The 139301-nt window shown below is 35.3% G+C and overlaps 6 protein-coding genes, 2 long non-coding RNA genes and 4 other non-coding genes across 22 annotated transcripts; 7 read left to right on the top strand and 5 right to left on the bottom strand.

Annotated features, from left to right (window-relative positions):
* The first annotated feature begins 24032 nt into the window (after positions 1–24032).
* LOC119078170 lies at positions 24033–24506 on the top strand. The gene is made up of 2 exons (XR_005087945.1): positions 24033–24138; positions 24214–24506. It is a non-coding gene; the product is annotated as an uncharacterized LOC119078170 (long non-coding RNA).
* Positions 24507–28757: 4251 nt separating this feature from the next.
* On the bottom strand, positions 28758–30109 carry LOC119078168 (probable Ufm1-specific protease 1). Its single transcript, XM_037185644.1, has 4 exons — positions 29876–30109; positions 29564–29734; positions 29222–29428; positions 28758–28911 (listed from the first exon to the last, which is right to left on the bottom strand). Exons 1-4 carry the CDS (start codon positions 30029–30031, stop codon positions 28780–28782), a joined length of 666 nt encoding a protein of 221 aa, XP_037041539.1. The 5' UTR covers positions 30032–30109; the 3' UTR covers positions 28758–28779.
* Positions 30110–30856: 747 nt separating this feature from the next.
* Positions 30857–52950, top strand: LOC119078171. The gene is made up of 4 exons (XR_005087946.1): positions 30857–30867; positions 34843–34849; positions 51166–51169; positions 52839–52950. It is a non-coding gene; the product is annotated as an uncharacterized LOC119078171 (long non-coding RNA).
* On the top strand, positions 32189–33716 carry LOC119078167 (seminal metalloprotease 1-like). The gene is made up of 5 exons (XM_037185642.1): positions 32189–32369; positions 32431–32723; positions 32784–32971; positions 33032–33185; positions 33573–33716. Exons 1-5 carry the CDS (start codon positions 32267–32269, stop codon positions 33654–33656), a joined length of 822 nt encoding a protein of 273 aa, XP_037041537.1. The 5' UTR covers positions 32189–32266; the 3' UTR covers positions 33657–33716.
* LOC119078166 (protein CBFA2T2) lies at positions 35126–79033 on the bottom strand. Of its 2 annotated transcripts, XM_037185640.1 has the most exons (12): positions 78794–79033; positions 61959–62037; positions 43744–43884; positions 43497–43681; positions 43286–43432; positions 38602–38762; positions 38368–38545; positions 37914–38301; positions 37773–37843; positions 36931–37021; positions 35919–35935; positions 35126–35853 (listed from the first exon to the last, which is right to left on the bottom strand). In XM_037185640.1, exons 1-12 carry the CDS (start codon positions 78794–78796, stop codon positions 35707–35709), a joined length of 1608 nt encoding a protein of 535 aa, XP_037041535.1. In that variant the 5' UTR covers positions 78797–79033; the 3' UTR covers positions 35126–35706. The 2 variants fall into 2 exon arrangements, with proteins under 2 accessions (XP_037041535.1, XP_037041536.1); XM_037185641.1 differs by lacking the exons at positions 61959–62037; positions 78794–79033 and adding an exon at positions 44013–44059 and having other exon boundaries at positions 35132–35853.
* Positions 46700–48258, top strand: LOC119078169 (acyl-lipid (8-3)-desaturase-like). Its single transcript, XM_037185645.1, has 4 exons — positions 46700–46959; positions 47029–47348; positions 47413–47585; positions 47648–48258. The coding sequence occupies exons 2-4, from the start codon at positions 47174–47176 to the stop codon at positions 47936–47938; spliced, it is 639 nt and encodes a 212-aa protein (XP_037041540.1). The 5' UTR covers positions 46700–46959; positions 47029–47173; the 3' UTR covers positions 47939–48258.
* A 4922-nt stretch (positions 79034–83955) lies between the features above and the next one.
* On the bottom strand, positions 83956–88078 carry LOC119078130 (loricrin-like). 7 transcript variants are annotated; one of them, XM_037185602.1, is made up of 7 exons: positions 87985–88078; positions 87053–87251; positions 86228–86347; positions 85238–85333; positions 85110–85169; positions 84366–84680; positions 83956–84284 (listed from the first exon to the last, which is right to left on the bottom strand). In XM_037185602.1, exons 1-7 carry the CDS (start codon positions 87988–87990, stop codon positions 84073–84075), a joined length of 1008 nt encoding a protein of 335 aa, XP_037041497.1. In that variant the 5' UTR covers positions 87991–88078; the 3' UTR covers positions 83956–84072. The 7 variants fall into 7 exon arrangements, with proteins under 7 accessions (XP_037041497.1, XP_037041495.1, XP_037041491.1 ...); XM_037185600.1 differs by having other exon boundaries at positions 83956–84220; positions 84263–84680; positions 87985–88076; XM_037185596.1 differs by having other exon boundaries at positions 83956–84680; positions 87985–88076.
* A 6754-nt stretch (positions 88079–94832) lies between these two features.
* On the bottom strand, positions 94833–104285 carry LOC119078129 (C2 domain-containing protein 5). Of its 4 annotated transcripts, none has more exons than XM_037185591.1 (15): positions 103801–104285; positions 103573–103732; positions 103185–103486; positions 102942–103126; positions 100294–100484; positions 98690–98704; positions 98044–98187; positions 97623–97791; positions 97202–97567; positions 96908–97142; positions 96639–96842; positions 96025–96426; positions 95674–95958; positions 95345–95617; positions 94833–95076 (listed from the first exon to the last, which is right to left on the bottom strand). In XM_037185591.1, the coding sequence occupies exons 1-15, from the start codon at positions 103975–103977 to the stop codon at positions 95014–95016; spliced, it is 3171 nt and encodes a 1056-aa protein (XP_037041486.1). In that variant the 5' UTR covers positions 103978–104285; the 3' UTR covers positions 94833–95013. The 4 variants fall into 4 exon arrangements, with proteins under 4 accessions (XP_037041486.1, XP_037041489.1, XP_037041490.1 ...); XM_037185594.1 differs by having other exon boundaries at positions 95692–95958; XM_037185595.1 differs by having other exon boundaries at positions 100351–100484; positions 103801–104269.
* A 334-nt stretch (positions 104286–104619) lies between these two features.
* On the top strand, positions 104620–104692 carry Trnaf-gaa. Its single transcript has one exon. It is a non-coding gene; the product is annotated as a tRNA-Phe (tRNA).
* Positions 104693–105077: 385 nt separating this feature from the next.
* Trnaf-gaa lies at positions 105078–105150 on the top strand. Its single transcript has one exon. It is a non-coding gene; the product is annotated as a tRNA-Phe (tRNA).
* An 81-nt stretch (positions 105151–105231) lies between these two features.
* Positions 105232–105304, top strand: Trnaf-gaa. Its single transcript has one exon. It is a non-coding gene; the product is annotated as a tRNA-Phe (tRNA).
* An 847-nt stretch (positions 105305–106151) lies between these two features.
* Positions 106152–106224, bottom strand: Trnaf-gaa. Its single transcript has one exon. It is a non-coding gene; the product is annotated as a tRNA-Phe (tRNA).
* Positions 106225–139301: the final 33077 nt, after the last annotated feature.

The raw sequence follows: 139301 nt of genomic DNA, 5'->3' as shown, positions 1-139301 counted from the left end.
GAATCGCTAAGACTGTGACTTGCTTTCTAACATTAAGGTAACATTATTACTCGAGTTTGATTGTTGAAAATATAATTTCCGAGACATAGATTATGGTAATATATATATACGTTTAATACGGCATGGAACTCGTTTTAAAGAATGTTTGTAGCCTTGTATGATGCATTGTATTTCAATAAAAACAATTTTTATTATCATGGAAGAAAATAAACTGAGAATTCATATAAAAGCAGCAAAGAAATAAACAAGGAAGATGAAGAAGCTTTGCTTTCGGAATTCTTTTTTGACAATTGCTCAACAACAATGTGTAGGTGTTGGTATGGTTTCACTGTGCGTGTTTTCCTATTGCTTTGTGCTTTTGAAGAGGTTTTTAAACAGCGACTGTAAGATTTTTGCCTGGAATACTGTTCAGGTGCCATGTGATCATCCATAAATGACGTCAGTGTTGCAAGCAGATTTAACTCATTAAAAACTTCCATTCGCTCTACTTTGGGCGTCACGGACATTTGCCCATTTGGCCCAAATGGAAAAGGCGGCACTGGCTGGCTGTACTGAAAAAAGTTGACGTCATTTATGGATGATCCCTAATTAAGGGAAATAATTTCAAGAATTTAATTAAAACTTGTTTTGAAATCGTTGAATATTCAGTCGAAATTTTGTTGTTATTCGTGAAATTTCCTTGAATAATATCACTATTCAGTTCTAGTGAAATTTAAGTTTTCATTTAAGGATTAATTTGCGAAAAATTCGAACAATTGGAAGACAAGCCATCATCGTCGAATTTTAAAAGCAAGGCGTTTCAGTTACAAAACAAATTTTGTATTGAAATAATTTCGGTTTAATGCTGGACCTGATCAAAAATTGGTCTACGCTGGGCGGGTAGTCGAAATCGTTTTTGATTGATATCTCTCAAAATCTGAAATTACCTGAAAGTATAGTCGTTGGTAGGCATTTTAGAGACACATGTTAGACTTTTAAAAATTTCAAAAATCTTCGTGTGAGCGGTCCTCATTCATTCTACAAAAACAGCTCGAAGTGTTTACAAAAAATCACATCACACTTGAACAATATTGATGTCGTTGGACCTCTACCATTCGTGGCACCATACACGGTATGTCCACTCCTCCAGGAAACCACAATTTTGGTTGAAGTATATTTCTACAAATATTCTCCAGAATTCCAATTTTCATCGCTTCTATTATATTTTCTCTGACGTATGAGGCAATATGAAGTCAGGGCCGGACTTGCTGTCAAAAGACTCTTCCGAAAATTTTGTTTAGGCCCTATAAAATTTGAAAAAAAAAGTCAACAATTCTGTTACACACTCTCTATCACACTCTCCGTTTCTTTACTTTACACCCATATGCTGAACGGTTTCCCGAAGCTCCACATCCACAGCTAGTTCATACGATCCATTCTAAGGAGTACTTTTTATATTGCATTTTTCTTTTAAATAAATTCACTGGAACCAGAGAAATGATAACAGATGGAATTGCTTTCACCGGTTCTCTGTCTCAAACTGGGGATTCCTGAGAAATTTCCTCAAGCCAAGGTTGTTGAGGTGTTTTTTTTTTTTAAATCCGGAGTACGAACCATTTCAAGTCGGAGTGTCCGAAACGAAATATTTCTTTCCAGGGTCCTATCCTCCTGACCTTCATGCGCCACAGAAGCCTACTCGAATCTTGGGCCGCTATTTTTTCACATTACTTTTTGTTTCGTTTTTTTAATTCGTAAAACCAAACCATTCAGAAATTACACGAACATTTGTTTAAATGACATTCGGTTTTATTCCGATTTTTTTCCCTAATTTTTCTTCGAATTGAAACGCATATTTTCCATACATTAAAGCTGCTGTTCTGCCTGAAGTCATTCTACTTGGATTACCACAGAGCCTCGCAAACAAACGAAATTGTTGGATTTTATAATTGAAATGAAAATAAATTGAGAAAATATTGGAAGGAATTGCTTTGATTAAAAAGCGGCAGTGCGTTCCGCCTCATTAATTTCATCTGGCGAAGGAAAATTCAAATGAAAACTTTTAATCCGGAATTGATGAAAAATATTTTATTCTTTTCCATTGAAAAGTATATTTCATAGTGCTAGTTGTATGAGAATGGACTATACGTATTTATCGGATTGTATGATAGGTGTATACAGTAGTAAGGTAAGTGAGGTAGTAGCTGACCGGCTAAGCAATTTTTCAACTTTGGTCATCAGTATCTCAGGATGATTTCGATGAAGCTAAGTTTTTCCTTCGTCAGAATCTAATTTGATCTGTTCCCATTCCGTAGAATATCAGTAACATTGACAATTAATTAATTTTTATTGTAAAAAACTGATTTTACTGAAGCACTGTTTTTGATGCAGTAGCTGACCACTAAAAAACGGATGTTTTTATACCTGACCAGTGTTGTTGCAGTAGTTGACCGCTACAAAATTAAGACATTTTTCACATTTTTCGCAATAATTTCGCATTATTCGACACATTTTCACTCTTAATTAACCAATTTCAATGATAAAAACTCACAAAAACACAAAATATCAACGAATTTTAATCACATCATTTTGTACACAACAATGCACATGGAAGGTGAATTTGTCACATGAAGAAAAATGTACGGAATTTGGTGCGGTCAACTACACAAACATGTCATATTTTTGATGCAATGTTTTGACCACCATGTAATTAATCAAATATTAACTTTTAGACGCTATTTTTGTTAATCATATTAATTGTCGAACTATTTACTACCTAAAAACACCAAAACTTTGTCCATTAATAATTCTTTTGTCAATAAAAACCTTAAATTAGACCACACCGATCTTACGATTTTCTTAAGAAATGTGCAACTTTGTACTGAGATGGTGCACTGGTTTCATTTTATGGTTTTATCAAATAAGTAAACATAATAATCGCATTATTTTCATGAAAAAATTAATCTTTAGGCTCTAAAGATTAATTATAACGTTAATTTGCGTATTTTCATTTGTAATTATTTTCCAAAACTGATAAATAATGTAGCTGGTCAGGTACACCTGCACGGTCAGCTATACCCTCGCTTACCTTACGTATACCGTATAATGGATGGATATATCCTTTGTTCATTCCGCTTTCCTTAACGTTATTTTCGATTATAATTTTTGGATCAAAGTTTTAAATGACTTGGTTGTACATAACGGAAAATAAATCACTAAATGTCGTAGTTTGAAAGGGCGTTTTTAGGGATTTTTGTAAATAAAGACGAATAGTTGTTTGTTCTTCAAGAAGGCAAAATTTGAACAATAGATAAGTTTGACAACTCTTGTGGAAACCACCACGAATAATTCTCAGATATTATTTTCTCCAAAGGGAGATAATGACTATTCAAGCCTGTTTTAGGAATTGAATTCCATAAAATTCTTGAAAATTCTTTTTACGAATTATGGGCATTTGAATAATGAAATTCCGACAATTCTTGGAAATCCTCAATATTCCTTAAGACCATTCATAAAATAGGCTATGCCTCGGACTATGCAATTATGCCATCTTTAATCCAACGTCATTTTGTTAAGGTTTTTGAGTGGAAAAGCAAATTGGATTTTTTACATTGCATCCGTGAAAAATTTATTTGTTCCAAGAGAACGTTAGACAACTTAAAAAAATTACCTCAGGAATCTGTCTTGTCCCACCGTTCGACTATTCGCCCATTATTCGCTTGCATTTTTCCCACCATTTGCTAGTGTAGTTTTTCCCTCGTCTGGAACAGTAATTACAGCCCTGATGATAAGAGTTTTTAAAAAGGACATAATGGAACGATAGCAAACGTTTTTCCAAACCCTTATCTCCAAGAAAAATCCATTGAGTTAAAAATCAATCATTTTCTGTTGACATTGGCTTTGTTGCAGCGACATCTTTCAGTGAAATAGTGAATTGTACTCTATGTCGGTAGAGTAGAGATAGAATAGAGGAAAGAGAATTGATGCCGTAATCCCTCTACTGGAAAATGATTTATTACTTCATTGACAGTCTACGAGAAATATTTTTTCACATTTTTTTCTTGTGAAAGGGACTTGCGTCACAGCCACTATTCTAACTTGTGCCCATGACTGGTTGCACTTCTTATTCAGGCAATAAATCGATTATCTTTCAATTTCTTTTATAACGCCCAGTGTCAAGACTCATCTTTTTTAATACGCATATCGCGTGCATTTTACATTTTCATCACGTCTGCTACAATTTACCATTAGCAATACTCAACGTTGATTATATTCCAACAATTAAAAGCTATATTAAGCGTCAAAATGACCGCCTGCCAATTGGGTAATCGGTCGAAACTCTGGTTTACCTCCGAATTCTAGTACACATGCATTGCAACAATGATGAATTTACGATTTACGGAAAACAATGGAAATCATGAATTCTTTAAAAATGTTACTGGGATTACCTTTTATCAAGAATGATACAGCGAAAAATAAAACCGAAAAAAAATCCATTTTCATTTAAACCACAAACTGTGTACATCGACAATAAGCCACACCAATAAAACCGAATTTATTTCGACAATAATTCGTTAATAATGGGTAAAACAACAAGATATATTCTATAAACGTTTATCTTGAATTGGTATACAGCACAATTTCATAATAAATTTTCCATTTGAGAATTCTAATTACACAATGAATACCTGATCACAATTGCTTTCGAAAACAATTCTGCAAAATCCAATTAAAACTATTTTCGAGGTGATAATCCCATAAATCTTTCTTGCATGGATATTACAGTTCGGAAAACGAAATTTGGAAATTCTCAAGAGTATTAATAATTTCCAAATATTGCGGGTAACGGAATGATGAATATTGTACTGTTCGGTAATAAGAGGGCTTTTAACTTCTTCCTGTCGTGGTGACTACGGACGGATTGTCAGGTGGAACATTCAGATGATTGGAATGTTACGGAACGTCATGCACAAACATTTCGAAATGTTTTTGTGTTACTTTACAACCATTCCGATCTACCAGGCCGCACCTTTTGGACGGGTCAGGTCCCTTGACTGACTAACTGATTTTCTCAAATAGATATTTTTGTGATTGTAACAAAAATATTTTAAAATGGTCTGGCTCAAAGCAGCTCCCTGTCTTGCTTTGTCATAAATTGTTCATTAATTTTATTTTATTCAAAATAAATTTTCAGAAAAGACAAAGGGACTCATCATTCCTACATTTTCAACGAAAAGATTCTTCAGTCTGCTAAGCGACGATGGAAAGATTTCTTGCTTACCTCTTGAATAAATGATGACCTCCTGAAAAAGGTATGCAACTCTTGTGAATTTCTGCCCTCGCTTCGCTCAGGCCGAAAAGTTCACTCTTTGTAACTTTTTTTTATCATAGAAATCCAAGAAATCACACAAAAAAGTCTTATCGGAATAAAGCCTGAACTTCAGTATTTTCCATTACGGGACCTAAAGGAATCCATGAATAAAAAAGTTTTTAGAAATCCGTTGAAAATTACTCAAGTATAGTCGTATAAAGAGACTAAACAGATGTTTCGTTAAACCCTCACGATTTTGATTCCCAGTCGAATAATTTTTTTCTTGGAAATCCGTTGAGGATTATTCAAGTTGTCGAGCTGTCAAGCGACGAGACGAAAACTTTCCAAGATCACCTGTCAGTTACAGAGCTTATTATTGTTATTTTTTTGAGGATTTTAAGAATTTGTTCGGAACTTTCTGAACTTTTTCGGAGTTTTTCGGACTTTTTCAGAATTTTTGGAACTTTTAGAATTTTCAAAATTTCCGGAATTCCGGAATTAAAATTCCCAATAACACGCCCTGGTCCGTTTTGGCCCATTTTCGAACTTAAACTCAGGAATTCAATTCCCTTTCGATTAAAAAAAAGTGTTTGGAAATCCGTTGAAAATTACAAGGGCAGATTCTGCCAATAACGGTCTGTTGAGTTACAATTTTTAAGACTCAAAACTCTAGTTTCAAGAAAAAAAACGTAGTTTCAGGCGTTAGACTGATCCTTCCTCTATTGCCTCAAAGTGTTAAAAATTTGATCTGAGGTAACTGGTCATACAAAACTATTGCAATTGGCGGTGGTGGGAGGTATGCATTTTCAAAACCATATTCTACGGCGATCTCCGCTATCAAAATCTTTTCTCCGCCAATAACGGATTTGTTCCACAGTTTTTCACGCTCTCCAGCAAGTTTTATTCGCTCAACATAGAAACTCAGGCGTCCGCTGATAGACGATTTTACAGATTTTGAAAATTTACCATCAGCGAACCGCCGAGTTATGTGGGAGGACATCCAAAACTTTCGGGGATGGAAAGAGCCGGAAAAACTGTGGAAAAAATCCGTTTTTGGTGGAGAAAAATTTTTGATAGCGGAGACAGGCCGAGGCTCTAAAGTACCAATTCAAAAAAATATAATGTTTTCAAGGAATGAACAAAGTGTCACAAACATTTTCATGTTTCATGTTTTCGGTCATGAATTGTGACAAACATTTTAGTGTTTCATCCGTAAGAGTCTTACGGTAAGACCCATGATTTTCAGTCCAAGGAACAATTGTAAAGTTCTATCAGCAAATCACTTTAATATATACGGTAGAATGTCCGTATCTCCGTGTCGGATATTATTACAAACGCTTGTCAGGTAACGTAATGTATTTAATAATGGGTGTTACCCATATTTTCTTCAAAATATTTATGTTTGATTGATGGCGAGGTAAGACATGAGAAATGTTGGTCTATATTTTGATGTTGCCAAATAAATGTCTTAGACATTCGAAAGTTTCTTCTTCTTTTTTTATCACTCTCAAGACGTACAACACGAAAAAACCAACAAAAAAAGTTTTCTTTTTCCCTCTCCAATTTGTTTACTTTGAATAAGTAAAACAATAAATTGTCAACGGAAAATTGCTGAAAGCTAACTCAAAGCAGCCGAGAACAATTTCCAGTCTTAATAAACGATTTCTGGAAATTGCTGTTAGATGAAGTGAACTTTCCCATCGAAAATACCAACCGTCATTCTTTGCCTTTATGAAACATTACACAGGCGGTGCACATCCACAGCATTGGTGGTAATTCGATTTATATATAGTTTGGAAATAGTTTCGTATTTAGTGGAAAGATATACTGGAATTTGTTCTGCAGGGCAGTTGTTTAAGTTGAAACATAATTGACAAGTTAACAGCAACCGCATATTTTCGATGCTTGAAACTAAAGTTTGCAAAACAATATCTAGCAGTAACCTTTGAAGCAGCATTAATTCGCGATATATGTAACGTAATTGTCGTGAGCAGAAAGTTTGTATAAACACTGAATCAAACGCTGATTTAAGCCATTAGAAAACTTTAAGTGAAGTAGCTTAACAATTGGTTGAATTTTGATTGACTTATAATCTTGAAGAAGCTCTAATTGATGCTACTTTCTCAAAATTTCTCAATTATTTCTCAATTATTTCTCAACGAATTTCTCAAAAATTTCTCAAATTTCTCAAAATTCTCAAATTTCTCAAAAATATAAAAAATTTCTCAAAAATTTCTCAAAGATTTCTCAAAGAATTTCTCAAGAATTTCTCAAATTTCTCAAAATTTCTCAAAGAATTTCTCAAAAATAGTCCCTGTATCAAGCTCATTGTAACATTCTGCGTTTGCAGTCTTTCGCTCGATTTGGCTTTTGAATTTCGTATACTTGTCAGTGAAGTAGTATCCATCAGTTCATCAAGGTACATACGAGAGAAAAAAAGGTGAGAAACGTAAACGGCAATTTTGTCTTCTTGGTTTAACGTTGAAGGAAACCAGAAAATATATCCCGCGTGAGGATCCTCATTAGCAATTCGCATTTGGTATTGGTCCATTAGCACGTCACTTAGAAAAGAGAGAAGGAATGAGGAGAAATTTAAATGCAAATTTGGTTTCTCAGTCTCGATAATCCTCGATAATTTGTGTAAACTTAATAAATATTATGCACCTGTGTCCAAATGTTTATATTGACGATTGCGGATCATAATCCAACTAGTCGAAATAAACAATAAGAGTGGACTCCGGCTCGAGCTGGAAACCTCTCATTCGCTAAAAAAAGCATTTTACCATGCGTTAGGAAAATAACTATTACTTTACTAGTTAGGGAAAGAGGTTTTTGCCTCACTAGGGAAAAGTCTTTCCCAAGCTCTTAAAGTAGAACGCCGTACTACACACGTAACAGTACATTACTTACCAATGGAACGAATGCTGGAAATGTGACTTCTTGTGTGAAATTTACCGATCGAGGCGTAGCCAAGCATTCGTTCCATTGACAAGTAAGGCATTTTACTCAAAAACTTGAAGTAAAGTATCGCCACCGTTAAGTGAAGTTAATTTTACCTAACGTTTTTGAGTAATAGTATTTTACATGACAAGGTATAAAAAGATCAACAGTAGAGTTTGCGTGTGAATTTTGTTGATCCGAGGCGTAGCCGAGGTCAATAAACACACTAAAACGAGACTTTTCATCTTTTTATCCCGAGTTATGTAATGGATTTTACATAATGAGAGCGTCGAAATGCTTGAAACATGAAAAGTACGGTTTTCGACGCATGTAGCATGTAAAACATAATTTGATACCTCGTATCACTATGAGTAAAAGTACCTCAGGCTGAAGCCCTCTGATACGAAATATCACATTCCTTCACAGGTGTTGGAATATAGCATTTCGTCTTAGATCGTCTTTCGACTCGAAGTGGACATTTTGTCACTCCAGACCAAAACACCGTATCGAGTGTCTTTACTTTTACAGAGCTTTTGCACAGTTTTAATCAAGAGTTTTAAAGTTCTTTTCAGTTCCACTTTTCCAGTAATATTCAAAATAAGCACAAAGATTTTGAACGCTCTCCGAAGCACACAAACAATACGATACGGTGGTTTGGTTTAACACGGTAGCATTCACGGTAGAGCTGAGCAAATATTTAAATTAAATTGTGATTTTCTATACCGAAACAGACATTGTTTAAACACACAAAACGTTTCATTCGATTGCCTATGATTGCTCTATTAAATTGTTGACACTGTTACTCGATTGCTGTCTATTTAAATGTAATTTCCATTTTCGCAGCAAAGACATACTCAATACCATTGAGCCATAAAAGTATTTTTATGACAAAATCGATTTCATTCAAACTGGAATGATTTGATCTGAATGGTGTATGGATGGATGGGTTTTTTTTTTTTCGGCCGAACCGAAATGGAATAAACCAATCTACGCCATTATATGCTCACAATTCAGCGCATGCATTTATTTATTTATTCGAATTCTTTTTTTTTTCGGGTGAATCCATCGCATCCACTACCATGCGAAATAATTTATGAGATAAAATCCCCTCCGAAATAATCAGATAAATAAAACCAAAGTCCGACCACAAAATTTATTGACACTGTGTTACGTGCCCGAGGTATTAAATTAAATGCTGAAAGATGGATAGATTGAATATATAAACGATACACCTTCCTTATAAGAATAATCTGAATCGTATTAAAGCGATCGGAAAATATATAATAAATTTATTGGGATTAGCTCGTTGAATGACCCAAATTACTGTCTCCGTAATACTCAATAATACTTCGCATTATAACATTTTTTTTATGGTTTCGCCGGCTAAAAGATTTGCTTCGTAATATAATAAATTCTTGTACCAACATTGGTCTCTCTATTTTTGGATGTAATACGATGTGAACATTAGAGGCTTAGATTGAATGAGTATACGAACACTATATCACATCTAAAACAGCGAAACATTTATCCGGTCAGTTTAAGATACATGTTGAGGCGAACATACAATTTTCTCTATTCATTTTTAGAGTTGTGAAATTTCATAAAGGACTTTCGCTCATTTCGAAAACAACTTCCGCACAAAATGTAACTCATACTGTGAAAAAAGGCAGCTTTCATATCGAGCTTTCCCTTTGTGTTTTCAATGCCTGTATGCAGCGAACATTGAACATACTTTTATACCAATTTCGAAATGTGTTATATTCTAAACATGACTGTGTAACATGAAACGAAATCCCACCCATTTCTCAAATTAACATACACACGTTGTAGATTCGGTCATAAAACATTTTCACGAAAACATAATTTGTTCTAATATGACAAAAGACTGTACGGCACAAAGACTTTAATTCTGACAAATTAGCCAACATACATATACTGTAAAAGAGAGACATTATCAACATTGCCACATCTCTCGCGCTGGTGTATCTTAATATTTAAAAGACTTAAATAATGAATAAGGTACAGGCTTATGGGGGTATTTCAACCGAATAGGTAAGCTCTATTCCCTAATGTGTAGTTCAAGGAAGTTTATTAATACTTTGTGTGTGCGTTTTTTTTGTGTGTTTATTCTTAAAACTTTAAATTGAAACAAGTGGTTCTTGGCTTTGTGGTGATGTATTGCATTATATACAGACATGACATCAATTTCGTGTATTAAATTAATGAAGATTTAACATTTTCATGTCGAACACTGGTCGCACGATATCAAAGATAAGATGAGTTGCATTCGGTTAGAAAGGTTTACTATTTAATTTTATCCCGTTGGGATCAACTGTTTGCATATTACGTGCGAGTACATTACTTTACACTCGCCAAACCATGAAAACACTGAATATCACGCGTCAAAAGTTATCGGAAACCACACTTTTTTAGTTCTCTCTCAGCAGACCTTGCAAACAGGTCTAGGGATCCAGGCGATGTTTTACTTAATGGTGGAGTTTGTTTATGTTATTCGTCAACGAGAGAAATTTGATACGAAGGCGGAGCTTACTCTCCGTATCAACGAGTAGCGTAATGCACATCGAACGATCAACTCGTTCGGCTTTATATAGCGTATTTTCGGTTTCGTTTTTATTCTCATATTTCTTCAATGAATGCAGAGCCTAATATTTGGGAATTAATTCTCTAAATTCCCTAAATTCCCAAAATTCCCAAAAATTCTCAAAAATTCCCAAAAATTCCCAAAAATTCCCTAAATTCCCCAAAATTTCCTAAAATTCCCAAAAATTCCCAAAAAACACAACAAATATTTCAGAACATATTGAATATAATATATTCAGTAAATTGAGCTTAAGCGGCATATCGCCAAAACTGGAGGTGATGGTGATAGGGGAACAAGTGGTCTCCGATTTTAAGGAGTGATAGATTCGTCTTCAATTTTAGAGAATCGTATCTTTCATTTTTTTCGAAAATTTTTTTAAATTTTCGGTTAAAGTGTTCAAAGGTGAAAGCATGTCTGAGGGTACCGAAAACCTTTTTGCGGCTATAACTCAGAAATAATTATTTTAAGAGCAATCTACACTCCTTCTATGAAAAACATTTTCGATGATAACTTCTTATTAGAATATTTTAAAAAAAAAGTGGTTTCATCGTTTGCCACAACATACCAGAATAAACCGCGAGCCTTTTTTTAATAAAAGTTTAGTTTTGTAATAAAAACTTTTTATATTTTTTTATAGAATTTAATTAAAAAATCACTGCCATGATGAACTCACGTACGGAAACTCTAAAGAATCGAAATGTGATATTAGGTATTTGTCAGCTGATAGGAATATTTTGTTTGTTCCTGATCTTTTACGAGCATTTAATTAAAAAAATGCAAAGAAAAGAAATTTTTTGAGAATTTTAGGGAATTTTTGGGAATTAATTCCCAAAATTCCCAAAAAGTCCCTAAATTCCCAAAAATTCCCTAAATTCCCAAAAATTCTCAAAAACGATTCCCAAATATTAGGCTCTGAATGAATGTATTCAAGTTCAACCTTGAACGGTGTGCATTATTGGTTTTGTTGTTTGTGTATTTCATGGTGTGACGAGTGCAAAATTGTGTGCATCACAGGATTGAAACCACTCAATCACAGTATGTGTGAATACTTATACCACGAGAATAATTTTTGCATACGTATGTACTTACATACTTATGCAAAAATTATTCTCTCGGTGTATACGGATTCACCTGCATACTGTAATTTCGGGGTTTCAATCCATGTGATGCAAATAACTATTATTTTGATGAGTAGGGACGTTACGGCCACGATGTGTTTGATGCAGGGACGCCGACTTGTGTTTGGGAGTAGTGGTGCTCATACAACAAGCGAATCTGGGAGTAGTGGTGCTCTTTCAAGTAAAACTGGAAAGATGTAGTGGTGCTCATCATTCGAGTAGTGGTGCCCGAGCCTCGCTTGTCCTTAGAGGTTGGCGCCCCTGGTTTGATGACACATCTTCAGCCTAATAAAGTACTCGATGTCATAAAAAAATATTTGGCAATAGACCGTGTTAAGTATAAATAACTTATTTTTAATTGATGTAAATTATTATTCTGTAGAACAAAAGTGTAAACAGAACATCTGAAAAATGTCTGCTTGATTTTATATCTCACTTTAAAAGCAGTAATTTGAATGAGACTAAAATGATATCCCGATGAATGTAAGTGAGATGGCATCGAAATGGCAAGAATATTTTTCAATAATTTCTATACAAAAAATTAATAATTTTTTCAATGGTTTTAATGGTAAATCTTCTTTGTATTGAAATACGAAACTTTTTTCTCAAAATCGTACACGGTCTATTCCAGGTCATAATCATCACCTTCCCATGCATCCATTCAATGTCGTTTTGACGGCATTTATTAGAAATAACGCACGCTACAGAACCTATTACTTTCAACGAAGACTTATGCTTAGTTTCCTATTACCAAAAAAGTAATCCGTGTGAGAGACAAAATTGAATTTGTTAAATTTTTCCTTTGTTTATTTGACAGTTTGCTCTCTCACTGAGTACTTTTTGTTGAGTGGACTGGACATTTTACAAATAAAAATCTTGCATTGACCAGGAGAGGGATTACGGCGTCAGTTCTCTATTCTCTATTCAATCAAAACTCTACTGATAGAGAACGATTCACTCTTTCACTGAAAGATGTCGCTGCGACAAAACCATTGTCAACAGAAAAATAACTAATTTTTTACTCAACGAATTTCAGTCAAATAAAATGCCATCGTATAGCACATGATCCTAGGACTCTGGAACAGCAATCAGTTTTTCAATCGGCTCTATATCGGCTTAGCGATTAAAGTTTAAAAAAAGAATATGATGCAGTGACAGAAAACTTTTTTTTTTGATACCAACATTGAAAAATGATACTTTCGCCCCGCATATGAGGGGCGAAAGTAAAAAAATGCATCCCACGGGGAGAAAGTACTTAACGAAGAGCGAACGCAACTGAACGAACAGCGAAAGTGACTGACGTCACAGAAAATGAGAGAAATGAGTCGAGTTGTCAACAAAATCCGCTCATATTATGCAGAATACTTTGATCAAAATTGTAAAACACTGTGCGCCAGTGTTCTTATTGAAATTAGCATACAAAGTTGATACTTTTTGTTACTGAATGATTTGTTAGTTATATCTTAATTTTTGTGTGTGTTATTGTTGTGATGGCTAAATTATTAAATTTTTCATATACCAGGGGGCTGCCGCCCCCTGGACCCCCGCATTTTCTGGCTTAATGCCTTTTTATTTCAACATTTTGTTGCGATGTTTGCGATACGTATCAATTTTCAATGTTGGTATCAAAAAAAATAGTATGAACGACTCGGGGCAAAAGTGAAAAAATTCAACCTGTGCGATTAGAGCCCTTGCCTTCGGCGCGGGCTCCAACTCTCGCACACGGTTGAATTTTTTTACTTTCGCCCCTTGTCATTCAATGTACTATTTCAAATCCTTATCGCCAAGTCGATATAGGGTCGATTGAAAAACTGATTACTGTTCCGGAGTCCTGAGATTATGTTTGGCATTTTATTTGACTGAAATCCGTTGAGTAAAAAATTAGTTATTTTTCTGTTGACAATGGTTTTATGCAGCGACATCTTTCAATGAAAGATTGAAAAAGTGAATCGTTCTCTATCAGTCGAGTTTTGATTGAATAGAAAAATGCGAACTGACGCTGTAATCCCTCTCCAGAATTCGAACCTCCGACAACAAAACGTTTTTGAACACAAAGCAGCGACTATAGCCTGAAAGAACTGGTTAAGACACTTCTGAGTTGATCACGAAGGCGTGGACACTCAAAATTTTGACAAATAGATCCTAAATATATGAGGAACTTTTATGCGAAAAAATTACAGTCACGGAATAAGGAAGGGACTAATCGATTTTTTTTCGTGATTTTTGGTCAAAAATCAGAAGAAATACGAAAAATAAGAAACTCGTACTTCGGGCATTTCCAAAATATTGCCAAATTGAAAAGATTTTACAAAAAGAAAATATGTGAAAAAAGTATTTCCCACTCGAAAATCGTCGTTAAAGCCGTTAATCGTAACATGAGTATTGTTTTTGAAACGTCAAATCACCAGCACAAAAATTTAGTGTCGGTTGTGAAAAATGAAATAATTTCTGTAATTTCGATGTGATTTAATATAGATTTTGTGCGTAAATGTGTTTCTTGTGTGGTTTTAACAGTTCACTTAGCGATTGACTTAAAATATTCGTCAAAATCACCAAAATGTTGAAAAATTTATTTTAACCAATCATGTAAACAAACAACAATATAGATTAAGATTGGCTCACCTAGTATGTGTATATTACGTTGATGGAAGCACGGGGTTTCAGTGGGTTTCGAACATTTAGTTTTTCTTGTTGCAGATATTGCAGTGTCAAATTCTGTCCAAGATGTAACATATTTGCAAGGTATTGGCCTTTTTCACAAAGTATAATCAGCGTAACCTTCGTAAAAACAACCTTTGATTTTGATGCAAAACGCTTACTAATACAAATGCATGAAACGAATACGTAAACGGTCGTGGTAAAAGGTATAATAAATTTATACTGATTGGTGAAAGTGTCTAGGGTAATCATCATCATCGTTGACGTAACCCACGAAACTTGCACACCAATGTTTTTTAATGCTCAATTATAAAGCAATTATACTTTGTAAATTGATTAACGGAATTCGATGTGAGGAGGATGATATTAAAAAATTTCAGACAATTTTGCTTGATTATCATATGATTGCGCATGCTCAATTATAATTCAATCAGTGGTCGAAACTTTGTTATGTTGAAATGAACTGTGTCAACAAAAGTTATCGTCCACAGATCGCTTTCGAGTTTAGGAGGATCTCACAGTATGAAGGGGCCTGGGCTATTTGTGCTGTTATTTATGTCGCTCAGATACACTACTGCTAAAAATGCAGCTCCACTCATAGTACGATTGATAGTTTCTCAACTCAATTTAATTAAAATGCTTTCTTATTATAGCACATCATGTCGATACGTCTTGAGAGATGTACGAGTTACTGCAATCCAAAGTATTGTAAAATTGTGACAGTATGCCGACCACTAAATCGTACATCGAAATCTGTCTCTATGGACATTTACTTCCATCCCCATGTCAAATTGGAAGCTCCCGTTTATGTAAGTTTTTGATCCGCATAAATGTTGTGTATTTGAAGGTGACATTATCCAGGTCAAAATAACTGCGCTAAAGAAATTCACAACGATCTACCGTCCACACATGGTAAATATTAAGACAGAACTCTGTAAGGAACTCTCATTCAGAACACATCCCTTATTGTTCGGACTAACGAAAGATCAATCCATCCCGGCAAATTTATTGGATCCATGTCCAATTACCGTATGTATACGCGATATCTAAGCATCTTTTAGATGCTGTTAAAGCTGATCTGATTGCATTTAGGGACACCGGCACACTAAACCAAGAATAACGAATCTGTACGACCTTGTATCGCCACTCTTTCCACTTGCTCCAGCTGGAGATTGGAGGATGGACATAACTCTTTCTGTGGAAAGGAATGGTTCAGAAACGGTGGTTGTGTCGTGGAATGACTATTATGAAATTAAACCATTAACAGCTGAACAGTTCTAATAACACGTAATATTCGGGGTCTTTGTGTTATAAATAAAATATTTCTTTCTCTGAATTGACTTGACTTGAGTCACCAAAACGTGCTCTTGTGAGCGCTCCCATGAGAACATTGAACGTGAGGGCGTTAGTCTACTTGACAGTTATGTGTGTTCTGAATGATATCTGGTTTACTGATTTGAATACTTTCTGTGATAACTAACTCAACCACCGTCGCTCTATCTATGTGGTCGGACAAGTTACTCGCTTAAAAATCGCATTTTCCTTCACCGAAAATCTCAAGAAAAAGTGGGCTTTGCATTTCACAAATAAAGAGAGCACTGCGATTCGTTACTTGCGATCAACGAGGAAACGTCCCGAAATTCTAATTAGTTATATCAATTTTTCCTGGGCTTTCTGGCCTACCAAAAGCTCAAAAGGATAGAGTTCCTTTGAGACTGATACGATCAATTCAAAAGAGAGAGCATGAATATGATATAAAGACGAAGTTTGTATACGAGGCAAGGGCCCTCTCAATAGAACAAACTGATAAATTAAAATGAAAAATCATATATTTGAATGTGTGTGTGTCAGCTACGTGTACAGACAGAACACGGGACTCTTAATGTCAAAATTAAAGGGACTCATAATGTCAAAAGCAAAGCAAAGTTGACGTTTTCGTGTTAGTGGTGTGTGTGATATAATTTTTCAATGAATTTCGGTCATAATTTCTCTAGGTAGTCTACCTCTATGATACGAGGCGACAAAGCATTGACAAGACACTGTTTTGAAAATGTAATTCATGAACCGGATTTTTGCGAGAAAGAACTAAAATTTTTAGATCGGGAAACGGATTGGTACAAATGGAAGACTTTAGAAGCATGTAACATTTGGCTATATGGTTAATCGGCACAGACCTACAAATCGTATAACAAATTCCATGCGACGCGACCTATTTCAATGTGATGAAAGCAACTACATACGAGATAAAAATAAAGTTTTCAGCCGTGACCATCTGACATGAGTGTCATGTCATGACGTAGTTTGTTTCGTTGACGACCGTATCTGTGATAACAACGCACTGTCAAGCACAGTGCGTTGGTGATAACCAATTTGTTACACTGTATTTGCTTATGCTTACATTCTTACGATGTTATTTATGTTTATAGCTGAAGATGGATGACAAAACAACATCCGAAATATACTGAAAAGAACAAGAAATTTAGCTTCTTTTATTCATGATCAATACTGATCCTAGCCGAACCAATCTCACAATCAATTCGAGTATTGTAAGTATTAAAGTTTTATCGCACTAGTACATTGCAACACAAATCGTATGCTGGTATATTATCGCACACGATGTCTTGCCAACCTCGGCTTCGCCTTGGATTGGCATCTGACATCTAGTGCGCAAAAGTGAAGTTTGGAAAAATAAAGATTCCAGTACTGTACTTGTTGCTAACTTGTGCCTAAACTGGAATTTTGCTCATACGATGTGTTGTCAACCTCGGTTTCGCCTCGGGTTGACAATATTCACATCTATTGCGCAAAATTTGCATTTAGGCACATGTCAGCAAAATAGCTATTTGTTTGAAAACTGTACAAGTTCAGAAGCCATATACTCAGGCTTTAGATTTGTGTAATTGAAATGTGATGTGTTTTGTACGTAAAATGCGTGTTTAAACACTCAATATATAAAACTATTTGTAGCATCACACTTTACAGTTCTTCTAGCATAAAATACTATTTCCTACTCGCTTTACCTGTTCGCACTATAGCTAACATAACCTTAATAATTCCAAAGCTGTATACTTTGAGGGCGTGACCTTCCCAAAGTATACAGCCTTGAATAATTCATCATTTCATGTATGTCCATGGCGCTCTTCCCTTGTCGTGTTACATCCTTTCGATCTTGCGACTCTTATTTCATCCATTATCATTTATACGCTATAAATCGTGCCATTTAATCTTGATGGGTTCCGATTCTGATCTGATTGATGATTGACTTTAAAAAATGCATCCTGCGCCATTTTGGCCTACGAACTTCACAGGTCCATTAAACTGAATCAAACTGTCGACATTGAGGGTAAGGCTCGGAACGGGTCGGGTTCGGTCAGACCGGAACCCGAACTTGATTTAACCCGAACCTGAAAAATTATTTTTTTAGTGTAATAAACGCTCAAAATTTCGGGCTACCCGAACCCGACCTGATTAAATTTAAAATTTCGGGTTCAGTTCAGGTTCGGGTCGAACTCGAAATTGAAAATTCAGGTTCAGGTAAAATTCGGGTTGAACAATTTCGTGTTCAGGTCAGGTTCGGGTTAAACCCGAAATCGAAAATTCATGTTCGAGTCAAGTTCGGGTTGAACCCGAAATAATTTTTCAGGTTCGGGTCATGAATCCGCAGGTCAACCTGAACTAAAACAGGTCAACCCGAACCCGTTCCGAGCCTCAATTTGAGGGAGTTGTCAAAGTAAGTAAGTCTGAGGTCTGAGTACACCAACGCCATTCTGAGACCACCGTTGCTGTTCGAGGTCGAAAATACTTGTTTGTCTGCACATTTGGGAAGATCGATGGATCTGTTTGCGATTGTTTCATTCTGACTTTTCTATTAGACTAATGTATAGTGTCATTTTAGTTGGGGTATTTTTACGCATTCCAAACGTCCTGATGTAAATGGACAGTTTGAAACTGCACAGGATTGCGGTTCTCACAATAAATTTAAGAAAGGAGTATTTATTCTTTAATAAACGGTGAAAGAAGGTTAAACGTATAAAAAAACCAGGCACTTTCGAACCTTGACAACACCTTTCTGCACAAAAATGCGAAACATTTTTATAAAATTCGATTTTGATGCCACAACAAATGGTGTTACATTGTCAACGCAAATTTTTTTTATTTACTTTGGCAATTACGTATGTGTATATGAACGCACTGATCATGTCATCAATCATAAATTTTATTTACTTTTCCTTTTAGTAGCTATGGAGCAAGTGTTTCCACTTTGAAATGGCACACCATATACGACCAAAAGAATTTCATTTAAGATGCAAGTCACAGCCAAATAAAAATCATTTCACACAAAATAAATAAATAGACACGTTTGCGTTCGAAACGATTTATAGAAATGAGCCTGTGAGCTTTCATCATGTTTATACACAAAGTGTATGTATCCGAATCGAAAATGTCTTGGGATATTTCTGATACAAATTCATAGGTCTTTTACAAAGGAGATAAAAGTGGTATAATGTATATGGCATACATATGATTACGATACCTGACACGTTTATTCAGCCAAAATCATGGGCGCGCGTCAGCATAGCGACCGTGACGCAAGTCCAACTACAAGAAAAAAATTTTGTTGTAGACTGCGAAAAAATCAAATTTTGAAGTTCGCCAATTCTACATTACGTAGCATTAAAAAAACTCTGTGCGTCCGTACGAGTTCAACGAGCTATCGCACATTAAATACGGTGGCGATAAGGCCGGACTACAGATTTGTAAATCTGTCCGAACGCCATAAATCTTTCAAGAAGCTCGATTTCCATACAAAACATTTTTATGTACAGCATTGCGATCAAAGTAGTGCGTAAACGGATTTTTATATATTTATTTGCGCACTAGTGCATAAATTGACATTTCTAAAAATGAGGATCTTACTGCTGTACATAATAGCTATTTTGCTAGCGGGAAATTATATTCGAGTGATTTTTTCCCGGTCTACAAATAAATTCCTCTTCTTCTTAGTGGTACATTACTTTCGATTACTTACAAGTGGGGCTATAACACCCCACTTATCAAATACAAAACTTGGAACCTCGTAAGTACGATGCTTTACGTGAATGTAAATGAAAATGAAACATGCCGTAACACGTAAAAATATTTAAAATCACTTAACCATTATAAAGTCGAAATTGGTACCACTTTACCGAAAATATTGGTAATCTGAGTTGTTTTAACGTTCACGTTTTTTTCGAGTTAATCACGAAGGCGGTGTGATCAAAATTTTCCTGTAGCGCCAACTATGTTTGGAAAATTTTATATGACGATTTCAACTTACAAACTTACAACTTACCAAAAAATATTTTTTTTCAAGTTGACTTTTCAAACAATATACATGTCTGAATTGTCAAGATTTGTGTTTCACCCGCCTTCGTCTTAACCTGTTCTTTCAGAACCTTGCCTCAACTAACAATATTTTATAAAGAGCAGCGGAGTCCTCATTTATAAACGTCAATTTATGCACTTTTGCGTAAATATAAGATATGAAAATCCATTTACCCACTACTTTGATCGCAATGCAGCTGTACATAAAATCTTGTTGCTAACACGTTAATAAAAAAAACTATTTTTCGCAATTCCGGTCCATAATCATCACCTTTCCATGCATCCATTTAATGTCGCTTTGAAGGTATTTTTTTCACTGTATTCCCGGACACAGTGTAATATGAACTTTTTTTTCGCACGATAAAGAACCTATTACCTTCAACGAAGGCTAAATTTTTATAAATGAAAATCTTGCATTGACCAGAAATCGAACCCCCGACACCAAAATGTTTTTGAACGCAAAGCAGCGACTATAGCCATTCGGCTATATAGTCACAAAATTGTACCGAACGTATTGTTGAAGCGTATTATATACTAAGCATTGACTACTCGATTTCATTCAACGCGTCTCTTTACATCACATTGCAATGTGTATTATAATGCAGCCTTCTTGATCGTTCAAATGAATTTCTGTATACACATGAATTTGGGAACAAAATGTAGGACATGTTTTGCATTGGAAAGGTGATTATGGCCCGAAATTGCGAAAAACGTATCTACCACGGTAGGTATACCGGTATTTTTTCGCACACGACGTCTTGGTAGATAAATAACTATTTTTGTGATGTGATGACAAAGAATCCTAAACCAGTTTTGAAATGAAGTTGATAATTAGAGACCGGTCTGGAAAGTCAGCTAAAAGACGACATGCAAATTCCAAAATTAATTGGCCGAGTGCGACTGTTAGTTAGTTTAGTTTCTGGATTATTGATTGACTGCTACCGAGAACGATGACAAAGTAAATTCGATGATCTCTTCTTGACGCAGTCTTTATATATTATAAAATTTATGTTAAAACAAACGAAAATGAAGTAAGGGATTTGATTTTGGTGTGTTGAAAATCAAGTAACAGATTTCATAACACCAAACTAGAAATAATAGAGAACGTTAGCTAAACGGCCGCTAACGCTAATTTCCAACGCTAAATCCCCCGCTAACGCTAAAATCAACGGTAATGCCCTGTCAATAAATGGCGCCATTGTGAATGCATACACATGGACGACGAAATTTTCGATTTATTTTCATTTATTATTTTAAAAGGTCATCCGGATCAATATTTTATTACTGCAATCCGTAGATCTAATTTGCAGTAAGGTAGCGACACTGTGCTGGAAAAAATCTATTCACTTTACAATGAGCTGTTCGACGACAAACATCCTCCACTACACAACAAACACGTGGTTAACCTGCAATTGAAACACCTGAAAATAATTTTGTGATTATTACTCCCACAATGTGATCGGATTAACATTTTATCGAACAGCACATTGTAAAGTGAATAGATTTTTTCCAGCACAGTGTCGCTACCTTACTGCAAATTAGATCTACGGATTGCAGTAATAAAATATTGATCCGGATGACCTTTTAAAATAATAAATGAAAATAAATCGAAAATTGCGTCGTCCATGTGTATGCATTCACAATGGTGCCAGTTATTGACAGGGCATTACCGTTGATTTTAGCGTTAGCGGGGGATTTAGCGTTGGAAATTAGCGTTAGCGGCCGTTTAGCTAACGTTCTCTAATATGCTCCACTGTAAAATACCATAATTTTTACAGGTAAAAAGAAATTTCTTACAAGTATTCGGTCCAACAACAACAGCAATCACGTCGAAGATAATCACGTCGTGTCCAGGGCAAGGTTCGCCTGAATTGTATAAACTTTTTTTAAGACTATAAATGTTGCGATTTTTGTAACTATCGTCTTGTGGAACAGTACCAATATGAAGATAATGTTTATAGCTATCGAACTGAAACGTGATTTTGGTGAACCGGATATTGTGGCAGTGGTGAAAGTCCAACGGTTGAGGTGGGCGGGGCATCTAGCACGCATGGATATGAACAGAGCTCCCTCGATGTTATTCCGAAACGATCCAGAAGGGCGACGAGGAAAAGGTCGTCCAAAGATGAGATGGATAGATGGCGTCGAATTAGATCTACGGACGCTGGGAATAAGAAGTTGGCGAAGTGTAGCAGGGGACAGGGTTCGCTGGAACCGGATTCTCGATCAGGCCAAGGCCCACAAGTGGCTGTAGCGCCGGAGAAGTAAGTAAGAAGTAAGTTTATAGCTATAGTGACCTAGAAAACGGACATTACTCCAACATTATGTTGAAATGAATTCTGATTCGCGAACATTTAATTTGTTTGCATTATTATCACCAAAACAGAAATAGATCTCAGTGAAGGATTTCAATTTACTTTTCATTTCAGCTGCGGAAGGGATTCTTTTGAAAAACGACCTGCCGAAATCGGACGCATATTCCAGTGGACATTTTTATAGGTATATAGATAGGTCCTGAGTGAGAACCAAAAACTATATTTTTTTCAATTCGTCGATACTTATGTACCTAATGAGAGGTGATGGAAAACCGAAGTCATGCACTTTTCTTATGGAATTTTCTCCGGCTACACGAAACGTACGAGGTCGTGTGAGGTGTCATTTGAAAGGTAATCAGTGTATCTAAAGCAATTACCTTTCTAATGACACTTCGAATGACCCTGTACGCTTTAAACAGCCTCCATACACTTCAGCCACACTATCAGTTTAGTACGTTTCGTGTAGCCGGAGAAATTTCTGTGCATGTTTTCGGTTTTCGATCACCTCTTGCTAGCCACACAAGCATCGACGAATGAAAAAAAAAAGATTCTAGCGACCAATACCTATCTAGTCTAGGCACATATAAAAAACTCCACTGGAAAATACGTCCGATTTCGGCAGGTTGTTTTTCAAAAGAATCCTTCTGGGAGATTTAACATATCAACAATTTGCACAAAATTTAGCATCCGATAGCTTTTTGGGGTTTTGATGAAAGTAGAATTTGTGCAAACAACAATTTTAAAAACTGCTATCTATTAGACATAAAATGTTGTTGTTTATATTGACCTTCAGATAATAAAAAAAAAAGTCTAACTGAGATGATGCACGCACAGGGTAACAAAGATTTGTGCATCGGTTTGCCACTTATATTATTATTATTATTATTATTATTATACTATGAAATAGTTATTTGTTCACTAAGGGGGAAAAGTTGGAAACTTCATTTCGATAGGAGTGTAGTTGCCAGAGAGTAGCGCGGCTCACAAATCACCCGATAAAATGGAATTTTCAACTTTCCAGGGCAATATTTTCCGAAAAATCTATAGTTTGATTTTTACCGACTGCAGGCAACTAATTTCCGATTTTTGTACTGTTCCTGTATTTATGACAGGTTTATTTGTTAATTATGCAACTCTTACCAGACTGAAATCTGTTGTTGACAGCAATGCCAAATATAAGAGATGTGATACAGCACTACTTCTAGCATAAGCACTGCTTCTATATTCACGCTACAGCATTGCTGTGGAATGTGGATCCAGTTATAATAGCCAAATCTGATAGATCCACAATGTTTCATCGTACATTTTTTACTACTGTTAGAGGCAGGGCGCAGGGAAATTTCAGTATGAATTTGCTTCAGCTGCTTTTCAGCTGATCCACACTGCCTGTTTCACTGCCTCCGACTGTAAAAAAAATCATCAGTTTTGGCACATGTGAGGTTTGTCAAACGACTCGAAGCAGAATAATCATCCAAACCTCAAGAGAGATTATTTTGAAAACCGCCACGACCCCATCTAGCGCAGCAAAAATACAAAATTTATAATTCTGACTTTTGAAGGTCTAAGATATTCTGTGAAAATCGGTCCGACGTCAAGATCCCTTTCGAAAGAATCCCTCCAAGCAATTGAGAAATATATTTTAAAAGCTGGTTTATTTACAATAACAAATTGAATGGAAACGGCCACCCTACTCACCATTCTTGTTTTCGCAACTCTTCACAAGTAAAGAATAACATTGCTAAAAATAATACTGATAAGTAGTCGTCTATATAAAGCGTTTAGACTGCGGTCAATTCAATCATTTGTTTTTTAACTGTCTTAAAGTATAAGAGAAGTGTCCTCTGTAAGCAAAAGGTTAAATAATTTCTATTAAATCAGACAAATTTTGAAAGGCAAAGTTTATAGTCTTTTTTTACAATTTTGATTTAGATGGCCGCAATAAAAATCGTTTTACTGTTCACTGTTGTCATTTTCCTCCTGTATGATGGTGTACAGTGCTTTAATGGTGACGAGCTAGTGGACAATTTATCTCCAGCACGAATAAGAGTACGGCGTTATTCAGATTGGTCAGGTTGCATGGCTATTTGTACACCAGGTTGTGCAATACCAAATTGCGATCAATGGTGTACCCGCATCTGCTGTAAAGAATATACTTCGCCTCAATGTTGAGTTTATGTATGACGCTTATGCGGTTAAAATAAAATAAATTCACAGTCATCTAACCTGATTCGTTAATAGTAAATTACATTGGATGCTGCGGATGTAGTTCATTACATGAGGGATGAATTTTGTGATACGAGCCGAACTTACAAGTGTGGTTTTAAGCAACAAGCTTTGGAAATGGGTATTTTGACAAATGTAGAGTCAAAATAACCGTTTCCAAAGTGAGTTGCTTAAAACTACACTTGCAAGTTGGCGAGTTCACAAAATTGATTCCGAGTGTGATGAACTACCTCCGCAGCATCCAATGTATGCTGTTTTATTGCCTATCCACCCGGAGTATCATGGCCATACGTTAGAGAAGGACCGTGACGCAGGTCCACACGACTTTTTTGACTTTTCCCCCTCCGTTCCTAATACCACTAAAGTATTTTTTTTCGTAATTTCGTAATTTTCGTAACGTTACAATCAATCAAAATTACGCTACAAATGGCAGGTGATTTATATTTTTGGTGGAACTTTCGATCCTTGCTTATGTTTTACTCTATACGAGAATTCGCCTTTCAAAACGTTGAGCAACACCCTTTGATATCAACACTTTTGTAAGTAAAGGACTTGCATCACCTTTTCTCTTCTAACAGGCTTTCGTCGGATATATACTTGATAGATTTACTAAATTAAGCACGTGTGTGCTCCCATCTCTGATATATACCTTTAATATAGGTCCTATATATATCTACTGTATGATGACACAAGCTTTATTTTGACATTATTTTATTGAATGCATGGTTTTTGATTCGATTTTGATTGATGTATAAATTAAATTTTTTGTTCTCTTATTTTCCTGATGGGATTTGCAAATGGATCTATACCGAGCAAAATCGTATTATATTCGCATGTAACCAAAAATAACCGAAAATGATTAAAACTTTCATAATGTAAAATGAAATTTATTCGAAGAAATTGATGGGAATCCAAATTTGGGCTTAGCACTTCTCTACATCATGACAAATTGTAAGACCGACTTATGAGTTCCAAACAACGATTTTATTTCGATTACGAACATTATTATGAGCAAAACATTATTGTAGACCATAACAAAAAAGTTTTTAGTTTTTTTTATAAAGTTGGTTTTGTGTTCATAACATGTACAACCCGATGGAGAAGGGTCATTTGCCAAATGAAGAAGGACATTTTGTTTACATCTTTGCTAAATATCCCGATTGTTTTATATGTAAATTTTCGCAATTTCGACTAAATAAAAAGATGGCGCGCTGGTTACACATGTTGACCAAGGTTTCTGATTTTGCTTATTTTTCTTATTTTTTCACGATACTTTACTGAATTAAACATTAATTATTCAAAAATACTTCAAATAACGAATCGCAATCGAAATAAAATATAAAAATGTTTTGTTTGGAACTTAAATTAAGATATTTTCAGAACTTTTTTATTGGATCCATAAATGACATTTACCCAAATGGATTACTGTGGATTTACATAGCAACGTAAAAGTGACAGATGCAATGTTCTTTGAATACTGCAACCCGAAATTTCATTCATAAAATTAAAATTATGAATGAAATTTCGAGTTGCCGTATGAGAAAATTTTTGCATCTGTCACTTTTACGTTGCTATGTAAATCCACAGTTAGTCGGGCATCACACCGAGTTTTAACCCTTCAGGTGACATATGACAGCCGACTAGAAAAAGCACTTAGCTCTGCCTCCGTTCAGTTTCTATTTGTTCTACAAGATGACGTGTTTTCTAGTGCGCTGTCACCTCTAACTGGATTACTGAAACTTACTATAACGAACAGGTGCGCCTGCCGCCACGGGCACTGTGGAAAATAAATACATTTTTGTTCTTGTCATTTTAGGAGCCAGATTTCAGTCTTCCTTTTGGGTGCCATTTTGGGCGCCGGTCTTCTTTCCTATTATCCTTATGGTGATCTTCGACTAAATAGGAAATGATACTTACGCTATTACGACACATTTCGTATTTACTTTTGCTCAGCGATCGAACAAATTTTAGGACCTGTCTATTTCTATTTATTCTAACATGGTGATCAGCGCTCGTAGCTAATACAGGGATCGCAAATAGTGTGCTTGCCTCATCTAGTGGTTGATACGAAATCTATTACTTTATCACATACGCGCGGTGTTCGGATGTCAAAATTACTTAACTAGAAGTTTAATTCAAAAATTACACTTCAGGTCTATGTTGTTACGTCTCGTTTTCGCTTATGTGATAAAATAGAGTACACACTTGTCACTATCAGTCTCGGCAAGCCTCGACTTCTTCGTGACAAGTGTGTAATAGTATGTTGTGTTACAAGTATTGTAATGTTGATTTTTTCAGCACTAGACCCAAGTTTTCCTTCCGAGCGGAGCGAGAATTGAAATAGACAAGAGCACAAAAAATCATAATTTTCATTGTAAACAATCACTTTTCAAATTTGATCGATCACATTGCTTTGCATTTTCTCAAACGAATGCTGTAACAACTCATTCAAATTCCATTTCAACACTGCTTTGAGTGTTGTAATATCACATTAAACGGGTGCGGAAATAAATCACTTTACAACACTAAAATGAGTGCTGAAAAGAGTCGTATTTCAATTCTCGGTGGCACAAATAATATTGTGCCACCGAGTGTCGAAATACGACATTTTGCAGCACTCGTTTGAGTGTTGAAAAGTGACTTATTTCCGCACCCGTTTGAGTGCTGAAAAATAATTTTATTTCCACACCCGTTTGAGTGCTGAAAAGAAAAAATGCGCAATGACGGTGGCTATGCCGAATGTCCGTTTATTTACTCAGACGCATTCGAAATTTATTTTTGGCTTTGGTCGGACAAGAAAATGCATTCTTCTCGCAAACAATTTGAGTCAACAATTAAAAAATAGATTTGTGTACAGCAGACCGAATGTCAGCACGATTCATTGGTCCGCCCATCAATTGTCCACCAGATTTCAAAGCAGTAGCCACATCAATTGTGCAAATTATGCAAATCAAATTCAAAATACGCGAGCAACTTTTTTTCTTCGATTTGTTTCACAAGTTTAACTTCACACCACTGGTATTAATTTACCGAGTGCCCGCTCAGCAGCTTCTTCTAAATCTGAATCTTTATTGGAACTATCCCAAAACACGTTTAATCGCAAAGAATGTTCAAGACGAATGACGTTTATTACAATCGTCACTGTCAATAATTCGTTTGCAATGCAACGTCGATTGATCAAATTAAGTTGCAAATTTTTCATGAGTGTTTTTAATGGAACTTTATATTTTGTTAATAGAAATTTTGGTGTTTTGTCTATTTCGACACTCGGTTGGCACAAAGCATGATGTGTTACACGTATTGTAATGAGATTTTTTCAACACACGACCCAAATTTCCTTACTCGCTCCGCTCGTAAGGAAAACTTGGGTCTAGTGCTGAAAAAATCAACATTACAATACTTGTAACACAACATACTATTATTACGCTGTAAATGTGCGACTATATACTAAGCCATTCAATCTTGAACCAATTCACGCCGTAAGTGCGCCTAAAATTTGAATTTTAAGTGAACGATTCGATGAAAAAGTGAACCAAAAAATACATTTCCACGCTTCCCTGTATGAAAATGACGCTACGTTAAAAAGACCTCCGCACTTTCCATTTTGAATTTCGACCGCACTTACGGCGTGAATTGGACCGATAACGGTAAATTTACAACGATTAACGGTATTATCGGCAAATCTAATTGATTTCAACGATGTGGATTGCAAAATCAACGAGTGAGCAGAAAAATTTAATGTTTTCTCATCTTGATGTTCGATAATTCATTCGATCGATAAAATATCGATTATTTCCTTAGAATCATGTTGGAAAACATGTTTCTATTGGAAAACATGTTTCTATTGGAAAACATGTTTCACATGGAAAGCACGTTTCGTATGGAAAACACGTTTCGTATGAAAAACATATTTTGAGTGGAAAGTATGTTTCGCATGGAAAACATGTTTCGTATATAAAGCATGTTTCGTATGGAAATCATATTTCGTATGGAAAACATGTTTCCTTTGAATTCCGATGATTAAACAACTCGTGGTGGTCAAAAGTTTTGTAGGGCATTTGTTTCATAACACAGATTTAGGCATTGAAACAGAAAGTTTTTGAATTTTGGAATTCACCTCTTCGTAGATTTTTCTATGCAACTGTCTCGGTTCAGCAACTCATTTTGGGCGTGTAACTCCGATGCAACTCTTTTGAGTGGTTCACCCCTCGGGTGCGTTGGCGTTAGAAAATAATTGCCAAAAACGTAACAAAAAAGGAAAACAAATTTATTTTACGATGCGGTCAATTGAGGCAAACATAGGTTGTAAAAGGAGCTATCACAGAATTCAGACGTGTGACGCCATTTAATAAATCCTTGTGAAATTAGCGCTTGACTGGAAGCCTTCCCAACGAAGTGAGGATCCTAAAAGCGAGTAAAATTCAGTTATTATGCGACGATATAATTGGGAAAACACATTCAAGAAGTTCCTTTCAGCCTAATTGACGAGTGATAACACAAGCCTCAAGGTGTCGAAATTTGTAGTCTCTTGAGAAAAATCTCTTAATTTTCCCATCGTGACGTTACTCAACATTCAACCCATTCAATTGTGAACCATAAGAATCTTCATTTCGAAATCTTGAAACTAAAATCTTCTCTCATCAACCTGTCCTTTCTAACAGAGCCCCTCATCAGCAGAAACTTCCTAAATGGACACATCTAGATAGCTACTTACAACGACCAACAAATACGCTTCATTATCAGCGATATGGATGCCAGCTATTCCTTTGGATGAAGCGTCAATGTCACCACCCATCATCACCAGACCTCCGAATTGCTCGAAATACAAACGTAAAACGCTGATGTAACGTTTCATTTCCCCTTTGGGAATGTGTAGAATCTTACAGGAGACATCGAATAACGTGTCGATTATGTAGAAAACCTGGGAATGAAAGGAACGGTAAGTGTTTCACAGCTTATGATGAAACTGATGTCAATGAATCAGTGAGACATCACTAGCATATTAAATCAATCTGTATGCGACCACCCACCATTCAATCTGTACACACAAATTTACCTCCAATGCTCCAATCCATTCCCTGGAGCCGAAAAATGCTTGCGGCTTATCGCCAATGTCTACCAAAATCTTTTGAATCTCCAGTAATGTCGGTACAACTTCCGATCGATTCTGCTGTGCAATGATCCACGAACACAGCGATTGACACGTACGATAACCGCAGCCCCATCCCTATATATTTTGTATATTAGCGAAATGTTACTGATTTAACACTCAAAACCAATAAATGTCTAAAGGAAAAAGAACGTTGATGTAGCCTCATTGAATTGCAGTGGTTATTGGGATAAAAATATATCTCTTGAATGATCTTACCGCATCATTAACACCATCGCAGGCATAGTGAAAATAGGAGTAGTCGCCACGAGTTAAATAGGATTTTCCTTCCGGACATGGTTGCTCCACAAATCGACCAACATTCGTTAACAAATTGTATTCATACTTAGAGTCATTATTCAAGTCGGAACTCATAATTTTGAGGAGTCACCTAAAAAATGTCTTGTAAACAGCACACGGAACTGTTGACATGCATGATGGTTACATTTTGACATTGCCAAGTAAAGCGCTGGTTATAGCGTATACCACCTTAACACACTGTTAAAAGAGTGTAGAGTGGTGAGTTCGATAAATGTTTCATTGTCCGATTCAAAAATTTAGCGCGGTTGAACTAAATAGCCTCAATACAGACAACACACACTCTACGGATAATAGCGGCAGAGTCGAAATTTTGCTTGATTTTTGCAAGTGGTTCCAGGTGGTTCCGGGTGGTACCTGTGGTCCAATCGAAAAGTGATGTATGGAAGGTGCCCCTTATTTTTGATAATGTACAAGTCGTCCATAGATCATTTTGTCCAAAAACTTCAAATTTAGCCGATATAATTTTGGGTCATTTTGACTCTGCCGCTATTATCCGTAGAGTGTGTGTTGTTCGTATTGAGGCTATTTACACCTAACATAGTAGTAGAATATTGACCTTGAATAGCATGACCATGAAACCAGATCCTATTTCAGCAAAAATATTGTCTTGCATTTTCTCGTTTTTTCCTCAGCTTGCCTGAAGTTTCTTCAAAACTCGATAAATTGCAAGAAAATATTTTTTATCGAAAAGAGGGACTGCTTGAAACAGTGTAAAAAGAGTGATTTCATGTTACGCTGTTACACTGTCGTAATTGATTATTCTATTTCACATATGCAATATTTTACTACTATGCTGGGTGCTTTGCATTGGGCTACAGTTGAGTTGATAAGGGATTTGTCCTATGGAAACGTTTACCGAGCGGGTTGGGCAAATCGAGTGATTGGAGATTGTTGGCGGCATTGAAAAAAATAGGTTCTAGAAGAAGAGACAAAATTTTCGGCCGCTCTCGGCTCCGCCTCGCCTCTTCAAAGTTCAAGTGCAGAGGTGTTTTTGTCTAGTGATTTCTCCGGCTGTGTGACACGTAGGATACCTTGTGATAGCTGAAATGAAAGGTGAAAGTCCAAAGTTTCTTTTGGCTTGAAAAATGTTCCGCGATTTTCAGATTTTCCTAGAGATTTTTCAGTTTTTTTCGAAAGTTGACTCTCATTTTTAAGTTTAAAGTTAAATATTTTTTCAACTGAAATTTTTGGAGTAAAACTTTGTTCGGCAATAATGTTCTACGTTTCATTTTGCACAATTTAAAAAAAAATCTGATTTTCTAACTTTTTTGGCTGCGAATCTACATGCAAATTTCCACCCATTTTCACAGATTATTTTTCATATACAGATACATGCTTTTTGTGTTATTTACGGAGTTCTGTGCGTCAGTGAGATACGTGTGATAGCTCAAATTAATGGTATTGATCAAAAGTATCGTTAAGCATGCCAGGGATTTTCCAGTTTTCCTATTTTCATACGAATTTTCCGAGTTTTTCCTAAAATATACTACAAACTTGAATATTTTGCTTGAAAATCAAATATTTTCAACCGAATTTTTCTGATTCTTTTCATTTAGAAGGTGAATTAAGATCAATTACCACAGGTGGTCATGCCGGACAAAATTTCCAACAAAATGGCTGACAGACGCCATATTGGATCTTACTAAAAACAAAATATTTTACAAAAAATATTTAGTTTTGGGACGAAAATGCAGTACAACATTTAGTTTTTTCGCAAATTTTCGCGACACTTTCAACATTTATTCTGACATAGGTCTCATCTGTAAAACATTGTAATGACGAGAAAACCAATACAGGTTTCTTATTGCTTATGTTCAAAGGATGTGAAATACCACAAAAATGGTCTGAAAATGGTTTGTTCTAATCATTTCGATACTTTCGCATTTTAAATCGTACCAGTCAACACATGAGATGCCAACACATGAGAATCTAAGATAAGGAATCAAGCAGTGTTTTCTTAAATAAAAGTTTCCGTTAGGCTTGTTTGGTCAAGTGGGCCCTTTGCCTTCGCAATCACATAGCGCGGTGGCATTAAATTACCAATTAAAAATTTAATTAAATTTATCAAGCCATTTGAACAGAAGACATTCATATCTTATCTTAAGGTGAGACTCCTATTTTTACAATATGATTGGGAAAACAGCGCAATCACATTCTTATTATCAATCAAAATTTGCAGATACTGTACCTTATCAGAATGTGTATGGCGGATCCAGCTACTGGTATTTTTTTTTAAACTGAATAGTAAACGGTTAGCACATCTGAATCCAGTTCGTTAGTTCCGCGAGTATGTACAGCATGAAGCTTCTATTTCTGTCCGTGTGTCTATTGCAACTGGTTTTCGCAATACCAGTTCGTAAAGATGGTCCAGTTCCAAATACTCCAGAAAATAGTAAAGAAAAAACCGAAAATCGGTTAAATTTCAGTGTAATCACAGCTCTCTGTCGTTATAGTTGCAATAATTGCATCTGGAAATTATCCACAAAATATCGAGGAACTTAGTGGACAATTCCAAGGTGATATGGTGCTGACAATCGAACAGGAACGCATGTTAAATGGTCTGGATCGCACTGGTTTGATTGACACCAATTACAGATGGCCGAACAATACCATTCCCTACGAATTGAGCGATATATTCAGCCAGGAGCAGAAGGACTACATTGAACTTGGTCTGAGAGAGTTGGAGCGCGTCAGCTGCATATTTTTCGTTCGCAGAACTACCGAAGAGAATTTCGTCTCCGTTGAAGTAATTGATGAGCATAGTATCTGGGTTGCACTGTTCTTTACGCTGAAAACCATTTTATAGGGAAATGGATCTGGCTGTTCGTCGAATGTTGGTTTTCTGAATCGAGGTCAACAAAGAGTTCATCTTCAGCTATATCCACCGGGACAAGGTTGTTTCAGAATTGGAACGATTATACACGAATTCTTGCACACATTAGGATTCTATCACATGCAGTCTGCAACTGAACGTGATGAGTTTGTTACGATTATGTAAGATGTTTGTGGTTGGATGGACTATGTCGAATTCGGTTCATGCAAACTATTTTCTAGGTGGGAACATATTCAATCAGGCACGGAAGGTAACTTCAATACTTACCCAGCTGATCGGATAAGCAATTTTGGTGTTGAATATGATGTTACCAGTGTAATGCATTATTCAGCTTGGGGATTCAGTAAAAATGGATTCGCTACCATTGTTCCTCATGTAAGTGTAAAAAACGGGTATACATACCTTGCAAACTGGTACGTTGCGCAGCGCATACCTAACTTGATAAGAATTCTATGGATAATGGTCTGATCGTATTGTATTGGCTGTAAAATGACTTTAAAAAAACCTTCCCAGCTGCCTCCCATAAAACATCTCAAGAGTGACAAATTCTTGTCTGAAAAATCTAGTTTGTTCAGGTGACAGGTTGGGTTTCTTTGATATCTTTCGAGTTAGATTGGGCTTCTAAGTTAATGTTGGACCGGATTTTGAATACATCGATTGCGTTTTCAAAGAACGTCGGCCCATTTAACACTAGCATAGTTACTTCTGACTTGAACAATCGAAGTTCTAAGCGAATTTTTGTGTTTTTCTTTTTCTTTTCAGGACATCACTTTGATCAATGTAATGGGACAGAGAACTGGCATGAGCGATAGAGACATTAGCAGATTGAATTCGATGTATTGTTAATACAAGCTATTCTAGTGGCTCAATCCTATTGTTTTGAATAGAATACATCAATTTCGTCAAAACTTTTACTGTTTCTTTATTGCGTTCAGTCTGGTCTCCTAGTAAGCCTTAAATTCTAGCATTACGTTTACGAAACAAAACATTTCTGGCATGATATGAGCCGCTGTATCACAGTCACAGTATAATTTGCTGGCTACCACTCAGGCTACTCTGAATGTGGAAGGTCTTGGCTTTACAGTCATAGCGTACGATGTCGCTGTATTGACCAGATGTGTGAAGTTATAGACAATTGTAGAAGCCATACATGTCATCCCTACTTGCAAATTGTTTATATTGTCCATCGGGTTTCGCAAGACAAGACCTGTCTAAGCTAGATAAGAAATGTGTCCCATCAATTTGTGCGGTACAAAACGACGCCATATTTAACAAAAATAAATTCTCTCGGTGCCAGCTGGATCATATCTTAAGTAGGCATATATTAATCTATTAATAAAATAAAAATCGCGGGGAACTTTTTTTGTTGAAATCAGTAATGAAAAATGTGCGAGGCGAGAATCCATTTTCATCATTTTTCCTATTGCTAAGTTATATTCCGATAGCCCTGATGCTAGCATAGGCTCTGCATTTCTTTCGTTACGACAGGAGTCATACGTTCTGGGTGTCAGTTAAAGCACATGCAAACATAAATCAAAATTTGAAGATTTTTTGACGTCCGACATACGCTTAGATTAATTATACCTAGAGAGGAAATGTGTACGACGAAATGTGGTCCCAGCATTATTTTGTATAAGATACACATTTCGTATAATTTTACACCAATACATGTATGCGTTGACGCTTTTGATAGTTTTTAATTAAGAGGGCAAACACCTACCAATAACCATTTCGTATTTAATGTTGGGACCATACATTTTACGTAATTTTGTTCGAAATTTCCTCTCTTAGGACGTACGAGTGTCATAAGCTTACTCAAAAGCTTGAGGCAACGTTTCGCCACTGTGAGGTAAGATTCAAGTTACTTCAATTCTTATTTGAGTGACAACGAGGACCCTCTTTTCGGTAGAAAGGTTATTGACGTCGCCCACGGCAGCGTAAAGTTTACGCAGGCGCAGTCGATTTTAGTAGCGATCCAAATTCATAAGAAGACCTTTGATTTTGTTGTGAAACATTTAATTCACGCCGTAAGAGAAAGAGTGATGGACCCATTGCAAATTTGTAGCCTCCATTTAGGCGTAGAAATATTCGTTTTTTGATGCGTCAAAATTGACATTAGAACAAAAGAATTCTGTCCATTGTACGATTGCCTACACATCGCTCTTTAAATGGCCAGTTACATACAAAAACGAAATGCGTTAACGATTGTAATGGGATTTAGACCCCATCTTTGAATGTATTTGCCTCCGCTGCTCTGTTACCCTCGCCGCTTTGATTTTATAATATTCGAATTCAAATTGAACGTCTCGTTTCAATTTTCTTTAAATTTTATTTCTGAATTAAAATTGCATTTAAATAGCTTAGCCTTAATTAAAAATTGTAATTGTTTTAAGCTAAATTAACGAGAAGGAAACAAAAAAAAACAAACAAACAATTAAGGTACACAAATAAATACGTTTCGAATGTCTTATACCTATCCACTGTACGCTAATTTATATTGCACTGAAAAAGGTTGAACTATAACTCCTTTGGATTGGAAACGAACCGTAATTTCCATATGGGATACAATTCTATACGACACGAAAAAGGGGCGTACATTAACTAACTTCTAGTTTGGCTTTGACTGTAAAATTCAATTTTGCAAAAGAAAGAAACCGACAAAAAATTGGAAATTTAATCCAACGTGTAACAAATTGCTAAAAACTCATGAGCGATGCATAAAAATTGTGCCAAACACTACCACTGAGAAAAAAATGACCGAGTCTTGCAGCTAATTTTCTTCTTCTTTTTTGTTATTTTTAAATCTGAAATTGTTTACTCTCTTTTACACAATGATTGGTTTCTTTTGCATTGACTAGCACAAATATTTTTTCTTTGATTTTAAGTCTTTCGTTTGTCATTTTAGACCGACCGATGATATGCCACCATTTGTAATATTGACATTCTGTTGGTTCGGCGATGTTCGGGCAGGTGGAACGGCACCACGGAAATGTGGTGGCACCTTGGCGGTGCTTGTGGTTTCGATGCGATTGTTGCTGCAAATCTAAAAATTGAAATTATTTATTAGTAAAATATCTGTGTTCATAACTGATGTTTTGTTGAGTTTACCTGATGGTGCTGTTCCCCTAGAAAGGTTTGGAAAAAAAGTCAGAATTAGTAAAAAAAAAACGTTTTTCTAAAAGTTTAAGGTATGTAGGTGAAACGAAGACGAATCACACTTTTAGTCCTTATTTAACTACTGAACCAGTATTGACTTAAATCATTAAAATAAAAAGTTTCGTATTGTGTTTTGAAATAATCATCCTCTTCTACAAACATTTTGTAGATTTAGCATAATTCTCCTCTACAAACACTTTGTACAGAGAAGCATCACTCTCTTCTACAAAAACTTTGTACAGTGAAGCATCACTCTCTTCTACAAAAACTTTGTACGGTGAAGCATCACTCTTTTCTACAAACACTTTGTACGGGGAAGCATCACTCTCTTCTACAAACACTTTGTACAGTGAAGCATCACTCTCTTCTACAAACACTTTGTAAAAGGAAGCATCACTCTCTTCTACAAACACTTTGTACGGGGAAGCATCACTGTCTTCTACAAACACTTTGTACAGGGAAGCATCACTCTCTTCTACAAACACTTTGTACAGGGAAGCATCACTCTCTTCTACAAACACTTTGTTTAGTGAAGCATCACTCTCTTCTACAAACACTTTGTACGGTGAAGCATCACTCTCTTCTACAAACACTTTGTACGGTGAAGCATGACTTTCTTCTACAAACACTTTTTACAGTGAAGCATCACTCTCTTCTACAAACACTTTGTACAGTGAAGCATCACTATCTTCTACAAACACTTTGTAAAAGGAAGCATCACTCTATTCTACAAATAGTTGGTAAAACTCTCAAAACCCGATGTGGAAGGAAGCATAACTCTATTCCACAAGTGATGTGTAAAAGGATGTTGAGGATGATATTTCCTTTTACAAAATGTTAAAACATAATACGAAACATTAACGGTTACATTTTCATGTTTTAAGTCAATTCTGGCTTTCACATAGTAAAAAAAATGGGAATAGTCAAATAAAGTCGAAAATTTAATATCATTTTTGATAATTACAATCTTTGTGCTGGCAAAATGCTCCACAATATCTAGCCAAATTGCATCCCGAACATGTCTCATTCGCCTTCCGTCCGCAATTCCAGCAAACCTAGGACGAAATTGGAACAATTAACCGGATATTTACTCGCAGCATCCCACACAGACGTTATTGCTGGTAAAATAAATTGCGTAATTGTTTGATCATAGTATTTTGGTCAGTATGGTTGAAGCGCAATTGACGTTACAAGCTTCCCATTCGTCAAAATAAAAACGTTCAAACAAGGGCGTAATATACTGCTGCCCAACTAGAAACGGTGTGATTGAATGAACTTCTGATATCATTAGGGAACGTCAGTATTTCTGAACAGAGTTTACCGGACTCCTCAGTTCATCACTCCAACCTGCCGTTTCCGTTTCTGTTCAGAAAATCTAACGTTCGCTATTAATCAGCTCGGAACACATTTTTTTGTTTTGAAGCATTTGGTGCACCTGGACCTAGAACACTCGGTGAGTGGTGGAAAACTGATCGGAAAGAGTTGGAATTCCGATAGTAGGTTTACAAAATTGGTGTAAGGGTAGCTGCAACTCGTACTATTGAATCAGTTTTTTTGTCATGTCCCTGCATCAGTATGACTTATTACAATATTTCTCGCCCAAGGAAAATTATAATATTTAAACATCTAGTCAACGAGTTTAACCAGCTTCCCTTGTTCCCATAGGACCAATTGTTTGCATTTCTATATTATTGTAATTTCAACCAAAAACCGAAAATCAGTTCTTCACCACTAGGTTCGTAGACCGAGTGCTGTGTGTTCCGGTGATTCGTAGACATACAAGACTATGAGTAGAAAATCACTTACATTCGTTGATCCAGGAATCGGTATCACCGCTGTCTGGTTGTCATTATCGTCCGAATTATTTTTACTTAATTCTGCAAAAGAACGAATAAAATTAGCAACAACACCTCCTACCGAAAAACATTTTATTTTCTCTCATTTTACCGGAAAACATTTTTATTCGTTCCTGTGCAATCATTTCAACCGCTCGACTTTCAGCTGTCGAAACCGCCCGTTGTATCTCAATAACTGCCTGTCGTTTTACTTGATTTACAGCCTCTTCGGCATTGCGCCGAAACTCGGTAACCTTTTCTTCGGTTTGTCGTTTCATTTCGGCGAAGCTGGATTCGGCATATGATTGATGGGGCGTTTCGACAACTCTCTGCTGTAATATCGTTATTGCACGTTTTGTTTTGTCGACCATTGCCGATATACAATTGAGCATCGTGTGAATGTTTTTCCATTCATCTTCGCCGCCACCACTCGACCGATTGTTTCGCTGCGAATCCGAACCGATTGAACCACGAATTTCACGATCGTCACGCTGCGAACCCTGAATTCGAAGATTAATTCGTCTTTAAAAGTACGGAAAAAAGGATCGACCGAAAATTCCACTCACTTTTTCTAAAATTGATGTGAACGGCTCAATATGTGCTCCACCGGAATGATAATCGAATAACGGCGGTTGTGAAGTAAATAGTTGAGCATTCGAATTTACTATCAAATGTGGTCGTTTGGCGGGCAGTAAATAATCATTCCATGCTTCAGTTGTTGGTACACTTTGATTTTCATACAAACTGTAAAATTGAAGGACTTATGACTCAATATGCGTATGGGGCCTAAATATAATCACCTGTCCGATGTCCTTCGCTTCAATATAACACCATTTCCATTTACTGTTGTGCCCCCGTTACTGCTACTCACCTCAATCGGTAAAAATATGTCAGAGTGTTCCGTTGCATGAGTGTTTTCGAATACACTGTTCTCATTTGTTCGAACATATTGTAGGGTTGACTGCAAAATGAACAAGGATATTGTTGGACGTTAATTGAGAATTGTTGGAGGAGCAGGAGGAGGAGATACTCCAATTTGTTGTAATTATTCTGTAGTTTCACATGTATGGGGAATGAGGTGGAATAACGTCGTATTCTTCATTAAATCGAGCGACTGAGAACTCCACTCGCTGTGCGTGCAACGACATACGTTAAAAATGTAAACATCCCGGAGAAGTTACTTCAGGAATCTTTCTTAAGAGTGGGCGTACTAATACATCAATTCTAATTATTTACATAAAAAACGAAATGTTTACCTTTCCTCCTTCCCGAAAATGATTTACGAAAGTGATTTTCAACTTTTGTGTGTTGCTTTTTTAATGCTTTTCAACATTTTATTATATGCGAAAATGTGTTTCCCACTTAAAGGACGAAGTTGTTTCATATAAGAATTTCGAAATTTATATATAGACGACTTTCCAAATCCTAAACGATTATGTTTAAACTTTCAAACAATATGTTACCAGACCAGAAATGATACGCTATATTGTAATAATGTTCGTGTGTGCATGTACCTAAGACCATTTTAATAGCAACCAAACGATGCACATTAGGGAGTTTCCAATTTTTTTAGAGATTTGTTGTTAACGCAATATTTTGGCAGAGTACATTCGTTATGGAAGCTTCAGGGAAGAATTTTCTCGACCAGTTTTTCCATCTTTCTGGAAAAATATTCTTGAAAAATACCATCGCACAACGCTTAAAAATGTAAATTCGTAAGACCCACCGCTCTTTAAATACAATTCATACAATGACTGGTATCGGTGCTTGTTCTTTAAGACCCAATATTACAGGGCATTTTTTTGTGAAATTGATTCTTGAAAGCTACCGAAATTCTTGAAAATTCCGGAGACTATTGAAAATTCTCGAAAATTACCGAGTTGGAGAATCTTCGGAAATTTTAGAGAATTTCAATTCTTGTACATTCTCGAATTTTAGAATTTCGAGAATTTTACGGTGGAAGAATTATAAGAAGTTACATTTTCGACAATTACAATCCAATCGATGTTATTCATTCACACACGATTTACACGCTATAATACATTTATATGTAAATGCCGTAACGTTGGTAATACATGTGGAATGAATAGCGTCGATTCGATTGTAATTGTTATTCCCTATAATTCCGAGACTGTGTCAAGAATTTGATTTCTTGAAAGTTCTCGAAATTCTACAATTCAAGAGTTTGCGAGAATGTGCAAGAATTGAATTGAAATTCTCCAAAATTACCAAAATTCTTGTAAATTGGCTAAAACTCCAGAAATTCTTGAAAATTTCTAAATGATTCTTGAAAATTGTAAAATCGAATTTCTTGTAAGCTAAAAGCAAAGTAAAATGATCGAGTCTGGTTTTTGACAATTGAATTTCAATTGTCAAAAATCAGACTCGATCATTTTATTTTGCTTACATTTTACAAGAACTTCCCTGAAATTCTCGAAAATTTTCAAAAAAAAAAAATCTTAAAAATAGGCACTGCAATGCTGTGATATTTGACATTTCAACTTAAAAAAAAGATCAGTGTCCAGATAAGGTCATGAAGTAATGACAACACTAAATTCAACTAGACGACAGAAAACGGCTGCTGCGGTACATTCTAACAGTTTCTTATTCCAACCAAATTAAAGTAAATTCAAATTAAAATGATCGTTTCTGAGTGTATCGTGATTTGAAAGCTAGCATAGTGTCACATACCACGGCAGAGTAAAGTAAACCAGATTGGAGCAGAGAACGCAATAGTACATTTAAACATACCCCAATACACACAAGTGCACGCGCGGGCGAAGCCCAAGCGAAAACACACATCGAGTGTGTATTGGGGTATTTTGAAAGATATTTTTCTGTAATAGTGAGAGAGTGTTGGTGCATTCCTTCCCAACAGTTACTTTCCTTCTCGACCGTTTACTTTCCCTACCGACCGATTCATATCATAATACACTCTCACGTATTCAGAAAATGCATTTAAAGGAGGGATCTAAATAAATGAAAGTCTAGAACAGGTATGGTCGATCGGCGAATTCGTCTTAAACGCACTCACATTTTATGTCAAAATAATGTGAAAATGAGTGCGTTTAAATACGAAAATCAAATTTTTATGTCCTCCGGGCGGACAATAGACCATACCTATTTTACACTTTCATTGACCCGTTACAATCGTTTACGTATTCGTTTCATGCATTTGTATTAGTAGCGACCATTTCGACTGTTTTTATTTGTAAGGTATATTGTCTGTAAACCATTCCAATGCGCTGTCATAAGCTCGACTGAATAAACATTGTGAATGTAGCAATATGAATGAGTACACGCTCAGTAGACGTTGGAAAGCTCGTTATAAAGTCCTGAAATACTTATTTGCAAATCACCGCTAAAAGTCTTCATAATCGATCACGTTAATTTACCCTGCCTTTATGCATAAAAAACCAAAAATGCCTTTCTGAAATTGCAACACCCTAGACCATGTGTTGGGAATACCGTGTAACTATATTCGCAAATCTTTATTTACAATTTCTGGTCTGGTCTCCATGTGTTCTCCATCGCTTAATCTCATAGGAAAATAACTTTCTATAAAAATCATCGTACACTGATGCCACCAGATGTTCAATTTTTTTTGTTTTAATATTAAAGAAACATTTAAACCGATTATAAGCGCGCTTTAAGATCGTTACAGAATGCCAAAAGTGTCCGTGAATTATTTGACTTTCGATAATTACGTACATTTAGATTTTCATCCGGCTTAATAACGAATACACACAACCTAAAGAAGTGGTAAATAGCGTTAAGAGGGCAGACTAGGTGTGAAGTAGGCTATATATTGAAAAATTGGTTTTAAAATTAATGTAGACCATTTAATGAAAATCTGTTCCAGCAATTAGATGAGCAATATGTTTATCTATCTCTAAAAAATGAAAAACGATTTACAATAAGCAGCAGTTGGAAGAAAACCGATTTCCAAAATATGAACGTCGCTTAAAGTTAGGCTATGCAATATTTTTTTGGAAATCGGTTTTCTTCCAACTGTTGCTTATTGTAAATCGTTTTTCATTTTTTAGAGATAGATAAACATATTGCTCATCTAATTGCTGGAACAGATTTTCATTAAATGGTCTACATTAATTTTAAAACCAATTTTTCAATATATAGCCTACTTCACACCTAGTCTGCCCTCTTAATTGGTTGGTACACTTCTATTGATTTGTTTGAATAATTAAAGCTCGATGAAAGGGTAATAATACATTTGTTCCTTATCGGGGTATGCGTACGAACTGCATTGCGTGTATGCTTCGAATTAGGTGCATAAATGTGACTAGTTTTCAGTAAAACAAAATAATGACTTCTACCGGGGACACCGGTGAGCCAAATGTCTAGCGAAAGCATATAATTTTCAAATTCAATATAAGTTTAGTATCCAATTGCCAAAATATGGATACACCATAAAAGAAACGTGCGCTTGTAAGAGAAATGCGGCACACAAATTGAAAAACAAAAATCACCACGAAGAGAATACATTACATCCACGGACTGTTACTCAAAAATGTTATGCACGAAAGTCTGGCATATATTTTTGGGTGAGTAAAAGAATTCTGTTTTGGGGGTTTTTTTCTTCTCCGTCTTCTTCGTGTGACTAAAATGGAACTGAATGTGCAGAAGCAACAGCTTGCATTGACAGATGACGGCAGCACATGAGACCAAATAATAAAGAGAATGGAAAATTGAATATAACAAGAATTACGATTAACGTGCTAGAAGCAACATCATATGCAGGGTGTGTATAAAGACACTGACAACAGCAACAGCAGCAGCAACAACATCAGCAAAAAGAACGTATTAGCGAATATAGCTGTGGAAAAATATGATGTTTGTATTCCGTCTATTCTATCGTAAATATGAAGCTTATTCAGATACGGGTCGATGGAGCTGGCGTTCGTTGATTTAATCTTTTACTGAAAAGCTTTGTACAGCTGTGACAATAAAGCCTGCGTAACAATGTATTTAAGGAAAATGTTTTCCCATCATATTATATTTCCGTTTAAACGAATCTGTCCGCCGGGTGGGACACAATCGGTAGTTAGATGTTGTGGACGGTAAACGCATGTTATGTTCGAGGTGGTTGTTTTTTTCATTTCCATCGAATCGACATAAACCTTTGATAAATTGTGTTTTTCGAAACCCGGAGAGGGTGGTATCATTGACAATTTATGTTCTTTGCATTGCAGCATGGCATGAATTAACGAGCAGGCAATTATCGATTCGGAATTATCATTTCAACAAATTTGTCAGTGGAATTATCGATAATTTATAGACTTGGAATTGATGGCTGGCTTTAATGTTTTCAGGTCAATCAGGTCAACCTGATGAACATGAAGAATTTACAATCTTGAATTCAGAGAATTGATTTGACCACTTTCATTTTCTCTCTCTCTTTCTCTCTCTCATTCCCACTTTTTAAGGTGGTAAAAATTAACGAAAAAGAAAAAGTTTTGTACGAACCAGGTTGCAGGATCTGGCCATTCCAGCGATGTCTCTTTGTAAATAAGGAATATGAGTTTTCAAGAACGGTAAAACGTGAGGTCGCAGTGGAAAATTGGTTGCTTCTTGCAGGGCGACCTTAAATTCATCAGATGTCAATCCTCCACTCTGTAAAATTTTAATCTCAGTTTTGCCACTCTTTTACATAATGTTTCAAATCCAAAATGATTACCGCTAATGACAGGATCAATGCTCTCACCCTATCGCCTCTGTCCGGACTAGTATCTTGACTAAACTGTACTAACGCGCCGAGAAATTTCTTTACTTTGGTTACAGCTCTGCCTGAATCCTGTAAAAGCGATGGAGTCGAAGTTTGTTGTGTCGTTGCGGTCGAGGTGGGTGGAGGTGTTGTCGATCCTAAAGTTTTTTTTTTATTTCAAATTTTTGCTCATCCAAAAATGTTATCACAAACAATTTACCATTCACTATTGGTGATGAGCTACCGTTACGATTAGATCTTGGCGGAGCGAGCGAACTGTGATGCTGTGGCGAAATTGGCGACTTTGGGTCCATCACTTGTACGCTTTCGGGTGAATCGGGCGTTCTGCAGCGGTCTTTACCTGGAACAAAATAATTTCCAATAAATTTTAACCCTCATAGAGCGTTGGTTATACGGAACACAAGTTATATTTTAATGTGTTTGATGTGTGGTTTTGAGAGGTATTTTGTCGTTTCGATATATATTTACCTTTGTCTCGTAGTTAAGCTTTTGCTTGTTAACCAACCACAATAAACTCTTGTCTTCATGTCAAACACACAAATATGAAATATTCCATGGAAATAAACATGTGTACTGTGTGCAGCATATGAGGATATGAGGAATCATGTTCGTAAACATGCTGAGGAAAGAATTTCATTGAATGGTTCGTTTGACAAAGCATATACTGTATGTTGAATTATAAATTTCTTGAAATTCGACAAAAATTGTCGTAGGAGATTTTACAGGAAAATATGATAAAATATGTCAAATGCTATGTGGATTTGCTTCTCAATGGTACAGACAGATTTAAAAATAATTCGAAAAGAAAATTCAAATCAACATGGTATAGACAGTCTGACAGAAAGGTTGGTTTTAAAATAGAAATTACGAACAATTTAATCAAAATCTCTAGTAAGAGACAGATCACAGCTCCGGTTCGGTCTTGACCAAACAAAACCACTTTACGAAATTGGTTTTCATTTTGCCATCATACATCAATTTTCTTTAAAATGTCTGATAGCTGGATCAACCTCAGATGTTTTTGCGTAAATAATGTCGTAAGGATTGATGGATATACTGTGTTGTGCGAACATATGATCGTTAATAAAACCTTTCATTATTCCTTTACTCGCACGAGTGTCCGGAGTATTTATAATAATTTTTCATAGATAATGAGAAAATATTTCCATTGTTTGGGCGTAGATTCTTATGCCGTTCGTAACTTTAAGAATTCGTAACTTCATAGTTCTTATGGGATTTTGTACAAGCAACTGTCAAGTTACGAATATTAGGAGTTACGAAAATACGAGAATCGACGCCCTGGGCTTTTTCGGCGCATATTAGAGCCGAGGGGGAAACAACAATGGAAAATCTTGTCACACCATTCGGCCATTCGCCCATTTTTCGCCTATTATTTTCTCATTATTCGCCTTCATTCGCACATTATTCGCCTTTATGCGCTCATTATTCGCCTAACACTGTCCCACCATTCGCTCGTGTTGTTTCCCCCTCGATTAGAGGCCATTCATAAAGTCCCCCTTAGAAACGTACTTACTTTGGGAATAATTAACTGATATTGCTAAAATTTAACAAACCTTTTCCGGTCAATCTCGAACAATTTCGGTATGTTTCAGTAAGCTTCGTCAATTTTTAATAATTTTTTTTTGTATTATTTAACAGGAAAAATAAAGCATCGGTGGTGCCATTGGAACATTTTAGATCATATTAATGTGCGTTGCAATTAATTTTTCTCACATAACCGTACTTTGTTCGTAAATCGTGTTCGAACTAAATTAACATTAAAGTGTCATTTCAAGACTAGCAAATTATAGATGGAAAATTCTCGGCAACAGTACCATCGTTCAATCCACAATATTATTGTTTAGTCCTATCTTTAATCCCTGAAGGAATTAAATTTTTTCAATTTTTAAATTAGATTAAAAATCTAATCCCGAAAGAATTGCTTTTTGAAAGTAATTCCATCGGACCTAAAAATGGTAATCGCATATTTTTGTCTGTGTACGCAAAAATTGTAACAACCATAATTCGACTCAAAAAAATTTAAAAAGAAAATTTTACCAAAAAAAAAAGTTTGTGTCACAAGTGAACATATGTTGAGGAAAGCACTGATAAGAAAATTATTTATGAATGGCCCACAAAAAGAAGAGAACCAAATCAACTGCCACATGTGACACAACCTTTTTTGGCTAAATTTTCTTTTCAAAATTTTTTGATTTTCACTTTTGTTGTTTTAATTTTTGCGTACAACCGCAGAATTAGTCACTTACTATGATATCAGTTGTTTTGGAAGAATGAACTTGCATCACTTTTTGGACTCTAAAGAATTTTTTGACTGACTAGAGACATGCGTGCTATTATGAAGTATAGTTCAAACAAACCGTGTAGTGAATTGTAATGTACAAATAATCAAACGAAGAAATTAGAATTTCAAATAAATTTATTCTGTGTTGTACAACAAGCTTAATAGGTCAGGGGTCACTGCATTCTTAACAGAGCTAGTGTTGGGCGGTACATATTTTAGCGATATAGACGGCAAAGATTGGCTATGAACTGAGGCTGATATTGTCGCTATAAAATTCTTTGATCAAAGAAGTAGGAGATTCGATAACTTTTTCTGATAATGTTTTCGTCTGTAAAATGTTACCATATGGCTCGATCTACACTGAGTCTAAACAAACACTGGAAGATAGAATCGGTTCAATAGAAACTTCGGAACCCAAGACTTTCTAGTTACAATCTCACTAAATTTCGAATATTACCTTTTGATGAAATAACGTTTATAGAGTGGTTTGCTGGGACGAAGCCAAGACCCCGGTGCAACATTATTTTTTGGGTCAATGCTGTTTTTTTACATTGAGCCATGTCCACCGTTAATGGGTGGGATACATCCTCTGAAAACGCTCAATACTGGAGGCATTATTCGTAATGTATGTCGTGCGTGATGAATATCTATTTCTATCACGTTTTCAACCTTCTTCTTCGCATTTGATTCAATATATTTCGCTCAGTATCATGAACACAACTTATACAATATATAGTGCAGCCAGCGGCTATCCTGTCTGCCATAATGTACAAATTTTGGAATTCATTTAAATCCATGAAAGAATTGACTGCAAAATAATTTACACAGCGACATTCGACAAAGTGCACTGCTATTGAATCTACGTACAGTAACTGGAGATAACAAAAAAAAATTGGGCACTGGATATGGAGAGGAAGGAGATAGTTTACGATGGCTATTTCTATGACGTTACCGACTTTGTTAAAAGGCATCCCGGCGGAAGTATAATTGAATATTACACGAAAGCTGGTGAGGAGAGTACACAAGCAATTCAACAATTTCACTATCGATCAATTAACCATGTCAAGAAACTGATGGGATCGTTAAAAAAGCGTCCAGCTCCGGATTTTGATCGTATGTTCAGTTAATCCAATGTTATAACGGATAACAGCCAACTATAGCTTTCCTTTTCACATCAAAAAGTTCATTTAGACCCTCAAGTGGTGAAAAAGAATCGGGCGCTAACAGAAGACTTCACTAAGCATTGACTTGGTTGAGCCGAGTATAACAAGGATTTTTCGAACCATCTCAAACACATAATGCTTTGCGTTTGTTTGAGGTGCTCACAATGTGGTACATCGTATACGTATTGCTGCAGTGGCCACACACTTTCGCTAAAATTGCTGGAACACTCTTGGTAGCTTTTTCGCAAGGTCGCACTGGATGGGTGGCACATGAGTGTGGTCACTATTCCTTTTCTGGAAGTCCGCAGATTGATCGATTCGTTCATAACTTTTTGCACGGTAAACGTTTTTCAGTTTTTTTTTTAGTGAATGAACTAATGTGGACTATTAACCGCAACGGTAGGAACGATTTCCGGTTTTTCTGCAACTTGGTGGAAAAGTGGTCACAATCGCCATCATGCGATGCCACAAAGACTGAATCACGACATCGATTTGGACACAGTTCCGTTGTTAGCCTACAACACGAAAGTTGTGAAGAAAGTTGATGACGGCAAGGGATTGTTCATCAAATACCAGGCAAATACAGAATTCAATCAATTTGCGATCGCTCGTCTATAAAAAATTTATTTTCAATTCAGACCTACTTGTTCCCAGTTGTCACCACCCTGTTAGGTGGACTGTTTTGGAGATGGTACTCAGTTCCCAGATTCGTCATCAAGCACACACTGTATGCCGAAATCGGGGTAATGCTTTCCCATTATGTTGTCTATTTCTACTTCCTCGGTTTTTGGGGATGGTTTACAACCGGTTGGATTCCAGCAATTTACGTGTTCCTAAACTTTGCGTTGAGTCACACCTATCTACCGGTTACAACGCAACCAACCCATTGGGTGGAATACGCACTAGTGCATACTGCAGATGTTCAATAGACAGGTTGGTGTGACTATTGGATGGGGTTTCTCAATTATCAAATCGAACACCATTTATTTCCTGCAATGCAACAATTTCGACAGCCACTAATGGCACCGGGTCAAAGCGTTGGCTGAAAACACAATCTGCCGTACATTGTTTCTTCGTACGCTGAAGCGGTAAGACAAACTATGCAAAATTTGCATAATGTTTCGAATGAACTGGTACATGCAGAGTGATTTTCGTATGGACAGTGGTCAATGGTATTTGAATTTCATAGCAGGTAAACAATTGTACCAGCAAATAAATGAGTTGAGAAATAAATTGAATTGACAAAGTAGATCTAGAAAATATAGAAAAAGACAATTAGAAATAAGTCGCGTCTGTGGAACTGGAACTTTTACAGTTAGAGACGAGATGAAGCCGTTTCTATCACGAAGTGTAACAGATGAATTCTGCACCTTGTGATCATTTAAAAATTTAAAAATATTTGAAATGGCTGCTTTGCAACGATCTATATTGTTCAGAACCTTTTTCTTCTGTCCTCCTGACAATGTAGATTTATTCAAAGCAAAAAAAAGACTGCTCGCATTCGGCGATTTCCACTCTCCGAATAGTGGGTTTCCAGTCTCCGAATATGTACCTTAAAGGATATAAAAGTGACGCAAGTCCCTGTATATACTTCCAAAACTGCAACTGGAAACATGGACGTAGGATTTTTCATTTCGTTGAAAGTACGAGCCAATTTGTATGGAAATTGAGTTTTTTGAAAGATTTATAGCTCGGCCAAATCACCATATATTTTAACATGAGATAGCCCGTTGAACTCATATGGATGCCCAGAACCTTCATCATAATATGCAGCTGAACTGGCGAACTTCAAAATTTGCTGTATATATGGTGTCTGCAGTCTACGACAAAAACATTCTTTTGGTTGAAATTTTCTCTTATAATTGGACTTGCGTCACGGGCGCTACGAGCGCTTATGATCACGATTATAAATTACGCCCAATTAATTCGAATATTTTTGAAGAAAACGCCAAAGTTTTTATTATATGAACTTCAATGAAAAACATTTCGCTGAAATCGACCTGTTTGCAAAGTGTTACGATCTATTTTTTGACGATTGTGTCAAGGAGACGGCGACATATTCCACTTTGCAAGAAACAACTGACAAAGGTAATGTACACAAACGTAAAAACAGATTAGAAAAATATATCTAAAATATTTTGTGAGCAAAATGTAAATTTATTACTAAGACAATTGGATGTAAATTTATGCCATTTCTAGCCAAATTATTTTTTTTAAAAACATTTGCAGCTTTAGCGTCACTAAATAAAAAATTAATACTTGCATTGAAGAATTTTGACGATTTACGGGTACACAACAGTATATAAAACCACGTACCACAAATTTGCATTTATTCAGACTTATTTCCCTGTCGATCTGTGTCGAGTTAGAACCGCCTTCTCGGGCAAAGTGTGCGTGGGCAAGTGTGTTGAGTCCATATATAATAGTATATTATTGCCATTGGATTTTGAATCGAACGCTAATACCAAGGAAACCGATACGTAAACTGATATTTAATAAATATTATGCACGTATGACAAAGCGGTCGAGGCTTGCATATTATTTTTTATCGCATAAGCGAAAACGAGACAACAAGATATGCGAATGACACTTTGACAATTTACAGAAGTATAATGTTTGTTTATATATCCTAGGCAGGGACTTAAATAAGGATTTTTTTCGGTGTAGCCACATCTTGTCAGGGCCCATGTTTTTTGCTCTGAAGGGGCCAAATCTAATTTTCATAAATCTGTCTATTATTCGTGAATCTTAGACTGACCCACCAGAATTTTTTCAAATAGACAGATTTTCATAAATCGCACTTTTCGGGTCCTAGGTAAGAATTTTTTTAATACTGACTTTTGATGATACAAAAAGAGTAAACTGCACAACTCTTAAAGTATAAATGAATCTCTGATTCGAGCCAATAATTATTTAGGTATATAAAAACATTAAAAGGAAAAATGCGACGCAAGCGAAATTTTTAAATTTCTTGGTTCGTGCAGCCTACAGGCAATCTTCTGACCAGAAGTAGTTATAATTCATCGGGTTATTTATTACATCGACTGCGAAGTACTTTATTAGGCTATAGATTTGTAATTATGGCACGAGACCGCAGGCCGTGTGTCATAAAACACATCGCGACTCGTGATCGTGAGCCTAATCAAGTACTTCAAACGGTTTCGCCATAAATACAGTGAAATTGCTGTGGTGGCAAATGTCGACGGCAGTGTCGCCACTTTGAGGGGCACTGTCGCCAATTGCCTACACACTTGTTCCTTACTTTAGTCCCTGTCCTAGGGGAATAATTTTTTCGGGGAATCACACCGCGTATGCGATAAAAACTAGTACAACAATGGCAGTACTGACAAAATAAATGCCAGATTTGATATCCTTAAAAAGGCCATTTTATTTAAACAATGCGCCCATTCTAATTACGCAACTAATGCTAGCTTTCCTCTTACCAAAAAAGTACTCCGTGTGAGAGACAAATTTGATTTTTTTTCTTTGTTTATTTGACAGCTCGCTCTCAATAATGCTTGATTTCCTCTTATTCCGTTTATGTTCCGTTTGCACTCCGTTTACTCTTGAAACAATAAAAAAGAGGCGTGGTTTAGCTAAACGGAGCTTTAATGGCGTAGAGTTCTTCAAGCATAATGCTTAGTTTCCTCTTACCAAAAAAGTACTTCATGTGAGAGACAAAATTGAATTTTTAAAAATTTTTCTTTTTTTTATTTGACAGGTCGCTCTTTCACGGCTTTCACTGAGTACTTTTTGTTGAGTGGAATGGACACTTAACTTAAGTGTCAATTCAATTTTGTCTCTCACACGGAGTACGTTTTTGGTAAGAGGAAACTAAGCATTAGGAACAACGTTTTGTGCATTGGACAACTGAAATACGGCGTATTTTGCCATGATTTTTGGTTGTTCGTACCTCGACAGAAAATAGATTTGGAAATAGAAAAAATAGTCATTTCCTGTCTCCCTACGAAAAATACTATTCTCTACAGTCTGCGACAAAGTTGCGATATTTAATCACTTGATACGTCCATGTTTATAAATATTTGTTTTGTGTGAGAAGGCGGGTAAAGTAATCAAAGCATTTACAAACAGGGACGTAACACATTTTACATGCTTGTGTTGAGTATGGTAAGTACATTTTCACTCTCGGAAACAGTTACGTAAAGTGCACTTTACCGTGCATAAGCATATAAGCATATATGATTTTGCTACACAGTGAAGGAACTCGCTCATAATCTTCCGCAAAATTACGCCATTTCTACGAAAACCGTTAAAAAATAGTTCAATCGGTTCAATCTAATCCAATTTATTTTTATTATACCAAAATATGGCGACAAAATCACGTTCCTGTTCCCGCTCGTTCCGGTGTAAACAAAAATGAATAATAAAAAAAAGTCACATCAATTTAAACCAATGTTATCGGAAATAATAATAAAAACGCTTTTTTCTTCTGTCGAGGAAACAAAACACGGCACGAAAGATTGAAATTACATTTAGAATATGTTCAATTGGTTCGCTTTGTGCGGTTATACGCATCATACAACGAAAGCGGCACATAAAGAACACATGTGGAAAGGACATTCAGCTCAGCGAATATAATAATGATTTGTTGTCGATATTAAACGAATTCCATTAAGAGTTTGGCTTGCATTATGTATGTGAACAAGTATGTATGGATGTGTATATATATGGAGATGTCGTGTCGATATATTCAGGACCGCAGAAAATGGTTATCGATAATTAATTATTGTTAATGGCTATTGCTTTTGTCAGTATGGTAATTAGGTTCTTTTTTTTGCTCAGCATTGATAACATCATTGATGCATGTTCGGGATATATGTCTCATGTTCTAACAACAAAAAACGATTCCATTCTAATGTGATTTTATGTTATTATCGATTAGATATAATTGGATAATCTTTGTAATTGCTGCGCTGACTGTGTAAGTGTAAGTGTTGGAACGTCGGGTTGATTGATTGATTTTATTCAAGAGTTTTCTCTTACAATTTACAATTGAATTTACAAGAAAAAAAGGACACTGAGGCCATTCTTGTTGGGCCCATTGTGCCGTCCTCTTCGAGTGTGGTTGTTGGTGTGATGATGACATTGATGGTATTGTTGGTTTGTGTATTATGTGGTTGTACACCACATTACTCGTCTTTCATTCTTATGCCTAGTCGTGCATCTAAGTTAGATTCCCGCATTTAAGACAATCGCACGCTTTCTATTCGGAGTGTGCAACAGCTATATTGGTATGCCAAATGAGCCTCGACAGGTATGTGATGCTGTCAACAATACATTCTCGTGCTGCCGCCAATACATGTCTTTTCTCAAGTCCCAACTGTGTATACCCAGTTGATGTCTATTAAGAATTTCTCACCCACGTTTCCATGAAGCCTCGCTAACAGCACCCTCCCATATACGATATATCTTCTAGCTCCCAATACAAAGTCGGGTTACGTAATAAAGAGTCTCATAGTTGAGAAAATTTTTCTTGATTTTCTCGAATTTTCCAGAGTTTTTGAACTTTTTTGAATTGTCTTGAAATCGAGAAATTAAAAGAAATTCGAGAGAACAATTTACATTTTTCAGGTACAGTTAATTTCAACCAAATTTGTGACGCAATTTGCTTCAGCACACATACAACTTCATTGCCTTAAACGTGTTTACACGAGCTAAATAGTCATACGTGCGCGTAGTAGTGTGAAAACCGTATTAACATGTATAAGACAATGAGGTTGTATGACTAGACCAGCTGAAAAACCCCTGAAGTAAATTACGTCACAAGTTTGGTTAACTGTATTTTCGACTGTCCAAATTTTATCGAAGAGTGGAAGAATTATAAGAAGTTACATTTTCAACAATTACAATCCAATCGACGTTATTCATTCCACATGCGATTTACACGTTATAATACATATACATACGTAAATGTCGTAACGTTGACAATGCATGTGGATTGAATAAGGAGAATTGGATTGTAAATGCAACTTCTTATAATTCTGGGACTGTATTTTCTTAAGCTGTTCCTGATTTTTTTTTTTATTTTTCACTATTTTCTTGATTTTTTCGAACAACTTTGTCAATGGCAGTGGTTCCATGATTTTCTTTACAATTTTATTTCGAATCCACTACAGCCTGTAAATATTTTTCATATGCAGAATGAGCACCAGCTGAATATCACCAGCTGGATCTGCTAACACACACACTTATTATATGATAAACAATCAAAACACATTCTTAACAATGTGTTTACTTCATTCATACGTGTTATGTGCGCGTAGATGACGTTAACGTAGAAATGCACTGTGTGTAGGTTGTCTTTGAATTGTATACAATACAAAGTGTTTTTGTTTGTACACCAGCTGGTGATATTCAGCTGGTGCTCATTCTGCATATGAGAAACATTTAGCAATTGTAATATTGGAATGATGTTTTCAAACTGAATCGGCAAACTTACGAAATTATTGAATTGATGAAATGTTAAGTGAAGAAATTTCTCTGTTATTATGATTATCGATGTGTCGAAGCGTGGTTAGGTTAATATTGTCATTAATATTAATATTGTTTGCGTTATAACCAGGGGCTATTTAGTTGAAATAATTGGCCGAAATTCGCCAAAATTCGCCGAAATTCGACGAAATTCGCCGAAATTCTCCCAAATTAAAAAATTCAAATTTTGAAAATTTTCTTCCAAATTTATGTTTTTTGAAATATTTTGCTAGTTTTGTGATATAGCATAACAAAAATATGCAAGAATCTACCAAATTCACAAATATATATGCAAAATTCACAAAATTAGGACATTTTTCATCGTTTTTCCAAAAAAAAGCCATCATGGCTTCCCGGTTAAAAATAGATTTGTAGAATGTCTTGGCCAAAAATTTGTAACTAAGCTCTACGATTCTTTGAAATTTCTTAAAATCATGTATAAATTCACAAAAAATCGCCAAAATTCGTCAAAATTTGCCAAAATTCGCCAAAATTCGTCAAAATTCGCCAAAATTCGTCAAATTCTCCAAATTCGCCAAAATTCGCTGAAAATTCAACTAAATAGCCCCTGGTTATAACAGAAGAAAAACAAACACAGCAGAAATCAGAGCAAAGTAAATTGTGGCGCTACAGGTCACCGAACAGTAGTATAATTGACGTTCAAATTAATTAATTATTTATTTATTGGACATTGAATTATTTACTTAGTACAGAAATCAAGTGTTACATTCTGTTCTGTTTAGCTATTTTTATATGAACTTTATAACAAGCCCTAAGTATATGCTGTGCACAGCATAATTTGTCTTTGTGTACATTTCAATGTGTAGAAATATGTTGATCGACTAAAATGTTGAATGTCATATATTTATGTGTATACACTCATTCGCATCCATATTACATGGAAGCCAGTTTATTTCCCGTATATATTTATACAGAAAATATACAGGTAAAATTGTGGGAAAATCATCTGTCAGAAACATATTTTTACATGCCAAAAACGAAACCAGGATAGGAAACTTTCAATTATAAAACTACCAGCAAATGTTCTGCACAATAATCCCAAGTATATAACAACATATCTGTAATAACCGAAAACAAATTTACTTTTTGATATGGTGGATTGGTGGATATAATTTCCCTCCTTAATTAATTTACGAGTTTTTTTTTCTAAACAATTTTTTTTGGAACGTTGTATTTGCTTTGTATTTAAAACAATATTAATTGCAGTTTTTTACGTTTGCTATTCAATTTGTTTTTAATTGGATCGATCGCCACTTGAAAACTGCATGGAGAGGGAAGAATTAACCGTATGCATGAAATATCTATCTGCAATCTGCACAATAAACGAAAAAAAAAAATGAAATTGGAGAGAAAACTCTCATAGAACCCAGCTCCCAGATGTGGTAATGTACATTTTTGCTTGAACGGCAAATTATCTGTTACAACAACGACAAACAACAAGCTCAGAAATCTATAATTCAGGTTTCTGATACATCAACATGTGCGGTAAGACAAATGAAGTAAAAGATTTTCCATAAAACAATAATAATTTGTACTTTAACAAACGAAGTAGCAGATTTCAAGATTGTATCATCCCATTCGTTCCGTTTCTAAAAGATCAAAATTAGACATCTCCAACTCCCAGAAGTTAATCTTTATGTCTCAACGTTTCTAATTGATCCTTAGGGATGAAATCACATCGTTTATTTACTTCTCGTGACTAGTGTGTGACTATTGACACAACAAGAAATCTCACACGAAAGCTTAGAATGTTTATGAATAATGTGCGTCCCACGTACCAAGCATAAGATTCAAAAATCTTATACACCAGACAGTGCGAGTCCTACATAATTGACACTGGTTATTTTGTTGCAATAAAGTTTTTTTTTTTAATTCAAGAAGAAAGAAACTTCGGGTTTTTATCTAATTAGAAATCTGTCATAAACAAAAACGTTGGTGTCGTGTAACTTAAAGCATTCCTTTCAAATCATTAGCATATACGTATTGTAAAATCAATTGTTCTAGTCAACGGAAAGTAATATATGACAAATACCTTTAAAATACAACATTTAGAGTAAAGTATTGTATTCGGAGTAGTATTATTCTCTTATATGGTTTACTCCTGTGTTTGCCATGTTAAACGGTGTGAGAAATACAGCACAATTTCTAAACAAATCAAGTTTACTGTCATTTCCATACGTAATACAATAATAAGTTGGAAAATTTGAAAATAAATTTTCCACGAGAAATATCATATAGCCGTTGATGTTGAGAACATTTTTGGTACTATATAGATACGTACTTGCACGTTAACTACGAACAGTGAAATAGGTAGCTTTAAATTGATCGCTAAAAAGATTGAATTGCGGCGTGTAAATGATTATATACATATTGAAGTAGTTGAATTACTGTCGAAGACACTGGAGCGTAGAGATTTTATATGTTTTGAACAACAATGTTCTCAGTTCTCAGTGAGAACTTCTCCTTCGCAGATTTTAGTCTGGAAAATGTTCTGCTCCGCTTGGTGTTATTCGCGTTATTAATGCTACTGTTGCTGTCTCTTCATTTAGTTTGGTCAGTAAACAAGAGTTATGAATTGAATTTGTTCATTCCGCTACGGAATTTCCGCATGTGATATGATATTTCCGCTGAATATTTCTGGTGTACCTGCACAGCACTGCTACTAGCACGATAGAAAATATTCGGAGGCTGATGAAATCACTGAAGGCACTGCGTTTCTGCTATACAGATAGATGACTTGTTTTCGTTGTATGAGTTAAAGCCTCCAAATTTGACACTTGTCAATTCAGTGTTCATGCTAGTAGCAGTGCTGTGGTATCTGTACTGCTTACATCTTGAACATGACTAAGCATTTGCGCGGTTACATTATCAATAATGAGGCCGTTAGAACAACTAGCCTTTATAAATAATCTGATTCAGTTATTTTATTGTTGTTTAGTCTAGTCGTACCTTTAGGGAGCGAGTTCTGGAAAACGAATGATTGGATGTTGTTGGGAGCATTGAAAATAATGGATTTTTTTAAACAAGTACATTACACCTTCAAAGTTCAAATGTAGAGGTGTACTTTTTGGTGTTACATTTTCCGGATTTTCCATTTTCCTCGTAATTTTCCCGATTTGTTCAAATTGATGTTTTGAGCCTGATTTTTTTATGTATTTATTTTAATGGTTTTCTATATTATATGGCTTTTGGCAATATTAAATTGAGAAATTCGTAAAAATATAAATTTTATTTATTTAAACAGTTTTAAAATGTGATTTTATACACTAAAGATATGTTTTCTTCATCTTCCTTGAACCACCATTTCATGCTTGTGATTAACAATCATGTAACTTGTTAATGGTGATGTCAGGTCATTTATTTGCGTTTCCGTTGGAAAACTTTTTCAATAGTTTACTAAAGATTACCATTAACGAAATGTTTTCATTTACTTGAACTTATTTGGAAATTGAAAAGTCGTCAGGTTCAGGTGTTTTCAAAATTCAAGCTTTAACCATTTTGCACAGACTGGAAAAAGAAATTGTGAGTGACACACAGCGAACATGGGTCGCAAATCTTGGAATTGTTCTCCGAACAAATTTAGTGTTGTCCCTTACAAATTGACATAAAATTGGTCCCCAATTTTTGCATTGCCGAAACATAGAAAGGTTCTCCTAGCATTGCTAGGCTTCTACGCAAGATTTCTGACCCATGAGCTGATCATTCGCATAATGTAGTAAAGGTGAAAGTTGTTCTACGACATAATTAAGTATCATTCATTATTAGTTTTTGTAAAGTTGGCACTGAAATTTATGCAAATACTCAAAAACACGCGGAACTCTAGTTTGCGGTGAGTTTGTGGAAAAAATACCCAAAAGAATTTTGTGTGATCTGCTGAGGGTTTGCAATACTTTTTCCTTGTTTACTTACTTTGGGGCACCACAATGGATCCACTAGTCATAATTGCCCTCTTGACGAAAATTAAATCTTTCAGTAAGCTGACAAAAGCTCCCCAAAGGTTACACTCACTACTAAGCTGCGACATTTCCGCCACAGCACATTTAAATTACCAAATTTTAATTTTTCGAAAACTAGTTATTTGGCGAAACTGTTTTTGTCAAGGTAAATAAACATACTGAAGGTAACGCAAATCCGAGAGAACGTAGGGAGCTAAAATTCACCTGAAAGTTTGTGTAACTGCGGATTTGCATTACCTTCAGTGTTTATATACTTTGGTCTTACAGTACATCACAGATCAATTAAAAACATTATTAGGTTAAACGTCACCCGAAACTTGGGATTAGTATTTCTTCTTATTCCCTGAGGGTTTGCGTTACCTTCATTATGTTTATATACCTTGGTTTTTCGAGCCGAAAGCAAGTAATGCATCCAAAACGCCTCAACAAAAAATGTCCCAGCAAGACAGTACTCTTGTGACGAGAAAATGCGAAAAATCGGTTTCTAGTGAGACAGTAATGACGCAAGACAACAAAACCTTTTTTTTAACATTAGCTGTTTATGCTCTTAAGTAACAAATTTTAATCCCTTTTTGCAAAGAAACAATTTCCAATCGATCCAAATGCAATCAGGTTCTGCAGACAAACACTGTGATTGAATAGTATACGACAAACTTATATTATAAACTGAAAACGGGAGAAAAGTTTTGCTGAAAAGTTTGCAAAATTGAGCTGTCGGAATGGAATATACTGTGCGGAAGAAAACAGAACAAAAATGTTTCCTATTTTGTGATGATGTTTTTGAAGCGCTTCCGAAAAGCTTTTACATCAACGACTTGAAATTATTATTATGATCAGATGATACGCAAATGACGATATTAATGTTGTCAATATAACAGGAAATAAATTAGAAAATTTTGTAAGTTTAAAAATTGAGTTGAACTCATAGCACTTCTTCATAAACATAGAAAGTATTCGGAAGCTGATAGGCTTTATATTTCATTTCAGTGTTAATGTTAGGATGAAACTACGTCGTACCAAGTTCTAACGTTCTAACAACAGAACAACACCAAAAATCCCAATCTCAATTTGTTTTCCCCATACTTTTTCCTTGGCGGTTCCCCCATATAACATACCGGAATGCTCGAAATAAAAGTCACAGAATTTCTCAACTGCCCACCTTTCATTTTAATTTCTGTCCACAAATATTTCGGTTGGAGTGTGTGACAAACCACACCAATGTTTATTAAGATATTTGTTTTAATATCACAATCTACACGATGCAGCCTCTCATTACACCCTTGGAAACGTGTTCTATAGATAAAATATTCGTACCGGAATCTGTGCTACATCGGTATACGTATACATACCCAGGCCTGTATGTATAAGTCTATATACACACACCCATTACACCATATTCAACAACATTAACTCTCCCTCAAATTTTTGTGGTTTTCAAATAGCTGAGGTCGCATATGCATACAGTAGATATAAAATTGAAGATGGGACAGTGCTATAAATCGGCACATGTGCTTCGTTATATATACGTCTAGTGAGGAAAACTTGTTGGCAGACTAAATCCTCAATGTATGCTGCTGTGTGTACCTAAATACTTAACACAGAGGCTTAGTTATCAACTAAAATAGAACATTGTCTGTTTCGGGTATGATACATGTGTGATGTGCTCAGAGAATATTCGTTTTTGTTTGTCGACAGGATCAGTATTTTGTGTTATTGAATTCCCTAATTATGCGAAGTTTATATGAGTTCTATGGGCAAAAGTTACATTTGGTTACGAATTCTTTCCGAAGTAAAACCTATTTGGCGAATAGATTAACAGCTTTGCATTGACAAATATATATTTCCTTGACACACTAAAAAGTCACTCGCTTTAGAAGAACATACAACATTGTTGGGGAAAGGGGCTGATCGACATTATCAAAGTTCAAACTTCAGGTCCATAGCAACCATGAAATGGAATGCCTGCTGCTATATTCTGAAGATAAGACACGTCTCGTTTGGATTACTGTGCAAAGAGAAAATGTATACCTGACTGTCTATCAGGAAAAAAATATTTTTTTTTTTAATTTGAAAAGGAAAACTAAACGCAATAAAGCCTGACAAAGATACGCAAATGGTGTATGCAGGAACTGATACTCTCAGAATGCTATTCGTCGTGTGCTACAATTAAAAAAAAAATTGTTAGCTGTTCGTGAGATGGTCTATATAACAATATAACATTCATATACAATCATTTGCCTACAATCAACCAGATTTTCGTGACGGGTTAACGTAACTAACAAATTAATTAAATAAAATTTTAGCGTAAAAAATGAAGTCGACGACAAGCTGTGACAAAAGAAAAAATCATTTTCCTTTACTAGGGAGGGAAAATGGACTTTCCGTCCCTAGGGAAAAGTCTTTCCCTCCTTCGTAAAGGAAAACGTCATACTGGTCATACAACACTCGGGAAATAATTTTGTACTTCGTACCACGATGAGTAAAAGTACCTCGGGGTAAAGCCACTTTTACTCATCTGAATACGAAATATAAAATTCCTTCCCTTGTATAGTAATATACTATTTCTGCAATGGCGCTGCGAAAAGTGAATATTCTCATGCCTCATTTGGGTGACGTATGAAGAGTCTTTTAATCCCTGGTTCACTGATGGCTTTATTTTTCGACACTAGTGACGAAAAGTAACTACATTTCATCGCTAGTAATATGCTGAAACATTAGCACCGTTTTTTTTAATCTCAATACAACCGACCCGAATTGATTCCACAGATTAACAAATTTTAAGTTAGCTAAACTAACAGAATAATTTAAAAAAGAAAATGAGTTTCACCAAAATTGTGTGAATTACTACACTTCGCTTCGCTCGTTTGATAACATCACATCTAATGACGAAAACAACCCAATTTCAAGTGGCGAAATAAATAACTATTTGAGAAGAAGAAAAAATATTTTCTTCCACAAATCTATCTCAGTTATATGAGCCAATTCATTCCGTTTTATATCTACAACAGAACACCCTTTTCGAAAAACGTGAGATTGCATAAATGCGATAGATTTTTCGGAAAGCATGGATGAAATAATCAATTTCGTGTTTTTATCACTACGAAGCCATTGTGGGAATAATTTTTTTTTTCACATTTAATTGAGTGGCATTCGTAAGTTGCTCGTCAAAGATAACAATACAGAATTCACTGTAATAAATTTCGAATGGAAACCTTTTCGGAAAATGTAAATGACTCGAGATTATTTTTCTTTTTTTTGGGGGGGAATGTGGCTCTATACACCAACTGAAATAACAATGCAGAGAAGGTATAGACTTTCCAGGTAAGATGAGAACATTTTTACATGGAACTAGTGTGGGAAATGGTAGCCAGTTTATAATATTGTGAGTGCTGGGGGCGTTAGTTCGTAGGTACTTTACTCTTAATGTAACTGACTACCCAAGGATTAGAAGCAATTTATACAATTCACTCTAATGTCCAATCCAAAACACATTAAAGTTTAACTCGATTTAAAAATTAAATTCTCCGACTACCTATCAAAATGTCGACAATGAGCCAACCCACCAACCACTTTATTATTATTTTTTCCAATTTATAATTTTAAAACGGAATCGCTGTAGCCGTTTTAACATAATAATTATAGATTAAAGCGTAGTACGATTATTAGCAAGCAATTACAATGATGGTAAATCGCATGATTAAGTATCGCTAGAGTTCGTTCGGTGGTTGGAAAATTGCTTCCGATCGCCAACAAAATGTTTTGTATTCACCTAAATTCACATTTTAAAATAATAATAACGTAGGTACTATCTACTAGGTAGAGGTGGGATAATACAATGCCACAAACCTTTTTATGACGACGGTTTTGGACGCGACACTGTTACAGTGTGTACAGTGTACACTTATAGATTGCAACGGACATTTTCGTAATTAAACTATTTTAGTTGTGTGATTAGATTGGGTGGAAGTTTATAAGGTTACATAATCAGAGACCGTGGTTGTACACGTTCATAATAGGATGGTGTGTCGGAAGAATGATTTACCAATTATAAACGGAAGGCGATATACTAGTATGGCATTAAAATGTTCGACTAGCTCAGCATTTTTATTGTTAAAAACTTTGTGGTATAATTGAGTGCAAAGTAAAGCGAAAGTTTTATGAAATAATAACCAAACAGATCTTAATGGGAAGGAAAATTTCTTTTATTTGCGAGCCAACTCTGCAAAAGACTTTATCATACAATCTGCTACTCTTGGCTCTTCCATTTTCGGCAGGGACTATTTTTGGGAAAACATTTTCCGAGATTTTCTGGAACTTTACCACATTTTCCTAGATTTTCCCAAAAAAAAACGAAATTGCGGGAAAAGTCAAGAAAGTATAGAAAAATGTTTTCTCAAAAATAGTCTCTGATTTCCGGTCAACAAAAAGTGCTATTTTCACTAGTTTAGAAAATGCGAAAGAAATGTCTGTTTTTACTCACCTTTGACTCGTCTAGCGTTTGATTCATACATATCCTTGTCCAAAACCTCTTCTTTGATTGCTTTTGCATCCAAAGCCATCTGAAATACAATTGAAAATTGGGTAACACAATAATTTTTGAACAGAAAATACAGAACGACTCTAAGCTACTTATATACATTACGTATCAGTTAGATCCTCAGTGGCTGTAAATAGTAATTTCCTATCATTTGTTTCAGAAAGCGTTCTCACTTTACGATTAGAATGTAACAGCCTAACTCGTTCATATTTTCAGCCAATTTATATAATAATTTTACGTTAAATAATAATCCCAGTTGTTGAACTTGCAGCCATGTCTGTTCACGTAAATTTGAACTTTTATAGTTCTTACTACCGACTATTCCTAAACGTTTGTTATTGTTAGTTAGCGCAATTTTTTTAGTATAGTTGATGCAAATGTTAGACTACAAAAATATGCAACACCACATTATAGTTGTTAGGTGAAACGCGTGTTGAAGTAGTTTCGATATGAATATGAACTGATTAAATTACTGTTTGCAACCACTGAGGATGGTTTCAAACCGAAATATTTAGCAAACATTTCCCGGATATGCAAAAGTTCAGATTTTATAATGAAGTGGTTAACCAACGTTCTTTAGGGGAATCCTTAGGGCATATCGTTATTTTTCTCGAATTTTCACCCTTCACCTTAATATAAAAGGAAATTCAAAAAATCGCCGAAATTTAACAAAAATTTCCTAAAATCCACCGAAAGACTGAAAGTTACCGCAAATTTATTGACATTTACCGAAAAGCTAGGTTCCACCTTTTGGGCAGGTAAGGTCCCATCGAATATCATAAAATTGCGCTTTCCTTTTATTTTATTCAAAACAAATTTTCAGAATAAACAAAACGAACTATGTCTTACATTGGGGACGGATAACCTGGCACAAGGTGCAAAAAGGACGCATTTTTTAGTCATGCATTTTCAGTCATAGTGATCATTTTGTGACAAACATTTTAGAGTGTAGAGTTTAGAGTAATTACTTTGACTGAAAGACTGGGTTTTACGGATGATATAAAACCCAGTCTTTCAGTCAAAGTAATTACTGAAATTTACCGAAAAACTTTTTCAGTAGATTTTGGTAAATTCAGTAAAGAATATTACCATAAATATTCCCTGACTCAACGCACTTCAAGCATGAGTGGTACTCTAAATAGAGTGCTGAAATCGGGACAGTGTATCAAGAAAATTTTGGCACTGTACAAGAACTTGTAAGAAATGCGTTGCCTGAAATCACACTTTCTCCACTTCAAGTGCTGACGTAATTTATGGATGCCCTGCAACGTACATAAAGCTATGAACTTAGGATTTAAGAGAGCGGCATTATAAGTGTATTAATCTTAAATTAGGTAACTAAAATTGAGTCATTCATTCCACCTAATTTTTACCGACTTCTCAAAAGAATTTAAAAAAAAAACATTCACTTCAATCATCATATGGTTTAGTTGGTATAAATTTATAGAAAAAAAAGTGGAAAACAAATTTCACTCAATCAACGAATTCCAACGTAATTCTCCCAACATTTTTATTTCAAATAAAAACCATCTGTTCGTCTTCACAACAGCAAACAGAATTTTGTGAAATATCACAGATGTTTCGATTCATATGACGGAATACTTTACATGTGTATATGCAATACACAGCAGATTTACTGGAAGCGGGATGTGGTTCGGTAAGACGTATATAAATCGCATTTTCTTCTTTATTATATTGGAAAAGCAGAGGAAAGGATTGCAATCATTTTAACGTTGTTATTGTAAAAAGATTTTGTCACATTCTTTTCTTGTTGCAGAGCATTGAAAAAACAAATAAGAAAATCTGCTTAACCTATTGAAGAACAAGGAAAGGATGGAGATTAAAACAGCAGTTCAAAGTCTCAGGACAAAAGAAATTGAATAAAAATGCAATACAAATGCACTATAATCGGTTCTAGATACTTTGGTCATCGTTGCAGAAATGTAATTTCTACTTATTTTTCAATGAAATAGCTTAGCCCTGTGCTCCACACGTTTAACCATGTACTGCACACAATACACATCAGTTTTCATTGTCTTTGTAATTAGAAGAAACTACATGTGCGCCACATGTTACGGCCATGTGATTTCTCATTATTTTCACTATCTTCACACAACTTGAAATCTTCGTAAAATGTAAACTGACCCTCTGAAGCATTAGAAGGAGAGCGATTGAAATAACAGTCTGATTTATTAGCACTTGCAATAAGTCTGTCGTTATTCGACAATGAGATTTGTCATCCTTTACATGCAGGTCTTCGTCAGCATAATCAATAAAATACCAGAAAATCGTTCCAAAGATTCCAAACGAAACATAAAAAAAAAAAAATTGGAACCGTAAAGACATTTCATTCAAATCTGTCTGATATGAAACCAATGACTAAATTGTGCCAGGTTGCAAATAAATTGCCAGAGAGAACGAGGATTATGCGGGTAGATTTATGGTAAGATTTGCAAACTAACATCATATCAATCAATCTTAATACCGCAATTTCTAAGCAACGGCATAAACGTACGACTCAACAGTCTATCATTTATAGTGGATATACTTGAGGCTGATAATATCAGTCGCAATAAAAGAAAATGAAAATCAAAATCAAAGAGACACTAAACGAAAGAAATGAAAATTATTTAAAAAAATAAATTTCCACTTCAAATCGTATTTTCCATAGCATCTGCTGTGTGGATAGATATTACTATCATGATTTCTCTCTCTCTGGGATTTTATTCTTTGATGAATTTTCCCCAAATCGTCGACATGTGTCGATTGCAAACAACATTTGTACGCAGCCGCCCTTTGTCCGATGAAATGATTTTTGGAAATGTATTTTTTTTCGTGTGCCATATGGTTATGACGATGAGTATTGAGCACAAAGAGCATTAAGTATACCATTGTGGCACCATATTGCCTTGCACATGGCAGTCTTCTGTTTCTGATATATTTCCAATTTGTTTTTAAATTTAACTGTACGCTTACTTATACATCTGTACAATGTACATCCAGTTCGTTGCTGGTGGAGCATTTTGCTCTGACATTTCTGCTTTTGAAATGGCAAACTAGAAAGTAGATTGTACTGCTACCGACTGGCTGGTACCCGGTAAGTTTTTGGAAATAATTTCACTCCTTTTTCACTCTACGGGTACAAAGGCAAAACATCGATAAGAGCTTCGGAAAATAACTCGTAGTTGTCAATTTTGTAACACTTGTAAGTTGATATCAAGATCTACTTTCGATGCTTGTATCGAAATGGTGGTTTACGTATGAGATGTGGTAAAAACATCAGTTATTAAACAAGATCAGTACAGGGACCACTTTTTTTTAAAACATTTTCTATATTTTCCTTAGTCTTTCCAAAAAATATTTTTGGGAAAAGAAACCTTTATTGCACTAGTGGAAAAAAGACATCCACTTCAATATTGATACATTGAAAGTCAACATTTACACAGCAATGCTGTTTTTGACATTCAAATTTTAAAGTTTGAAATTCAAACTATTCTTGAGATTTGTTGGTAAATTAGAAAACTTTTCATATCTCCTGAAAGTACTAGTTAATTTGGTAGTTTCTACAGAAAAATGTAAATTTTTAAGAAGTCATCTATGTCATCTGTCAACGACGATGATAAAAATAAGCGAAGTACCCCGCTGGTACTCTTGTATAGCAAAACGTATTCATCAACAAACGAAGTAAAATATTTGATATTAAGCACTAAGCAAAGTACTTTATAACAAGATACTTGACATAAACATAATACTAGGTCCCACCTTTTGGGCGGGTCAGGTCCCTTGACTGACAATTTTTTCAATATATTTTTGACCTTCGAAGACCGAATGATCTTTGAGTTCTCATTTTTCTTATAAATTTGCAGCAAGATTTTCAATCAACCACAAATAAAATGTGACTCGTGTGAATTACGGCCCTCTCTCCGCTCTGGCCGCAAACTTCCCACTCGTATGAGCTATCTATTATTCTGTTTGATTGCCATTTTGTCAAATTTAATCAGAGTTGATGAGAAGTTTTACGAATGTGGAACGATGAGAGGACTCTTTCACTTTGGTTTTAAGTTACATTTCGTAGAAGGATGAATTCCCTTGGAACGAACAAAAAACCATCTCGTTACATTTTGTAAAAGGATGAATTACATTTCGTTGAAGGATGAATTCGCTAGGGACGAGCCGCCTTGGCTTTATATTTCCAAAATCGACAAAGTGTGAAGGAAAGACATTTTTTTTTACTTTTACTGATTTACTGAAGAGGTTCAAGCGACATGTGCCACATTTCTATCGGTATTTAATTATTTTTTATCGGTAAAATTGAATTTTTCTATCGGTTGAATATAATATCCCATAAAATTATTAAGACTCGTGAGAATTACGGCCCTCGCTTCGCTCTGGCCGCAAACCTCGCACTCGTATGGGTTTGATAATTGGAATAATGAATTTAAAAAAATATTCAGAAATTTGTTGAGAATGACTTATACCTTATATTGCCTACAAAGAATGATGGTTACATTTAACGTTTTTCATAAAATTTCATACAATTTTCAATCATAGTGTGCTCATGGCATTTTTCTGCCGTAAGATATTGAGCAAAAAAAACATCTTTCTTTGGTAGTAGACGCATTAAATTTGTTAGTCAACTATCAAGTTGTTAGTCAACTATCAAATTTGATAGTCAACTATCAAGTTGTTAGTCAACTATCCAATTTGATATGCAACTATCAAATTTGATAGTCAACTATCAAGTTGTTAGTCAAATATCAAGTTGTTAGTCAACTATCAAGTTGTTAGTCAACTATCAAGTTGTTAGTGAACTATCAAATTTGATAGTCAACTATCAAGTTGTTAGCAGTACACTAACAAGAGATGTTTACCGGTTAGAGGCTGGGCATGTAGTGACGAAATTTTTCTTCCTACTTGTTTCATGCACATTATCGAAAACATACTTATACGATTTACACACACTACGCAACAAAATCAAATTTCATCAAAGTAATCTTTTTCGATTGAGGCTACAATCAACAGTGTAAAATCCTGTTTTTCTGGGATAGCTTCCAGATCCTTCGTCCCACATAGCCCATCTTCGAACTTAGCCTCGGTATTTTACTTCCACAAATTTAAAAAAAAGATTCATCCAAATTGGTTGAAAATTACTCAAGTTATCGTGCCCTCAACGATTTTTTGTTACCCACATTTAACGTTTTTCATACCATTTCATACATTTCAATCACAGTGAACCTTTTTGTTACCCACATTTTTCGGTATTTTCTGGTGTAAGACCCTGACTTTCAGTCAAGGGAATTAATGATCATATTGCGATACATTTGCTGTTTCTAAAAGGATAGACGCGAGAGGTAAGCAGAAGCTAAATAATAGTACGTTGCGCGTCTTTGGCAAAAAAATTCTGGAAGCTATAGGTGTGTGACAAAACAAATTACCCCAAAAAAGAAAAGTACTCAATCCAGAGAAATGCTGATATGGATATACTGCGCAGAGTTGATCCATGACGTCAGTATCGCATATAAGTCATGAACTGATAACTTAAGAGTATTATACATTCCAGTGACTACTTTTAAGGTAACTTTTCCCCTAATGTTCAAAAAATTATTTTTGGAAAAATTTGGGAAGAAGTCGCTGTAGTAATTCTGCCCAGCTGCGAGGAATCAAATTTATCTGATTAAATACTGGATTTTTGATTATGTTTTCGGCACTGGTTTTCTCAGAACTAGTCCAACTACCACAAGCAAATCTATTTTTCTTTGAAAGCTATTACGTTTGTGATGGGTGTAAAGTAAATATTTTATGAAACGAACAAATATAGACACTAAGTCAGTATCTGTGCCTCTTTAATTACTTCTTATTCACATTAAGAGGGCAGACTAGGTGTGAAGTAGGCTATATATTGAAAAATTGGTTTTAAAATTAATGTAGACCATTTAATGAAAATCTGTTCCAGCAATTAGATGAGCAATATGTTTATCTTTCTCTAAAAAATGAAAAACGATTTACAATAAGCAACAGTTGGAAGAAAACCGATTTCCAAAATATGAACGTCGCTTAAAGTTAGGCTATGCAATATTTTTTTGGAAATCGGTTTTCTTCCAACTGTTGCTTATTGTAAATCGTTTTTCATTTTTTAGAGATAGATAAACATATTGCTCATCTAATTGCTGGAACAGATTTTCATTAAATGGTCTACATTAATTTTAAAACCAATTTTTCAATATATAGCCTACTTCGCACCTAGTCTGCCCTCTTAAAGGCATGGATACTTAACTGAAATTAGAGCCTACATTTGGGCAAAGGAAATTTGTACTTAAAACGCCTTAATGTAGGCTTTTTGAGAAAGCGTCCAATCCTGGATCGAATAAACTTCTTCCGTTGATAACCTATCGATTGAGAGCAATGTCGTACCGAACGAAGGAAGAAATCGTATTTAAAAAAAAAAACATTTTTTGTTCGGATGTAAGTTCACAGTGTCAAACGAGGAAGAATAAACGTTTCATGAGACTTTGTAAAAAATATTGTCAACTCTACCGCCGGAAGAGATATTGTTCTTCTTGAAACGTTTAGAAAAACATCAATCGGAAGTTTATTGTTCATGAGTTTGGTCGTTTTCTATTTTAATTTTTTTTTGTCATTCTATCATCCTTGTTTTCCTTTAATTAAACATGAAAATCGACTACAATCAACACGACCACTGTTGTCAATTGCAGTCTGTACTTTTTTTTTAGTTCAATTCATTACGATCTCAGACGTATAAACAGAATCGAAAGGCAAAAGAAAACAAATGATAAAATTTACATCAGAGTATCGTCAACCTAAATGACAAATATAATGTTTCGTGTCAAAGTCAGAGGAATAATCCGTAAATTTTTTTTGTATATTTTGCGTATGTTGTATGTACAAGTGTAGCATGTAACGCGTCATGTAATAAATATTTATGTAGAAAAAAGAAACGTTAAGGTCTATTTTAATTTTGTCACCCAATTGACACACAAACGAACATTAATAGAATTGAGAGAAAATGGGTATTAATCATGGTGTAGTGGTGCGATGTCTATCATCAGATCCCCATTTCTTTTTACTATTTGTGTCCAGTGTCAAATTGGTTTCTTCAGACTATTGAAATTGAAAATATGTCGTCTTAGAAAACCAAAGTTTTATAGAAGAAGAAGGGTCATTCGCCAAGAATGCATCTCCTCTTTTCGAGAACTTAAATTCTTGCAATTCTCGAGGATTATCGACAATTCTTGAAAATTCTTGGTACTCTTGATATTCTGTATGTACCTTCCAACCAAAATACATCCTAAGATAGGATGGGATAGGATAAGATGGACAGGAAAGCTAATATAATGCTTTTTAAGCACCTAAGCTGCAAATAGGCATATTTTGCAATTTTGAATAGTAAATCGTATGATTGATCTATTAGATCATAGGTGTCGCTAGTAGTTGATATTTTTAGAATCACAATTATGACTTATATATGAGTCTTATACAGTGAGAACAGCATAGATGAACCATTTACGATAGGAAAAACCCTATGAACTGTGTCTGACACGTAAGATACATTCAGTAGTTCTCAAAACTTTGAACAGCGTATTGACTCTAATAGCTAGAGCGAATGAATCACTACTTGACACACCGTACGTACCAGTTACGAGTTCGGAAAACTTTTCGTATTTTTTCCTCCTGATTACAAATACCGAAAAAAATAAATTTCTAGGACTTCTGGATCAGGAGCTAGACCTATTTTAAGTTAAATTGGAATTCCAATGGTGTCAGCGAGACAAATATTGTTGTCTCTCTCACAACAATGCATTTTTTTTAACTTAGAGCCGGGTCTAGCTCCTGATCCAGATGTCCTAAAAATTTGTTTGTTTTTTTAACTTAGAATCAGGAAGGAGAAATATCCATAGGTTTTTGAACTCATATCTCAACTTTTTATTTACCATCTGTGGAATGGATCTTATGTTTTACTCAGACGGATCGGTCCTATTCTTAGTTTTCAATTCTCTATTGACTTAGAAGATAAATATCGTATATGGATGTAAGCTCCAACTAGACTCGAATATCAGATGTCATTCAAGAATGTCGCTGTATTGTCAATCCTTTAAAAGGTTTCAAACAATTCTTCTGCTCTATTTCATTGGAAGAATAATTGATATATCAGAAAAGAACACAACTCTTTCGTTGTTACCGATAACAGTGTTCCAAACACATGCTGGATCACAATAAAACATCTTTCATCCATATTTCATTACTGGATTATATGCACAAATGTTATAGTTATTTAAGTTACAAATGTTTTCAATTTCAGTGAAACGAAACAGCCTACACGAATGTTATACGTTAGAGGGACGGTATAAATGTGTTAATTTTTTCTTTTCTTGAAGTGAACTTCTGTTTTTATTCCATACAAAAACATATGTTTTCTGCACTTGGTGTATTTAACCAACTTAGGTCATCAACTAAACAATATACAGTACAACTGGTACGAACGAAAAAAGAATTTATTTTCTCAAAATTAATATTTTCAAGATCTTGAAAATGAGATGATGTTTGTACAACGTTGTTTCTGTTACGTTTTCACTCTTTAAATGTGGGCTGTATTTGGTCAGGTGTATTCCAAAAATGATGTCTGATACAAAATATAATAAAATGAATGACAACAAAATAGACGATCTTGTTTTTTTCGTTTTTATTTCTTCGTCTTCGTCTACGTTTTGAATTAATAGGATACCTGTGAAGCAATAAATTGCACTGGAGTGTCTATATATATGGTGATGAAGCAGCAACGATATTTATTTTGTTGAATCGTTGAAAGTTAATTTAAAACCAGACGTTTTACCACCTTATTAGCCAGAACTCTTATTTTAACAATTAGTACACTCATTGGAATTTAATATTTTTCAATTTGGGCAATAATATTAGTCATCTCAGTACGATACTTTTTTGTGACGCAGCTGTTGATTGAGATTTAAATTCGTAAGAATAGCAATCGGTGTAATGGACATAACCAGCAGACACTGAGAATGGAATTATCTGCTTTACGATGCAGAAAGTATCCCAAGATGAGTCGTTCCAACTAACTTTTTTTGAAAGAGCAGTGTAATGATGACCCAATATTTTGAAAACCTCATCGCCCTTTAATCTCTATGAAGGCATTTCTTAACTTATTTCACCTAAATCACAAGAATTTCATTACATTTCGCTGTTATCGTAGCCCGCAGGCTTCTAAGAAAGTAATTATCAATTTTATCAACTGATGCGGGCAATTTACTCAGCACACATGCTGTCTCTGAGACATACACTCTCTTTCGATTGAAATTATTTTTTTTTTGTCTTTCTTGTTTGTTTCAATAAAATGTCCATACATCTGAAAATGTATACTAGCGACAAACATACCATCATCAGTATTCGGTATATTCCGTATGGGATGCTATAATAATCCAATTAATAATTTTATTGTTTGTTGCACGTGTGCGTATCGGATGTGATATCCGGAAATATTTTAAATTGCCATTATATTACGGTCTGTATCACTATCAAGAACAATAATATTCATAATATTGAGCTAAGGACATATTCATGAGCACTATCTTCACTTCATATTATGGCTACTTCTTTGGTCCGATGACGAATATTCTCAGAATTATACAACATTCGACAAACTCTGCTCATTACACAATTTTCTAAAATTCGTAGAATATCATAGAACAATTGAATTAGCCATATACGGAGTGTCAACTGAAATGGGCGACGTATAGTGTCTTTTGTTCTAATATCAATTTTGAAACTATACGTTGCCCAGTGTCAAAATTGATATTAGAACAAAAGAATTCTGTCAATTTTAAATGGACAGTCAGATTGGGCTCAGCTTTCTGTTGATACCAATCATGGAGAAATTTAAACAAAATGTGTATTTTTGGCGCTGGTTTTTGTATAACGTATCAGGTCTACTACACGCGAGAGTCTGTTAACATTTTTATTTCATAAAACGTAAATATTGTTCGATATTCATCAATTTAATTTTATTCGAAAGCTATTATGTCGCAGCTTTCAAAGGAACATGAACCTTCAAATGTAACGAAATATAAAAAAAATCGGCAAAGAAACCACACCGCGCCGTAAGTGCGGTTGAAATTCAAAATCTTTCTCACGCAAGTCTTTCTAACGCAGCGTCATTTTCATGCAAGGAAGCGTTGAAATGTATTTTTCTGTTCACTTATTCCTCGACTCGTTCACTTGATATTCAAATTTTAGTCACACTTAATGAAATAAAAAAGTTAACTGACCCCGTGGAGTAAGTCTGTTCCGTTTTTTGTGGCCAAAAATACAAACTTTGTTTTCATTTCTCATGTGGAAAGCTGATGGAAGAGAGAATGAGGAAAAGATCTTTGTAGCAATCAACTACTCGAAAGTAGAATCAGTGAAAAGCTGATGGAAGAGGGAATAAGATAAAAAAGATCTTTTTAGCAATCAACTACTCGGACGTAGCGGTTTCCGAAAGTCTTTCAAATGGTCACAAATATTTTCATGTTGATACAATGCAAGAAGAACAGTAACGACTTAGCGCCTAAAATCGGTAGACCGAACGAAATTTGGCATCGATTACCCTCAGATCCAAACTATTTTAGTTTACACTTTCCACGTGAAAACGTACACAGTTGTTGTTTCCGAACATGAACCATTTATTTATCCAATATTTAAAAACTCCAGAAAAAAATAACTGTTTACACTCATGAGCATCATACGCCGCACGTCGACTGTTCACACCAATTCGGTAAATGAATCCCACCGGCATTTCCATCAATTTACACGATTCCCGAGAAGTACAAATAGTTCACATTTCTTTAACTATTTTCAACATTTGCTACATTAAAAACAAAATTGAAATAAATATAAAGAAATGTCTGCACTTTATCAAAAGAAAATTGCTCCGCTCTTATGGTTTTTATAAAAATTTCTAAACAATCTTACATCATCTGACACATAGAGCGCAAAGGATTTTTTCATCTGGACAACATCTTTCCACCAATGTTTTCATTCTGCCGTCACATGTGTGTACTTCTTACCAAAAAAAAAAAAAATTGTGTACGATGAAAAAAGAGTTTGTTGAAAATAGACATACACCTCTACACGATACAAATTTTTCTTTTTTTGATATGATTATATCTGGATAATATCAATGGCAATGTTTGATTGTGTCGACAAACATTATTTCGAGTTTCCACCATTCAATTTTCGTTGCACTGAATTTTTGGGATAAGATATACCCATATCATGGGTGAAAAGGAAACGAAGAAAACGCACACACAGCTTAAAAATGCAATTACAGGTCCATTAAGAACCATCAATCACTCCAAGTACAATTAGTTGGAAAACGTTTTCTATATCAAGAAATATTTCTCGGCTATTGTCGATTTTTCTGACACCATACCGCCGGTGATTATATACAATACGTTATACACAGCATCACCCGGTATGGTGCCCAATGATGACGCGCAATAAATCTTTTTTATATTATACCAAAAAAAGAAAGAAAATGGTTAGGTAAGAAACAATATTCTAACCTTATACGTATATATATGCACGCAAAACATAAATACTGAAATTTCCACACGTATAACAGTGTTTTGTTCAATCCTTTCCCGTTGCTATCCATACACACATGTGTGTGGAAGGACTTCAAAAGATATCACAATGAAGAAAAAGAATAAATTTCAGTCATAATATTATTTCAGTATATATACGATTCAATTTTACTTTTTACTTTCAATGCTTTTAAATCTCCCTGTACCTTTAGCAATTTTCTAGTGGTCACAGGTGTCTCAAACACGCTCCATCTGTTTCCAAAAGCTCGTTTCTCTCATATCCGCGGGTGTATAAATTATGAATATATGTATGCAAGTTATACACACAGCGTGGGGATTTTCATCACACAAATCTATGCATCTAAAGCGAAATATTTTCATGGATTTTTTTTTTGTGAGGGAAAATATTTTTGAAGAATGGAAAATAAACCAATAAGAAGAAAAACACTTAGATCCACACAGAGATTAATATATTTGTTTGATAAAGGATTTACATAATCTCATTTATTCAGAGGTTTCCAGGGAAACTCATTCACAACAGTACATCACTGTCTTGCTGGGACATTTTTTGTTGAGGCGTGTGGGAAAGTTCTATTTCGAGGCGAAGGCGAGCAATGCATGCCACATGTCGCAACGAAAAAATTCCCAGCAAGACAGTACAGTTACTTTGTTGTCTGCGACCAGAAAATGTGAAAAACGGTTTTGTGTACCGGACAACTGAAATACGACATATTTTGCCATGATTTTTTGTTGTTTGTACCTCGACAGGGTAGTGATTTTTTCAGCTCCGCTCGTAAGGAAAACCTGATAGAAAAAATGCTACAGTGAACGACATCTCAAATGTCTCACTGTCATTTTTTTCAGAGAATGTCATTGTGAATTTGCAATGACACAATAAAATTCTCAGAAAAATTTGACAGTGAGACATTTGAGATGTCGTTCACTGTATTTCACAATGCAGTTGAGAAAATAATCATTTTCTCCCATCCGCTGAAACTTTCGTCATATTTGTTGTGAAAAACGTTGTGTTAAGAGGATACAAGGGTTTAGCTTCGGACAAGAACCAAAATTGCGCGAAAAATAGGGCATGTTTAGGAACATAATTCTCAGGATTCAAGAGATGGAATACATCAAGAAGGTGTTTAACGTTTAATTTGAACTTTACTTAGCAGAAATGTGTTTTCGGATTTATAAAAATAATTGATTTTCAAAATTATTTTTCACAATTAAAACACCTCTGCAAGGCAAAAAAAATTTCCACTTTAGGTACATTTTTTCGGCAGTACATCGAGAATAATCACATAAGTTGCTATATCAAAACCATTCCTTATGTCGCTGACCACGAAAGTATGTTTTTTAAATTCCTTTTTGTTTCGACGAAATTAAGTAAAATCAAACATTTTTCTACGATAACGGCCATCTTGTTTTCACAGTATTTCTATGGTGGCCGTCTTCGATGTTCCAGATTCTTTTGTTATTGAAGACACAATGAGAATTTCATTTGAATTAAAAGAGGTGGCGCCATAGTGTTTGTTTTATGTCCACAGCTAAACCCTTGTACGCTCTTAAGCTCGGCGAAAAAGTTGGAAATTGTATTTTGATATCTTCGAAAGATGAAAGACCAACTTGCCGACAGCGTCAACCAGTAAAAGTTCTGAGAAATAATGCTCAAATTCACGCTCTATATTGCCGATTCGAAATAGACAGCACATCCGATTTACAATTGAATGCAATTAAGAGTTGCAACAGCAGAAAAATTTGTCGTTTGGTGTTGTTGTGGGGAATATTTTCGCGTGCGTCGCTACAATTAGACTCGCGAGTCGCGAGCGTGACCTCAGAAAGTCCCATCATTCTAAGCAAAAAATTGGTCTACGGTATGCCTCTCAGTGTCTTAGTTTTTTTTACAAGAATAAGAAAGAGCCACTATGCAACACTTATTTTTTCGTCAGTTTCAGACACACTATTGTATACCACTTTTCTCGAACAGATCCACGAAAAAGATTTTGTGCCAGAATAGTTAATTTATACAACAGAGTGATCATCGAGTTGTAAACAACATTTTTCGCAATAAAAGCAACGGAAAGTCGTACTTGTTGCGAAAAAGTTTTTGTGCCACCGAGAATTGAAATACGACTCTTTTCAGCACTCATTTTAGTGTTGTAAAGTGACTTATTTCAGCACCCGTTTGATAGGATATTTCAACACTCAAAGCAGTGTTGTTATGGAATTTGTATGAGTTATTACAACATTCGTTTTAGAAAATGCAATGTGATCGATCAAATTTGAAGAGTTTACCATGAAAATTATGATTTTTTGGGCATTTGTCTATTTCAATTCTCGGTTGGCACAAAGCATGATGTGTTACACGTATTGTAATGAGATTTTTTCAGCACACAACCCAATTTTCCTTACTCGCTCCGCTCGTAAGAAAAACTTGGGTCTAGTGCTGAAAAAATCAACATTACAATACTTGTAACACAACATACTATTTTTGCCCTAAAAACGATTTTCCATTGAGAAATCCCATGTTCATGAATTTCGCAAAATAAAGTTATTAAGCCCCACTGTGAATGAGAACAGTGCAGCAAGGCTCTCTTCTTTTTGGGAAAAAATAGAACCTTTCGTACCTAGGAATAAAAGTCTTTTTTAGCGAGTGAGAAGTTTCCAGAAGGAGGCGAAGGCGAATGCAAAACACAACATTCACGCATGAAAAACGTTGTGTTCACTTCTAGGAGAAATAGGAAATTGGAACTCGAGCGAGCTTATTAGAATTTCCCATTTAACTCCCCTCGGTAAACAAATAACTATTCATTTATGGATGCAACAATAATAGAGAAAAGTAAAATTGGAACTTGCAGTGGAAATGTAAACATTCAACGAAACTGTTACTTCGTTCAATTTCGTTAAATGTTGAAATTCCGAAATTATATAACGATTGTAATGACATAACAAGCACAAAAAGTCTTGATATTAATTGAGAAACAAAACCGCGTGGGCCAACCTTAAATTGACCAGTTTATTTAGCTGCCTTGTTCTCCATAATAGTTGCAACGATTTCGAACCATGCACCACCGGATAAAATTGCCAGAGTACATAATCCAAAAATTTCAACCCTAACACACTGCCACCCCGAAAATGGGGCTATACACACATTCTATATGCACACAATCATAGTTGAGTCTTGTTCTGTTCTGTTCTCTGTAATGTGCTATGATGTGTATTTTCGATTCGAGACAAGGTACACATTTTTCGTCTCTGTTACGCCAAATGTTCACATCGGCACCGATAACATTACACAAGGCATATATATATATATCCACGTATAACTAAATATATATAGATGTGTGTATAACATAGATTAGTATAGCATTGAAGCAGCACCAGCTGTTTGCAACACTATGGTTTGGTGAACTTTCCGAACATTTGTCCTGTGGGAGGGAAATTAAATATTTTATGTATGGAAAAATAATTTTTCCTTTTACATATTTTGCCAGAGATTTATCTTGGTATTCGTTTAATTTTCAAATAAAAATTCATGTTGACTGATGTTGGTGAGATATTTTATATTATTTTGACTATGAGACAATAATTGTGTGATGTGTTTACGACGTTTAATTGGCAAAAGAAAGGACCTGAGCACTAAAATGTCTTTTTTTGGCCTAAACATTCGCAAAATCAATTGATAACCGTTAAGCCAGGATGGTACTTTTTTGGCCTAATGATCTTTATTCGTCAGTATAAGAACAACAATTGGCCAAATGTAGAAAAATGTAGAAGACACAATGATCTGCATTTTACTTCATTTGGCCAAAAATGTACCATAATGGCTTCCCGGTTAATAGTCGATTTTGCGAATGTGTAGGCCAAAAATTATCATTTGGGCGCTCAGGTTCTTTCTAAAAAAAATATTTTTTGTTAAAAGATATGAGCTGCTAGCAGAGCAAACGAAGAAATATTTATCTTCGATTACCTATTTAAGCCAGTACACTTTAACATCATTCAAAGGGACTCGCTCGAAACAACAATTGTTAAACATAGGTTTGATGTATGGCTATATTTTCAGTCATTCTTATCTGCTGCGACAATGACAATCTTCCGCGGAATATAACTTAAAATATTAGACTTTACCGGTACGACTGGTAACTAGTAAAAATGAATGAAAATGTTATTTGAGAAGGAAGAAACCTTTTACTGTATGGTGAAATGAATGCATGATCGACGTTTGAATGGTATTCATAATTTATTCAATGTAGGGATAGATGATGTGTTCATACAATATATAAGTGTTAATTGAGTTGAATTGACTTACTCTCTAATATTGACTGAATTTGATGTGTTATTTGCACTAAGACAGAAAGAAAGAAGCTAAATGTCGGTATCACAGTAGACATCAAACCTCCGAAAATAAAGTCACTCAACAACTTGTCCATCAAACCCGTTTCAAAAAATTGCTGTTTCTAAAGAGTCACTTTGAATGATATAATGAGTGGAATAGGAAATTGAAAATTTTTCTACGTTTTCTTTGATGGAGTACACGGTGTACTGTTCACCTACTCCTACATCTTATCAAAGAATTTGTTTGGGAATAATTTATGTTGGTTAATCAAACATTGTATAACAGATTGGCTCTTATTCGGAAAGTTCACCAAACTGGAGATGAAAACAAATCTAAAATCTTCTTACTTCCAGTCTACGTATTGCATACCCTCACAATTAAACCCAAGATCTTGATATACATACTTGATAAGGATCTCATGAAATCACCTATTTACATCTCACTGCCTGTTACAATTTATTATAAATTGTTTCTACCTTCAAGGCAAGACACGAAACTCATAAGGGACAGGAAAATGCTAGTGATTCAATATTAATGACTAGAAAACAACCCCAAAACGATTGAAGCGCTTGGAAATTTACCCATTACATTGAAAATGCAACGTTTATTGATCCTTAAATTGTCTTGAATAAGCCACGAAAATTTCAATTTTAAATTATATTCACCGATACAAAAAATGTGTATATAGCCCACCCTCCAACTCCCTCACAATATAATAGGAATTTTCGGAAACAAAAACATGTGTTACACGCGGTATCAACAAACAATAAAGTCCTAAGAGACAACACTCCGCGTACTGTGTAAAACATTTTCTTTTCTTTTTTTTGCGTCGGCAATAATAAACTCACCATTCTCTCATTTAAATCCACAAGCAAAATTGTTGTTTATAATTCTTGTTACACTTTGAGTTTATTGCATGGAGAAATTAATTTTTCTTAATTAAACAATTCAATTTTCACTTCAAATTTACCAAACCACAAAATTTGTTTTATATATAGCCATGAACACACGACTTCTTCCAGACGTCCGTTCGACGATACTCTCTACACAAAACTGAATAATGTATCACACCATTCACCCGGCAGTTTTTTTTTTCTTCTTTCAAACCATCACATTGTTTATACAACTGTAAACCGATTTGCGCAAACGATGTGATGAAATGTTCGATAAGCAAGAGAAGGATATAACATACTCGGAGCCGTTTGCTCGAAAGTTGCTTTTTTTTTCATTGAGAGAATTTTTCGAAAGGAAGAATTGGACGAAATGGTGAATGAGAATTGAATTTGATAGAATGGAAGTGGATTTTATACACTAGCTGTATAACTGCGCTAATAGTACAGTTCTTTCTGGTAATATTTTTGACGTGTTATGGCAATGCAAAAGAATTCCTGCTTGTTAACAAGTAGTTGAAATAAAAAATTGGTAAAAATAAAAAAGTGCTCCAGTTCCACTCATAAAATTGGACCGATGCACGGCAATGTTTTATATTTTATTCGAAATATTAAGTACCTTAAAGCAATAAACGTCCCAAAATTATGGTGATTGGTTGTCATTCGAAAGTATTTTTAGACTTGAATTGAAAAGATCCATATGGCATGACGTCGTATTATAGGCGATTTTCAGTCTTAACAGATGGAGACGTTTCATATGTGGCATTTAGTCATAAGTACGCAACATTTTTCGTAGCCTCATGCCTGTCTGGCTGTGCGCAAATTACATATAGCATTTGGGGAGGGCGGCGGTCGAAAATCACTAAGAAACACCTTAACACTATCAGAATTGTGATTTCACATTGAGTAAATCACTTGATTTCGACAATAATTTTTCACATTTAATTTACTTCTGCAAGGCAAACCCTAAATTTCACGATGGGTACACTTCCTGTTGCAACAACGCTGACGCACAAGCAGCTATGTTCAAACTAAACATTACACTATAATACTTCAAATTTGGTCAGAGAACCCTAATCTGACACGGTGGGGCTGAACCAAACTTAAATAAAAAGGTAGTATAACCTCAACTCTTTTTTCATGAAATGTTAGCATGGGTTGAGTGTAGATAATGTACATATAAAATTAAAAAAATCACCAAGCCGTTTTACAAAAAGTACTTTTCAACTGTTTGTAGACGTTGTTTTGATATGCTAAACTAACGTAAGTATCCCAAATTTATTTTTAGCCCTGTACGAAGTACTGGGGGCTTATAAGATTAATATGCCGTTTGTAACACGTCGAATTGGAAGCAGACAGTAAGGGCAAAGCATTTGGTTGTGTTCATAGATGACGAATCCGCAATAAAAAAAATGTCCGTCCGTCCGTCCGTCCGTTCTTTTTTTTCCCGATTGGTATCGACAAAAGTAAGGTCAAGTTCGAAAATGGGCATGGTAGGGTCGGCCCTTCCAGAGCTAGGGCCCTATAGGTGTTTTTCAGTCTTTCGACGATATCTACCGAAATACGCACGCAATAGCTGCTTGTGATATATCAAATGAAAGGTATTGACGAGTAGAACAAAGTTGCTGAACATTGTTTTTGGGTAAGATGCAACGCGGGCTTGTTGGGAGGGCTCAAAGGTCGTTACTCGGCCCTAAGTGTTTTTTGCACATAAATCGAGTAAATCTCATCCGATTTTGCTAGATTTAGTTTTTTATGGAAGGTAATTGAATACCGAAAAGAACGTGTCGAAAAAAGTTTCAAATTTGGGCCCTTGGACTAAGGCCGCTACTCGGCCCTAAGTGTTTTTTGCACATAAATCGAGTAAATCTCATCCAATTTTGCTAGTTTTTGTTTCATTTGAGAGATAATTGAATGTCGAATAGAATGATGGCGAAAAAAGTTTCAAATTTGGGCCCTTGGACTAAGGCCGCTACTCGGCCCTAAGTGTTTTTTGCACATAAATCGAGTAAATCTCATCCGATTTTGCTAGATTTAGTTTTTTATGGAAGGTAATTGAATACCGAAAAGAACGTGTCGAAAAAAGTTTCAAATTTGGGCCCTTGGACTAAGGCCGCTACTCGGCCCTAAGTGTTTTTTGCACATAAATCGTGTAAATCTCATCCGATTTTGCTAGTTTTTGTTTCATTTGAGAGATAATTGAATGCCGAATAGAATGATGGCGAAAAAAGTTTCAAATTTGGGCCCTTGGACTAAGGCCGCTACTCGGCCCTAAGTGTTTTTTGCACATAAATCGAGTAAATCTCATCCGATTTTGCTAGATTTAGTTTTTTATGGAAGGTAATTGAATACCGAAAAGAACGTGGCGAAAAAAGTTTCAAATTTGGGCCCTTGGACTAAGGCCGCTACTCGGCCCTAAGTGTTTTTTGCACATAAATCGAGTAAATCTCATCCGATTTTGCTAGTTTTTGTTTCATTTGAGAGATAATTGAATGCCGAAAAGAACGTGGCGAAAAAAGTTTCAAATTTGGGCCCTTGGACTAAGGCCGCTACTCGGCCCTAAGTGTTTTTTGCACATAAATCGAGTTAATCTCAACCGATTTTGCTAGTTTTTGTTTCATTTGAGAGGTAATTGAATACCCAATGGAAAGTTGGCAAAAAATTTTGGGTTGCTAAAATAATGTCGTAAATTGTTGGTTTTATTTGAAAGGTACTTCGTACGGGCTTTCGTAATTGCGCTATGCGCAATTTAAAAAATGAACAGTTTCAGTAAATATGACAATGCCCAACTTTACTTGCATTTTGGTAACAGACGCATTAGAGGGTTGTAGACGTATTAGGGTTCCGGGCTTATTAGGGCTACGGACGTATTATGGTTGCGGACGAAATAGGATTACGGGTTGTACGGGCAAACGCTCCGACTGTTCTGATGCCTTGTTTATTATAGCCAATGCTCTTAGATTTCCATTGATACCATACTTGCCATATAAGTTTGGAAAAATTAGCAGCTACCGTCCCGTTATAAAAAAAGAGTGATTTTAGGAGCAAAGATTTTTTTTAAGTTTTTTAAAGTCGTTTTTTATTAATAAACAGAAATAAGATAAAAGAATAACAAAAAAAATAAGTTTTTCTTCAATTGTGCAAAATAAAAATGTTAAAATAATTCAAAAAAGTGTGGCCAGTTGCTGCTAATTTTTCCAAACTTATATGGTTTGTATCAAAATTGAAGACTCAGAACCTCTTAAATAGACTTGACTATAACAATAAAACTGAGATTTCTCTTGAGAGAGAATAGTAATTGAGAAATTCGAAAGTATTCACAAGGAAATCAGATATTGAGTGAAAAAATGAATCCGAAAAGATTTTCTCTCATTTTTAAATATTTTTTTTTTTGTAACGATTCATTCAACTCGTATGGTTAAAAGTGATCGCATTTTGTATTGCATCAAGGGACAGTTTATGAATATATCTTTTTATTGATAAAAAAAGACGCAGAGGCATAATGACGAAATCGTTCATTAATAATAACTGCACGTCTGGTCTGCATAATGACTTTCTTCGGGAGTGCTGTTTAGATATATATGTATGTGGCGTGGCATTCATATATTAGCAAGTATTACAGTTTCATATACTATATATACCATTGGCACGTGCCACCCGACGACATATGTACATTATTTTATGCTTTTTTTTGTTTATGGTGAAATTGAATTGGAAATGTACAGGTGCAATAGCATAACATTGTGTTTTACACATGTCAAGCAGAGCGGTTTTGTACTTAAATTCCAGCTGCGGTTCAGCTGATAAATTCAATTTCTTTGCTACCCTATTATAACCAAAAAAATGTTCAGTGTCTCAAATTATATCAGGTAAACGGCTGCTGTTGTTGTTTAACACACCAAATTTTTCGTATGGTATATTTAAAGTACCCAGCGTCTACATATTTTAAATGGTTCTTAGACTTGCACATGTACTCAAGATATTTCTTCTTTTTTTGGGAAACATCTGCAACGGATCCCTTCTGAAATGTTGGTGCTTTTTTCGTGTATATTATTGTAATGTTTCAAATTCGGTGATCGAGGACCGTCGCGTCGGTGACGGTCCGTCACCAGATACAATACGGATACTTGATATCAATTTAAAATGGTATCAAAGTCGTGAAACTGTACAAATTTAGAAGTAATGTTCGATAATTGTCAAAAAATCAATATCAATCAAACGTTTTATCGATAATCGACAAATAAATTGATAAATCAGTCGATACTTATCGTTTATCGATAAAACATTCGACCGATATTGTATCGATTATTTGGAAATTTTATCATGGATTTATGATGTTTTTCAGTGAACATCCCTAAAGACACTTTCAACTGATGGACACTTTTACTCCCTTATTACCCTCCCGTTCTTAATTTTAATCTGCGCAGATGTTTTTATGAGAAGAAAATTTTGTATTTTTCTTTCTTGGTACAGATGTTTTGAGGCAGATGTTTTTAATTTTAGTAAATCACAGCTGCTCACAAAACCAAATTTTCTCATACCATTCGAATCAAAATATTGATAAAAATGTAAAAAGTGAAGTTGTATATCTAATCGCGTTTCGCATTCGATTGATCAATAAAATCATGCAAATTTGTTGTGTTATCTATTTCCCGAAGGGTACTTTTACGCAGATTTTAGGTGTGAAATTTTTAATTATTTCTATTCGAAAACTTACACAAACAGAACTGCTCATACGTCTTTACACCGCTTTATACGGGTGAAATAGTTTCACTCGTGGTAAGATCGCATAAAGACGAACGAACCAGTTTTGTTTGCATGAGTCGAACAGCTAAACACAGCTGAAACAATTTACCAAAAAGTATTCCACTCCTTACTGGATGATCTAAAACTCAACTTTAAATCAATAACTCCATCAAACAATGAATTCGGTTAGATACATATTGTCTTAAAATAATGAATAATATCAGGAGTGTCTGTCAGAACTTACGTCAACTACTGCGTAAGAAAGTTTAAATAAAAGCTGTTGTTTCCTAGCGTTGAAGGCAATTTGTAGTACACTGTGAGTATAAATTTAGAGCTAGTAAATATATTCAATTCAACAAAACAGAAAGAAAATATTTTTCTGAGCAATTGTTTATTAATACGTACAAACAATGTCACAAATACAATTTTAAACATTCAGTTTATTTAACAACTAATGTGCATTATGACATTAATTACTGACAGTGACTGTCCTATCTCGACCAACCGCCGCCAGAGCTTCCACTGCCTCCATGACTGCCTTGTGATCCAGAGCCGCCAGAACTGACTGGTACTAGTATGTAAGTGACCTCAGATCCGCTACTTCCACTTCCGCCACTGCTGCCCCCATATGATCCGCCAGAACTTCCAGATGACCATCCACTATTACCTCCACGTGCTGGACCAGAAGAATATCCACTGCTGCCTCCACCAGAGCTTCCGGAAGACCAACCACCACCTTGGCTTGCACCGCCACTGCTGCCACCGTATGATCCGCCACTGCTGCCTCCGTATGATCCGCCGGAACTTCCTGATGACCATCCACTATTACCTCCACGTGCTGGACCAGAAGAATATCCGCTGCTGCCTCCACCAGAGCTTCCGGAAGACCATCCACCACCTTGGCTTGAACCGCCACTGCTGCCACCGTATGATCCGCCACTGCTTCCTCCGTATGATCCACCACTGCTGCCTCCGTATGATCCTCCGGAACTTCCTGATGACCATCCACTATTACCTCCACGTGCTGGACCAGAAGAATATCCGCTGCTGCCTCCACCAGAGCTTCCCGAAGACCATCCACCGCCACTACTTCCACCACCTGTTATAAAAATAAATTAAAGGTTAATGATGAGTGAAAACTGAAAACTAACTAATGCATTTTGTCCAGTGACCGATTCTGGTCATTATTAAAACTTTACAAATCGAAGGAAACCAAGAGATTATATTGTGAAACTAAAAAACTCTTTGTAAAATCATTTATGAAGGCAAATTATAAGTCACTGAATTTAATTATCAGATTTTTGAATAGATAGACCCAAATGGTTAAGATAACGTAACGAAATTTGCTGTATAAAATAATGATATTTTAATAACTGTCCTTTAATGGAAATTTATTTTTACCAAGGTCTTACTAAAAAATTCACCAAAGTTAGTGAATTTTTTAATGAAATATTTCTCAATATTAGGCAATGATTTTTCCTGTGCTACATTTCACAGAAAATATTGTTCAAATACAAAGCTTTCTTACCTCCGGAATAGCCTCCACTTCCACCACCATGTCCGCCGCCTCCACTTCCGGAACTTTCAACTAGACCGAAGGATAATTTGATTATTTCAAACAGATCTTATTTTGTATTTCAATTAAATCATTCTTACTTATGTAAATGGTTGTCTCGCCTCCACTGCTACCTCCTCCGCCGTATCCTCCACCGTTTCCTCCGCCGTATCCTCCGCCTCCGGAAGAATGACCTCCTATAATTTAAAAAGATTTAGAATCAGTCACTATCAACACTGAGTTAGTTAGTTCTAGATCGATATTTGCTTCATCTGAGCCCCAAATGCAATGTAAATTGCTAACGATTTAAAGCGCGTGCTTGCGATTATTATAACAGTTTAAACAAGTATAACCCCTGTTTCACACTTACGAAAAAAGCACATATTTATCTCTCCGATTACTTCTTAGACAATAGAAAAGAGGTGAGGTTTAGGCAAACGGAGGATAAACAGAGTGTTTTTTTTTGTAAGTGGAAACCATACTTAAGCAGTTTTGTTTGGATGAGTGGATCAGCTGAAAAACAGCTGAACCAAACTCCAAACTGCATTTTGCTTGACTAACTGTAATCTCTAATTTATTGTTACACGCTATTTTGATCATTTTATAACTTAAAAGATTCAACATTTTCACTTTTTGGTTTGCGTAACTCTCTTTTCAGTTCGTTTTGACCAAAAAATTTAAAAAATAAATCCTGAGTGGCAAATTGTTTCCCTTTTTTCTTAAAATGAAAGCAAAATAAAATGATCGAGTCTGGTTTTTGACAATTGAATTTCCTTAGTCTTTTTTTAAATATTTACACACCGAAAATATTTTCCAAAAATAAATTTTTCCCAATAAATCTTCAAAGAAAATTTCTTTATCAAAAATATTTTTCCCAACTAAATTTTTCACGTCTCAAAATAAAATATAAAAATATTTACGCGTCCAAAGAAAATGCGCGTTAAAAGCTTTCCACTAGTTAAAAATATTTTCACGCGTTATAAAAATGTCCGTTTGGGCTCCTAACTCCAAGGTAGATAGATATTTTCTTGACTTGGCATCATATTTATGGCTTAGATCCACACTTTATTTAAAAAAAAGTTATTATTTACCTCCAGATGACCAGCCTCCACCACTACTTCCGCCTCCACCTGAAGACCAGCTTCCGCCTCCACCACTGCTATAACCGCCTCCTCCTCCACTGCTATGGCCTCCTCCTCCTCCTCCTCCTCCTAAAAGTAATTTTCGAATTAAAACCTCATTCAATTCGAAATCGAGAAGGAACAGTTTGATTCAGTTATTTAGAACCATGACAATCACAAAGAATACTACATTACTGTTCCTGTACACAAGGCAAAATACACGTAAGGAATTTTGAAAATCGGCACATTTTCTGGTTTATGGTTTATCGGTTCATTGTGAATTTTGCATGTATTTTTATATGGAGAATTAAAAATCTCAAGTAACAGAAAAAGTTTTCGTGTATAAAAATCCTTGTGTGTATCAGAGACTATTTTTCGGAAGACATTATGCCATATTTTCCATTTAAATTTCCAGAATTTTCCTACATTTTTCTAAATTTTCTCAAAAATATTTTCTATTTGCCACAAAATATAAAGTTCTAGCCACGAACGTAAGTTATTTTGCTCTCTGAGTCAACTGAACATGAAGTAATTTTCCCAATGAACAAATTTTCCAAAATTGGTAAGATATTTCAAAAATTGCAAAAAAAAAATAAAAAATTGCTAAAATGTGTCAATTTTTGAAAAATATAATTTTGGAAAATTGAAAATTAAAAATGGTATAGGGCATACTGATATTTGTCGTGAAAAACGGAAGAAATCTTTCTTTATGTAATGTAAGCGTGCGCTGCGCGTGAGCATTTATCTACTTTAATATTAATTTTTGTTGAAAATACAAACAAAATCGGTATTTACCTCCAGACGACCAACCGCCACCACTACTACCGCCGCCGCCCGAACCTCCTCCAAACTTGCTAAATAATCCTCCTAAGCCGCCTCCTCCTCCGCCACCTCCGAGACCGCCTAGCAAATTTCCAATACCTCCTCCTCCTCCAGAACTTCCTCCAAAGAAAGTAGCTTCACATGCTACCAAAACGGTAAGAAACACGACGAACTGAAAGTAAATTGATAAAAATTTACTATGATCACAGCCGAATTTTCAATTCATGGAAATCACTTTAATTATTAATTTAATATTTAGAAAAGAGTTAATAAGAGCTCGAAGAATTTATATAAAAAAATGTGACAAAAAACTCAGTTTCAACCCGTATGTTAACTGAATGAATTAATAAAATGATTCAAAGACACAAAAAACTCTATATGCCGATTTTTTTGTCGCATTTCGAATGTTTTATTGGATCTTAGAAATTAATTTTATTGAAGCGTGACCGTGTCATATTTCATAAGCAATTCGATGACCTCGAAAAAATTTGCGGCAAAAAACCTTGAACAAATGAAAATGAAAGTGGAAAAAATATTGTCACGGATATGCAGATTCACTAAAACGGTATCAAAAATCATAATGAAAAACCACGCCCGTATAATTCGATACCATTACGAAATCTAAACTTTAGTGTGATTATGGTGATCTAGGGCCATATCATCCGAACATTATTTCCACTTTATTTCACAGCCCATGTTTATCAATTCAACACATTAAAGCTCAATTTTCGAATTTTTAGATTTAAACTTTGAGCCATTTTACAACAGTCTATCATATTTTATACGAAGCCATGTATCACTTCAATAGAACGCATAGTGTCTATATATATTTGCTATACTAACAACTTTAAAACTTTATAACTTTTCACTTCTTAAACAATATAAAAAAATCACTCAGAATTTACCTTCATGGCAGAATATTATCCACAGACAGACCTCTGGCAACTATTTTGCTAAAAGGAACTGCAAAACACTTATATACGTTTATGCAAATCCCTGAAAAAATATTGTTCTTTCTATATAGGATATCGTTAACTCATCTTCAAACTTAATTAATTATATAAAAAAAAGTGAAACCGGTGTTGTATATTCTTAAAGAACGGATAAAAAAATCAATTCACTTTTATTGTTGAATGAAACCAGTATATTTTTCTAAATAAATTAATTTTATGCATAAAATTTTTATTTTAGACAAAAGTAAATTTGATTACATAACGAAATCTTCTTTTCATTAATCCGCCAGCACACCACACACACACCCACACACTCACACATTTTACTATAATCAAAATAATATCTCGAAAGTTAGTTAAACGAATTCATGAATTCAAATATTTTTCCGAAATATTTTAGCGTACAATTATTTTCTAAAATCACCAAAAAAAATTGTTTAAATATGCTTATTAGGTTCTCAAACCATTATAGTCTAGTGTGATCTTTGTTTTCCGGACGAAAACATTTTCGATTTGCAATTCGGCAAGGCATATTGCTGAGTAATATCTTCAATCACATCGATTGAATCTATAAAGGACCTCCTCGAAGGATACTAGTAGTCAAAAATATAATTCATTAAGTTCGCTATAAATTAAAATAGTTCCAATTTTTACCTTTTACTACAAAATTGGATCTAAAAGAGTGGTAACTATTGTAAAGCTGGTCGAATTCCAAAAATTCTCTGAAATTCTAAATTCTTACGTTCTGCTGAAACCAATTCGAACAATATTACATGCGATCGGCATTTTGAGTGGAAAAAGATTTTCTGAAATAAAATCCTCGAAGGATTTACTAAGATTGGAAAAAATCTTTTTTGTCAATTTTAAAGAAATTTCAAACATTTTTAAAGATTTTGAAGAATTTTTTTAGTTGAAACAATACCCTCTCTAGCAAACAAAACTTCGTTTCGGTGCTGTCAAAAAACCACCTTACTTATTTGTTTGTAGAATCATGCACTGTTGACTAATTTCTAATTTTACATGTAAAATGTATAGGCTTACATTGCATTTTTACCACTTTAATAAACATAGTTGGATTGCTAGAGAGGGTATTGATTGAAAGAATTTTTTGAAGATTTTCAAAGAATTTGAAAATTTTCTTGACAAAGGATTTTCTATTTCCCATCGGCGTAGCTCTCAAAGTATGCTAATAACCTCCCGAAATACTTAGTTAACCTTGGTAAAATATAATACTACATGCCCAGCAGGTCTGCCCAGCATTAATGACAGTCATTAATGACAGTCAAGAACCCTTACAAAATATGACAGAAGTCCCTGTATGCATACTTCCAGGATCACTGATATCGTATATTTTAGGTAAATTTTTTGTGTGTAAACACACAGCAGAATACACACAAAAAATTTAGCATCGCAAATTTGACGATAGCACTGCTCCTAGCACGAACACCGAATTAACAAGTGTCAAATTTGGAAGCTTTAGTGATAAGAGCTACCGCCTGGAATTGTGTGTATTGTGTACACTCTTCAAGCAAAACTGATCGTAGTGACAGCTGCCAAATAGAGTACTATTTTGTATTAATTGGTTTTTACAGTGTTTTACAGTTGTATGACACTCTCTCAAGATTCAGTACCCTATTTATGATTAAAGTGCGTTGAACGAAAACAAGTAATCTATATTCACAAAAGAGGCGCACTGCCTGCTATTATTCCATGAGGCTCCGAATATTTTCTTTGTTCATGCTGTGAATTGACCCAAAAATTGTAGAAATAAAATTTTACAAAAAAAAAAATTGGCGTCACAAAGTGGCAGGTACAAATGAATTTTGCAAGTATTTGGTACAAGTTGGCTCTATTTAAAAAGCTACACCTTAAGGATATCCCAAACTAACTGAACAATTCCGTCTGAAATTAGAAACATAGCCAGGTGACATAAACTATGTAAATGTGCAGCACATTGATTCAGATCCTATTTTTGAGAAAATATTTTCCTAAATTTTCTTGAAAACTTTCTGGAATTTCTAGAAAAGTATTCTGAGGAAAATTTTAATAATATCGAGAAAATCTAGAAGTTCAAGAGAAAAATCTCATAAATTGGCTCTGCATTAGGCCGATCTGTGGCCCAATTACGAGTGTATCTAAACTCAATAGGCTTCCCCTTTTTCATAAAACAATTACCTGCCTCCTGTATTCAGAATAATGAATCTGATACCCGACTATTAGACATAGAAGTTTTTGTTCTGTAATACCACGTGTACACAAGACGCTCTTTAGGTTAACTTAAAGACTTAAATAAATATTTGAATCAGAAATTATCATTTAAATAATAAAAATAAATTATTAGCGGTAAGGTAATTACTTCTGTGTCATAATGGTTGTTTATTGCATCGAGTGCAAAGTACTTTAATAGGCTCTAGATGGGTATTTATGACACTAGGCCGCAGGTCATGTGTCATAATACACATCGTGAGTCTAATAAAGTAATTTGCACCGAGATTCATACAACGATTTATGCAACAGAGGCATCGAAAGTTCGCAACTTTCAAACATTATGATGCTGAGTTGCGTAAATTCAATATAATACTGTCAAACATGAGTCAAACGCATTAAATTCGCATAACAATTTTCGGACGGATATAGTCCATGGTAGCCTTTAAACACTAGATGATTTAAGCATACAGATCACAGTGATTTTTATGATGTCACGTCCAATAACGATTTTGTTGTAGCATTGTCATTTGTTGTCAGTACGGCTGATTATGTGTTCATTGTGGTCATATATTCGCCGAGTCGGTGGGCCTGTAAATTCGCCAAATTTTTTATAGTACTTCATTCTCCCTGGACTATTTTTTTGTGTAACAACTTCACATTGATTCACTTCCATGAAATGTCACAGCAGTGAAGTTTGTTCATGTAAAAAAATAATTCTGCGGCGGCAGTCTTTTTATGAAGAAAAGTACTAAATTGTAATAGATTTTACCCTTTGTTTCTAAACTCCATTATCCTATAGCGAAAAGTGTACAAAACTGAAAAGGCAAACGAGTTTTCATCAGTAGAAGTACTAGATTTGTACTAGAAAATTTAAATAAATCTTTTATCAAGCGATATAATCAGTGCCAGAAAATATGACTTGTAAGGCGCGACAAAACTTTCAATAAAACGTTTATTTTTAAATTCCATTCCTAATCCAATACCTTCATTTTGACTCCAGATTCACTACTCTATGATGTGAACTGACTGAGATAAGCACTAAGCCAAGCCTACCGTCGACTAAGGACGTGTCTCACAGCAAATAGTTTTCATTTGACGTACTTAAACCATACAGAATAAGTTTCAAATTGTGGCTTTGCGGTCCACTACTACTTACTCATGTACGCATATCTCAGCCTAATGGCTTTAACGGTTAAAGTTTAACCCTATAGCCGTAGTTGTTTTATTTTTATGTTCATATTTACGACCTGTTTTACTTTGGAGATTTATTTATAAACTTTCCGAAATAAATTTAGAAACAAAATTTTAAGGATCAGATTTTGCTGCATAATTTTTATAAATAAACTGTGAGACTCAACCAGTCAGAACACATTCCTCAACTCGACCGCAACCACTTTTTTGTTTTCAATAATGTCGAATTTCCTCTTCTCGAGTTTCTTGTTCAGTATCAGAAAAACCCAGTTAGTGTCCACTAATTTAGCGATCATTCAAATACCATTTATGGCTGAAGAGCATTTAAGCTCATCTCAAATGTATTTATCTATTGAACAATACAAATAGGAACTAAATAATATATAATCGGCTGGCGAGGAAAAAATGTGAATAAAAAAATGGATTGAGAACAGCACTTTTGAAATCATTATCATCATCATCGATATTTGAGTTGAGTATAGAGTTTCGAAGTTCGTTTTTATTTCCACAAAACTAACACTTCAAAGTAACACCTTTTTTGTATACATAGTTTTTTGTGTGTGTTTAGTTTATACTTACCAGTTTCTAGCTTGATTTATTTTTACATAATTCATGTAGAATATTAGCAGACACTATGGAAACATTGTGAGAAATTATCTGCAGCGATCTTTTTTTTTTCTTTGAGATATGCTTTTAGATATTGATATTCTTCCGTACCGAGATTATAGTATTGTTTGCTTGGAAATATAAAAACAACAAGACGATTGAGAGTGCAAGGTTTCGATTTGAGTGATTTTGATTTCAATAAATGCAAATTCACAACATCCGTGATGCTTAATGCTATGGTGCTATGCTGATGTGTGAAATACATAGAAAAGTTTACTTCTTAAAAAGCACCATCACCAGTGCATATTTTTTGTAATACCTAATCTACTGAAAAATAGACCCTGACTATCACTGATATCACTTCGGTTTAAATGACTCCCAAAAACCTAGTCGAAAAGAAAATTAGCAGATTGAATGAGGACAAGCTATTAACATTTTATATCTCTTCACGACAGTGCAAAGCGAATAACTTGTCACATACGGCTATTCATCTGTTATCGATAACGACGACAAAAATAATGACAAGATCTGGGTAACATGGTCCTTTATATGGGAAAAAACATGTTAAAAAATTGAAGTACAAGATTTGAAATCAACAGATTAGAAATACTTTGATCGATAAAAACACGCATCAAAATTTGTAAGAATTAGATAAATAAATATGACGAAAAAACTTGGTTTTTTCAATGAAAACTGTCTAGCAATAGGCGATTTTACTCAAAAAAGGCAATTTCAAAGATACTTGCCGGTATGTCATGTTTGGTATCCTGAGACCTCAGACTGACTAGTAAACGTAGCTATGTTACAATATAGCGGTGTAAATTTATATGATTTTTGTTTCAATCACGTTGCGGTACTGTCAGTGTTTCCGTGTGGTATTACGTTTAAACTTTTGCCTGGAAAGTTGCCTGGAAAGGGGACTTCATAAAATCGATAAGAAATGGATTGTAATTGGTTGAGGCTGCCCTTAGCTACACCATAAACTATCGTTCAGTTCTTTCCGATTAAGACTTATAACAACGCACTTCAAGCAAAAGTGCTATTAATGACAGCTGCCAAATACAATACTACTTTGTATGAAAAAAGTGTCCGAATTTTTTTACAGTGCCAAAATTTGCAGGATACACTGTCCTGTTTCAGTACCCTATTCAGAGCACTTGAATTGCGTTGCTTATAAGAAAACTTTATAAACAGAAAAATATTTTCGAATTTAAGTTATATCGACAGATGACGAGATACTTTAGTTGCGATTTTGAACAGATTTATGCTAAAAAATCGAGGAAGAAAACGTTTTTGGCGTACTTTATTCTGATCAAAACTAAAATGTAATAGACGGCAATCATATGACCAGTATTATTATCTGGTCTATTACTTCCATCGATCGTTGATTTCGAATCTTGTACTTCATTTTTTGGTAACATACATTTTACCATATGAATGACCATATTACCCAGAGATTGTCATTATTTTTCTCATCGTTATCGACGAGGTTATCGATAACAGATGAATATGAATAGCCGTATGAGCCAGGTTGGTTGCTGTCAGCTTGCCTTAGATTCTGTACGGCAAAAGTTTAAACGTAATACCACACGGAAACACTGACAGTACCGCAACGTGATTGAAACAAAAATCATATAAATTTACACCGCTATATTGTAACATAGCTATGTTTACTAGTCAGTCTTAGGTCTCAGGATACCAGACATGACATACCGGCAAGTATCTTTGAAATTGCCTTTTTTGAGTAAAATCGCCTTTTGCTAGACAGTTTTCATTGAAAAAACCAAGTTTTTTCGTCATATTTATTTATCTAATTCTTACAAATTTTGATGCGTGTTTGTATGTGTGTTACATACGGCAAGCATATGACCAGTATTATTATCGGGTCTATCACTTCCATCGATCAAAGTATTTCTAATCTGTTGATTTCAAATCTTGTACTTCAATTTTTTAACATGTTTTTTCCCATATAAAGGACCATGTTACCCAGATCTTGTCATTATTTTTGTCGTAGTTATCGATAACAGATAGCCCGATTGCCAGTTGCCAGTTGATAGGGTAAAGTAGCACTAAAAGTTTAGCAACGGTAGAAATTATGGGAAATTCAAAATATTACCAACAACCGATAATCGTTGGCGAAACTACCATATTTCCGGAATTACTCAACCGATTTTCATAAACTGTTTCCCCTGAAAACTCGAGTTATTTGTGCTTTTTTGAGCTGATAAAGTCATTTCGACTGTTATTTCGATTCTAAATTTTCGAAAGCCTGTTCAGCTTCTCTGAAATTTAGAATTTAGAATTTAGAAACATTTCCTGAGTCCCAATCAGTAGAGAACTTTTATTAAATTGCTCGCCATGTCCGCATTGACCTACTGCGGGATTTTTCGTGAAAGAGTGCTTACGACAAGAAAATCAATCTTCATTGATTGTATTTTGGTAAAGACAAAAATTTGGCTAATCAAGTTACGGCCGTGTGGGATGTCCTCACAATTCGTATAAATTTTCGATGGTATCTACCGGACCATTGGTCGACTTTAAAAAATCAAAGGAAAAAAGTTTATGAAAATCGGTAGTTCCAGAGATATGGCAGTTACGCCCTCTAATCACTGTCAATGGTATGATTAATTAATTGTACCAATATGTATGCTTCAACATACAAACGTTTTTATCAGTTCTGCCAGAACACCCATAGAGATAGGATATTTATGGCTGTTACAGCGTTGTTTTAGTTAATTGAAAGAAAACAAGTGCGACCACTTTTTACATAAAATGTTTTTAATAAAATAATCAAATTGTGATGAATATTCAGTTAATATAATAAATTGTCAACATAATTTTCAACATTTTTTTTACCTAAAACCATAATACTTTCGTCTTTCTTCTGCAATGTTCTGCATTTTCGTTTGTGTGAATTAAATAAGTGTGAAAAATTTACAAGGTCGCTCCAGAAGTGAGAGCAACAATAGGACGATATCATTCGTCGGAAAAGTAGGAAACGAAGACCACATCACCTCCCACACTTATCAAACACTGTCCCTGTAACATTAGAAAAAGAAAAAAAAAATGTTGAAGAAAAATGATTTTTTTCTGGAACAAAGAATCACAGCTAGATATGTGCGCCGGTCAATGTCTGATCATGGCTCGGTGTGAAAATAATGAAAAAAGTTATTGACGACTCATTTTCCATTTAAATTTAGGCAATCTCTTTGACTTGTGGCGCAGAAAGACGTCAAATGTAACTAAAAGTTTTTGACGTCGTCAGCCGGCGCACATATCCAATCACAACCACAAAACAAATACCGACATGATTCTTGTGCGGATTGTCCACTAAAATCAATTCTGTCATGTAAAACGAAACCATTGCATTGCCACCCAAAGCGGTTATATTCGCCCGGACTATCGCCAAGACTTCAGTTATGAAACTGTGCACGAAACCACTGATTCCCCCATTCTCCTTCACCGACGTCGATTCGCGAATGAAAAAGAAATCCAAATTTCCTAAATATTTGTCGATTTTACCGCCTGGCACATAGCATAGTGGCGTCAAGTCAACGCCGAAACGTTCGCGCAACGGAACCTAGATATCGAAAAATCAAAAGTTGAATTTTTATCAAATTAATCCAGTTTTTATACGTGTTTAGCGGCTCGTACAGAATTAAAGCGGCTGCGATTCGGCGATCGTTGCAATTTCAACGAACCAGTGTGCGTGAGAGTCTTCGACGATGATGGGAAGGTAAGGCTTTGGGTTAGCGGTTCTGGTTGTTCTGCGTCTTCAATGTTGAAAATCAATTCATCGTCGGCAATTCTTTTCGATTCTTTGGTTTGTGGATGTGCGGCAACTTTTCGTTTATATTTTGTTAGACGAGACGGTTCGCCCAAACCCAGAGCCATGCCAGTAACGAGAATTTGAATTTCTTCCTAGATTATCAAAAAGACAGTGTTAGGTAAAGGCTCACTACTAACATACAAATCCGCCCAACTCACACTCTCCGGAAAGTCCAATCGGAACCGGAAATCACAAATGGCACACGGTATCATCGACCGAATTTTGAAGTAAATTGTGTGAATCAATCGTTGGAAATGTTTCGGAAAATTGCTAGCTTGTTGATTCAGTCCCAGTTTGGCGCGGTACACTTGCACGAACATTTGCAAATTTCGTATAACTTCTAAATCATGAAGACCGGGAACTGTTTGCGTATTAACGATATGAAAACCGTCCGGTGGCGATGGTTCCATTAGCAGAGCAATGATTTCCAAATCTTCAATGTCGTCCACTTCCAGTACGCACGCATCTTTGTTACCATTGGTCAAGTCAATTTCACTGGGTTCGATGTCTTTGAGGTACATTTCGTCGGATGTTGCGTTTCTGCTTCCGAGTTCGAGTTCCTAAAATGAAGCGACGTCAAAATCGTGGCACATATTTGCATCGGTTGAGTATTCGATGACTGGAGCACAGTTGACTGTCCTCATCTGATTTACATTGCAATGACTGAATTGATAGGTGCTGAATCAAACTTACTATCGTTCCGCACTGTAGCAACAGCGGTGACAGCAGTAAGCACCCTACCAATGCTTGCGTTGTTCAATTCAAAATTTACCTCAGACGATTTAAGTTGATAGATCTCACGGTTACGATCGAATGTGTCTCTCAGCGATTTCTGTAAATCCCGAATTTTGTCACTGTTCGACCAAGAATTGCCAGCTATAATTTTCGGAGGTGATGGTGCAGGCAAGGACGGTAAGTATACGGCAGTGCCAGTTGCGATGAGTGCAATAACTTTTTCCCCGATTGCTATTGTCGCCTGCAAATAATGCAATTCGATCAATTATTACCAGCCGACTAAGGAAAGCTTAATTCAAAACGTGCCTTCATTCCGAAGAGAGCATTCATTCCCTTACTCTTTATTTTATTCACCAACAGTCTGTGGATCTCGTACTCTAAAAATGGTATTGCATCCGATATTTCTTTGGCATTCGATTCTGATTTTAAATCTTTTTTTGTGCGGCAAACTTGAGCTTGAACGAAACAGCCACGACCGGTAATTTGCACACTGTCTGGTAGTTCGATTGTGATCATTAAGACGTCGGGTACATCACCAATGCTAATTTTAATCAAATTACATATCAACGGACCTAATCTTTTAAGACCATCGGTACTCACTTGCATGACGCACACTTTTTGGCTTGCATGTTGAAGGTAGCTGAGTTCCGGTAGGGTATGTGACACAACGTACATCCAGTTTCTTTATTTATCTTCAATGACACTAGTTCAGTCTCATGTTCTACGTCAGTTATTGTCGTCGGTGTAGACAATGCCTTGTCATTAATAGGCAGTGATTGAGCAATATCTTTTGTTACGGCTACTCTGCGAAAGTCTTTTTCCACATCGGATACCGATTGATTAATATCTTTTGGTGCTGATCCAACTGATGCTACAAGAAGACGACCCGATGTAGCTATATCGGTTGTGTATTTCGGATTTATTACAGCTGCCGTTCCCGAAGCTGATAACACGCAAACATCGTCGCTACGAAAGACTCAAATGATTTAGGAACTTTCGCTAGATCCCAGGGAATGCTTACGAGATAGTTGTAACTTCAGTGTATCCCAGAATGACGTTGCAATTTAAAGCTCTAGCATGTGATCGAACCTCCATACGCAATTCCTTCCACCATGAATCTCTCGTTTCAGGTTCGTCTGGATTGGGAACACGTTCCAATAGTTTTACTGACCTCGAACACACTGTGGCACCTTTTAATATTGAAATGGATAAATGGCAATCGGTTACGATTTCCTTTCACTAATTAGGGAACGTCAGATTTTCAGAATAGAAAATCCAAACGAAACCCTATTAGTGAACGTCAGATCGTTCGAACAAAAGCGGAAACACAAACGATTTTTCTTTGACGAAGCTCATTATCGTAAAGAAAATTGTTTTCGTTTCCGTTTTGTGTTCGACATTCCGTTACTGTTCGAACAATCTGACGTTCCCTATTGTCTCACCTAAGTGTAAAATAAATCCCTGCGGATATGTGGACATTGTCAAGAACGGATATTCCAACATATCCAAATTGTCATGATGAAACGGCGTTTTGAGGATAGTTTCAACACGTTCTGGACGCTCGGTAGTTGTTGAAAGTGAATTTCCTAAAATGATTTTATTCGGTTTCACATTGGACAAACAATATGCAAGACAAATATCATATTTTCAACAAGATCTTGTTGCTGGAAGTTATTTCGGTTAGCCATTCAGCATGCACATGCTTTTCGGTTAGAATAAACTTAACTTAACTTAATCAATTTAAATAAATTTAAAGTAAGTCGATCGACCCCGAAGTGAACAACGAATATATTGGTTAGGAGAACAGGGTTACATAAATTGGTACAACAAACAATTGCACTGTTAACATAGCGACACACATTTCTCTCTCCGGTACGGTTTAAATTTAGTCAATTCGTTCGACATGTTTGCCAATTTAGGATATCTGTGTAGCGGTTGTTAATTTGATAACAAAAAAAAAAGTTTGGAATTGCATCTTCCACAGAACAACAGTTAGAAAACATTTTGTTGCCGATAATTTATCCCATTTCCATAAAACAGTTGAACACAGAGATATAGAGAGAGAGTGAGAGACGGTCAAATACTCACTTTTACGACCTCGAACTGGACGCCAAAATAGAAAAAATTTTACAATAATTTCATAAAAACTAATAGTCTAATAGTCTGGTCTAGCGTTGCATGATGGAAACAATGGGAATGTTTACAAAAATCATTTTCTGAATTTTTCCGCCCACATAGTCATTTCGCTCAAAGTTTGTTTCAAAGTAGAAGCAATTGATAGCGCACTAGTGTTTAAAAGTAACGTTATCGCATTGAAGTAAAATATTTACAGCTAGTGGTCTGATACGTTAAAGTGAACAACGTTGGCGACACGAAAATTATATTACCTTACCAAGAATAAGGAACTAACAGCCAGGGCCTGTTTTTGGTAAATTTATTTACAAAAATTGGCCGAAGCCTACCAAAAATAGGCACTGATAACAGCCTAGGAATTTTTGTTTTAGCGAGAAGCTATTTTGTCTGTTAGCGGAATTCAACCATGAATTTCCGGTAACATCAGCAAATAAAATCTGTGGCACAATGAGAGAAGTAACTGTTCCTTCTAATAGGTCACTTCGTTGAACTGTCAACTTCTGGGACACTCGGTTTTTTCCAAGAAAATCCAACCGATCATTTTTCAGCAAAAGGATTTTTTTACTTTTAAATGGCACTGACAGAAAAGAGTTGAAAATCTTACCTGCAGCAGGTAACTTTGTCTTCATGTAATCTAGAATATCTAGATCTGTATTTTTTTGTATGAGGCACTACAGCTGTGGCAGCTATTCTAGATTACCTGGAGACAAAGTTACCTGCTACAGGTAAGTTTTCCAACTCTTTTTTGTCAGTCGACCTGAGCAATTTTTGAGTATCGCATTTTTACGTGTAAGGGAGTTTTCAAATATTAATAGCGCGGATGGGAAGGATGATCTTGGTGATATTATATCGCAAATAGATCGCAAATTCGAAAAAAAATATTTTTGTGCACTTTACGGTCTTTCAAAGTTAAAGTTTTGTTTCCAATTTTGGTCAACTTTTAAAAACATTCACACTAAATGAATGGTTTTGTTTCTGAAATAGGTTGAGCCTGCACTCAGCTTTCCAACTTAACGTCACACGCCGTTACTGTAACAGAATTAGAATGACTTTTCATTGTAAACCCCTCGACTCGAAACTAAAATTTAGGTCCCTTCTGAAAGCAAAATTTTTGAAGTTTTTATTGACAGTTTGCGAAGTGATCTATAGACCTAGACTGTCTAGACTTTAATTTTGCACGGACTGTAAAGCTGAGCAGTTATAATGATGATAGTACTGCGTCTACACAGTTCGTGGAAAGTCGGAAGGCCGTAAATAGTCACAACATTTCTACTAGACCAGACCATCGCTAAAAATCAATAATTAAAAAAAAAATGTATTTTTGTCTAATATATAAAAAGTGCGGCCGAGACTCTGTCATTAATTTCTTACGATACAAAAATGAAAATTATGAAAAAAAGAGAAAAATTAGATTTTAAATCAACTGAATGTCAAGCAATAGTAAACGCTCTATAAGTAGGTTAATCGAAGCCAAATGAAAAACTCTTTTCTAAGTCTGTAAATAGGTAAGAAAGAAAAAAAACTGCCAAACGTTATCCATCTGAAAATATCGAATTTACCTTTCGGCGTAACACTCAAATCCGAATCGGATGAACGACGAAAAATTGGTTCCTTACTGGTACTAGCTACTGAAGCCGACTGCGATCCGGACACCATTCCCTTCGATGGACTATGCGCCATTTTACCACCCGTCGACTCGGCACGAATGTGTCCAATCGTTTTCGGACTTCCCACACAATCGACATTCGACCTGTTGACAGGAAAAGGATCGGGGACAAGCAGAGAAGCTTTGTTAGTAGTATTTGAGTCACAACTAGCACAATCTGGTGTATTATCAACTGTCGATGGTAGAGAACATTTGGGATTATTGGGGGATGTTGGCATGTCGGACGGTAAATGGGATTTGGTTGGAGGAGTTTCAACAACAAACATTGGTTTATTTAACTGGATTCGAACAGTGTTTAAATCGGTTAGTGAAATAAATGGCTGAATTAGTTGTTCAGTGGCGTCTCCGAATTCAATTGCCGAGCCGTACGACTTCAATGTATCGGTGATTTCAATAACAGACGGTCGCTTTGAATTATTTAACGATGCAAATGGTGCGGCATCAGGTTGAGGTGGATTATTCAATTCAACTTTAGCTGGTTGCTTTGTGGGATGACCGACAACCTCTCCGGTCACATGAGCTGCTTCCATTAGCATTGTTTTCATGGCCGTTCCAATCAAACCCGACTCATTCTTTATCTCTGACTTTTCCGACTCACTTGAACGCTTGTACAACGATGCAAAGCGTCGTTTGATCGACTCTATACTCGACCTTCGCTTTTCATTCTCGTTTCGAAGAGCGGTCACAGCATTCACTGACGGCCTAGCGCCCATCATCGAAGCCTGTTCAATCAACATTGTGTCCATTGCGGTACTGATTAGACCGTGTTTATTACGGATTTCGTCCGGTTGGCTGTGCGTCAAATGCTCTTGAATTGAATGCAACTTCTCGGAAATATTTTCTTTCAGTTCCTTGAACAGAGAGCCGCGTCTCGTTTCCACGTACTCTGGTTCGTCGGTTGTGGAACCAGGTTGAATCCAATTGTCAGCGTCCTCGTCTGCGTTCGGAGCATTCAAGAAAGACATTTCACTAAAATTTGACTCCACAAGTTCACAAGCAGAAACCTTTCCGCTCTTATCTTTTGAAAATCGCGTTACTCCAGTACGTAATAACGGTCCTGTATCAGAATCCCTGCGATTAGATTCCACAGATGACTGTTTGACAAGACTTTTTTTCGGATCGTCTGTAGATGATGACGACGAGGTTGCCGGTTCTATCCAATTATTACTTTCGAGTTGCGATTCTTCCTGTGCCAAAACTGATTTGACAACAAGACTGACGGTGTCCGCATCGACTAAAACAACTTCACTTTTCGTTACGTCATCCTCGTCCTCCGATAAATCATCATCTTCATCGTCGTCATTACAAGAACTGGTAGAGGCTGAGCATGATGTCGTGGACAGATTCGACGATAAATTACTGTCAGACGTTCTCATGCCAGTCATCTCAATTGGGCCACCCTTTAAACGAAGCTTTTCCGATAAATTACTTTCCGACAATTCAGATTGCTGTTGAACGGTTTTGGTGCAAGATAATTTCGGAGAATCATGAGTTTCGCATATACAATCCAAACTGGGTGCTGCCATCATCGAACTCACCAACAGTGCAGCCATTCCAACACCATCGCTAGACGATCGTTGATATTTTGACTTACTGCTGACGGTCTTCTTTAAAATTCCTTTGATGTCAGTGAGCGATGCACGCAATGACGTTGTAGATACTGCACGAGATATGTTGGATAATGATCCATCTCGAGAAGAATCTTCTGTTTTGGCACTACGCTTGAATGGGTTTCCCTTTTGTCGCAGAATGTTCTTCGACGTTTTTCCCATCTTTTTTAATCCGACGCCCAAACGTTCTTTGAAATTTTCACGTCGGTTGTCCTCTTGAGCGACTAAAATTTTCAAATTCTCTAACGGTTCGGCTGGTTCTTCTTCAAGTATCATCTGATGAGTGCTGGACAATTTTTCTGATTTTTTAATTTTCTTGTTCAGCACAATGCTTGTGGTCTTACTGTTTGCATTCGGTTGATTGATACCGAGAATTTTGTACACAACGTCGTCAGTATTCGACGGATAATTGTGGGCATCGAATTTGCTGAAATTGTCCGGCTTATTGCCGTCGTTTAGAAATTCCAGATATTTTAACTGTCTGTACGGATTAAACGCGTGCAAGTTAATCAATACAAATCAATGGAACAGTAGAAACCAAACCAAACGAAATTTTAATGAGAAAACAAACAAACAACAACCGCAAATGTGGCGCAATTCAAAATATTGAGTGAATGGGAAAAGGTAGGCACGGTAGGAAAAGGAGAACGGAAAATTTGGTGTGAAGGAAAGAAAATTGTTTAATTCAATTTTGTGAAATAGAAATTAATTTGTTGATTGGCATGGACCATCATTGTAATCGAGTCAACGACCTCCAGTCATCAAATATAGAATGTAGACCTTGTCCGGTGAACATTTCTCCTCAGCACCGTTGCATTGCAATAAGTGAAAATTAATTGCAGAAATGTTGTCAACTGGAGTCGAACAACACTGTTCGATGACTTGAAAGCGAATTTCTAAAATTTTGGTCAATTTAACAATGAATACTCACTCCTCCAACAAAGCTGCATCAGCAGTCGGTTGTAGCATTGATTCGTTGATTTTAACCAATGTCACTGCAGTTCCAGTTCCTCTCGCTACCACCCCAACATCACCTTCCAAATCGAAACACTGCGCATAGCCGATAACCGCATTTGCACCCAGATCGATTGCTTTCAGTCCAATTTTCCGTTGAACCTGCACAAACCAGTGACTTTGAACACTCGCCCAACACTGCATCTCGATCTTTGCCTACCTGTGCCGACAGTTTTAGAAACACGACCTGCCTCGCCTCATTCGATGCTCTAGGTGTCCGAATTTTGTCGATCCATTGATACTCCGGATCATCGTTGACCACTAGCTCTTCAACGAAACCGTGGATCGCTTGCGCAACATAGCCGTACGGTATGATGCTGGAATGGAAAAACTGCACACCGCACGAACTCTGCCGGAATTTATTCACATCCGAGAACAGATCCACTTTGACGATCAAATTCACCTCTCCACGTATGCCTTTGCACGTATCGAAAACGGGTATCCAACCAGACATGACGGCACCTAATTTCAGTAAACATTTTGTAATTCATAAAATGTTGGGAATATCGAGCAGTATTGCAGTACAGTCAATACGAAGTGTACAATACCTTTGCCTGTTCGTATCACCTGTCCTGTCATGTCAAAGCTCGGCAAAAGAAGTGGATTTAAGCAAATATTCACTTTTCCGATTGCGTCGTTTGCCGAATATGTATCGTAATCCATCAGACGTATTTGAAGTGGTTCGTCTTGTAACTCAGCATCGTCAAGCTATTACCAGTAAACAAATGATGAGTTTCAACACCAAGTTCAACAAGGAGTGGACAGTGTATACTGACCTCGAATCTATAAAAATCTGAGTTCCACTGCGGATTCAATGATTTACGATAAACATCCGTCTTGTATGTTGTGTTGGCCAATTTAATTTCCACATAAGCATCGGTCGTATCACTGCCACGATCCATTACTGGCAGATTACGGCCAGCAATGATTTTAACTCTAACTTTCCCAGGCATTGTTACGATCCTCTAATTTTGAATAGCGTGACACAAATAAATGTTAACCAAAGAGAGAAGAGAAAAAAAAACTATTTTTTAACACTGAAATAGGTTATATTGGCTAATTTGAGCTTGTGGTTAAATTTAAATCTTTCATTGAATGATTATGTTGGTTGTTTCAATTCACTTTCATAATTCGGTGCATTATTTCACATTTTATGATCCAAATGTACAAAAATAAATTTAAATTTAGAATTTAAAAAAAGAAAAGACGAACTGCACGGACACTATTTTTTGATAATATTGTGACAGTTCATTATGTCAGTCAGATAACGACAATCTTTAGCACATCATAGTCCAGCTGTAGTGAGCATGTTCGTAGGTCGAGCAACTGATTCGTAAAATATAGTTTTAAAATTTGAGCTAATTTACGTTAGAGAATAAAATACCAATGAAAGTAAACCGCAAATCAGTCATACCAGTAGCAGCACATACGGATTTCGATTGGTTTTCAATCAAACAAACTCATTTCTTTCAGTAAAAAGAAATATGTACCAGAACAACCAGACTATGGACTGTGTCTTGGATAATTTAGTACACTTTTTAGAACAACTTTTTTTTGGGTGAGTGTTATTTGCTGTTAATTATGTTAACGCATCGGCCGAAATAGCTCAGTTGGGAGAGCGTTAGACTGAAGATCTAAATGTCCCGTGTTCAATCCACGGTTTCGGCACAACTTTTTTTTTATTTCATTTTTTTTATTGATGAATTGATTACCAAACCATTAAAACTTATGTTTTCTTCGGCTCGGGCTACAAACCTCACTCTTGGCAAAAATAAATAAATCTCTAAACAAGGACATAATGTACTAGTATGTATTAAGATCAATCGAAATGTTCCAGAAACGGATGCTGTATTCTCCGTATTCTGTTCTTAACGTCTACTTAACACGCCTTTCGTTTGTGATACTTTAGGCTTTCTCTCACTGGTTAGATTTTTTTTATTAGTTCCTTAAATTCCTAAAGTCTCAACACTAATCCATACGAAGATTATCTTTTGCTTTCTTTCAATTGAGGGCTTTGCTGGCCCGTTCGTTTCGGTATCCATAAAATTGCACCGCCGAAATAGCTCAGTTGGGAGAGCGTTAGACTGAAGATCTAAATGTCCCGTGTTCAATCCACGGTTTCGGCACAGCTTTTTTATTATTTTTTTTTTCTTCAATTTAATGCTTTGCTGGGTCATTATTCGTTTTGGCTATCTAAAAATTGTACCGCCGAAATAGCTCAGTTGGGAGAGCGTTAGACTGAAGATCTAAATGTCCCGTGTTCAATCCACGGTTTCGGCAAACTTTTATGGTAATTTCAATATTTATTAAATAGGGAATGTAACAGTGGAGCAATAACAAGACTTTCAGAATTAAACGGGATAGACAACTGGTACGTCGAGTCCACCAGTATAGTTGTCGAGTTTATTTTATTACTTTTTATGTTTCAAGTATTTTCAACAAACTGATACAGATTAGGCGGAGTCCATCGTTTATTTCTCCTGCCTTTGTCGGTGAGATCACCCATGTAAATAATTATTCGGATTATTTTCTGTATCTTAATGATGCTGTAATCTGTATCAATAATGTTAGTCAATAGTTATTTGCTTATAGAGAGGAGGGAACAGTAAATTCCAACAAGGTGTGAGGTGCAATGTGTGATTAACAATTTTTCTACGCGAAACAAAAAACATAAATTCACAGCACCATTTTTGATAACAAAAACAGTTCAAATGAGAAAAGTTCTATTTTCTCCCCACTTGAGAGAAAGTACTGCACTTTTCTCACTAGAAATGTCATTCGACCAGACGTTAACAAACCCCAATTTTCTCATTGATGGGAGACAATAAGGTAAATAATATGTTCAAATATGGTCACTGGTCAAATTTGTTTATCTAAACAAAACTTTTTTTTTTATTTAGCTCCAACCTTTATGTTAAATGAATGACTTAAAATAAAATGTTTCACAAGATGGTTTCAGATTAGTGAAAACAAAACTGGATAGGCTCGGAATATCATAACATCATTACAGTCCAAATAAATATAAAGACTTACAATGTACCTACTTGACATAATCTTTTTAAAAACATTTTTTTTTGTAAATTAAAATGACTAAGCTGGAAAATCAAAATAAATAAAAAAAAAGTTGTGCCGAAACCGTGGATTGAACACGGGACATTTAGATCTTCAGTCTAACGCTCTCCCAACTGAGCTATTTCGGCCGTATCAAACCTTCTCTACGAAGCCATCGACTCTGTGACCATGTTGAATGAAATGCATACCTCTTTTCAATGTTAATTTTATGGTAATCGTATATTCAAGAATAGAAAGTTAAAAAAGAAGGAAGTGTGGCAATCGTTGGATGGGTATATAGTGTCTGTATATATAGACAAGTATTAGATGTATTTACTTCTACTTGGACGATATTACCATTTTGACATAGTTTTGTTATGCTTACATTTTGACTAAAATGTTGATTGAAAGTTCATTTTGAAATTATGTAATCGAACAAATTCGACAATGATGACTGTTGCAAATGAATTTAGTTCTGTTGAAGTAGTATTGAAATTGGATTCCTGTTAGTACAGATATTCCAGCTTTTTCATCAACATCTTTTCATTTTCATTAATCATGAAATAGTTAATTGTTCAACGTGGTAAAAAGAGTTGGAACTTGCATTTCCAGGGTGTTCGAGCGTAGAAAGGGTAACAACTCACCTGAGAAAATGGAATTTCCAACTCTTTTCCTGAGATAAACACGTTTTCACAACAACGGCTTCCAAAGTTTCAGCTGAGGGGAGAAAATGACTATTATCTCTCCTGTGTTGTAAAAAGTACGTTGTTTCTTATATACAGGCCAAATCTTGCATTTTATTTCTTAATGAAGATCGGAATAGAGCGACTCTCTTTATGTTGCAAGTTTTTGTTTTGTGTCAACATTGTACATTCAAGATTCCAACGATTTGTAGTAAACTAAAATCTCACTGCTCAAATATTGATTTAAGATTTGTAAAACTTGTATAAATTGTAGCAATTTGTAGAAATATTTCTTGCAATCTAGTAAATTCTAAAACTTCTACAAATTTCCTAGAACTTCGAAGGTTCTATAAAAGGCCCTGCAACTGGGTACGAGCGTCAGATTGTAAAGAATAAAGGTAAAGCGCAAGCTGTAAGTTTAGGTAAAAAAATTTGGTATGTCCCAACGCTGCAATGTTTTTTGAAAAGCCCAAAATAAATTTGAAAAAAATACGTATCGAATAAGTCAGCCATTGGTCTTGTCGTTAAATGCACATTCTACAGACGACATGTCGCACACTTAAATTGTAATCGCCCTATATGTACATTTTCCGTTTTTTCCATGGACCATAAGTAGTCATATAGTGAGAGACAGTTATACCACGACAAACCAAGGAAAAATCCTACATTTTTCTCCCCATGACTGACTTATTTTTCATTAACACTCCTTGTTTGCGCTGGAAAGCTTTGTTATCGTTAGAGTATCGCCTACATATATATATGTCAAGACCGTCAACAAAACTTGAATGTCGAATATCTTCCCTTTCAAATTGTTTTTTATAGATTTTTTAAATATTTAATTTTTGAAAGAGCATTGTAAAGTTTAGAAGACAATCACAAGAATTACTTACACTCTTGATTTCTCGATCAACCAATGAAATTAATCTTTTGGAAACGACAAACGTGTTGAATGCATTCAATAAGTCATCTACATCTCTTGTTCAAATCATCATGTCCGGAGCGATAGCGGAGGACTTGACGCGATTTAACTTCAAGAAAAAAACGAAGAAAATTTTTTGAGACTCGGCATCATGTCCGGAGCGATAGCGGAGGACTTGACGTAATCTAACTTCAAAAAAAAACGAAGAAAATTTTTTGAGACTCGGCAACTATGTTTAGGTGAGAATTCTACTTTCGGCAAAATGTCCAATATCGTAACCAAATTATTTTTAAAACATTCTCACTTGAAATACAAAGGAAATGAGCTATCACACGCCTACCATAGTTTTCGGGAACCGGCTATATTGCGTTTTCCAAATCGTCATTTTCAGTACAAACACATGAAAAATGGCATTCTCCAAACAATCAAGATCTTTCAACTTACTCTGTATGTTTCTATCTAGCTATCTATCTATCTATCGATGAAACTTTGCAGGAACCTTAGTCATGCCATTAGAACTTAAGTTTCATTCATCATTATCCCAGGAAAAAACAGAATTTTGTGGAATTAATTAATTAATTTTCGGAACAATTTCTCTCATATAAAAATGTACAGCCATTTTGTGTTGATAGTGTTGTGATGATAGTTTTGTCATGATTGTTGTGAAGTTGGTTGTAATTCGGTCGAAATTTCAAAATTCAAAGTTTTTGAATATTATGGTTTATTACGGGGTATGTCAGGTATCTGGAAAAATTTGGTCACTTTCAGGGTATGTTGGGCAGCTGGAAATATTTGGTCTCTTTCAGGGTATGGTGGGCATTTGGAAATATTTGGTCACTTTCAGGGTATGTTGGGCAGCTGGAAAAATTTGGTCACTTTCCGAGTATGTTGGGCAGCTGAAAAATTTGCAGATTTTTTTCATAAAATTTTTGTTGTTTTCAGTCAATTTTTTGTTACAAATTATTGGCAGATGATGAGGAAAACTAAGCTAGCTTGTTTGAACTAATTGGGATTGGGAAAGCCGCAACTCTAACGATATCATTCATTTTAGAAATTGTACTTCAAAGACTGCGTCACACTTTTCTCGAAGAGATTTTTGTTGAGATTGCTTATAGTGGTGATACGAAATCTTCTACTTCAATTGTTTTTTTTTTTTTAAATATTCATAGGAAAATGGAGTTTAGATTCCACTTTTTTTTGGACGGGAACGGAACTTATAAGCCGGAAATACTTAAAAATTATCAATTTTTTCGACAAAATATGAAACACAGGTCTCATTATTATAGATTTTATTGTGAATTAAGTCATCTTCAGGGTTCTCTTACTGTCCCTGTCGTTTTGGCTTTGTGTGTAAAATAGAGGTGTACTCTGGCACATGATGTTTGAAGCATTTAACCAATATTCTTATTCAGGTTAAGTCCTGAGGTTTTCGAAGCGTACAATGTTCCACAAAAATGTGCAGATGGTATTTGTCTTGTCGACGATTTTACTTGAAACAGTCTTTGAGACAAGTCATTTAGGTGGAGTTGATTTTCTCAAGAATCGGCGTGCCGGCTCTTCGAAAGTTGATTAGTAAAATATTTAGCATCCAAACATTTTTGTGGAAGCTTCGAAAGCCATATTATATAATATATAGTTAACATACCATGTTGCAACAGTATGCTACTCCTGCTTGAACAGGCCTCTCACTATTAAGGAATTAAGGAGGTTTTAGCACAAAAATAAGGAAATTTTTCAGTTGAAATTAAGGGAAAATGAGGAGAAATTTTTCGATAAAAATCGCGATTATTCTAAGATACAGCAATTACCATCGGAAGTCCGCCTCAACTTTAAAATAAAACACATTATTGTTTATTTTGACAAATCGTTTTTGTAAAGTTGGATCGTAGAATTCACTTTTATCACGATGAAAATTTGAATATTTTGGGCGCGTTTAAGGCTTGAATTAGATTCTTAGCAAAGCTTAGCTTCACCAATTATCACTGTGAGTGCGCCTCAAAATTCAAAATAAAACGCATCACTGTTTATTTTGACGTAACCTACCGTTTTTGTTAACATTTGTTCTCATTAAGAGGTTCCGAGCCTACGCTGAAATTGTAGCCTACATTTCTGCGTTTCGAAATTTTTGATCGCTGATATCTTTTTACGAGAGCCTTTTTTGAAAAATGTACGACCACATTTTCGAGTAAAAATATGTCAGCTTTGAATAAAAAATAAAATTGTCTGTGAAAGTTTCATGTGCTTTGAGAAAACTGTACCGATGCCCCAAATTTGCATCAAAGGTACACTTTTCTCAAAGCACATGGAACTTTCACAGACAATTTTATTTTTTATTCAAAGCTGACATATTTTTACTCGAAAATGTGGTCGTACATTTTTCAAAAAGGGCTCTCGTAAAAAGATATTAGTGATCAAAAATTTCGAAACGCAGAAATGTAGGCTACAATTTCAGCGTAGGCTCGGAAGCTCTTAACTGCAAAAGTTGTTGTTTATCCCGTTCGAACTCCGGAAAAATAATAAATTGGTGAAAGTATAAAAGTATAAATTTGAAAGAAGTAAGTGTAAATAATGCTAAAACCTTGAATTGTTTGTAATAAGGACGCATGTCTGAGACAATGTTAAGGGCAATTTACATGTTAAATCAAATAGTTCTACTCGAGACTCTCGAGCCGAGAGGCGGCGTGGAACCACAAAAATTTATGTTAAACCGGTCATTACGATTAGCTGTTGACATCTGAAGTATAAATGCTCAAATCAAATCTATCGAAAAATGAGAAAAATTCGATATTATTTTTAGCGAATTGCCTTGCACGGAGAGTTTTGTGCAGAATACAATACTCTGACGAATTGCCGAAGAAACTATAATTTAATTCGTACTACTTTCCGCTAGCCGATGTCAAATATGTGAAAAAAACACAATTTTTGAAGTTAGGATATCCATAACCCGAGAATGACCAAAAATCAAGCTTATCACCCAAACTATTCTTTATCAGTGACCTATTTGCCATCTATTCCAGCAATAATATTTTGTCGACTTACCCGTTCCCACTCCTTGTTCCACAGCGAGTGTACAGCTGATTTTTTTTATAAAAATAATTTTGACAGACAGGCTTGTACAGAAATCCAACATAACAACGAAAAAAAAAATTAAGAACAAAATTCAAATTTTTAACGGTAGAAAATTATTTTTATACAAAATTTCATCTGTACTATTAGAGTTCCTTGTGTTAAATAATTAAAATTATTATTTTTGCCGCGCAACGAATTTTTTTTCCCTAATTTTGATTTACGTTGATGAACTTTGCGAAAAATAAGGAGGAATAAGGAGGTTTTTATAAAAATAAGGAAAAATAAGGAAATAAGGAGGTGTGAAAGGCCTGTACTTGAATGGTTGGAAACTAAGTTCGACCCTATCTCAAAAGACCATAGCGTAAAATTTTAATTTTTAAGTCCTAAAACATCGGCTAGGCTCCATTTTAGGCTCCTCATGTTAGCTGCGAAAAAGTAACAAGAAACAACGAAAAGAATGGCAAGGAGATAAAGAACACAGTTTACAGATGTTTGGCCGTTTTAGTTAAAATATTATCAATATTGTACAAAAGATTGTAAACGGTAAACGACTGGACTAGGTGCCGGTCAATATATTTTTCGATTGTGGCTCTGAAATTTGTTCAAGTTGTCGGTAATGGCTGTAATCGGCTGTGCGCCTTTCTTAAAGGAACAAAGAGCTTCTGAACTTTTTAGTTAAGAGTCAACAAGCTGTAGTCTTCAGAGGATAATATAGTGTCTTAACAATTAGCTTTTGCCTGACCTCTTTAGAATCAACTTAGTCTTTGTGCTCCGAAATAGAAACATGGTGCTGTAATTTGGAGAAGAACTTAGGTTTAAGGCATTACATTTCAGGCGGCAGGAGATTAGTTAGTGGATTTTTCCTTACTGGGTCTGGACGGGACATAATAACAGTGATACCGCAACAAGGGCTCAGACAAAAATACAAAAAATTTGCTGTTTACTTTTACATAAATGTATAATTCATTTCAATAAATATATGAATTGGTTTTGGTTTGTTGTTAAGTTTATTTAAAATTTATTTATTAAATTAAATTTCAATTATTTTTGTATGTTCACAATTTATGATTCAAACATCAGTACATCAATTGATCTCATTTTTTCTTTATTTAAAACATTTAATTGATTTATAGTTTGTGTTTAATTTATAACAATTTTTAGTTTCTTTTTTATTCGAAAAGTTTTTTTTTTAATTAATTGATTGGATTAGTTATGTAGACGTATAACTTTGAAGACTGTTTCTTTCATCAATTTCCACCGTTTATTTATAAAGCAGTTTATAATGTTTAGAACAAAACACATTCATTGGCTGGTGCATGTCATGTGTAATGTTTTAATTGTCGTAAATATTATAAATTAGCAAAAGAAAAAGAAAAATTCATTTCATAAATTGTGGTTAGATCCCCCATTTTCTGTAGTAATTGCATGGATTTTAAGTTTTTTAAACGGATATTTTCATGTTATTATATTACAAAAATCAAAATTTCACAAAATTAATAACAAAAATTAAGTTTTTTTCCCCAAAAATAAATTAAATTATCATAATGCTTAGGAATGTGTCAGATAAAATGAAATGATTAACTTAGCGCCTTCTTCCAAATCTCAAAAACACGTGGTCAACATCGGTTCGTTTGCCAGTTCCTATTGATAAAAGAAAAATTATTTTTATTTATTCACAGCCCAGTTAAATAGCAAGTAGTTATGGCCACATTTCTTGATGAGTGGTAAATATAGAGTAGAAAGTCCTTTGACATAATTTCGAAAATTCCAAACAGAAAATCCTTTGTCAACAAAATTTTGGTTTTCTCAAATTGGTGACGAAAAGGGGCGTTTTCTTCGCCGTCATTGAGAAGAACATTGTACGCAACTCGGTGATAAATGCTTTTTTAAGCACATAATTAGTATTATCACACTCTGTCTTTGGAATCTAATGACAATCCACACATCTAGTGTCTAATAATGCACCACTGTCCAAAATGTTTGTTTTGACGATTTGAAAGTTATGTCACTGAACTGAAGGCGTGTGGCACATAATCCAAATCGTCAAAATAAACATTTTGAACAGATTTGCATACACTATTTTATCTGCTAAGAACAGATATATCGAGATGATAAACAGTTTAGCACTAGAGGGAAAAAATGCGAGATTTTCGTTCTAGGCAGATAAAATAGTTATTAACGTATCTGTCCTGGACGATTCATTTCAGGTAATTTCACGAGTGCCTAAGTTCCATCGACATCTTCTCACCGCATTTGAGTGGATAAAAAAAGGTTGATCACGCTGAACATGTCATCGACTTAATGACTCCTTTTACAAAATTTTGGTATCGAAAAATCGTGTGCGAGTTTACCTTTTACGTAGTTGAAAAATGCGTTGGTTTAGCACCGTGCGCCAAATTACCCCACGCCGATTTATCATTCGGACCCTTCTCCCAAGTTCGACATAACGAAATTTAAAACGGTCTACTTTCAGGGACGTTTGAAATGCCATTTACGTTAAAGAAATTTGAAACAAATGATTTTACATTTAACGAAATTGAAGTGAGGCTACGTCTGAAAGCACCATAACTTAAAGATGAGAACTATAATACCAATGCTCTGTCGCATCGCCTGTACATAAGTAATGTTCTGGCATTTGGTCTATCCTGTGCGTGCTTTTATCTCAAGTTAAGAACTATTTTTTCCAAACATAAATCATCATCTGTAAGAAGAACTAAAAGACTAAAAAAATACTCACCAGATGGTGCTGCTAAGTCTTCACCTCTGTATAGAAGAGCTGCACCAGAAACAGTAAAAAAAAATATTTTTGCTTTACTTTACCTTCGAGATTCGATTTAACAAGGAAAAAGTTTCACTTACCAGCTGCTTCATTTCTGATGTACGCATTCAGGGCATTTGATAATTGGTTAGAATTTTCCAAAGCAACGCAAACTTTTCGTATATGTTGTGGCATCTCTTCCAATATACCCGGTTCGCATAAAGGTGGTGTGCTTAGTTCTTTACTGCAGGCCACACAGGAAAACAAGGCGAGCACCGCAAACAGAAATACTGTTACTATAACTTGAGGTTGCATCTGAACATAAAAGGGAAAAGTAAATTGATATGGTGAGAATTGTAAAAAAACAATTTGAAATGGAAATATTTTTTAATATCATGCAACTGAGAGATGAAATTACTGTTCCTAGAAAATAATGTAATCTGAAACTCTAAGAATTGTTGATAAAAGTGGATTTTCTTAGCTTTAAATATCTCAGGTGAAAGAAACAACTTTGAGTTTACTATGACCATTTTAAAAGTAAGTAGCAAATAATGGGCTCCGCCCTTATAATACGTCTTGATGAGAAGGTAATTAGCGTGTGGAACAATTTTAAGCTATAAAACAAAATGTCAAAGGTCAAATTGAGATAAATTTAGAATTTAGATGATTTTTGTTTGAGGCACTGATTTAATTTCAGCGTAAAAGTAGATCGAGAGAATTTTAAGAAAACCGTTGCTAGTCAACGTATTCGATTTAATTACCAACCGTATCACCAAATTATGCTCACAGTGTATATTCTATCTATGTATACTGATGTGCAGTTTATTCCGTTTCGTTCCCCAGACAGCAAACATATCAGTAGTTCTTCTGTTAAATCTATTACTTCATTTGATGTGAGTATTTCCGCGAGATTGATTTCAAATCTTCTACTTCATTTACTGTGACCATATTGACCAATTACAGATAATTACCGTCTGGAAGACGTCAAGGTCAATTTATGAGCTCGTTCGAGCATTTGTGAATCAGCTCGTAAATTTAGCTTAACCTTTTGTCACTCTATGTATCACCAATCAATCAAAAACAATCAGAAACAATCAAATATTAATGGACGTATCAACGCTATAAGATACAAAAAGTGTCTTCCCTTCGTTGGCGCCGTCCCAGATAATTTGTATCACACTTGTTTGTGTGGCAAAGACACTATTTTACTTGTGTTTCGATTTCCTACGCTGTGTAATGAGTGTCTGTGGTGCAACTGGTTAACTCAGCTGTAGTAAATCTCTGTACATCTCAAATTATTCACCCAGGCCCGGACTGGCTATACTTAATTAGGCGCCTCTTAACCTTTTTCAGCCAATTAGCCCGATTCGCCTTTTGGTAGCCAGTCCGGCCCTGTATTCACCACTGTAAATGGTTCCAAATTTGAAGAGGGTTAATCGGTTAACCTTCATATTTATGAAAATGAAATTATTCCGAGACAAAGATGAATCAAATTAAACCAAACGAAATGAAAGCAGCACCTGTACACACATTATTGCTAATAAAAAATTCGATTAGTATTCGTACAGTCGTAGACAGAATAATTGAAAACAACGTCTCACTTTCGGTCTCAATTCTGGAAACTGCCAACGGCGAACAAGCCTTTGTTTATAACGATATACTATCTAAAATATTCAAATACACTCCAGTGTATTACATCAAAGATCGAAAATATTTTAAATTGTGCTCCACTTTAAAGATGAAAATGTATCCAGCTGTAACGAAGCAAGAAGGGCGATATGCTTATGCTCATAATTAATTTCGAATTGAAATTTAATTAGACGATTTTGTGATAATATTGACTTTAGTTGGTTTTTTGCGCCGCAACGAACTGAACCGATTTTCGGTATGACTAAATGACTATGATAGCGGAAGTACTACGACGAAGAGTACACCTCTATTGTGAATAAATTATTTATGAAATCATTGGCTTTTTCCATACCTGACGAGAATTATCAATTTCGGTTGTTTTAACACACGTCACAAATTTAAAGCAAATCGACGCACTTCTATGTAATACATTTATCCACTTCCCAATTATTATAATGCGTTCATCAAATACATTAAAGCTCTCATCATATGTGTATCATTTACTCAAGCATACAACGTCCACATGTTTTCTGGAATTAAATAATTTTCAAATTCTAATAAAATTACCGCCTGTTGCCATTACGGACGTGTCTGCTCCAAACTATGAAAATATAGACAGTGTCCCAGTGCAATTTCGATTAATGCTGTTTTCATAAATGTATGACGGAAAAAGGACGAATATAACGGCACAACTCCGTTACGGAACATACTATAAACAGTCATCATTGTGGCATTTCTCAAAATAATAAAAAACCATCAACGTGAACTAATAAAATTTCAAGCCTTAGGGACATCCTTCTCGTAAAGTCCGAATAACAAGTTACAAAGAATTATTATGTAAACACATGGATGGGTGCATACGATCAATCAAGGAAATAAAATATGAGAGAGCCTGAAATGTTTGGCGGTATACTGGAGAACGTTTTTTTGTTGGATGGAAAAATTGAAAAATAATATCTTGTTTAATAGAAGTTCTGCCTTTTCTGTTTATTCGTTACTCTTGATATTTTAAATAAGTATTTTCCTTCTTTAAAATATTCAGCCTGAATGGAAAGGGTTTCTCAATATGTTTAGTGTTATAAAAAATTTGATGACTGACGCATTTTCCAAAATTGTGTAACTTGAATGGAGTAATCAAATCCGTTCATAGGTATAAAACACTCGAATGAAATCCTTAAAATTTCGTCGGTCTATATCGGTCGAAAGGTGGGTTCTTATTGTAAATGTTGTAAAAATTGCAATGTGTTTGGGTTGATGAATAGCAATACCATCATTTGTTCGCTAAAGTTAAATAAATGAAGGAATTGAGATGAAAGGAATTATGACGAAGCCAGACCACAACATTTCTTTTGTGTTCACTGCAACGCTACTATTGAATCGTATAATAAACACCCTCACGTTTTAAAATACGTCAAAGTCCTTCCATCATAACAATTGCTTTTATTTTTATTTTAGTCATTGCAGTAACAGTCATTAAATGAAAATCGTAGGAAGATAAGTGTAGGCAAAAGATTTTGTTTATCTAGTGTCGAACTATCGCGACTTCGTCGCTCATTTCCGACACACTACCTACAAACAAAACGTTGTTTCCAACTTATGCTAAGAGGCTTTTTTTAGCAATCTCGATTCCGGAACTCGCCTTCGACTCGTGCCGGAAACCTCTCGTTCCTCTTAGCCTCTTAGCATACGTCAGGAAAAATACTTTTTTATAATACAAGTGTGAGAATACCTACTGTCGCATCTCAAAAAAACGGAAAAGGTATATATGCAACTGACAACTAAAATACGACCAATTTCTCAATGATTATCAATTGAAAGATTATGGCAAATGTCATTCATTTCGATACAAGTGTTGAAAAGTATGTCAAATATTGGTCAAATATATAGATTTTGATATTGTCATATTGTGGTTGTCAAAACAGTTCTTATTGTATACTGTACCCTCGCTGTGTTTGTTTCAAAAATGCCAGGGGTACTGCTGCAAGTATCTACCAAATATCGTCGTAGATATTTTTGACCTGTTATAGGCAGTAAAAAAAAACATTTTCTCCCTAGGTAAATAACTATTGTTCCGACTTTATCACCTTGAAATGCAGATAAAAATATGTGCAATCTTTTTACAAAAACGTATTGTACGGCCGTTGTTAGTACAATGGCATTATTCCCAATTAAATTACTTTAATACGTTTTGAAATTTACCTCTCTGTTCAATTCAAAATTCCTTCTCATAAAACCCCAGCTGGATTTTAATACTTCGTTAGGATATTCTCATTTTTTTGTTTTATTTGTGAAAAATGGCATAATTTGTCTTACATACAATACTCACAGCTTCTATTAATAACAAGATTTGTTTCTTAACATTATGTTTTGAACATTAACTTTGTCAAACCCCACGCAAAGGAATTTTATGTCGATAAAAACCATGACGGAGAAATAAGTAGCAGGTTGATCTAATTGAATGTTTTTTTTTTTTTTTTTTATCGGGAGGAAGTCATCAGTTGTTCCGTTGTTCGAAAAAAACGCATATATTCGTATCAATGATTCTACCTGTTATTTGAGAATACATGAACTTTTAAAATTCTAACTCTTTTGTATCATCATGTCTATTACATCTTTAAAAAAAAAATGGGAAAAGAATACGACCAAAAAAAGTTGGTTGACATGTACAAATCCTTAGCAATCAAGCATCTGAATAGGAAATAATAGAGGGCAAAATATCGGCAGTGTCATGTCATTTCTGTCAATACATTTTTTCTTGCTTGGTGTAAATTTGATGTAAATTTTGATTTTTCAAACATTAGCGACCTGAGTAGGTACTCGCCTTAAAAAAATTTCGTGACAAATGTCTGACAAAATGCTTGAATAATAGACCAATGGAAAAAGATTAAAAGATGTTGACATAAAATTTATGAACCATCCGTCATTTTTTTTTTTACATGCCCTATGCAAACCTGATGCAAACAAGACCTATGTTTGGAATTAAATTCTTAAAAATTCCATTAAAAACTTAAAAAATTCAAAATTTATTTCAGGAATTTTCCAGAAAAAATGGCTTTAACATTAGCTTTATATCGAGCATAAAATAGTATGAAGATGAAAAGTGGAATTTTCGTGTGAATTTTGTTGATCCAAGACGCAGCCGAGGTCAATAAACACACAAAAACGTGACTTTTAATTTTTATCCCGAGTTATGTAATGGATTTTACATATTGATGACGTCGAAAGTAGTGCTTGAAACATGAAAAGTACGGTTTTCAGCGCATGTAGAATGTGAAAGACTATTACAGAGACCTCATTTGTTTTATATCAACATTATTCATTAATTTTCCATGGGTCAATTTTTCAAGCATTTTTCACGAGCTCATCTTAAAGCCAGGCTACTGATCTAAACGATCGTTTTTCTGGCATTTTGCATATTCTCACGAATTGCGTATGTGTGTTGTGGAAAAATATTCAAATACCATACCTGTAGACTCACATTCAATGAATTCAACCGCATACTTTGAAAGCTGCACGTGGCAGCACGTTGTAAATAGTTTTGAATCAATATTTGCACTCGTTTTAGAGAAATATTTGTTGAGAGCAACCCGACTACTTATATTCACCGCCTAATGTAACACGTAGATACATTGTAATTAGGATGAGAACTCTTTGAATAAAGTTTAGTTCTGATTGTAAACTCAATACGAAAAGTCGCATTTATTATTTCCATCGCTAATACTCTGCCATCAGGTTATGGGTAGACCAGCAAATTAATTTATCGAAAAGTTAATTTGGAATTCAGTAAAGATGTCAAAGAAATCGGATTTCGAGGTGAAGAAGTTGCAAGGGTCGGACAATTACCATTATTGGAGATTCCAAATGCAAAATTATTTGGCGCTAAAAAAACTGCAAAAGTGCATAAAGCCGAAACCAAATTTACCAAATGTATCCAGCGAAAATGATCCCGAAAAATTAGTGGAGGCTCAATCAATTCTATCATTAAGTGTTGCTGATTCACTAATTTGCCATATACAGAATGCAAAAAGTGCACTAGAGATTTGGAACATTTTCCAGAGCCTGTATCAAGATAGCGGTCTATTGAGAAGAACCGGTTTGCTACGCGCGCTTATGTCGGTTCGCTTGGAGTCATACAATTCTATGCAAGCATATGTGGAAGAAATTATGGATATATCAAACCGACTCAACAGCATTGGATTTGAAATTGGCGATGAGTGGATTGCATCTATATTGCTAGCTGGATTATCAGACGAATATAAGCCATTTATCATGAGCATCGAGGGATCTGGTGCGAAAATTACAGCCGACACTATCAAACATAAATTGCTCGATTCGGAAGTTAATACAATGGGTGTTAATAGTTCTGAAAGCAACGCATTATACGCATCAAAAAGGCAATGGAAACCGAAGGTCGGCAGAAAAGAAGAGTTCATATGTTTTGCATGTGGAGAAAAAAATCACAAAGCAAGTGATTGTATGAAAGAGAGACAGAGTGATAAAAGGTCGTTCAATGTATCACAATTGAAAAACAATGAGTCATCAGCGTCATCGGCTCAATCATCGAAGCAAGGGACAACAGCAAAAGTTGTTCGGTCATCGGCATTTACAATGAAGAAGAAAGATCGAAGGAGACAGAATGATTGGTATATAGATAGCGGCAGTGGTCGTAACATGACACCATTCGCCGATATTGTCGTGGATAAAGTGAAAAGTGATATCAACAAAGTGGCAACAGCTGACAACTCGAATTTGGATGTTACAAGCATGGGAAAAGTCCATATAAACGTTTCAAGCAACAACATTGAAGTGAATGACTGCCTACATGTTCCGGATTTATCAGTTAATCTTTTGTCAGTGTCGCAAATAGTTAGCCGTGGAAACAAAGTTGTGTTCGATAAAAACGGTTGTTCAATCTTCAATAAGGATGGCGATATCGTTGCGCATTGTGAAGAAACCGATGGTGTGTACAAACTTCGTGCGTCAACGGTAACAAAAGGAATGTTTACAAATGCAAGCAACAATTTGGTGAAGTGGCATCGACGATTAGGTCATTTGAATTACCGGAGTATGTGCAACATGAGAGATGGTGCAGTGCATGGAATGTCGTTCAAGAGTGATGCAAACATTTTGAGATCCTGTGAGATATGCGCCATGGGTAAACAAAGTCGGCAACCTTTCAAAGAAAACAAGTGTGGAAGAAAAACGAATGAATTGTTGGACATGATTCATTCAGATTTGTGTGGAGATATGGAACAGATTTCCATTGGAGGAGCCAGATACTTTCTAACATTCATCGATGATTTCTCCCGTAAGACATTCATTTACTTCATTAAATCAAAGAGTGAAGTGCCAGCAAAATTCATTGAGTTTAAGTCGTGGGCGGAGAATCAATTTGGCCAAAAAATTAAAGTTTTTCGTACGGATAACGGTCTCGAATTCTGCAACCAGAAGATACAGAAAGTGTGTGTGGCAAATGGAATCCAACATCAAAGAACCGTCGTCTACACACCGCAACAAAATGGTGTAGCGGAAAGAATGAATCGAACGATCGTAGAACGTGCCCGATGTTTAATGTTTGACGCAGAATTGGATAAGTCATACTGGGCCGAAGCAGCGAATATGGCAGTGTTCCTCATCAATCGATCAGTGTGCTCAATTTTGGTCAATCAAACTCCCGAGGAGGTCTGGAGTGGCAAGAAAGTGGACCTGAGTGACCTGAAACTGTTTGGTTCGCCCGTTATGGTACACGTTCCGAAACAAAAACGAAAGAAATGGGACAGCAAGTCACACAAGCTAATTTTCGTTGGTTTGGATAGCAATTCAAAAGGCTATCGATGCATTGATCCAGCCACAAAGAAGCTCGTAATCAGCCGTGACGTTATATTTATGGCGAAGGTAAGAGATTCAATCACACAGTCAACTGAGGAATTTATTTCAGTGAGGGTCAATCGCGACAGTGAGGGCGAATTGTCTGAAGAAGAATTGGATTCTGATCAATCAGTTGTTACCATTAGAAATTTATCGAACGATCAAAGCCACATTACATCGGATGAGGAGGATCAATCGTTTGACGATGAATTGCGAGACCCGGACTATGAGCCAAACGACAGTGAACTAAACGATACGACGATGTATGTGCGTCAAGAACAATTCGACCGTAACATTTGTTCGTTGACATGTCAACCACCTGGTGTAGAGCCTATCACACTTTGTGATGCAATTTCGAGCAACGATTCGGATAAGTGGCGGTCCGCCATGAATGAAGAAATAAATTCATTGAACGATAACAACACCTGGAAATTGGTAGACCTTCCGCCAGATCGAAAACCGGTAAAGACAAAATGGGTTTTCAAACTCAAAAAAGATGAATCTGGTAATGTCGTTCGTCACAAGGCACGATTAGTTGCAAAAGGATGTTCGCAACGCTACGGCGTTGATTATCTGGAAACATATTCACCTGTTGTCCGTTACACGTCGCTACGATTTCTTGTTGCGTTGGCAGTGAAGAATGGGTTACGCATAGACCAAATGGATGCAGTAACTGCGTTTATGCAAGGCGATTTAACGGAAGAAATTTATTTGGAACAACCGGAGGGTTTCAACGACGGTTCAAGCCGAGTATGCAGATTGAATAAAGCGATAAATGGTCTAAAACAATCTGGAAGAGTTTGGAACATTAAGCTCGTCAACGCGCTAAAATCATTTGGGCTGAAGCAGTCGAAAATGGATCCTTGTGTTTTTTACACAGAAGCGCTCGATTTGTTGCTGGCAATTTGGGTTGACGATAATTTCATTTTTTGGAAGGACGAATCGATTTTGAAACAGTTGAAAGATTCTTTATGTTCAACGTTCAAAATGAAAGATTTGGGTCGAGCGACAAATTGTGTGGGAATCCGAATAACATACAATCAAAACAGCATTTGTTTGGACCAGTCAACATACATCGCTGAAGTTCTGAAACGATTTGGTATGGCGGATAGCAAGCCTGTGTCAACACCGAGCGATGTGAATCAAAAATTATCGATGAATGCAACATCCAACAATGAGGAGGATGAGAATATTACTGGAAAGGTACCATATCAGGAGCTTGTCGGATGTTTATTGTTTATTGCCCAAGGCACGAGACCGGATATAGCATTCGCTGTCAACGATGTTAGTCGTTTCAATCAAAATCATCGTGCCATACATTGGAAAGCGGTCAAACGAATTTTGCGCTACCTCCAAGGAACAATTGGATGTAAGCTTCGATATTCTAAAAATGGAAATCAAGATTTAGTTGGTTACACCGATTCGGACTGGGCATCAGACATTGATAAGAGACGTTCGTGCAGCGGAAATTTTTTCAAACTTTCCGGTGGTGCTGTTTCATGGTACAGTAAACGTCAGCAAACAGTAGCACTGTCAACGACCGAAGCGGAATATATGGCATTGGCGTCGAGTGTTCAAGAATCGATTTGGTTGAAACAATTTGGCTACGAGTTGGACAAAAGTTTTGGTGGGCCAGTCACATTGTTTTGCGACAACCAAAGTGCAATCGATTTAGCAAATTCTGATGGATACCGACAACGCACAAAACATATCGATATTCGTCATCATTATTTGCGTGAAAAAGTTGCTGATCGTACAGTGGTCATCAAGTACATTTCGACTGATAATATGGCTGCAGATAATCTCACCAAAGCGGTTAGTAAAGAAAAACATAATTTTTGCTCAGAGGAAATGGGGTTGTGGTTTTAAGATTTGCTAACTGATTTCCAGTCTAATTTCGTTTACATTTAATTTTTTTAATTCAGTTTAGTAATTTGCTGATAAATTTATTTTTCTAATTCTTTTGCCTAAATTTTGAATTACGCTTTGAACTAAAATTGCTATCTGAAATCTAATTAACAATCATAAAAAGTGAGGGTGTTGAGAGCAACCCGACTACTTATATTCACCGCCTAATGTAACACGTAGATACATTGTAATTAGGATGAGAACTCTTTGAATAAAGTTTAGTTCTGATTGTAAACTCAATACGAAAAGTCGCATTTATTATTTCCATCGCTAATACTCTGCCATCAATATTGAATTATGAAATTCCGCACAATAATTTTGGCAACTTACAAAACGAGCCAATTGTGTAAATCGGTGCACAAATTACCCACATCAATTCTTCCATCCACCCATCGTTATCTCTTCGGTATGCTTTCACATTTTGCGGCAGATTAACATGTTTTATGAAACATGTTTACATTAGAAATACTTGTGTATGTGAATGGGCCTCAGTGAATAAAATGCGAAAAGAATGGATTGAAGTTATAAACTATCCATGTACATACGTTACATTATGTTTGACAAAAGAGATAAACAAGAACTTAATTAATTTTACGACATGTTCGCATTTCAGTTTTATATTTTATCATAATTACTTCGCTTTGATGTAGACTACATACGTTAGGTAAAGTTTTGCGAAGGATATTTACATATTAGCGAAATAACAACCTATCTACCTCTAGCACAAACTTAAGCCATCAGGGATAAGGTAAATAATTTTATGTTGTTTTACTCTGAAGATGCAGTTGATCAACAAGAGAAGATATAGTTTCTGTTAAATTCCTATATCTGCGAACGTAATCTAAAACAATCCGATAATTTCTTGGAAGAATGACAGAACATAGCCAATACTCTCTAGAGCAAACAAACTATTTTGGAATTTCGTAGTCAGTCAAAATGTAGAATAGTGTTTGTAGAATACAAACAAATAAAGTGTGAATTTGACACTGAGAGCCGAGAGTTTGGTTGCTAGAGAGAGTATTGGTTCTGCACTAGGTAGACGATAGAGATATGTTTCCGATTTTGTTATAAATATAAAAACAAAAACGTTTTATCAATGTCGTTGCGCTGAATTATGTTTACAAATATAAATCTACACCTCCATCATCTCCCTCTGGGAAGACAATTCAGATAAAGAAATTCAATAAAAACAATTTCGAATTTTAATCATCTAAAAATAGATGAAGAAACAACAGCAGAAAAATTGTTGTGACTGCTACACAATATTGTCTCATCGTACGTTGTGTGGTGAAGTTCAGATTGAATTTGTTTCATGTAATAACATATTTTCACCTGAATGGAATTATTTAAAGTAATAATAAAGACTTAGCTATTTCATTGTGTTGAAATAATAAAAGAAAGTTACAGTACTGTCACCGTCAGGATTTATATATTAAGATGAATGACCAAGCAATTTAGAGAAAAAGAATTTTTGACAGAAAACTTTGTGAAAAATATAAACACTACGAAGGTTAGGTGTGATAAGCTGCTTTTCTCTACACCCGCTTCCAGTGAAATTTATTTTAAAAAGAAATCGTGATATTAAATCTGAGTCTTGGATCGCAGCAGGGGCGGACTAATTAAAAAAAAAGCCAATCGTGGAATCTATGTTACTCATTTGTAAAAAGGCCCAAAAAAATTTAAAACTTCAATAGGAAAATCCAAAGGACCCTTCGGGAATCGCCCGAATTCACAACATGACCAGCCCGGACCTGGCTCAGAGTCTTTGTATATTTTTGTCCTCAATTTTATAGATTAATCTAATAACTTATTATAAAACATAAGCTCAATTCCCCTCGGCGCTGATAAATTTCCAAGCTATCAGTGAAATTTACACCAGCCGTAGCTGGTTTTTGTGCGATTTCTAACTGACAGCTGACGGGAAATTCCAAGGGAAATTGATCAACACTTTTTCTCTTTTCTAATCATCCAATCATCAAATTCAATTTTTACGACTAATGCGGAGGTTGCTAAGAGAAATGATTATTTTCGGCACGTGTATTGTTTACTTGCGTGCAATGCTTAACATATTATTTGCAAAGCCATATAAAAACCATAATATGATTACCTAATCGATTGCTAAGTTCATATAAAAGGGCACTCTTATCCATCAGTCATTATTGACAAAATCAACAAATTTTCTCGCTTTCAATATCAATTAAATGATTAGAATGTGTGCGGTAAGTAAATACGAATAAGATGGTGGTAAATAGTCACATTCAATCAGGCTAAATATAAATTTTCTTTCGATGATTCTCATTAAGATGCCTATTAATAAGCATGTTATAGAATTACGAAAACGTATCATTGAACCCGATTCAACCCTTGTTTTTAAATGTTTTCTCGTTAAACGTGTCACTGTGAAACAAAAACCATGTTTGATCCAAAATGCTTTACGAATTTTTGGGTAATCAAATTACACCATTGACTGTTTAAGTTACAAGCAACAATATTACACCGTTGGGAGAAACACCCTAAAGTGACGACACATATAACAGCAGTGACAATAGTAACGAGGACGAGAACGGGGATGATAAAAAAACGCTATCACCTCTGGCACAAGTGGGCGCAGCCAATGAAAGTGTAAACCAGGTATGGTATATGGCGGACAATACCCGGAGGACATAAAAATTTGATTTTCGTACTTAAACGCACTCATTTTCATATTATTTTAACATAAAATGTGAGTGCGTTTAAGAAGAATTCGCCGATCGACCATACCTGTTCTAAACTTTCATTGGGCGCAGCCCGCGTTGACATATAATCATTGTGATTTTTATCCAATTTATCCATCGTTTTATATCCAGGCGGATCGAAAAGTCAGATGAAGTCAAAATAAAAATGTACAAAGATTTTCTTCCAAATACATCGCGAATGATATGCCCACAGTACTCTACATTTGAGAAACGTAAGGCACAACTGACTATTACCAAAGAAATTCAAGACTTTAGAGAAAAATTTGAGTGAAATTTCAGCATGAATTTGCTTCAGCTGATCCTCACCACAAATACAATCAAAAGTATTTATACGTCTTTATATGATTTGACCACTACCGCACGAGTGCGTGCAGCAGCTTTAACCGTATAAATAAGTATAAACAGTTCTAATTGTATGTGTGGATCAGCTGTATCAAATTCATGCTGAAATTTCTCCGCCTCCGACTGTACAATTAAAGTCAACCAAACTTATGCTTTAGCTGTTTCACCCGTTTTAGTTATACAAACACACTTCTTATAAGTCGTACAGCAGTGGTAGAAGCGTTTCGTTAACGTAAAAGTAGTGTGATCGTATGAGTAGAACAGCTGGTAACAGTGCTGAAGATAACTTAGACACAAATTTGGCTGTTGTCCTCGATGAAAAAAAATACAATTTTTTTGGTTCGTCGTCTGTTCTTCTTCGGAAAGATTTTACGGCATTTTGTGTATCCGTAACTTTTCGCACTAGGTATGCTCATGGTAACTAGCTATATTCTGGATCGTGCAAGACTATCATCATAGCTACGGTTTTGACCTTTAATTTTAAGTTAAAAATACCTCGGATACTTTAACCCATCTTCTTAGCAGATCTCCACTTTCCTTAGTGGCATAAAATTCTATTCATAGAAGCTACAAACAGTTTTCAGTGAAGTATAAGTAATAAATTTGTTTGTACACCACTGTTGAAGAGTCGTTGATGGTCACTTTATAACACTTTCAATGTTAAAACGAATTCCGTTCACTACGATAACTTGCTTTCAAGTATGTGCCTGCTGCATGAATTTAATTTACAATTTTCTTTGTAGTGAAACATATAATTAATTTGCTGTTATTTCGTCAAAGGATGAGACGGTTTCCATTCCAACTTGGGAGCACCAAGAGTAGATTTTTATTTCAGATTCAAACTTATCATCAACATCAAGTATTCCGAGTATTGTTTGTAATTACATATTTGTAGCTCCCATCAACATTTGCACAACCAATGCCATGCGAAGCTAATTTAATTTCGTTTGAAATTCAGTAAGTTTAGACAAGTTTCCGGATATTTTTTCATACAAGCAAGCGAAGGATAATGTTGCATGTGTGCACTTTACTGCACATCTTTCGTGTCTTTCTTTTGCATCAAATGATTTCATACTAATGGGGAAGAGTGGGATCCGGAAATGGAATAAAACTAAATAATGTTGATGTATGTCCTGTGTCTGCAGTTGAACTTACTAGTGCATAGCAAACAGATGGCGAATAGAGTGACAAGGTTTTTTTAGGCAGGGCCTATTTTCGAGAAATAAGAGATATAATCTGTGAACGTTCCTGTTCTGCAGTCTGTTATTGATTCCGCAAAAATATTTTTTTAAAGAAAAACGTTGCAGTACACATGAAGGATAAATTGAATTCAAGGAGAAAACATCTTTTGTCTACAATCTACAATCATCTGGTAGATAATTTGTTGTACTGCTGTGTTGCACAGCGCTATTGAAAATCTCATTGCCAGATAAGTTTCTTTGTGATTGTTTTTCGTTGCAAATATTGAATTACAAGAAATGGTTTTCTTCACTACATTTTAAGAAGTAATCAGATTCATTGAAAACCTTTTATTTTATCGTTACTTATCCATATTTTGTCGGATCGTCAAATTATTCTTTGTCACATCAATTTTTCTTATCATAATTCGACCAACCGACATAGTCTTACGTAACTTACGTTCGATTTTTTGTTAAACAAATGAAGGCCTAGATTTTTCATTCTAGATTTTTGTATATAAATAGGTTTATTGCAGCATTAGTACAGACTTTACCAAAAAAACTGCTGCACTTCTAGATTTTTGTTGAATAATCTCAAAATCTAGGTCAAGGAACATGTAATCCACAACTAATTCAACCAATGAGCAACGGAAAAAATACCATATGCTTCGTCCAATGAGTCAGTTTTTGTATAGTTTCTAATCGAAATAACTATCGTTAATGGTACATTGAATTTGAGAAAAGTTATTTATATCTCAAAAAGGACTCTAGTTAATATGCGTGGTTGCATCGAAAATAACTTGGTATACAATGGCCTCAATTCGAACATTGTAGCCTCAATGCTTGGCATAATAATGGAGGAAAGTTTTCGAAGAGGTATTCGGGCTATTGACACAATAATTCCAATTAAGTAGCTTGGAAGGAAATTAGTATGAAAATGTAGACGAGAGAGATAAACTGAAAATGACAAATATTGTCAACTGGAACATAAAAAGGCACTTAATTAACGATACAGTTGTTCGTATCAGCAGAATAAATGGTTAGTCTGTTGTAATCACCACACATTCAACAATTATCAAACATTTGATAACGCTAGTTGGAACATATTGTCACCCTCTTCGAATTGAGTATTACCATATCCACGATAATTAAACATAAACGCGATGAAAATCAACAAAGGAAATTTTCGGTTAACTTACTTTGATCTGGTTTTGCTGAGTAAGATTTCTACACGAAAAGACGGATTCTATTCCAATTTTCCGCAAACTGTTTTCACTAGTGGTTCAGCACTTTTCTCAACAAATAAAATCACAAGCAAACACACGACGAATAAATCCAAACGCCGTTATTCAACAAGTCTTTTCTCAACAGAATTTCAAAAATCCAATTTCTGTAACAGCAACAGTTTTCCAAATTTTATATACCGCAACACAATCTACAACTAACCAGCAATGTATGAAAAGCTTTCAACTTGATTATGAACGAAAAAAGCTAACGCAAGATCTTATATAGTGCAGCGAACAGAGATTATAGCACGTATAGAGACGGCGCATTGGGCCAATGAATGTCTAGCATTGCTTTCACAGTCATCATAATTGAAAACCTTCATACCATCAACAGCAACATCTTCATCATTTCTGCAAGAGTGGTTGTTTAGTACATTTTTTTTTTCGTGGAAAAATTCACACTTGAGAAAAATAATACGTTTTTTTCGAATATTAAGCTGCTGGAAATGACGTAGAAATAGACTCTCGTATAGTACACTGTTTTCGTGATTCCTAAATAATGTGAATGAAAATGAGCATTTCGCACGTGGGTTTCACGGGGGGTTAAATGGGACAAAATGGAAATATTAAAAATTTTCGATTATTATTACCATGAAATGCGTGGAAAGTAATTTTCAAATTTACCAACGCAGTTAAGGAAGCGAACAGAAAATAGTCCAATTCTTACTGCCGTGGAACAAATTCGAAATGGGAATATCTCATAACAATTTCATATATTCGCAATTGGGAATTGAGAACAATGCGGGAATGATTTGGTGGTTTCTCCGGGTGATTGTGGCCACTCGAAAATCAACATATCTACTTTCCTTAGTCATACAACATACAATACGTCTTTAAATTAGTTTGTATAATCTGAAGCTCAATTTCTCGCAAAGACGTTTTTTTATATCGAAAGTTATTTTAGCAAAGCTACAGCATCCCATAGAGTTCCCATATTTCAGTATAAAATCTTCATTTTTCAAAGTCATGTTGCTGACTGTAGTTAACATCGACAAACCACTTAACCCATGTTGGCCCGTAACTACTTGAACTCAGCTATCCAATGATACCATGGTCGGTCATGCTAGTGACGAGGCACAGACGAGAAAAACAGGTAAGAAATTTGCTATTTTCATATTTCGGTCACCTCTTACTGACGACACAGTGGCCGGGAAAAATTTTGAAAATGGTTTTGGATTCTAGGGTTCAATTCGTGTCTAGGCCATAAAAATGTTTCGTCATCGCTCTATTTTTTGTGAACCATCAACTTCACTGCTCTGACATTTCATAAGCTGCTGTGTGTACACACCCGTGACACTTGCGATAATTTTCATTTTCGCAGGGCCTTGCTAGTACAATGTCTTACGTAATTGTTTGGAGATTGTTATTTTGCCACAAAGGATTATAGCCCTTGCCTTCGACTTGGGCTACAAACCTTCTTTTCGGCAAAAAAGCTCCAAACAAGGACGTAATGTACTATTACGAAACGACCGTATTCAGCTGTGAAAATAAAGGTGTCTCTTTCGTAGTTTTCAGTATAAACTAGTTACTGAACGACATACTCTTCTGAGGCGCATCTACGGACGGATGCTTTTCATTTACGTTGATTTACCTGTGGCTTCATAAGAAATAAATTTGTTTGAAACAGTGACAAACCCCTCCAATGTTTCGAATTCTACTACGCACAGCATAACATTACAACCGACCTGATCTCACGAGCACTTATAACAAATAAATCAATGTACGCGATTTAAGAAACCATCAAATGCAAATTAGTACAAATTCGATGGGGACGTTGCTGTTTTTGCTGATTTAAAAAAAAATAAAATCGAAAAGTAATCTTCATACCTGCGTTGGGTGGTTTTTAATCAATTTCAATTTATGGATTGTGCGACATCGAACTTATATTGTACATGTGTGGACTCTTTTAAGGACTCTCATATATTGAACTTTCTGAAATTTCTACCTCATGCTCATTTTACCCATGTAAACGAGCAACAGTTATTCTTATTTGATACTCTTGATAGCTTACACGTAAGATTTGATTAAATAATAACAATATAATTAGAATTAGCGAAGCTACGGCGGTATATGCACTATGTGATTTTGAAAATGAATGGTTCTGAAAGCGATGAATGGAAAAGTTGTTCCTCTTAGTATGTGCAGACATAATGTGGATTACATATTCCGTCTGATTGAACGGTCTGATTTAAGTTACTGCTTTTGCTCTTGGTATCAGGAACACAAAGACTCCAAATAACACGCGATTAGGTTCATTAAACGATAGAATCCATACCAAACTGCACAAGTTAATTCAATTAATAAGTTTTGTTGTGTTTATTTACCTAATCTAAAGGATCAAAAGTATTTAATTTCAGCTACTAAAGGTATCCTAAAATAGCTATCTATAGATACCAAAGGAGTTTGGCTCGGTGAAAGTTATTGGTCGAGGGTTATAGAAAATCTTCCAGTATGTGGTTAGGCACAATTTCTGCTTATTTTAGGCTTGGTTCAGTGCATGCACTCACAGGGCTTTTAGTTGGAAATTTTAATTCTGAGTATTCCGAAAAATTTCGTACAATTCGGAAAAAGTTCCGAAAAACTGAGAAATTCCGAATTAAAATTCCCAATAATAGTGTGCATGTATCCAATAATAATATTTTAAACTTACTTTGTACGTCCTTAATAGCGACTCATTGATTTGATTTAATTTGAAACTCAGCTGATACAAGACTGTTGTGATTCACTAAAGAGAAGTAAACGAAACAAACATCCTAATAAATTTTGAATTTTAATTTACGAGATCCGTTGAAAATACAGACAGGAAATGCCTTGTAAACAAAAATTCATATCACCGTCAGTAGGTTCCGTTCACCCACGTACAAAGACGTCATATACAGAAAATGTATTCACAATGTTATAATGTACTTGCAATATTACCGTGAAACGTTTATCGTTAATAATTAACGTGTACGTCATTATGTTTTCATTCAATTAAAGTTTGAAATAATCTAACGAACGTATGCCCGGCCTGGCCTGGGCTCCTTTAGTAATTTTAATTTAAAAATGTCAAAGAAAACGCTTCCATTGTCACTCAATCGTTACGCTTCACGACTCTGCACTGCATCAGATTCTGTAGTTAAATTGGAAAAACAGTAAGATTATCGAAAAGAACGTTTTGTGTTTGGAAAGGCAGCTAACTTTAATGTTTTTTCTAACAATTTTGTAGATTAGAAAAGGAACACTCAATTACAGATGTTGTCGAAAAAGTTAGGTAAGGCCGAAAACACACAAACAATCCTACTGTTTTTCATTGGTTTTCGAATTTTACAAATCGGATTACAATCGAAAAATGGAAATAGCAGTATAGTTGTAAATCTCAGCACCACACAATTGTTCATGTGTTCTCGCGTCTTACGATTTAAATAGTTTCTTCACTTAAAATAATTATTTGAAAATTTTCACTCGCTTCGCTCGCGTTGTAAGACATATGCCAAACATAGTACTTAACTTTTGGACTGTGATAGATTAATTGTGACGTCACTTCCAGCCAAATTTCATTCTTCAATGCAGGCTGAAATTGTAAAATTGCAAAAAAAAAATTGTAAAAAGTCAACAAACTTTTAAGGCACAGTCAAGAGTTTCTTTCCAGACTTTGTCAAAAAACGTGTAAATAAAGTACAAAAGAAAACGAATTGTCCAGGACGCGTTATCTTTAAAAATTCCGTTTCGTCCTGCTTATGTTAAAACTTCACTAGTTCACTACCATAATACTCCCATGAATTTTATGTTGAAAAATCTAGTACATTTCCTGCACATAATTACACCACCATTTTACGTCAGGAAGTTGGGACTAGTACTACAAAGACGACTTTGTGCAACACGGTTATACTATTTTAATTTTAGCATTCCCTTTGAATTGTACTCAGAATTATAATTTTGTGCATTGATTTTTAACCTTAATCAAAAACATAACTTATAAATTTGCAAAATTTGTATCCCACGTTGATTCATTGTGAAAGCGAACTATGAACAAAGTTCGAAGTTTCTTTCTGTTAGGCAAAAATAAGCTTCACGAGAGTTCAAACGTTCAATCAACCTGAATAAGAGTGCCCCCGAGCTGTAATATTGAAAACAAATTTACAAAACGTTTCATAACTCAAACAGCAAATAAAAAAAAGGAAATTATCTGCTGTATACAAACGACGTATCCACTAAACTGAAAGTCAAAAAATAAGAAAATAAAATAAACATCGACATTAACTGACAAATTTGCCTGTTCTTTTCAATACCTAAAAGCACCTTATTACATTCATTTGTTTCTATTTCAAGAAGCCGAAAATAACATACAAATAAGGGAAAAAAAGTCATTAATCGCTCGAAGCCAAAAGAAAAATACGCACAATTACTTCAATTGTATAAGCACCAAAATGTAACGGGCTCGAATCAACTAAATTTCCTAAATAAAAAAAGAAATCTCTGTACGGTAGGTTGTACGATACATTTTGTGTAAAGAATACAACATTGCAGTGAATCCTTCGCTGCGATTTAATTTAATATTTTGTACATTCTTAGCCTAATAAATTCCAAATTTAGTTCAAACAAAAGCCGAGACGGATTTAATTTTTTCTTTTATTTTTTATTGAAATGGAAACAGTTTTTTCTCCTTCATATAACCCAGGTCGACATGAATATACAATAAACGTGTGTCAAAAGCATTCAGGTAATTTTAAAAAATGGTTTTCGATTTAAAAAGTAATTAAGAAAAAAGGTTGTTCAATGAAACACCTACCTACTATTCGATTCTATTTCCTAGATTTAAACATTGTTAATTACGCCTACATTTATTCGACACAACTATAGCCACTCAATTTTCCTATTTTATTTCAATGGTCAAAATACTCTCAGTATTACTGCAAACTCTCCAGAACGGCTGCATCAAGGTGCTATTTCGACTGCACAAGAGAACCTATCTCGACAGCATACTTCCGCTCGGGCAGCTGGCTGTTGTTGATCGAGTTACGCATCTCCACAAAATGATTAAAATGATGACAAAACATAGCTTTGACATTAGGCGCAACTGTTTCGTTTATCAAAGCTCGTCGAGAAGAATGAGTCAAATCTATAATTCGCATCATCCTTCTCTCCGACAGTCAATCAACGAGTACAATAGACCCAACTACGAGCTGCGACAGTACAATAACATTGAGGTTTTTCGATCAAAGGTGGTGCTTCTCTCTTTTTTTGTCAAACCTAATTAATCTCATATGACCTGTGATATCATCATCAAATAAGCGTATTCTATTATTTTTAAACTTTTTATTTACCTTGACGTTATAATCTTTCTATATTAAGTAAAATTTGGTAATCTGAGCCCTATTTTGTACTTCACACTAGTATCAAAAGAAGTGACAATAAAGAACAATCCCAACAAAAATCTCTTCGAGAAAAGTGTGACGCAGTCTTTGAAATACAATTTCTAAAATGAATGATATCGCTAGAGTTGACGCTTTCAGCTTCGTTACGCAAAAATTAAATTTTACACCCAATTTTAGTTCAAACAAGCTGGCTTAGTTTTTCTCATCATCTGCCAAATAATTTTTACCAAAAAGAAATTTGACTGGAAACAACCAAAATTTTACCAAAAAAATCTGCGTCGCAAAGTGGCAAATGTTCAGGAACAGATCAGCAAGAAAATTTATCTGCCGCATGCGACGCAGATTTTTTTGGTAAAATTTTGGTTGTTTCCAGTCAAATTTTTTTTTGGTAAAAATTATTTGGCAGATGATGAGAAAAACTAAGCCAGCTTGTTTGAACTAAAATTGGGTGTAAAATTTAATTTTTGCGTAACGAAGCTGAAAGCGTCAACTCTAGCGATATCATTCATTTTAGAAATTGTATTTCAAAGACTGCGTCACACTTTTCTCGAAGAGATTTTTGTTGGGACATCAGTCGTTTTAGAAGTGTAGTCAACACTGCTTTTTATAACAGTTTACAGTTTTAATTCAAAAATTTTACGAAAATCGAAAATTTGACGAAATTGGAAAATTTGACGAAATTTGACGAAATTCGAAAATTTGACGAAATTTGAAAATTTGACGAAATTCGAAAATTTGTCGAAATTTGACGAAATTTGAAAATTTGATGAAATTGGAAAATTTGACGAAATTTGACGAAATTCGAAAATTTGACGATATTCGAAAATTTGACGAAATTTGACGAAATTCAAAAATTTGACGAAATTTGAAGATTTGACGAAATTCGAAAATTTGACGAAATTCGAAAATTTGACGAAATTTGAAAATTTGACGAAATTCGAAAATTTGACGAAATTCGAAAATTTGAAAATTTGACGAAAGTAATTCTATATCTGCCACCATTCAAGAAATATCTCCAAAACCCCAAATGACCCACCCATTTCCAACTTTCGACATTTTTCACATATGTCCCTCTGTTCTACTCGTAAAACTCTGAGACTTTGCCGAAGAAAGTAATTCTCTATCTCTCATAACCAAAAAAAATATTAGTCCTTTCATCCTACGCTCGAGTAGCTCAAAATATGGTCACTCTAATCACTCTAGCTCAAACGAATCTGCCCCGATTTTTTTAATTATTTTTTTGTTCGAATCGTGTTACGAATACCTTTCATTTGATGGGTCGCATGCCTCTGTAGGTTTCAATACAGCTAAGCTACACCCGAAAACGCGTTCCCGACCCTCGAAAACCACACTCAGAAACCACTTCGAGGTCAATAAAACAAAATTCTGGTTTTTCCTGGGGTAATGGCGTATCACATTTTCATTTTTATGCCCACCCTGAGGTTCCTGCAAAATTTCATGGAGATTGGCTCACTAGTTTCCGAGATCGACCGTCGATAGATAGACAGATAGACAGATAGACAGATAGATAGATAGACAGATAGATAGAAACATACAGAGTAAGTTGAAAGATTTTGATTGTTTGGAAAACGTTAATTTGGTACATTTTCTATCAAAATGACCAACTTCAAAACGATGTATCTCCGGCAATTTTAAAGTTACAAAGTCGAGTGATAGCTCGTTTTGCTCGTATTTGAAGCGCGAATAAGATAGAATAGGATTTGTGGTGATACAGGCCAAAGGAAAGAATCTTAAATTCTCGCCTATATATAGTTGCCGCGTCTCAAAAAAAATTCTTCGTTCTTTTTTTGGAAGTTAGACTGCGTCAAGTCCTCCGCTATCGCTCCGGACATGATTTAAAAAAAATAGAATAAGTATTATTACAGATCAGTGAACAAGACCAATGCTGTCGATTAGCGCCTCGATCTATGCTACCATTTTGACTCTGTTGCCTAATACTCTGATTTCTACAAAGTCATGTTTGATTTTTCACTCCTTGACTAATGTTCAAGGTTGCTAAAATAAAGAGAAAAAATCACGAAATTTCAATTGAAGGATTAAAAGAACAAATAAAAATTTCGCAAACATGACAATACAACATGAGTCTAAAAAAAAAGAATTATTTGAGCTTCTTTTTAGTCATGGTAACGTTTAAAATTGACTGAATTACAGAAAACAATAGGTGAGTGAAATTGTTGAATAATATGTTGTTCACGTATCGTACTTATTCATACATGACACCTAATTATGCAGTTATTCAGTTACTAGAAATGTAATTAAAATTCGTTATGTAGACTAATTTCATATTTTAGTTTTAGCTAGACGAGTTAGAAAAAAAACATAAGACGTTTAATGACTAGACACGCTTTATAGCTGCATAAAATTCCACATACATCCTTCCAGTGAGCTGCGGGAAAAAGCGGGATATTATATTCTACCGATAAATTAATTCAAAACTTTGTACCGTTCTCCCGTTGCCTTTGTTTATTGCAACGAAAATGAAATTACAAAAATTACAATTACAAAAGCTCACTTAAACTCGAAAGTATTTACAAAGCAAATCAGAATGAAAATGAACACAAATTAAAATGCTGAGAAATATCGTCGTCGTTCCTCGAAGAAAATCGGGTCCAGAAGTCAATTGCTAAAAACCTGAAGTAACCTGAAGTAACACTCATGGGAACTTTCTGGTTTTCTTTAGAAAAATAGCCAGGCATGCAGGGCTGTTCGCAAAATTAATATCGAAAAGGTATTTATTGAGCCCGCAGTGGTTTGTGATGGCTTCCACGACATTTTTGATGTTTGTCCTACTGAGGTTCAACAATGTCTCGCTTACTTCTTTTGATGGTGCATTACAGAACAGTTTAGTGTGTCTGGCCTCTTCGTAATCTTTTCATTTGGTGAGATGTTCATTACGCACCAATTTCTTTAACTATAGCTTTTCTCGCAGTAGTAGAGACACCAAACATGGGTTCTGGGCCAATAAAGTTCGCAGCAGCTCCCAGGTTTGCCAATCTGTCCACTTTTTTCATTGCCTGAGATGCCGCAATGACCAGGAACTGGACTGGCTGTCGGTGCAAATGCACCTTCTTGTCGGACACAATACCAACCAGCTCATCGCATAGTTTAGAAATGGTGGAGAGTTCCGCTGGAATACGGATGAAAGTGAAAACTTAACTACCTAATATCTCCGGAACGAAAGGTTCTAATGACACCAATCATCCTATTTCCTAGAACTCGATAAAAACTAGCAAATAGGACTAAATTTGGCATAGTTAGGTTGCGTGATCTCGCAAATTTCATTCAAACTATCCATTTCCCCCATGAATTTACCGATTTTAACTTGCGATAATTCGGTTGAAAGTTCTAGGAAATAGGATAACATTTGTGTATTCCGCTTGAGTTGCAGCGCTACATAAAACGTTACAACAAATGGAAAGGGAAACAAATTCCTAAGAATTGTCCTTGACTAAAAAACATTCTTCTTGATGAAAGAAGAGCACTACATACAAATATAAACCTTTCACGTTCAGCTCCACTGGAGACACTCCAGTACACATAAGGTTGAAGGAATTATAATAAATTACGAAAATATTGGTCTAAAAGGTGGTTTTCTTGGCCCATTCCCGCAGCTACCAGTAACACATAGGTGGAAGGGTTGTATACATTTTTTTGTTGCTTGCAGCATGCCCACCAGGCATAAGAGGCTGCTAAATTATGCACACAACATAGCAAAATTAATTGAATAAGAATCCGAAGCGACAATAAACAAACTATTCTTCGGAAGGGAAACGAAACATGTATGAAATTTATAATGCATTCAAGTGAATCATAAATATTTATTGAAAAATATATAAAAAAGCGCAGAGTTCTCTGCGTGTAAAATATATATCGAAAACGAAATATAAATAATATTAAATCATTATATTCCGTTGAATAATTTCATAAATTTCCATTTTTCCATTATAATAATGATGTACCTTCAACATTCAGCAGAATATACTACACGATAGTAGGTTGCGTCGTCTAACACATCGTCGTCGTCCACACGAAATTATTATTTTTCATATAAATAATAAAAAAATGTAGTGAAATTTCCGTCAAGACTGGCAAAGAAAGTAAATCAATTTTTCTGCAACGTGTTGCGCTACCACATATGATTGGAAAGAATATTTTTTTAATATACTAAGAGAAGAGGCGTTGTGTAATCCGCATATTAAGATTTATTGTAAAATAACCGTTTTTGGTTGGAAATCTGGAGCAACAGGTGGATTACACTGTTTCATTGAATAATATTTTTCCATGCCAACCGGGAAATAACCACTACGTCCCACTTATACGGACATATGAAGTTGTTTCATAGGAAAGAGTAGATTACGTCTCTGTTTAGAACTTTTTATTTTGCCGAGTGTTGCTTGTGCAACTCGAGCCCAATGCGAGGGATGTGTTAGAGAGTGTGTTATTTTAACACTGTAAGAAGGGTTTCTTTTTAGGTATTTGGTTCTGCAAGATTCGTAAAAATTCTTAAATTTTTGGATTTCTAAAAATTCACTGCGTTACCAGTCATAAGAAATCTCACTTTGTTGACTTGAAAAGTGTCGTGAAGTCGCCAACTCGAAAACAGGCTAAATAGTCAGAACACTCATATGAAGTCTTCACGCTTTTCATATTTTATTTGGCTTTGATAAAAGGAACGTAAATAAAATGTTTTTAGAAGACAAATTTATGAAAATGAAAACTGACTTTCTTTGATTACTCTATTTTCGAGTTGCCGACTTCACGACAATTTTCAAGTCAACAAAGTGATTTTTTTCAAATGAAATATATTGAGTGGGTATCGTTAGAAAATTATGACCTCTGACTATAAGATAAAAATTAGCTTCGATCAAAATATGTCCTTTCACTGAACTTTTGTGACAAAACGGTCTCAAAGAGGTGTATGAAAATTCATGAAATGAAAAATTTTGTATGGAGAAGGAACTGGTCCGATTTTACTGAATACTGTTCTGAGCTCCAAATAGGTCCCTGAATCGATGTGCGTTCTTAGTTTTTGGTTTTTGGGATGCTAGTTTTTCCCGGCTTTTATTTTGATTCCTCGTAAAGACAACGTACACTCGATGAGGGTACATCTCTCTGTATTAATATTCGAGGAATGTATTCCATGTTGTGCAAAACTCTTTGCAAAGGGACGATATGGTCGCCGTGTCGGGTCGTTGTGCTATTCAGTAGTGTGTCATAATCTGGACAAGCTGTCATCTTACCTTTTGCACCGAAGGCCCTCTTCTCAAAGGTGGCTGGTTCGTCAGTCTAATTTGGAAGTAAGGGCTTTTGGGCTAAATAGTGGTAAAGTTTGGTGGTTGACCTTTTGGTGGCGCGCTGCTGAGTGACGCTTCTGCCTGGCTCGGCTTTCATATTGTCCCACTGCAGAGAAAGTTTACGTTCGAACGGGCTAGTCTTATAAAATATGAGACTGGACCAGGTCAATGTCGAGCGG

Source organism: Bradysia coprophila, unplaced genomic scaffold, assembly GCF_014529535.1.
Source record: "Bradysia coprophila strain Holo2 unplaced genomic scaffold, BU_Bcop_v1 contig_24, whole genome shotgun sequence".
Taxonomy (NCBI): Eukaryota; Metazoa; Arthropoda; class Insecta; order Diptera; family Sciaridae; genus Bradysia; species Bradysia coprophila.
The sequence above is the reverse complement of the archived record's forward strand: the minus strand, read 5'-3'. Positions and strand labels throughout refer to the sequence as shown.

Coding starts and splice junctions, on each gene's coding strand:
- LOC119078168 (XM_037185644.1), bottom strand. CDS start 30,031: ATGAGTTCCGACTTGAATAATGACTCTAAGTATGAATACAATTTGTTA. Junction 29,735..29,875: donor GCGATGGTGTTAATGATGCG/GTAAGATCATTC, acceptor CAAAATATATAG/GGATGGGGCTGCGGTTATCG. Junction 28,912..29,221: donor AAGCGTATTTGTTGGTCGTT/GTAAGTAGCTAT, acceptor ACTCGCTTTTAG/GATCCTCACTTCGTTGGGAA.
- LOC119078129 (XM_037185591.1), bottom strand. CDS start 103,977: ATGCCTGGGAAAGTTAGAGTTAAAATCATTGCTGGCCGTAATCTGCCA. Junction 103,733..103,800: donor CAGATTTTTATAGATTCGAG/GTCAGTATACAC, acceptor TACTGGTAATAG/CTTGACGATGCTGAGTTACA. Junction 95,959..96,024: donor GATTGGACTTTCCGGAGAGT/GTGAGTTGGGCG, acceptor TTGATAATCTAG/GAAGAAATTCAAATTCTCGT.
- LOC119078169 (XM_037185645.1), top strand. CDS start 47,174: ATGTGGTACATCGTATACGTATTGCTGCAGTGGCCACACACTTTCGCT. Junction 47,349..47,412: donor CGTTCATAACTTTTTGCACG/GTAAACGTTTTT, acceptor CCGCAACGGTAG/GAACGATTTCCGGTTTTTCT. Junction 47,586..47,647: donor GATTGTTCATCAAATACCAG/GCAAATACAGAA, acceptor TTTTCAATTCAG/ACCTACTTGTTCCCAGTTGT.
- LOC119078167 (XM_037185642.1), top strand. CDS start 32,267: ATGTACAGCATGAAGCTTCTATTTCTGTCCGTGTGTCTATTGCAACTG. Junction 32,724..32,783: donor AGAATTTCGTCTCCGTTGAA/GTAATTGATGAG, acceptor ACCATTTTATAG/GGAAATGGATCTGGCTGTTC. Junction 33,186..33,572: donor TCGCTACCATTGTTCCTCAT/GTAAGTGTAAAA, acceptor TTTTCTTTTCAG/GACATCACTTTGATCAATGT.
- LOC119078130 (XM_037185596.1), bottom strand. Junction 85,170..85,237: donor CGAGACAACCATTTACATAA/GTAAGAATGATT, acceptor CCTTCGGTCTAG/TTGAAAGTTCCGGAAGTGGA. Junction 84,681..85,109: donor AAGTGGAGGCTATTCCGGAG/GTAAGAAAGCTT, acceptor TTTTTATAACAG/GTGGTGGAAGTAGTGGCGGT.
- LOC119078166 (XM_037185640.1), bottom strand. Junction 43,682..43,743: donor CTCATCACCAATAGTGAATG/GTAAATTGTTTG, acceptor AAAAAACTTTAG/GATCGACAACACCTCCACCC. Junction 38,546..38,601: donor AAGCGAAGGACATCGGACAG/GTGATTATATTT, acceptor TCAATTTTACAG/TTTGTATGAAAATCAAAGTG.